Source organism: Castanea sativa, chromosome 1, assembly GCF_040712315.1.
Source record: "Castanea sativa cultivar Marrone di Chiusa Pesio chromosome 1, ASM4071231v1".
In the NCBI taxonomy this organism is placed as follows: domain Eukaryota; kingdom Viridiplantae; phylum Streptophyta; class Magnoliopsida; order Fagales; family Fagaceae; genus Castanea; species Castanea sativa.
This window is the reverse complement of record NC_134013.1, coordinates 89,709,728-89,853,906: the sequence shown is the minus strand read 5'-3', so window position 1 is coordinate 89,853,906 and position 144,179 is coordinate 89,709,728. Positions and strand designations below refer to the sequence as shown.

The window sequence follows — 144,179 nt, the reverse complement described above, 5'->3', positions numbered from 1 at the left end:
TAATATATTAACTCCTCCCTATTATTATCTGATGTGGGACGAAAACGCTGAGACCGTCCCTGGACGGTCATCACCTCGGCAGCCGTCCAGGAGCTATCCTCAGGACGAGGGTAACGGACAAGGCTGTCCAGAGGATGATAGCGAAGCTACATCCTTCGTCCAGGGGATGCGCGCGACCTGCCCCGAGAGGACTCGTCCACATAAAACTTCGTGGACGAGTATGCTACACTTGGAATTTAGGGACACTCAACGAAGGAACTCCAGGACGAGGAGATCATACTTAGAAGAATCTCCGAACATAATGTGACAATCCCTTATCCCACGCATAACCGTCATGTATCCGTTGTGAAACAAGAGCATAACTTCCAAACGGTTATACAAGTTACGTTTGATTTCTACCTCTCCTTGAATCCAGGAGAAGTTCCAGTTTTGATAACTGCCTATAAGAACACTATATAAAGGCTGCTTCAGACAAGGCCAAGGTATGTTCGGTTTTTACTCCAAAGAAGTTGGAACTCAGATAATACAGAGGAAAAAACTAACTTTGCCATCGGAGGATTTTCGGCCGGTAGCCCCGGTCGCCTTTGATTTGCTTTTCTTTCTTTTTCAGGCTGCAGAGAGAACCCGTAGTCCTTTGAAGTCCGAAGCATCCAGCCTACTGATCTTCTTGGCATCATCATTATCAACAACAACAACAACAACGGCACAACCGCCAACACCACTGGCACAAACCCACATCCACCAATGCCACCTTAAAAAAAAAAAAAAAAAAACCACAACCAAAGAGATCGGCACAAACCCACATCCACCAAATCAAACAAACCCACATCCCAAATCCACCAAATCAATTATAAAATTAATTACAATTTACACTAAAATCATAAAATTGAATTGGACATACACTGAGATATTTTGAATCGGACGCCTCCATCGCCGTCGTTGAGGGAAGTTTTCACTTTCGGCCAATGTGTCCTTCACATTGGAGTTCCTCTTCATCGCAAAGTGGGTCAGTGATCAGTGGTGAGCCTGGGCGGTCTTTGTCTCTCGGCATGGTGAGATCGGCGTGGCGAGATCAACGATGGTGAGATTGGCGTGGTGAGACGGCGATGAGAAAAAAGGGGATCGGCAATGGCGAGATCGGGGTGGCGAGACGGTGATGAGAAAAAAGGAGATCAGCGTGACCAGAGAAAGAGAGATGTGTTGCAGATGGAGAGAGAGAGATATGTTGCAGACGGAGAGAGAGTGAGAGACATCTGATAGGAGGAGAGAAAGAAAAAAATTAAATAAGCCAAACAGTGTTTGGCATATATGTCCGTACCGTCTCATATTTGAGACGGTACTGTAAATATGTGCCAAAATTTTTGGCATTTGAAATATCTCATGAGGCTGATATTTTGGAGTTTTGGTGTGCCAAATATTTGACATTTAACACACTTGATGGGAGTACTCTGATACCGAAAGCACGTAATATATATATAAAAAAATTAAGGTGAGTGTCAGTCAGCAAGGGAATTAATAAGAATTTGTTGTTAAAACAGCTTGTAAAAATGTTATAAAAAATTTTGTGAGTATAATATTATGCTTAAAAAAATTTGTGAGTATAGCATTATTCTTGAAAGAATAAATGATATTGTTTAAAGGAAACAAAATATAATTTTATAGGTCAAAATTATTAAAATTAATACATATATAATAATATTTTTTAAAAAAAATTTGGGAGCCCATAGCCTCTTTCATTAGCTCAAACCCTCGGTCCCTGTATGTACAAAATTTTTAAAAATATTTTGTGAGCCAGATGATTGAAGATTAAGAACCTTTTGAGGGCCAGCGTCTTTTGGACGCCAAGCGCTTCAAGAGAATGATCCCAGTTAGTCCCTGGATTAAAAATTGTATTTTTGTGTGTGTTTTTGCTGCTAGTGTTTTTATTGACGCTGTCCTAAACAGACTAAGTTTAGTCTTTTTTTTGTTTGAGTGAAGGTCTAGTATAATTTATAAGTTTGTTTTTGCTGTTTCAAAATTTTAATATTCTATATATGATAAAATCTTTTGTGTTAGATGAATGGTTGGTTGATGGTATGCAAAATTAAATTAAGAGTTGCCCACCTTTTTATACTAATGGTTTGTTATCAGATCAAGTGTTTACTAATTTCTAATCTTGGTTTGCTGATTTAAGGTTGTACATCTTTGATTCCAATCCTAATTTTAAGTTTCTGGTTTCAGAATAGTGATATTGTCGTAGATGTATCTTACAATACCCAATAAAAATAAAAAGTTTTCATCCAATACAGATTCTCTTTATTTACTACTCCATTTAATTATAACTTTGTAAAAAATAAAATAAAACTCTTAAAGGGTTCCATGGTGGGTTTCGTCCCACCTTACCAGGTAGTTTGATATTAGTTTCATAAGTTTTTAATTTAGAGTTACTTTTGAGGAGGGTTTGGAATTATTTATTTATTTTTTACATTCATATTTTTTAGGTTAGGTGGAAAAAAAAAGTAATTTTATTAGTAAGTCTAAATTAGAACCAATAGCAATTTACCTCTTATGATTTATTATGAAAATGTTGTGAAAAATGTTATAGATGTCGCACTTTTTTTTTCACAATACTTTTATTTTTAGTTGTGATTGATTCTAGTATGATATTTTATTATTTTATTTTGACCTATAAAAAATTAACATTTCAATAATTATAAAAATATTATAGTAATTTGTTGCGTTAATATTTTATATTTTTTCATAGCAGCTCATTTGTATATAAAAGAATAAAAAATAAAAAACGCGTCAAATAGGCCATTTTGCCAACCTGGAAAAACGAACAAGTAAAAGCGGAAAAGCATGCAAATTCGATAAACCAAATTCACAGTCGGCGCCTTGCAAAACCTAACGTGGTGAATGAATGGCTGAGATGAATCAAGTTTGTGTTTGACTCTGACCATTAGATATGAACGGCTTGGATGAAATTAAAAATGAATCCTCGATGAATGCCGCTACCATTTGAAACGCAAGGAAGATGAAATCCCCTATGATTATGAGGGAAAAAATAGTGGGAGGCAAAAAATAGTGGGACCCACCAGTTGGTAACATATCCAGGAGTAGTAGGTATAACTTCTGGGTTTGTGGGTTTTCTCCCCCTATATTTAAAGCCGCATGCCCATTATTTCGCTTTTAAGTTTTATTAGATTATCAAATATCTCTCTTTTTCAGATAGATTGTTAAGAACAGAATTAGCTAAGCTAAGCTTCTTTTAAATTCATCAGCATATTGGAATATGACGATCTATGCCCAAGCTTTCATACCCTTATAGCGGATAATACACAGAACAGTAGCTATGGTTAATCTTTTTGTTTTTGTTTTGTTTTGAATAATACAATTTCTTTTTTCCTTGTAACAAGGAAGAAAAAATGCTATTGCATCTTGAAGTTGCTGGGCAAGCGATATACGTTCCGGTCCTCGTTGTTTTGATACTTTTGTACGTGAAATAGTGAATTTTGGTTAAACAAAATTGACTAAATCAAAAAAATTTTTTAGGAACACAACATAATGGTACAATATTTTGATAATACCATAATTTTATTATATTTTATTTTGATTCGTAAAGAATTGATACTTTAGTAGTTGTGAAAATATTAAAAATGGATTGGGGTAATTTGAAAATTCATAGTCCTGAGTCATTAACGTGAGCAAAGTTTCTCTCCAAACTCATCATATATATTTATATTAGGTGTGAATTTTGAAAATTTAACCGTTAGATTGCATGTTTTTATTATATCTATAAGGCCTACAAAATTTTAAGAAGAAAAAAAATCAATTGCTATGTCATCAAATAAATTTTATAATTTTAAAATTTTGTAATCTAAAGTTGTATACAAAAATTAGTTAATTGATCAAATAATAAATAATATCTTATTTGAACAAAATTTAATATCTGATTTGAACATAAAGAACATAAAATTCAATGGTTATATTTTCAAAATTCACATCCAAAATATATATATAAAAGAAGTTTGAAGATTTTTGGAGATTTTTTTTTTTGAGAAAAGTTTTGGGGAAACTTTGTTCCTTAACATTACACATTTATATTATATTTTTTTTAGTAACACGCGTAATGTAATGGACTATATTGGGTGGGTGGACGACACTCCCCCAATGATTCTAAAGCATATTCGTATCGGATGTAATCTCTACGGGTTTATCCCCCCAATTAATGAAAGTCTTTTAATCTTGACTATCAAAAAAAAAAAAAAAAAAATTACGCCAACATGTACAAAAGGGTAATAGGCATTTTTTTTATAAAAATTTTAGAGAGAGACTTTGTTCATTAACTTTACACATTTATATATTTTTTTAGTGACAGACGCGCTCACGCGTTCAAACCATCTACTACCATGTACAACAAGCATGGCAATGGAGGAGAGAGAATGAGATGTTGAAATATTCAGATAAGATACGTTTGCTTAGTTAACTCAATGTTTAACAACAGTTGAGTTTCTCCGTAGCCGACTGCTTTATATTTTAATTGACGTGGTACTTTTTATTACCTTGATTTATTTTAGATGCATCCTTTGGACACTCCCCATTTCAAAGAGCAATAGATCCATCTAGAACTTCCTCTATGTAGTATTATTTAAAGGCGAGAAGGCAGTACTCTACGATTGCCAAATCTCACTCTCACTCTCTCTCTCTCTGCAGCAGGACTGTGTTATAGACCTCTGCGGTAGACAAATATCTCTCTCTTTCTCAAATAGGTTGTGCTCGGCGCGGAGACCTAAAGAATACCATTTTGTTAAGAAGAGAATTAGCTAAACTAAGCTAAGCTTCTATTAAATTCATCAACAAATTGGAATGGGACGATCTATGCCCAAGTTTTCATCCTTCTCTCCACCTTATAGCGGGTAACAAACAGAACAATAGCTATGGTTAATCTTTTTTGTTTTTGTTTTGGTTTTGTTTTGATCCCCTTTTGATACAATTTCTTTTCCTTGGTAACAGTGAAGAAAAAATGCTGTCGCAGCTTGACCTTGCTGGGAAAGTGGTATATCTACTGATACTCATTGTTTTGCTACTTTTATATTTACAAAAGTGGAAACGTAATTGCAGAGGTGGTCGCCATGTCCAAACTACCAACCGTGTCAACATCGTCCGTGGTGATAATGGAGGCGAAACCATCAGGGGTCAAATTGCTAGGAGATCCCGTGCCAACATTGCTATGAGAGTTACCACGGGAGGTCAATACGCTGGGGGTTTTGAAGTCGTCGGTGACGATGAAGGTGGTACCATTAACGGAGACATTGCTATGGGAGTCACAACGGGAGGTCAATACGCTGAGCGTTTTGAGGTCGTCGGTGACAATGAAGGTGGTACCATTAACGGAGACATTGCTATGGGAGTCACAACGGGAGGTCAATACCCTGAGCGTTTTGAGGTCGTCGGTGACAATGAAGGTGGTACCATTAACGGAGACTTTGCTATGGGAGTCACAACGGGAGGTCAATACGCTGGGGAAGTCCGTTTCGATGTTACCGGTGATGATGACGACGGTACCATTAACGGTGAAATTGCTATGGGTCGAACTTCACTTGCTGCCACTATGCCTTTTGAATTTAATTAACAATAAAGTTTTTAAGTTTTTTTTTTTGTTGGTCCAGAGTCGTATTTGGCGGCTTGGCGCTGTTTGTTTTAGTTAAATATAACGGTTTGAGCTTTTGCAATTTTTTCTTGTAATTTTTGAAATTCTTTGTCTGAATGGATAATTGTTATTGGACAGATGCAATAATTTCATTATGCTATGGGCTGACCTGATTGGCCAATTCATTATCCAAATTCCACTTTTGAATAGTATTTAATTATAACGGTTTTACTTTTATATATTAATGACATGTCTCATCTTAAAATGACATTTTATATTTTTGGAAAATGCTATAACGTTTTACAAGCACTTCTGTCTAAAACAGCGCTTCCAAAATTTTTTGGGAAGTCAAAGTTATGGGCCTTACAACCATATGAATCTCTCTAAGTCTGTAAGACTCTCAAATTCTCAGACATACCGATTTCCACGGAGTCAGCTCGGAATTCCAATATTATCGCACGACATAGAGAATCTGTAAGAAATCATCATTTTACCGAATTTATTGTTGGAATTTGTTTAGTATTCTATGTTTGATTATTTCAGTGGCATCTTTTTGGTTTTGGGTTGATTTCATTTTTGTAACTATGAAGTTATGCGATTTTGATTGGAAGCTGTGAATTTCTTTTCGGTAGTTGTGTGCGTGGAATTGGTGTTCAGGCGAAATTAGATTTCATTTGCTAATTTGAATGGTTGACTTTTTCGAAAATGTTTCGCTTTTGAATCAAACGCGTTACTTTTCAAATCAATTCGTTTTAAAGGTTTCATTTTTATAATTGTTTTTGTTTTTTGGTGTTCAGATCTGAGATCGGAGCGAAGCGTTTTTCCGTGAAGCCATGGCTGTGGCGTGTCCCGTACTATGTATGTGATCTGTTATGGATTCTTTTCTCTTTCGGAAATTTTTTGTGTGGTAAAGATGTGTTTGGTTGCCCAGAAAACCGTCTGGTAAAAGAAAAATTTTGTTTTTGATTCTGAAAGCACTAGACTTTTATTGAATCTGACTAATTATGATATCATTTCGTTAGCCTTATTCGTCAGCACTTAGCAAGTACCATACAATTGGTCACAAATTTGATTGCTTTGCATAGTATGCTGCTTGCTTGATGTCAATTTAAATCTCTGAAGTTTCTAAAGTTTTACGTCTCAAATGAATAGTTTTCACAAGAAAAATTCATACAAGACACTCATCACTGCGGAATACACCTCTGTTAAAGTTGAACTAGCCCCAAATTTTGAGATGGGTGTCTCTAATAAACCTACTGGGAAGGTATAGTTCAATATTGTAAAATTTGTGGTAATCTGTACTCCACTAATTGCATGTTCGTTTTATGAAAGGCTTTCCTAATAAATCTGTTACTAGGTTCCCGCGCGTGGTGGAAACACCTAATGGTCCACTATTTGAGAGCAATGCTATAGCACGTTATGGTAAGAGTATAGACTTTCATCCCTCAACCATTAATTTTGGTGATCCTCTAAAGATTGTTATTTTGGGACTTATGGGCTTTTTATCTATTGCTGCAGTTACTCGCCTGAAGCCCTGAAGGCTGACAATCCTTTATATGGTTCTTTTCATATTGATGATTGAGATGTTTATAACTACTGATGGTGCTCTCTCTTTCTGCATGTGCGTGTGTTATGATGCTTATGGTTACATATGCATAAATTTTCAGGTCCACATACAGCAGTGGATTGATTTTGCATCATTTGAGATTGATGCTAATATTCTAGCATTTTATAGACCTAAAATTTTACGTGCGGAATACCTTCCTCTGGTGAGTTGCATCTCATTTTATTATGGAAATTTTCAAATTCTTTTTTGGCATCTGAATGATAATGTAAAATAAAAATTAATGCAGGCTATATATATCCTACATAAAAAATCTAAATTCTCATAATCCCATCATAACTATGCACTGCCTATATGAGCCATATCTGATGTGTATAATTTTTGCGTGAAGACCGAGGAAGCTGCAACTTCATTATTGAAGAGAGAGCTGGGTGCTGTAAACACTCATCTTGCCTCAAACACTTTCATGGTTGGGCATTCCGTGCTTCTGGCTGACATTGTTACACCATGCAAATTATGTGGGCTTCACTCAACTGATGATTAAGAGCTTTACCTCTGAGTTCCCTCATGTGTAACAATACTTCTGGAGCCATGGTGAATCAGACTGAGTCTGTCCTGGCTTTTAGGCTTGTACAAAGAAGCCATCTCAGCCAAAAGCATCTGCTAAACCAAAGCCTAAGGATGAATTTAAAAAAGAAGCCAAAAAAGGAGGAGCCTGCGAAGCCCAAGCCAGAAGCTGGTGCAGAAGAGGAGGAGGCTCCAAAGCCCAAACCTAAGAATCCTCTCCATCTACTGCCCCCAAGCAAGATGATACTGGATTGCTGGAAGAGGCTGTACTCAAACACAAAGACCAACTTCCGAGAGGTTGCTATTAACCTCTGCTTTAGTCATCTTCCTTTGATAATGACATATAGGCATTGGTAGTATAATTTGCATTGGTAGTTCCTATGTATTAATTTACTCAAGAAGTCCCGTTGAAGTAATCATTCATATGAATATACGATGAGGTTGCTATCTTTTAAATGTTTGTATGATCAGTTAAATTAAATGTTTATGCACGTTGATTAGTTGACGAAAGTGACTGGCTTATATACTAGCAGATTTGTTTTCAGTTCAACCACCTGGCCCATTCCTTTTGTTTTAAAACGTGAGTCTACCATTTGTCATGCCTTTTCTCCATGATGATGCCTAAAAGATCAACAGTAAGCTGCTAGTACTTTCCCGATTTGAAGCAACACCTGCGAAGGAAAAAGGTAGGTGATCGACAGAGAGCACCGGTGTGGTGCCGGCCAAAGACCCTCCGACGATCAAGTTAGAATCTTTTAAACAGCCCTAGAGTGCCAGAGTTGAGGTAATTGTGCGTACCTTTGGGTCATGAGGGCCTTGGGGTATATATAGTGGTGTGTGGCCGAAATTTGCGCCCAGGTGAAGATGTACTTTCCTTTTTAAAAGAGTAATTCACGGATCTTTGTCTATTGTATTGAGCCCTTTCCTTATGGGAATCTCCTTAACTAAGTCGAACGCGTAGCGCAAGGACTTTCCTTATATTCACATAAGCAGAGGTCCAGATAGGCTAAAAATGAAAGTTGGATTATTCCTTCGGCCTTCACCTGCCAAGGTCGTCAGCCCACGCGTAACTCCTATACCGTCGTCGGCTTACGTACGTCAACGTGGTCCGTCAGCCAAGGACATCAGCCAGACTTCACAGTCAAGGTCGTCACCCCTGACTCGTCCACGTGATCCGTCACCCTAACGTTGTTGCGTAAGGGGCATGGCTATGAATGCTAAAGAGGTGTTAGTGACAGTAGTTGACGGACAGCGTATTGTCGTCAGCTTCTTGACGCGCATTCAATATGTAAGTGAACTTCCGTCACCTTCTTCATGTATCGTCACCTTGTAATAACGTCACTATCAGCTGCCCCCCACTCCATTATCCCGTCAGCCATGGGCGACGGGTCATGGAGTTGGTGTCACTGGGGAAATGGTGTTTGCATGGTGGTTTGTGCCATGTTCATTAAATGGTGGGACACATGTCACAAGCAGATTGGCTCCGCGTCTGGACGAGTGTGTCGCTTCGTCTTTCGCGCCTCCTCTCCCCTATATATATCTCACTATTTACCTTTTTTCCACTTTTTTCGCCTTGTTCATCTTGAGAGAAAAAATTCGTCACTGCCAGTTTACCATACCGTCGATCGTGCAACCGTCACCTTCTTGAGACCGTCCTCCTACACGTAAGTTTTCTTTACTTTACCTTTTTACCTTTTCTAGTGACGCCCTTTAGTGAAGTCGTCTGCCTAGGATCTTAGAAAAACCCGTCGTTTGTAGGTCATTTGTAGGTAGTCAGATGTCTAGGGAGACGCCGAGTGATCCATCGTCAATCCGCGACGGAGCGGGTTACGACGAAGTTTTTCCATCAGGTCGTGAGCCCGCGGAGGGCCTATCTTGGTCGTCAGAAAGAGACTCGTCAACTCCTTCTGACGGTGAAGTAGAGAGTTCTAGAGGAAGTGAGGTGTACGGTGATGAAGAAGGGGTACCCGACGAAGCCCAAGGGGTTCGTGGAAGGGAAAGTTGCAGTGACGGGGGTCAGAGTGACGGTGACGAGGAAGCCTCAGTGAGCACCTCGGGATCCTCTGGTGATGACCGTCCCTTCATCTTACCCTCCGAGTGGTCCGTCAACAATTTTCTCCCGACGATGTCGGAGAATGTTTTCAAAACTTTGCGGTCCCGTTACCAAATACCCGACGACATTCCCATCCGTCTGCCTGAGGAGGGTGAGAGGTGTTACTCAGGACGAACCGCGGACGTCGGCATGTATGATGCCATGTTCGCGGCAGGACTGAGATTGCCGCTGACGGCATTACACCGTCAGCTGGCTAACTTTCTAGGGATTTCTGTCAGCCAGATTGCCCCCAATGCTTGGCGAACCTTCATGTTGTAGGAGCGAAGAGTATCGAATGTTTCCTTGAGATCCTCCAGATGAGCTTCTTCTTCTTGGCTTTTGACTAGCATGTCGTCGACATACACCTGGACGTTCCTTCCAATCTGCCGCGCAAACATCTTGTTCATGAGCCTCTGATAGGTAGCGCCCGCGTTTTTCAGGCCGAAGGGCATGACCTTGTAGCAAAAAAGGCCTTGGCTTGTTACGAACGAAGTCTTCTCTTGATCAGCCTCATCCATTCGGATCTGGTTATACCCGGAGAACGCGTCCATGAAGCTTAGCAACTGATGCTTGGCCGTAGAATCCACCAGGACGTCGACCCGCGGGAGGGGGTAGCTATCTTTGGGGCATGCTTTGTTCAAGTCTGTGAAGTCAACGCACATCCTCCATTTCCCGTTGTTCTTTTTGACCATTACGACGTTCGCCAACCAATCGGGGTAATACACTTCCCTGATAAATCCGGCTTCTTGCAGTTTGCGGACTTCTTCCGCTATTGCTTGATCTCTTTCTTGGGCAAAGGTCCTTTTCTTCTGTCGGACGGGCGGAAAAGATGGCGATACGTTCAACCTGTGCACCATGACCGACGGGTCGATTCCCGGCATGTCTTCGTGGCTCCATGCAAACACATCTTTGTTTTCTTTCAAGAAAGTTGCGAGCTTCTGGCGTACCGCCGGGTCGGCCAGGGTTCCGACCTTTGTTGTTCGCTCCGGGTAGGCTTCGTCGAGATGTACGTCTTCGAGCCTCTCGACGGGCTCTGTCGCCACCCGACGTTCTTCTATGTTCATGGCTTGGATGTGATTGTCCATCTCCATCATGGCTACGTAACATTCCCGTGCGGATTCCTGATCTCCTCTCAATTCTCCAATTCCATGATCAGTAGGGAATTTTATCATCAAATGGTATGTCGAGGTTACGGCTTTCCATGAGTTAAGGGTTGGACGTCCTATGATGGCATTGTAGGCTGACGAGCAATCGACTACCAGGAATGTTATGTTCCGGGTGACCTGCTGTGGGTAGTCTCCAACGGTTACCGCTAGAGTGACAGTGCCTAGTGGATGTACTCTCGCCCCTCCAAAGCCAATGAGTGGGGCATTAACCGGAATTAGTCGCTCCCTTTCAATTCGCATCTGTTGAAAAGCAGGATAGTAAAGGATGTCTGCTGAACTACCGTTGTCTACGAGAACTCGGTGTATGTTGTAGTCTCCTGCCCGTATGGTGACGACCAAAGCGTCGTCGTGGGGATGGTGAAGGCGCTGGGCGTCTACTTCCGAGAATTCAATGGGGGGATTTCCAATCCGTGACCTTCCAAGCGCAGGACTTGCCGACTGGACGTTCTGGATCGTTCTGATGTATGCCTTTCGGGCTTTCTTGGAAGATCCGGCCCTCGCGGTGCCTCCTACAATCATCCTTATGTCTCTTATTGGTTGCCTGGGGCGATCATTATCTTGCCGAGGGGCTTGATTTTGTGGCGGGTTCGCCCTCTCTTTGGTGACGAACCTTTGTAACCTCCCTCGCCTAATGAGGGCTTCTATTTGCTGTTTCAGGTCGTAGCAATCGGCGGTGTCATGGCCGTGGTCTTGATGAAATCGGCAGTATTTATCCCTTGGTCTCCTGTTGGGATCTCCCTTCAGTTTTCCAGGGAAGGCCAAGTTTTCCTCGTCTTTAATCTGCATCAATACCTGGTCGATGGGCGTATTCAGGGGAGTGAAGTTCGTGTACCTTCCTGTAGGCGGCTTAGGTCGTCGATCATCTCGTCCCTCTCTGGTTCTCCCCCTCTTTTGTCCATTATCGGGTTTCGTATCTTCCTGTCTCTCCCTTTTTCTGGGTTTGTAGTCATCCCTGGCCAGCAAGGCATCCTCCGCGTTCATATACTTTGTCGCCCTGTAGTATACGTCGGACATAGTCTTTGGGTCGTTCTTGCATAGAGAGAACAAGAACTTACCCTCTTGTAACCCGTTCATGAACGCTGCCACAAGTGTCTTGTCGTCTGCCTCGTCTATCGAGAGGGATTCCTTGTTAAAGCGGGCTATATAAGACCTTAATGTCTCACCTTCTCGTTGTTTAATTCCCAATATACATGCAATAGACCTCTTGCGTCGGTGACTTCCAATGAAGTGCGATACAAACTGTGCACCTAATTCCTTAAAAGTGCCGATGGAATTAGGCGTCAACTCTTTGTACCAATCCCTCGCAGGCCACTTTCAAGGTGGTGAGGAAAGCCCCGCACATGATTTCGTCCGGTACACCCCGAAGATGCATTAGTGTTACGAAAGACTCCAGGTGGTCCAGCGGGTCCTTGGATCCGTCATAGTTTTCCACATGGGGCATTTTAAACTTTGAAGGGACGGGGTATGAGTTCACCAACGCTGTGAATGGTGAATCCGTTCTATGGACTAGGTCGTCCAGATTGCTGGATACCCGTCCCTTAAGGGCGTTCATCATTGCATCCATGCGCTCCCTCATCTCCTGCATCTCGGCTGTGATATGAGGTGGCAGGGAGTCCGAGGCGGATGGCGGGTTTGTCTCCGGCCGCTCCAGCCTTGTCGGTGCAGTACTACCTTCAGGCCTGACGGCATTCCTCCCCTCCGGGCTCGCTACTTCCTGGTCCTCCCCCGGCGCACTTTGGTGCGCCGTCATCTGCCGTAGTTGCTCTTCTAAGTCGTGGTTCTGTTTAGTAAGGCGCTCGACAGCGGCAGCCAGCGTCTGAACTTGCCTTTCTAGCGCTGTGGCATGCGGTTCGTCGCCTTGGTTGTTGACTGTTGCCATCGATCGAGTGAGTACCATACAACTTTTTGTCTCAGGAATAGAGCAAGGCTAAATGCTTGACGCTTTCCCACAGACGGCGCCAACTGATGATGCCTAAAAGATCAACAGTAAGCTGCTAGTACTTTCCCGATTTGAAGCAACACCTGCGAAGGAAAAAGGTAGGTGATCGACAGAGAGCACCGGTGTGGTGCCGGCCAAAGACCCTCCGACGATCAAGTTAGAATCTTTTAAACAGCCCTAGAGTGCCAGAGTTGAGGTAATTGTGCGTACCTTTGGGTCATGAGGGCCTTGGGGTATATATAGTGGTGTGTGGCCGAAATTTGCGCCCAGGTGAAGATGTACTTTCCTTTTTAAAAGAGTAATTCACGGATCTTTGTCTATTGTATTGAGCCCTTTCCTTATGGGAATCTCCTTAACTAAGTCGAACGCGTAGCGCAAGGACTTTCCTTATATTCACATAAGCAGAGGTCCAGATAGGCTAAAAATGAAAGTTGGATTATTCCTTCGGCCTTCACCTGCCAAGGTCGTCAGCCCACGCGTAACTCCTATACCGTCGTCGGCTTACGTACGTCAACGTGGTCCGTCAGCCAAGGACATCAGCCAGACTTCACAGTCAAGGTCGTCACCCCTGACTCGTCCACGTGATCCGTCACCCTAACGTTGTTGCGTAAGGGGCATGGCTATGAATGCTAAAGAGGTGTTAGTGACAGTAGTTGACGGACAGCGTATTGTCGTCAGCTTCTTGACGCGCATTCAATATGTAAGTGAACTTCCGTCACCTTCTTCATGTATCGTCACCTTGTAATAACGTCACTATCACTCCATATGAGCCCGTTCTCTACATTATATGTCACTTGTTGCTATCTCTGGGTACAATGATGAGAATACTGTTTCCTTTGTAACACTAATTAACAAATCAGGTCAGTGGATTTCTTCAGAGTATGAATCTAACGTGCAAATATGCTTTTGGAAAGATGCTAGTGATCGGTTCAGAGCCACCATTCAAGGTGAAGTTGCTGTGGCTTCTCTGTGGGCAAGATATTCCGAAATTTGTGCTTGATGAGTGCTATGACATGGAGCTATACGAGTGGAAGAAGGTTGATATCACAGATGAAGAGCAAAAGGAACGTGTGAGTCAGATGATTGAAGATTACGAACCTTGAGGGCCAGCATCTTTTGGACGCCAAGTGCTTCAAGTGAATGACCCCAATTAGTCCCTGGATTAGAAGTTGTATTTTTGTGTGTTTTTGCTGCTAGAGTTTTTATTGACGCTTTTCTAAACAGAGACTGAGTTTAGCCTTTTTGTGTTTGAGTGGAGGTCTTGTATAATTTATAAGTTTGTTTCTGCTGTTTCAAAATTTTAATATTCTATATGATAGAATCTTTGGTGTTAGATGAATGGTTGCTTGATGGTATGCAAAATTAAATTAAGAGTTGTCCACCTTTTTATACTAATGGTTTGTTATCAGATCAAGTGTTTTCTAATTTCTAATCTTGGTTTGCTGATTTAAGGTTGTACATCTTTGATTCCAATCCTAATTTTAAGTTTTTGGTTTTAGAATAGTGAGATTGTCGTATGTGTATCTTGCAATACCCAATAAAAATAAAAAGATTTCATCCAATACAGATTCTCTTTATTTACTACTCTATTTAATAATAACTTAGTAAAAAAATAAAATAAATTTCTTTAAGGGTTTCAAAGTGGGTTTCGTCCCACGTTACCAAGCAGTTTGATATAAGTTTCATAAGTTTCTAATTTAGAATTACTTTTGAGATGGGCTTGGAATTTTTTTTATTTACATTCATTTATTTTTGGGTTTGGTGCAAGACTGCTCAAATGTTTCTTGCCATATCATACACTTGGTCTTGGACGTCTTAAAAGCTACTACCAATTTTACTATAAAAGATAACACAACATTAGTTTGTAAGGCAAAAAATTGTAGTACCAGTTTTACGGTTACTATAGAAGATTACAAAACATTAGTTTGTAAGGCAATCACATTTGTAGTATCCATGGAAATGGAACCACACATGTTAAAAATGTTGGACCCAAACAGCACCACAAATGTAAAAAATGTTGGACCAAGACCAACCTAATCACGCGATCCCTTTTAGAATTGGAAGACAATAGTCACAATACTGAAATAAATAAATTTAGACCATTGCGAAACATATAGTTTTATCAGTAATGCACTAATGCTACCCACATAAATTTTTTTATAACAAAGTTCACAATTTTTTTTTTGAGAAAAATAATTAAAGTGATTGATTGTGAGTGATGAATGCACAATCATAATTGACCATTTTAATAATTGGGGAATTTTTGTGAAAAAAAAAAGTGTTTATACTACAAGCATTTATGAGTTTTACCTTTAGAGAGAGAGAGAGAGAGATGTAACCTCAAAACGCAAACTCCCGTAGTTTTGTTCGCTTATTTGCTAAATATGAGACCAAAAAAAAAAAAACTTATTTTTTAAAAAGTTAATTTTTGAGAATTTGAAATTAAAGCTAAGACAAGAAACAAAAAACTAATAGCTAATAGCTTTTTGCCAAACACATAACCACGAGCCTTTTCATTTAACTTTTAACTTATCTAATTTATGTTCAGTTTTTTTAAAACCTTACATCTTTAAGTGCATTCATACTTTAGCCAATTTTAAACACACACACACACACAAAATCCAATTAACAAAAAGTTAAATAAATTGATGAGAAACAAACTTTAACAAATAAACATATACAATTTCCTTCTCAAATGCATATTCATGTACAACAAAGGGATGCTAGCTGCATGCACTCTAATTGCAAATTCAATAAAGGGATGTAAGAAGCTAGATGTTTGGTTCACAAAGGTTCGCAAATCTCTTTTTTGGTAGCTGAGAAAGCTGGGGCATGAAAAATGAAAGACTACAGTGCACTTTTAATTCTTGAAGTTTGAGGTTGTTTTCATATTAGCATTGTCGATAGTTTTTGTTAATAATCTAACTGTTGGATGCTCTTCATATTTAAATGTTTTATGAAACACAAGCTTTAAAATGTTGTGTAATGCAAAAATTTCATTGTTGATGATAGAAAAAAAAAATCAAATTATGAACTGTTAGATTACTAACGAAAATGGAATGTAGACTTAAGAATCATTAGTCAATATAAAAGCAGAATCAAACATGAATGGCCAAAATGAAAATTTTGAAACATAGAGGCTAATATAAAAATAATCCTAAATTTTAAGAATATGAATTGTACTTAAATTTAAAAAACTCATTATGTACAAAAACCACTATTTTTTTTTGGGTGGTGGGGGGGATAGAAAATTTATTAAGATGATCAAATTTGGAGTACATTATTTGCTAACTCTAAATTTGATCTTCTTAATAAAATTTTCTAAAAAGAAAAATCCTTTGACAAAAAAAATACAACTGAGATTCATAAAGAAAAAAAAAATTGAGGAGTTTGCCGCATCATAAAGCGCGAACCCATAAGCCCACATCACCCTATTCTGAATAATTTGAGTGGCCTATAGCCTGACACTTTGAGTAGTTCTAGTATCACATAAATTGTCATAACTATTTAACGTGTCAAATTGTGATTGGTTATTTGCCACTTTCATATGGATTCACTATTTTTTTTCCGCTATTCATAGTTTATTGGGAGTCTGACAGACAGAGATATTCTCATATTCATGGTTTTAAAATATGGTTGGACCGGCTGATTCTCAATTGAACCAGCCTAATTGGCCGTTCGATCGGAATTTTTATAATCGTGGGGCATTGACAGAGATACGTTAACATAGATATCCAGATCTTTTTTGTGAATTGTCAAAAAAAAAAAATTATCAAAAAAAAAAAAAATTGTTATCAAAAAAAAAAAAAAGTTCAATAAAAAAAGTTGTTAAAAAAAATCCATAAAAAATTCTCTTTTGTGGTTGTGCTTATTTAAATTACTTCAATTAGGATCAGATACACCTGTCTTGATTAAATATTTAGAACTGGAATTTGGTATATAATAAATTGGAAAATTAAATAAACTCGCATAGTGAAATCACACATCTGCTACATTCAGACACAGAATTACAAGAGAACACAACATGGGGAAAAATAATAATTGCAGAGCCTAAACAGCACCAAATACTAAAGTATGGTAGTCTGAAAACACTAATAAGACATACAAACTTTTATTATCTAAAAAATAAAAATAAAAACATTAATAAGACCCACAAACTTTTATTGGTGAGATTTAGTTTTCAAAAATTGTGAAAAAATATAATGTTACATCATTAAAATTTTATTATGTTAAATAATAGAATAAATAATTTTAAATAAGGTGAAGTTATCTATGCTTCTACTTATTATTTAAGGGACTTTTCTTGCTTGGACTCTAACTTTTGGTTGTACCAAAGTATTCACCAGTTTAAATAATAAAATTAGAAATTGAATTACTAATTCAAAAACTCCTAAATTTAAAATAATTTATAATATAAAAAAATGTTTTGTTCATTCACATATCTCGTCAGTATTTCTTTCCTAGTATCATCACCTAGCATTTACTAGTAGTTTGAATGTTATGCACACATCCCACGTTTTAATTGAAATTTATATCAAAACAATTACAATAATTTACAACTACACATAGGGGTGACAATTCGTGTTCGTGTGTCAGGTTTGTGTCATGTCGACTCATGAGTATTTGATTATATGGGTCAACTATAACCTGAAATATTTATTAAATGGGTCAAGATTTCTCAACCCTAATACAACTCATTTATTAAATGGGTTAGTTGTGTCGATCTATTTATTAGATTTTATCAAAATGAAAAAAAACTAAGTTTAGTATTAACCAAATTGATATGAATTATGAAAAACCAAAAACAAATAAATATTTTTAATATAAAATTCAGAACTAATAAGTAATTGCATCACAAATAATTATTCAAAACTAAAGCATATCTCAATATCACAAATAATCAATCATAATATGTCAAAGAAAATAAACCACAACAACTAATAAGTTTATATACCTAGGGTTTGAATGATATATTGGTAACATGTCATTTAATTAATTGGATTAGATAGGTCAAACAGGTTTCATGTGATGTACACTAACTCAACCTGTTTATTAAATGGATTAGTCGTGTCAACCCGAATATGACATTAATCCATTAAGCCTCAACTCATAACCTACTAATTTCATGTTATGTCGTGTCGGGTAGTTCGCGAGTTGTGTCCAATTTTGCCACCTTAACTGCACCGATATTAAATCTCTCTTCTCCTTTCTTTTAATACTATTCAATTTTAGAAAGAAATTCCAACACGTAACAACCAAAAAAAAAAAAATTTGGTGCTCTCCCAAAAAGAAGATGATAATTATGTGGTTGGTTCCTAATGAGTTTTTGGTTGGTTTTTGTTTTTTTTTTTTTGGTTACTTCACTTTTTAAATTGTTATATTAATTTATGTTGAATCTGTTATTTTGCTGAGAAACTATTCCAGGTGATTATGATTGTGGCGAAGGTGGCGCTGATTGCCGTCCGATTCAAGGTGATGCCACGTGTTTCTGGGTAAAGGCTCTCCAAATTGGCCAGGAATTTTTGTTTTCACAATAAGATTGGAATTTACTTATTTGGCAGAAAAACCAATGAGGTAGAGACACGTAAACTCGGTGAGTGAGTCAAATTTTGAATTCCAGTTAGTTTAATCGTTAAATTAACTGCATAAAAAAAAAAAAAAAACTAATGGCATATATTAGCATCTTTGATTCTTTTTGGACAGGAATTTTGAGTAAAATTTTGAGTAAAATTTTGATTCATTAGAAATGCAGGAAAGATGAACATCCCCACGGACGCGCTCAAACAATCACGCCGCGAACTCGGGATATACGCATTTTTTTATAATAAAAAAATGTCGGTCGATGCTTGTCACAGCCAATAGACCTCTGCGATAGGGAACTATCTCTCTCGTTCTCAAATAGATTGTGCTCGGCGCGGAGACCTAATGAACAGCATTTTGTTAAGAAGAGAATTAGCTAAGCTAAGCTTCTTTTAAATTCATCAACAAATTGGAATGGGACGATCTATGCACAAGTTTTCATACTGATCTCTACCTTGTAGCGGCTAACAAACAGAACAATATCTCTACCTTATAGTTTTGTTAGCTTATTTGCTAAATATGAGACAAATCATTAATAAATAAATAAAAAACTTATTTTTAAAAAAGTTAATTGTGGAGAATTTGAAATTAAAATTAAGACAAGAAAAAAAAAAGCTAATAGCTAATAGCTTTTTGCCAAACACATAACCATGAGCTTTTTCATTTAACTTTTAACTTATTTTAATTTATGTACAATTTTTTTAAAACCTTACATTTTCAAGAGCATAGATACTTTAACCAATTTTAAGCACGAAAAAAAAAAAAAACAACTAACAAAAAGCTAGATGCATATACAATTTCCTTCTCAGATGCATATTCATGTATAATAAAGGGATGCTAGCTGTATGCACTCTGCTTGCAAATTCAATAAAGGGACATCAGAAGCTAGATGTTTGGTTCACAATCTGGTAAAAATATAATCCTAACTTCCATTAAAATATTGTCTAAAAAATAGAGTCACTCTCCTATTAATTTTCAAATTTATGTATCTACTTATAAATTAAATTTTCAAAATAAAAATTATATATATATAATAAAAAAAACATAGATTTTTTTTTGCTACAACCACTAAACTTATTGGTATTTTTTTTTCCCAATTCCCTTCTTCTTTATTTTGAATAAAAAAAAAAAACACTCATACTATAACTTCTCATTCATAGATTTAGGTACTACCATATATCTTTATTTTTTCTAAACTGCATGCCAATTGCCCAAAAAAAAAAATCAATAGATGTGATTAGGGGTGTTCGCGGTGCGGTGCGGTGCAGTTTTGGACCATTTTTAGCACCACACTTTGCGGTAGGGTTTAACTAAAATCATAACTGCACCGCACCTTATTTTTGCAGTCACATGTACAGTGTGGTGCGGCGTGGTGCGATTTAGAGTTTAGCCAACAATATTGCATATAAAAAAAAAATGATATGTCCACAACATTTTCACAACATTTTTATAACAAATCTTAAGTGGCAAGTTATTACTGGTTGTTATTATTGGGGCAAAAAAGTAATCTTAGTGTTAGGTTCAAATTTGAACCAATAACAACTAACCAAAAAGTGTGTGAAAATGCATATAATGTTGTTTAAACACTGAAAACTGTTACTCCAAATACTCTACCAAACAGCCCCTAAATGTTTGTGGACACGGATTGATTTTTTTCTTCATTGCTTTCTTTCCCTCTTGTTTTCTCTCTTGAACCAAACAAGGGAATACAATGTTTTCTTCCCTATTTTCCTCTCTTCTTTTTCCATCCTTTTTATTTTCATCCCAACCAAACGGAGCCTAAAGGTAGAACTTAGAAATGCTTGCCATTCAAACACTTTTTTTTTTTTTCAGAAAAAATCAACAATTGTTAAAATGGTCAATTATGAGTGGTGGTCTATAAGTGTCAATTGTGTCTACTACTTACAATCAATCACTTCAATAACTGTAAATTTTGTTATAAAAAAATTGTGTAGGGTAGCATTAGTGCTATACTGATAAAACTATATGTTTTGCAATTTTCTAAATTTACTTATTTTTGTTTATCCAAAAAAAAAAAATTACTAATTTTGCAGTGCTGAAACTCTATTTTCAGTATTGTGACTATTGTCTTCCAGTTCTAAAAGGGATCGCGTGATTAGGTTGGTCTTGGTCCAACATTTTTTACAGATGACATACATAGAATTGAGACACGCCACAGACCCACAGCAATGGCATCACGGAGAAACGTTTCTCTCATATCTGAACACCGAGAAAATAAACAATAATAAAATTGAAACTTTTAAAAAGAATTGAATTGAAAAGTGACACTTTGATTCAAAAGCGAAACAATGAAACATTCTTGGAAATCAAAGACTTTCAATGGAATTATTTTCTGTAGAAAAAAAAAAAAAAATTGTGGAGATAAAGAGCTAAGAATTTCCATAAAAACCTTTCCAAAGTTTGTCAACCATTCAAATTAGCAAATAAAATCTAATTTTGCCTCAACTAATTCCATGCACATAGCAACCGAAAAGAAATTCATAGTTTCAAATAAAAATTGCATAAATTCATAGTTCCAAAAAGGAAATCAACCAAAAATAATAAAAAAATCTGAGCAACAAATTCAGTAAAATGACGAGTTCTTACAGCTTGCGACGATTCCGAGTTGACTCAATTTATTGAGAGTCTGACAGACAAAGATATTCTCATATTTATGGTTTTAAAATATGGTCGGACCGGCCGATTCTCAATTGAACCGGCTATATTCATTTTCATCTCTAGAAATGTTTTACCACCTGATCCTTGGATATACCAGCAAGGATCTGATCCTTGGATATACCACCTGATCCTTGGATCCCTTTCACATTAACGCAAGTCAAAACTACACCGAAACCCATCTTCACCCTCCACGTGTCAAAAATGATCGGCCAAATTAACTTTCTTTTTTCCTATCCTTTCCATTAACTCCTATATAAATTCCTCGCTCCACAAAACCCAAACATAGAAAGCAAAGCTTCTTCTTAAACCAGCCAGCCACCTTCAATCTCCACCTCTGCGATTGTCAAATATCTCTCTATTTCTCAAATATTCCTCTCTCTCTTCCTCTATAAGGTCATCTCTTTCTTCCCAGCGAAATAAGACCGTTTGAAGAATTACTATGTGAGTCACTTCAGTGTTGTTTTATTTTATAAAATTATTCGTTATCAATTTTTTAATTTTTTATTGGTATAGTTGTTTGTTTACATTATTAATGATAGCATATTTAATATGCTCCTTTCCTGCCCTCTTTCCCTTGTGTCACGCAATTCCTAGGATGAAACTCATATTTAATTGATTTGATTATTTTATGGATTTATTTGACATAATTCTCAACAAAAAAAAAAAAATTCAAATACCTGCGTGCGGGAATATGTCCCACATTGGTTGTGTTGCATGGTGTGCGTGTGTTTATAACCTGATGTCATTCAAAGCTTGGGACAATGCTTCATGCGATCCGGACCAATCAGTCATTTCATCCCGCACTCATTTCATTCGCATACTTTCTCTTCTCCTATTTAAGGAGTCACTTGGACTTGAGTTAGGAGCATGCCCATTCTTTCGCTTTTAAGTTTTATTAGATTATCAAATATCTCTCTCTTTCTCAGATAGATTGAGCTCTGCTCGGCGCGGAGATCTAAAGAATAGCATTTTGTTAAGAAGAGAGGAATGGGACGATCTATGCACAAGTTTTCATACTTCTCTCCACCTTATAGCGGGTAACAAACAGAACAATATCTATGGTTAATCTTTTTTGTTTTTGTTTTTGTTTTGTTTTGGTCCCCTTTTGATACAATTTCTTTTCCTTTGTAACAGTGAAGAAACAATGTTGTTGCAGCTTGATCTTGCTGGGAAAGTGTTATACCTACTGACACTCATTGTTTTGCTACTTTTGTATTTACTAAAGTGGAAACGTAATCGCAGAGGTGGTCGCGGCCATGTCCAAACTACCAACCGTGTCCACGTCGTCCGTGGTGATAATGGAGGCGAAACCATCAGGGGTCAAATTGCTAGGATATCCCGTGCCAACATTGCTATGAGAGTTACCATATACGCTGGGGGTTTTGAAGTCGTCGTCGGTGACGATGAAGGTGGTACCATTAACGGAGACATTGCTATGGGAGTCACAACGGGAGGTCAATACCCTGAGCGTTTTGAGGTCGTCGGTGACAATGAAGGTGATACCATTAACGAAGATATTGCTATGAGAGTCCCAACGAGAGAAGAATGCACTGAGCGTTTTGAAGACGTCGATGACGATGAAGGTTCCAGTGATGATGACGACGGTACCATTAACGGCAAAATTGCTATGGGTCGAACTTCACTTGCTGCCACTATGCCTTTTTAATTTAATTAGAAATAAAGTTTTTAAGTTTTTTTTTTTTTTTTTTTGTTGGTCCTGTTTAGCATTTGGGGGCTTGGGGCTGTATGTTTTTGTTAAATATAACGGTTTGAGGTTTTGCAATTTTTTCTTGTATTTTTGTAATTCTTTGCCTGAATGGATAATTGTTATTGGACAGATGCAATCATTTCATTATGCTATGAGCTGTTGGCCAATTCATTATTTAAATTCCACTTCTGAATAGTATTTAATTATGACAGGTTTTACTTTTATCCGATCCGAATTGCAGTAATTTAAATATTAATGACATGTCTCATCTTAAAATGACATTTTATATTTTTGGAAAATGCTATAACGTTTTACAAGTACTTTTGTCTAAAACGGCGCTTCCTAAATTTTTTGGAAAGTCAAAGTTATGGGCCTTACAACCATATGAATCTCTCTGAGTCTGTAAGACTCTCAAATTCTCAGACATACCAATTTCCACGGAGTCAGCTCGGAATTCCAATATTATCGCACGACATAGAGAATCTGTAAGAGATCATCATTTTACCGAATTTATTGTTGGAATTTGTTTAGTATTCTATGTTTGATTATTTCAGTGGCATCTTTTTGGTTTTGGGTTGATTTCATTTTTGTAGCTATGAAGTTATGCGATTTTGATTGGAAACTATCAATTTCTTTTCGGAAGTTGTGTGCGTGGAATTGGTGTTGAGGCGAAATTAGATTTCATTTGCTAATTTGAATGGTTGACTTTTTCGAAAATGTTTCGCTTTTGAATCAAACGCGTTACTTTTCAAATCAATTCGTTTTAAAGGTTTCATTTTTATAATTGTTTTTGTTTTTTGGTGTTCAGATCTGAGATCGGAGCGAAGCGTTTTTCCGTGAAGCCATGGCTGTGGCGTGTCTCGATACTATGTATGTGATCTGTTATGGATTCTTTTCTCTTTCGGAAATTTTTTGTGGGGTAAAGATGTGTTTGGTTGCCCAGAAAACCGTCTGGTAAAAGAAAAATTTTGTTTTTGATTCTGAAAGCACTAGACTTTTATTGAATCTGACTAATTATGATATCATTTCGTTAGCCTTATTCGTCAGCACTTAGCAAGTACCATACAATTGGTCACAAATTTGATTGCTTTGCATAGTATGCTGCTTGCTTGATGTCAATTTAAATCTCTGAAGTTTCTAAAGTTTTACGTCTCAAATGAATAGTTTTCACAAGAAAAATTCATACAAGACACTCATCACTGCGGAATACACCTCTGTTAAAGTTGAACTAGCCCCAAATTTTGAGATGGGTGTCTCTAATAAACCTACTGGGAAGGTATAGTTCAATATTGTAAAATTTGTGGTAATCTGTACTCCACTAATTGCATGTTCGTTTTATGAAAGGCTTTCCTAATAAATCTGTTACTAGGTTCCCGCGCGTGGTGGAAACACCTAATGGTCCAGTATTTGAGAGCAATGCTATAGCACGTTATGGTAAGACTATAGACTTTCATCCCTCAACCATTAATTTTGGTGATCCTCTAAAGATTGTTATTTTGGGACTTATGTGCTTTTTATCTATTGCTGCAGTTACTCGCCTGAAGCCCTGAAGGCTGACAATCCTTTATATGGTTCTTTTCATATTGATGATTGAGATGTTTATAACTACTGATGGTGCTCTCTCTTTCTGCATGTGCGTGTGTTATGATGCTTATGGTTACATATGCATAAATTTTCAGGTCCACATACAGCAGTGGATTGATTTTGCATCATTTGAGATTGATGCTAATATTCAAGCATTTTATAGACCTAAAATTTTACGTGCGGAATACCTTCCTCTGGTGAGTTGCATCTTATTTTATTATGGAAATTTTTAAATTCTTTTTTGGCATCTAAATGATAATGTAAAATCAAAATTAATGCAGGCTATATATATCCTACATAAAAAATCTAAATTCTCACAATCCCATCATAACTATGCACTGCCCATATGAGCCATATCTGATGTGTATAATTTTTGCGTGAAGACCGAGGAAGCTGCAACTTCATTATTGAAGAGAGCTGGGTGCTGTAAACACTCGTCTTGCCTCAAACACTTTCATGGTTGGGCATTCCGTGCTTCTGGCTGACGTTGTTACACCATGCAAATTATGTGGGCTTCACTCAACTGATGATTAAGAGCTTTACCTCTGAGTTCCCTCATGTGTAACAATACTTCTGGAGCCATGGTGAATCAGACTGAGTCTGTCCTGGCTTTTAGGCTTGTACAAAGAAGCCATCTCAGCCAAAAGAATCTGCTAAACCAAAGCCTAAGGATGAATTTAAAAAAGAAGCCAAAAAAGGAGGAGCCTGCGAAGCCCAAGCCAGAAGCTGGTGCAGAAGAGGAGGAGGCTCCAAAGCCCAAACCTAAGAATCCTCTCGATCTACTGCCCCCAAGCAAGATGATACTGGATTGCTGGAAGAGGCTGTACTCAAACACAAAGACCAACTTCCGAGAGGTTGCTATTAACCTCTGCTTTAGTCATCTTCCTTTGATAATGACATATAGGCATTGGTAGTATAATTTGCATTGGTAGTTCCTATGTATTAATTTACTCAAGAAGTCCCGTTGAAGTAATCATTCATATGAATATACGATGAGGTTGCTATCTTTTAAATGTTTGTATGATCAGTTAAATTAAATGTTTATGCACGTTGATTAGTTGACGAAAGTGACTGGCTTATATACTAGCAGATTTGTTTTCAGTTCAACCACCTGGCCCATTCCTTTTGTTTTAAAACGTGAGTCTACCATTTGTCATGCCTTTTCTCCATATGAGCCCGTTCTCTACATTATATGTCACTTGTTGCTATCTCTGGGTACAATGATGAGAATACTGTTTCCTTTGTAACACTAATTAACAAATCAGGTCATTGGATTTCTTCAGAGTATGAATCTAACGTGCAAATATGCTTTTGGAAAGATGCTTGTGATCGGTTCAGAGCCACCATTCAAGGTGAAGTTGCTGTGGCTTCTCTGTGGGCAAGATATTCCGAAATTTGTGCTTGATGAGTGCTATGACATGGAGCTATACGAGTGGAAGAAGGTTGATATCACAGATGAAGAGCAGAAGGAACGTGTGAGTCAGATGATTGAAGATTGCGAACCTTGAAGGCCAGCATATTTTGGACGCCAAGTGCTTCAAGTGAATGACCCCAATTAGTCCCTGGATTAAAAGTTGTATTTTTGTGTGTTTTTGCTGCTAGAGTTTTTATTGACGCTTTTCTAAACAGAGACTAAGTTTAGTCTTTTTGTGTTTGAGTGGAGGTCTTGTATAATTTATAAGTTTGTATCTGCTGTTTCAAAATTTTAATATTCTATATGATAGAATCTTTGGTGTTAGATGAATGGTTGCCTGATGGTATGCAAAATTAAATTAAGAGTTATCCACCTTTTTATACTAATGGTTTGTTATCAGATCAAGTGTTTTCTAATTTCTAATCTTGGTTTGCTGATTTAAGGTTGTACATCTTTGATTCCAATCCTAATTTTAAGTTTTTGGTTTTAGAATAGTGAGATTGTCGTATGTGTATCTTGCAATACCCAATAAAAATAAAAAGATTTCATCCAATACAGATTCTCTTTATTTACTACTCTATTTAATAATAACTTAGTAAAAAAATAAAATAAATTTCTTTAAGGGTTTCAAAGTGGGTTTCGTCCCACGTTACCAAGCAGTTTAATATAAGTTTCATAAGTTTCTAATTTAGAGTTACTTTTGAGATGGGCTTGGAATTTTTTTTATTTACATTCATTTATTTTTGGGTTTGGTGCAAGACTGCTCAAATGTTTCTTGCCATATCATACACTTGGTCTTGGACGTCTTAAAAACTACTACCAATTTTACTATAAAAGATAACACAACATTAGTTTGTAAGGCAAAAAATTGTAGTACCAGTTTTACGGTTACTATAGAAGATTACAAAACATTAGTTTGTAAGGCAATCACATTTGTAGTATCCATGGAACCACACATGTTAAAAATGTTGGGCCCAGACAGCACCACAATTGTAAAAAATGTTGGACCAAGACCAACCTAATCACGCGATCCCTTTTAGAATTGGAAGACAATAGTCACAATACTGAAAATAAATAAATTTAGACCATTGTGAAACATATAGTTTTATCAGTAATGCACTAATGCTACCCACATAAATTTTTTCATAACAAAATTCACAATTATTTTTTTTTGAGGAAATAATTAAAGTGATTGATTGTGAGTGATGAACGCACAATCATAATTGACCATTTTAATAATTGGGGAATTTTTGTGAAAAAAGAGTGTTTATACTACAAGCATTTATGAGTTTTACCTTTAGAGAGAGAGAGAGAGAGAGAGAGAGAGATGTAACCTCAAAACGCAAACTCCCGCAGTTTTTTTCGCTTATTTGCTAAATATGAGACCAAATAAAAAAACTTATTTTTTAAAAAGTTAATTTTTGAGAATTTGAAATTAAAGCTAAGACAAGAAACAAAAAATTAATAGCTAATAGCTTTTTGCCAAACACATAACCACGAGCCTTTTCATTTAACTTTTAACTTATCTAATTTATGTTCAGTTTTTTTAAAACCTTACATTTTTAAGTGCATTCATACTTTAGCCAATTTTAAACACACACACACACACACAAAATCCAACTAACAAAAAGTTAAATAAACTGATGAAAAACAAACTTTAACAAATAAACATATACAATTTCCTTCTCAAATGCATATTCATGTACAACAAAGGGATGCTAGCTGCTTGCACTCTAATTGCAAATTCCATAAAGGGATGTAAGAAGCTAGATGTTTGGTTCACAAAGGTTTGCAAATCTCTTTTTTGGTAGCTGAGAAAGCTGGGGCATGAAAAATGAAAGACTACAGTGCACTTTTAATTCTTGAAGTTTGAGGTTGTTTTCATATTAGCATTGTCCATAGTTTTTGTTAATAATTTAACTGTTGGATGCTCTTCATATTTAAATGTTTTATGAAACATAAGCTTTAAAATGTTGTGTAATGCAAAAATTTCATTGTTGATGATAGAAAAAAAAAATCAAATTATGAACTGTTAGATTACTAACGAAAATGGAATGTAGACTTAAGAATCATTAGTCAATATAAAAACAGAATCAAACATGAATGGCCAAAATGAAAATTTTGAAACATAGAGGCTAATATAAAAATAATCCTAAATTTTAAGAATATGAATTGTACTTAAATTTAAAAAACTCTTTATGTACAAAAACCACTATTTTTTTTTGGGTGGTGGCCATGCCCATAATACTGGCCGTGTCAACGTCGTCGGGGGTGATAATGCGGGCCATACCACCAGCGGCCATACTGAAGTCCATCACGATGTCACCGGTGATGATGCTGAGGACGATACAATGGGCAGCCAAATCTCTGCAGAAGTCGTTATCGATGTGGCCGCCAATGATGATATCAATAACGGCGAGATTGCCATGACTCAAACTTCACTGCCTGCCTTTGTAGCTTTTTTATTCAATTAATCACCCAACATAGAAAATGAACTTTGCAGTCATCTTCAAAGAGTGGCCTACTTTGCATGTTAAGTCATGAACGGTGAAGTCTACTGCTTAGTATTTACTACTTTTCAAGTTGTGGTCTTATTATTTTTATTTTATAGAGAATAAAAGTTTGTGGGTCTTATTAATGTTTTTATTTTTATTTTTTAGATAATAAAAGTTTGTATGTCTTATTAGTGTTTTCAGACTACCATATTTTAGTATTTGGTGCTGTTTAGGCTCTGCAATTATTTTTTTCCCCATGTTGTGATTTCTTGTAATTCTGTGTCTGAATGTAGCAGATGTGTAATTTCACTATGCGAGTTTATTTAATTTGCCAATTTATTATATACCAAATTCCGGTTCTAAATATTTAATCAAGACAGGTTTATCTGATCCTAATTGAAGTAATTTAAATAAGCACAACCACAAAAGAGAATTTTTTTATGGATTTTTTTTAACAACTTTTTTTATTGAACTTATTTATTTATTTTTTTGATAAAAACTTTTTTATTTTTTTTTTGATAATTTTTTTTTTGTTGACAATTCACAAAAAGATCTGGATATCTATGTTAACGTATCTTTGATTGTCAATCAATGCCCCACAATTTTAAAAATTCAGATTGGACCAACCAATTAGACTAGTTCAATTGAGAATCGGCCAGTCCGATCATGTTTTGAAACCATGAATATTAGAATATCTCTCTCTGTTAGACTCCCAATAAATTGAGTCAACTCTGAATCGTCGTAAGCTGTAAGAACTCGTCGTTTTACTGAATTTGTTGCTCAGATTTCTTTAGTATCTTTGGTTGATTTCCTTTTTGGAACTATGAATTTATTCAATTTTTATTTGAAACTATGAATTTCTTTTCGGTTGTTATGTGCATGGAATTAGTTGAGGCAAATTGGATTTTTTTTTTGGAGGCAAAATTGGATTTTATTTGCTAATTTGAATGGTTGACAAAATTTGGAAAGGTTTTTATGGTTGACAAAATTTAAAAGAAGCTTAGCTTAGCTAATTCTCTTCTTAACAAAATGGTATTTAAAAAAAAAAAAAAAAAACCTAAACGAGATTATGGAAAAAGTCAGAAAGATTTATAAAATAGTTGAAGCCTATCAATTATACTCACTAGCTTGTAACCTCATGCATATGCATAGTGTTGAAGCAGAATATCGTCAGGCGAGGAAGGTTCGTCCAGATGAATGCCAGCCGGTGGGAGTCCGTCCAGACGATCACTATATCACTCCTGCAATAAGACAGGTTTCTTTACTCGGCCACCGGTGTGGTGCCTGCCACAACACCTCCGATGCCAAAGTTAGCCAAAAAAAGAAAATAGAGTTTTTCTTAGGAATTAATTTGTTCTTTATGCAATCGTGTCCCTTATGTGGATGGTGCTTCTCCTTTATATACCTTTTTTTTGGAGTCTAGCCGTTGCTGCATTAATTCCTGGCTTAATTGTGCTCCTGGCCGAGTAATGGTTCTTTAATATATTTCCAACGGTCTACCTAGCTGGTGTCGTAACCGCTCGAGGTATTACTGCTGGCATTGAACCATTTCGGTGCCTTCGTCAGTGACGAGGGAATATTTATATCGTCATGGGGTACAGGTCGTCCGTAGCATTATACCCGTCTGTGAGCCATTCTCGTCATTCCCATCAGATGCCCCCGGATCATGTGGTCGTCGTGACACGTCACGTCGTCCACAGGATGCGAATCGTTCGAATGCGTCGTCCACAGAATGCGAATCGCTTGAACTGCAGATGACTTTTGGGGTTTCGTGCTGTAATAAAGGCGTAGTGGCGGCGCCATTCTGGTTGTTGCCACGTGGCGCTTACTGGTGGGTGCAGTTACTGTTTCTTTTGTGCGACCCTTGGGTTTCCCGCTAATTTGCGGTTTTTTTCTGGGCTTTGTTTAAAAACTCCCACTTTTCTTTTTTTTGTTTCTCATCTTCTAAAATTTCCTGTTTGTGCTCCTTCCTATTCCTTTGATTTTCTCTGTGAGTTAGTGCGCATTCTCCATTCTTTCAAAGCTGGTGCAAGGCAGAGTTCTCTAGCTTCTCTATCCGAGGTGCGTTCTTTCCTTCTCGATTTTTTTTTCTTTCTTTTTCCTTTTCCTTCTTCCCCCTTTCTTTTTGATAATGAGATTCTGATGCCCCCTTTTTCCTTCTTTTCTTTTTTTTTTTAGCTTCTTTGGTCTTTCTATGATAGATAGTTCTGAGGTTTGGGTTATTTGTCCTTCGGTTTCTTTCCTGTTCGCACGCTTAGGAGGGTTTGTAGGAGTTTCCCCAAACTTTGAGGGTTTTATCTCAGAGGGTAACGGTTTGGGAGTAGTGGTGGCCGATTTGTTGCCATTGCTTCGTCTATCCGTCAATTGGTTGGGGAATTTGTTAAGGGAGGGGGAAAGGATGTCTGAGGTGAGGACGAGTGAGCTCGAGACCGGGCTGTCATCAAGTGACGACCCAGTGGGGGGAGATACCGCCGTTTCTTCCTTCCGGGAGGTCAGGGCTTTCCACACCCTTAGAGAGGTATGTGGGCTGGATTCTGAGACTTTAGGTAGATTTAGGGAAAGATTTCAGTTCCCGGAGCGGGTTAGGGTTCGTTTGCCAACCAAGGAGGATCGGGCTTGTCATTCTTTCCCTGGGGAGGTCTGTTTTTATGAGTCTTCCTTTATCTGCGGGTTGAGGCTCCCGGTCCATCCCTTTTTTATGGAGTTGTTAGATCGTTACGGCATTGCTCCGGGGCAACTTATGCCTAACTCCTGGAGAATATTGGTCAGCTGTATGGGAATATGGCTGGCCGCTACGGACGGGGGAGAGCTTAGGGTGGACGAGCTCACCTATTTGTACCGTCTAAAGGAATCTAAAGAGTTCGGGTATTATGAGTTAGTCCCATGGGAAAAGAGGACTCGGATCGTCCGAAATCTACCCTCGTCTTTCAGGTACTGGAAATCCCGGTTCTTCTTTGTGTCGGGGGACGATTTTGAAACCCCCTCTGGAGGGGTTTGGGGTGAACTCCCGAGGCTATCTCGTCAATGGAGGACCCCAAACTTAGGTGCGTCATTACTTATCCCCGTCACCCGAGTTTTGTTGAACTTGACTTTCTCCTTCTCTTTTTTTTTTTTTTTTTAACTTCTCTGTTCATTGTTTTGCGCAGTAAAAAGGCGTCCTAAGCTCAAGAGCAGATATAAGGAACGTGTGGAGAAGGCGATTGAGTACGCGCGGACGATTGTGGATTGGGACGACCTTGTAGATCCGCGCACTCTCGCGTTCTATTGTCTCGGCCCTGAACCTTCTGCTTTCGTCTTGCGTAACCTCAGGATTGAAGGCAAAAAAAGTAAGTTTCGCCTCGTGTATTTCTTTCTCATGCATGTTCCTTTCACATTTTTTTTTTTTTTTTTTTTTTTTTTTTTTTTTTATGTTCCTTTCTTGCAGAGATGACGACCAAATTCAACAAAGGTATGTATGACAAGATGAGGGCAAAAAAGGACGAACCTTTATCCCACCTTGGGAAGAAGGTGGTACGCATTACCGGGAAGGGCCCTCCGGTTACTCCTGCAGCTTCTGTCACGCATCTTGCCTCCGGGACTGACACGACGAGGTCAGCCTCTCCTGCTGCCTCTATCGAGGAGATCCCCACTCCTGCTTCTAAGAAGCAGCGAACTTCAGACAAGGGGAAGGAGAAAGTTGACTCCCGTTCGTCATCAATCTAGGACGACGAAAAAATTGCTGTGGACAGGGCTCGTGAGGTGGTGACGGCAGAGGACTTGAGGGTCTTCTCGGGCTCATCAGCAAAGGACCTTGTGGGTCGTCATCTGCACAAGCTGGTCCAGGTAATGTCCTTGTGTCATTTTTGCTTCATATACCCGTTCATTTTTTTCCTTTTAATCTGACCTCCCTATGTGTTCTACAAGTGTTGGGGGAGAGTATTCATCTCTCCTCTGAGTATTTAGCTCAAGAGGCCAAGGTCGAGTCTGCTTTATCGCAGATATCGGCCTTGGAGATGGACAACTCAAAGCTGAAGAAGGAGCTTATAACCGTCATGGGTGAAGCTAATGCTGCCAAGGAGGAGGCCAGGAAGATTCAGGACGACCTCAGAACCGAGCGGCAGTTGGTTCTAGAGAAGGACGAACAACTTGCTTTTGCTCGGGAGAGGCTGAAAGGGGTTGCTGCAAGGGCCATAGAGGGCTTTCAGCAAACTGAAGAGTACAACTCCGTCCTCTTCAGCTGGTACTTCAAGGGATTCGAGTTGCTGCGGAGATACCTAATCAAACACCCCTCTGGAGTAGACTTGGAGATGCTAGATATGGAGGAGGTAGATAAAGAGATGTCTGCTGACGAGGCTGCGCAGCAATCTGCTCCTGATGCTAGCACCCCAGCTGAAGTCCCTCCTGCTGATGAAAGAGAAGACGAATGAAAGCTTTTTATGCTTGTGTTGTTTTTTTTTTTTTTTTTTTTTTGGTGTGCCCTTTGTATTTTGGGCTTTAATTTGAGAACAATTTTACTCATATTTTGAGAATATTATTTTTGCTTTAAAGTAATTGCTCACTGCTCTTGGTTTTATGGCTACTTGTTTTGTTTTGCTTAGAATATACATCTCTTTATCTCGTCAGTAATGCACACCTGTCATTACTTAGATTTTTAGGAGACACTTTGTGTCTCGTCGGTAATGTACATCCGTCGGTGCAAGATCTCATTATTTAGATATTTTTAGGACACTTTGTGCCTCGTCAGTAATATACATCCGTCGGTGCGGAATCTTATTACTTAGATCTTTCGGAGACATTCTCTGTGCCTCGTCAGTAATATACATCCGTCGGTGCGGAATCTTATTACTTAGATCTTTCGGAGACATTCTTTGTGCCTCGTCAGTAATATACATCTGTCGGCGCGGAATCTTATTACTTAGATATTTTTAGGAGACATTCTCTGTGCCTCGTCAGTAATGTGGACTGGTCTGTTTGCACGACTGTAGGCAATGCTTTTATTAATTTCAGAAATATGAATACATTTGCTTGTTACACCTTTTGATGGTACTTCTTTAAATGTTCAATGTTCCATGGTCGAGGAAGTGATTTCCCGTCCATGGTTTCCAGGTGATAGCTGCCCTGCCCGGAGTAATGAGTGACTCGGTAAGGTCCTTCCCATGTTGGGCCGAGCTTTCCTTGGGTGGGGTTTCTGGTTGCTGTCGTCACCTTTCGCAGGACGAGGTCACCAACGTGGAGTCGTCTGAGTCTCACTCTTCTATTGTAGTACTCGGTCATTTTCTTCTGGTATTCTGCTATCCTGTTCGAGGCTCTGTCTCTTACTTCGTCCAGGCAGTCCAGGTTTACTCTTAACTGTTGGTTATTGCTTTCATCGTGGAATGCTTCTCGCCTGATGCTGGTTATTCCCACTTCGACCGGGATTACTGCTTCAGTGCCATATGTAAGCCTGAATGGGGTTTCGCCCGTTGGAGTTCTTGCTGTGGTTCTGTAGGCCCACAGCACGTTGGGTAATTCCTCCGGCCAGGTACCCTTCGCATCGTCCAGCTTGGTTTTGATCATCTGGAGCAATGTCCGATTCGTTACTTCCGTCTGCCCGTTCGCCTGTGGATGCCCAGGGGATGAGAACTGATTTTTGATGCCGAGGCCGGAGCAGAAATCTCTGAAGCCTTGGTTATCAAACTGTCACCCATTGTCCGTGACGATCGTCCGTGGAATCCCGAACCTGCAGATGATACTCTTCCATACGAAGCTTCGGACTCGTGCTTCGGTGATGGATGCCGTTGCCTCGGCTTCCACCCACTTTGTAAAGTAATCAATTGCGACGAGTAGGAATCTTACCTGTCCTTTCCCCGGGGGCAGCGGCCCGACGATGTCGATTCCCCATTGTGCAAATGGCCACGGGGATGATATGGTCGTCAACTTCTCCGCTGGGAGTCGCTGGATGTTCCCAAATCTTTGACACTTGTCGCAATTTTTGACGAGTTGCGCTGCGTCTGTTTGGACGGTTGGCCAGAAGTAACCTGTTCGGATGACTTTGCTTGCCAGGGATCTGGGGCCGGCGTGGTTCCCGCACACTCCTTTGTGTATTTCTTCTAGGATGTACCTGGCTTCGTCCTCGTCGACACACTTCAAGTATGGTAGGGAATAACCTCTTTTGTACAATTGGTCATTCAGAATGGTGAATCTGGTTGCTCTTTGCTTGATTTTCCTGGCCTCTTTGGGGTTCTGGGGGAGGTGCCCGTCTTGGAGGAAGGATATGATTGGCGTCATCCAGCTGTTTATTCCCTGGACTGTGAATATCGAGATTTCTTCGATGCTGGGGCATTCTTGTATCTCCATGGTCAGCTCCGTGCATGCTGGTTCATCTTCTGACGAGGCTATCTTTGCAATCTCGTCTGCTTCCATATTCTGGCCTCTCGGGATCTGCATGAACTCCAGTTTGTCGAATTCCCGGGCCAAATGCTTTGCTATCTTGAGGTATTTCTGCATTCTTTCCTCCTTCGCTTCGTACTCCTCCTTGATCTGTGCTACTACCAGCTTCGAGTCACTTTGGACGACCAGGTTTTTTGCTCCGATTGCCTTCCCTAGTCTCAGCCCTGTCAGTATTCCTTCATACTCGGCTTCGTTATTGGTGGCTGGGAACTTGAGTCGAACTCCATACCTGAGTTTTTCTCCGTCGGGGGTTGTTATAACGATCCCTACTCCTCCCCTTCTTCGGGCTGATGATCCGTCAGTCTGGATCGTCCATCGTTCTGCAGCATCTTCGTAATTGTCGTCGTCTTTAGGGGTGAACTCGGCAATGAAATCCGCTAACGCTTGGGCCTTGATGGCAGTTCTGGAAAGGTACTCAATATCAAACAGGCTAAGTTCCACTGCCCACTGAACCATTCTCCCTGCTGCCTCTGGCTTGTTCATGGACTTCCTGATCGGTTGGTCCGTCATTACCAATATTGGGTGCGCCTCGAAGTATGGTCGCAGCTTCCGTGAGGCTACTATCAAGGCGAATGCAATTTTCTCAATTCTGGGGTTTTGGCTTCTGCCCCCTGGAAGGCTTGGCTTACGTAATAAACTGGCAGCTGTCTCCTGTTTTCTTCCCTGATGAGGGCCGCGCTGACGGCTGATTCTGACGCTGCTAGATATAAGTAGAGGTTTTCCCCTTCTTTTGACGGACTTAGTAGGGGTGGATTGCTTAGGTAGCGTTTGAGCTCTTGAAACGCGGCTTCACATTCGTCAGTCCAGGCGAAAGCTTGTTTCAACGTTTTAAAAAAGGGGAGGCATTTGTCCGTTGCTTTGGAGACGAACCTATTCAGTGCAGCGATCCTCCCTGTGAGCTTCTGGACATCTTTGACGGACTTTGGTGACGTCATGTCTAGTATTGCTCGCACTTTCTCCGGATTGGCCTCTATCCCTCTTTGAGACACCATGAATCCCAAGAATTCCCCTGACGTTACCCCAAAAACACACTTGCTAGGATTCAACTTCATCTGATATCTCCTGAGGGTGTTGAATGTTTCTTCCAAGTCGTCCAGGTGTGCCAGTTCTCTTTTGCTCTTGACGAGCATGTCGTCCACATATACCTCCATGTTTCTGCCGATTTGCTTGCTGAACATTTTGTTTACTAACCTTTGGTACGTTGCCCCTGCGTTCTTCAGTCTAAAAGGCATTACCTTATAGCAGTAGAGCCCCTGGCTCGTGATGAAGGCGGTTTTCTCTTGATCTTCTTCAGCCATTTTTATTTGGTTGTATCCTGAAAAGGCATCCATGAACGTCAGGATTTTATGCCCGGCCGTGGAATCCACCAGCTGGTCTATCCTAGGCAAAGGGAAACTATCCTTTGGGCATGCCTTGTTTAGGTCCGTGAAATCTACACACATTCTCCACTTTCCATTTGCTTTCTTCACCAGCACGACGTTGGCAAGCCATTCGGGATAATACACTTCCCTGATGAAGTCTGCCTGCAACAATTTGTTAACTTCGTCTTTGATCACCTGGCTTCGTTCGGTGGCAAAGACGCGGCGCCTCTGTTGGACGGGTTTCTTTTCGGGATTTACGTTTAATTTGTGCTGAATCACTTGTCGCGAGATGCCGGGCATATCCTCATGACTCCACGCGAAGACGTCCTGGTTTTTCCTGAGGAATTGAATGAGCTTCGTTCTCATTTCGGGGCTTAGTGCTGTCCCTATCCTCGTCATCTTCGCGACTTCCCCCTCCTCGAGCTCAACGTCTTCCAAAGCCTCTGCTTTGTCTTCTTTCTCTTTTTCTATCGTCCATGTATGGTTCTCCTTTGTGGCCACCACAACCTGGTAACATTCTCTAGCCAAGACTTGGTCTCCTTTAGCTTCGCCGACTCCGTCCTCAGTTGGGAATTTCACCTTCAAGCAATATGTGGACGTGACCGCCTTCCATCTGTTTAGCGTAGGTCTACCAATGATTACATTGTACGCTGACGGGCAGTCTACTACCAGAAAGTCCAGCTGACGTGTTTGCTGCTGTGGGTACGTTCCTATCGTGACTTTTAGTGTTACTATACCCCTGGGGTATACTTTGTCCCCGCTGAAGCTAACGAGGGGAGAGTCAAAGGGGCGCAGCCTCTTGGGATCAAGTTTCAGCTGCTGGAAGGCTGGCAGGTACATAATGTCTGCAGAACTACCATTATCTATAAGTATCCTCTTCGTGTTGAATCCCTCGATCGTGAGTGTTATAACCAGGGGGTCATTGTGTGGCTGCCTTACTCCTCGCGCATCTTCTTCGTTGAAGGATATGTCGTGATCTGTTCGTCTCTGCTTGAACGGGGGCAACATATGGACGCTATTCACTTGTCTCTGGCATGCTTTCTTGAGGGACTTGCACGACCCTCCCGACGGTGGCCCTCCTGCAATCGTGTGTATTTCTCCAATCACGTCTTGCGGTCGTTGAGGAGTGCTGGCCCCATTCTTTAGCGAAGGCTCGCGCTGGCCCTTGCCTTCGTCTTTGAACCTGCTGGGTTCTCCCTTCTTGACATACTTCTGCAATTTTCCTTTTTGTATCAACTCTTCTATCTGTCCTCTTAGGTCTCGGCAATCCTCTGTGTAATGGCCGTGATCCTTGTGGAATCGGCAGTATTTGTTCTTGTCCCGCACGTTAGGGGATGAATGTAAAGGCTTTGGCCACTGAAGGTAATGTTGATCCTGGATCTGTGTCAAAATTTTGTCAATAGGCATAATCAGAGGGGTAAACTTTACCGTTCGTGGCGTCTTATCTTCCTTTCGTTTGTCTGCGTCACTTCCTCGACGATTTGGACGCTCCCTCTTTTGCCCCCTACGTTCGTCTTCATGCCTTCCTTCTTTTTTTGATCTGCCCTCGTCAATAATGGCTGCCAGTGCGTCCTCGGCATTCATGTATTTTTGCGCTTTCAGGAGCATTTCTGCCATCGTTCGGGGCGGATTCTTTGCCAATGAGACAACGAATTCTCGAGACCTAAGCCCGGCTTTAAATGTCGTCAGCTGCACTTTGTCATCTGCATCGTCCACATCCAAGGTCTCTCGAGTGAAGCGCTTCACGTATGAGCGCAAGGTCTCCTTTTCACCTTGTTTAATAGTGAGCAGGTGGTCCGCGGGTCTCTTGGGACGTTGCCCTCCGACGAAATGGCGCAGAAAGGCGCTACTTAACTGTTCGAAGTTGTCAATAGATGAGGTGGGCAGCCTCGTGAACCATTCCCTACCAGCCCCCTTCAGCGTGGTAGGGAAGGAACGACACATTATCTCGTCAGGGGGCTGTTGAAGACCCAATGTCGTCTTGAAGGTATTAAGATGGTCTTGGGGGTCCTTGAGTCCGTCGAAGGGTTCGAGTTGAGGTAACCGAAACTTTGGCGGCACTGGCCGTTCCAAAACTGCCATGGTAAAGGGTGAATCTGTTGCCCTGACCATTTTATCTAAGCTCCGATCTGTCTTCTCCTTGATGGCATTTTTCAGCTCGTTCATCTCCTTCCTCATCTCATGGAGGAGATCAGAATGTTGTTCCTCCGGAGTGATGGTTCTTCGTCGATCAGTTCTCCCATGGCTATCTCCTTGATCTTCTTGGACTGCTCTTGATCGGTTCTCTTCCTGCTGAAGCCTTTGCCTTATTTCTTCGTTTTGTCTGGTGAGTTCTTCCACAGTGGCCACAAGGGTTTGAATTTGCTGAGCCAAAGTTGTTGGATCTTGGTTGGACTCCATCTGGATGTTGAAGTTGGTAGGAACTGCGTTTTCGGATCGTAGTGCGAGAACGTCATCCCCACAGACGGCGCCAAACTGTTGAAGCAAAATATCGTCAGTCGAGGAAGGTTCGTCCAGATGAATGCCAGCCGGTGGGAGTCCGTCCAGACGATCACTATATCACTCCTGCAATAAGACAGGTTTCTTTACTTGGCCACCGGTGTGGTGCCTGCCACAACACCTCCGATGCCAAAGTTAGCCAAAAAAGAAAGTAGAGTTTTTCTAAGGAATTAATTTGCTCTTTATGAAATCGTGTCCCTTATGTGGATGGTGCTTCTCTTTTATATACCTTTTTTTCGGTGTCTAGCCGTTGCTGCATTAATTCCTGGCTTAATTGTGCTCCTGGCCGAGTAATGGTTCTTTAATATATTTCCAACGGTCTACCTAGCTGGTGTCGTAACCGCTCGAGGTATTACTGCTGGCATTGAACCATTTCGGTGCCTTCGTCAGTGACGAGGGAATATTTATATCGTCATGGGGTACCGGTCGTCCGTAGCATTATACCCGTCTGTGAGCCATTCTCGTCATTCCCATCACATAGATACACCTAAAGATATATAATAAGATGTATAATATAATTCTTATATATATAATTTAAATATTATTGATAATCATTTTTATATTTTGTTAACTTTTTAAAAAAATTTGTAAGGATAATATTAGATATAAAATGTAAATTTTCTATGTTTGATTGTTAAATGAGCTTTTTAGCATTTTTAGCAATCTTGATTATACAACTATTCGAAATTGAATTTTCTGAAAATTACTTCTAGGCTTCGTTTTTGTGTTTTTTTTTTCTTATTCAAAGGCAGATTTGACTTTTGGTATGTGAGACCGAGAGACACGTTTTTCTTTGAATGTTTTATCGATAGCGTGTATTTCTTACCAATCACTTTTATCTGTTTTTATTTTTTATTATTTTTCTCAGCTCGGGACCACCTGATAGTTCATGTTAGTTTTTTGACCTGCTGGATAGTTCTATTGGGTTTTTTATCCTGTGAATTGTAACGTGTAATTACCACACATGATAAAAAATAAATTAAAGTTATAAAAAAATTGATTTAAGGGTTAAGATTTCTTTTAAAAACTAATTTAAGAATTCATTTAAAAAGTTAAAAGATTAAAAGTAAAATTTTCAACTTTCAGTTTCAACTATTAAAAATACAATTGCATGGCTCGGAGCTCAACCTCTTCTAGTGTACTTTATTTGTCTTGTTAAGGACATTGTATTGTTGAAGGGGCAATGATATTCTTATAATCTTTTTTACAACTATTTTCATGTTTTAAAATGTGAATATTTTTATCTCAACTGTGAATAATTATGTAAAATAGTGGAGGCAAACAAGTATAAGAGTATTTTTTGGGTAAATGTAAATAATTTGCATTTATTATAATTTGAGATTATTATATTTTTTAGTTACAATAAAAAACCTATGAGTGTGATAAAAAAATAATTATTCCCACAAATGCATAATACTCATCACAATTATCACTAATAACAAAATAATTATTACGTTAAGAGTGTCAAGAGTATCCATATGATAAAGTCAATAAAATCTGGGCACTAATTAATATATGCAATCCAACAAAGTTCTACAAACAACTAAGACAAAAAACTTGGACACTTTGTATCTTGATTAGCACTCTTTTCACTTAGAAAATAGAAAATTGAAAGAAATATCAAAAGAAAAACCGCCCCATAAATAATATTAGTTTTATTAAATAACATAAAACATGTTTCAAGTTTCTATTGCTTGTACCCTGTACCAAAAGTGGTTGTTGTACCTTGTTCTTCAAAATTTTTGTTTCCAATTAATTACAAAGTAGGGAGAACCGGAAAAGTAGCCTCTTTTGCCTCTTTTTTAGCACAAAAAACTTGTCCACACTGAAGCCCAATGATCCAATTGAAGAAGGTAGAAGCAAAGAAGACGGTCAGAATTTACAAAGACTCACGATAGGAAGCATCAATAGGACGACAGATAAAGACATGCGACGACAAAACCCCTAAAAGGAGGACGGATAATCTATTAGGACCGGTCACCTCCAATGTACGGGATGATCCAAGGAGAACGGATTGCCTGAAAAGGACGGATAGCCCCCCGGACGGACACTGAGGTCGACGGAGCCAAATACACCACGTGGCAATGACATGGCTTACGTGGTTTCCAAGCACATTTCAAATAATAGTAACTTGTGACCCACGATTAACCCTAATCAATAGAGCCTTTACATGGAAAGGGTTCCTTAAATCACGCGCATTTATGAAGATCTTCTCTATAAGGAAATATTCCTCTCCTCCAAGAGACCAAAGTTGGTTCCTCACCGCTATAAAAAGGCCATAACCTATAGAAAACAGGTACGTATAATTCATTCTAGCTTTGGCACTCTAGAGTTGAAACAATCTCTTTGACTTAACTTTTGGAGGATATTAGGCCAGTACCACACTGGTACTCTCTTGAGCAATGGCAACGCCACTCAGAGTCCAGGGTGTTCCCAAGAACACCCTGACTTGAAAAAAAAAATTATATATAGTAATTTAAAATTTTTTTTATTTGTTTACCCTTAAAAAAAATAGGAACACCTTCAAAATTTTAATACCAAACAAATTTTGAACTAAAATCTTTAAAAAAAAATTGTAATAAAGAGTCTGAAAAAAAAATGTAACAAAGCAAGCCCAAAAAAAAGCCCAACATAAATCCTAAACAAATACCCAACAAGCCCAACCCAAACGTATTCACAGGAAAAAAAAAAAAAAAAACCCAACCATAACCCAATATGAATACGCGTCCATCTACCTCAATCATCAACAGGTAAAAGTAAAACCTAAAATCAGAAACCTTACCCAACCTAAAGAAAAAACCTCATTAACGACAATGCCTTACGCCTCAGTGAAACCTCATCATCAAGCACATAGGCGCAACGCGGCGACGGCGCCTCTGCCTGAAACTCGAGCAACAGAACTTAGATCGGACATCAGAGATCGATTCGATCAGATCAGAGCTTGCGACGCCGACTCTTGGCCTCGAATCCTTCCTCGCCTCTGACGCCTTGACGTGCTACCATGGCCCTCGGCGCCGCCCTTCAGGCCTCCCTCAAGGTATTTTACACTTTACTGCTCTCTCTTTTTCTCTCTTAATCTTTGGGTTTTGTCGTTTTTCTATGGAGTGTGACTGTTCTGTTCTGACTTTTGAGAGAGAGAGAGAGCTCTCTTTTTCTTTTTGAACTGATTCTCTCTCTTTATAATTATTCAATTTATTTGCCCCCCCTTTTTTTTTTTGACTTTATCCATTTGTGTGTGAGTGTGTCATTGTATTGGTCAGTTGGTGTTGGTGAGTTTGTCTGTATTGTGATTTGTGAATTTTTATCTGGTTGGCTTCTCTTGTTTGAACCTTGTTTGTTGAGTGGGGTAGATGGGGCTGGGGCCGTGTGGTGTGGGGTCAGGGGTGCGTGCCAGACTTAATAAAAAAAAATTAATGAAGCAACTAAACACCAATAATTAGTAATTTAATTAACTAATACATTATAAAAGACAAATAAATTAAATTATGTTAGGCTAAATAATAATTAATAATTTAATAATTAATGAAACAACAATAAAATAAATTATAGTTTATAAAAAGATAAACAAATTTATGAAAAATTAAACAACAATAATTAATAATTCTATTAATATTTCAAATAAACTTATAGATTATTGTATAGGTACTTTGTTCATTTCTTTTCTTTTCATTTTTTTCCTTTTGAGGTTTTTTGGTGTACAGAATGCAAATTTGTTTTGGTTTTAAGAATTTTTTTTTTTTAAAGCACAAACTTCATGCCAGCCAAATCTTAAATTTCAGCCAGTATATACCGAAATGTCCCGAAACACCCGAAACCAAATATTAAGGGCAACTCATAAAAATAGAAGGAAACGTAATACGTAATACGTAAAAGAGTGTTCTTTCATTGTATTTCTATTTACTCAATGACCATTTGAAATATACACAAATTCTAGTGTAAAATAGTATTTCAATTTTGAACAACTAAAGACAGACATACAAACATGTAAGGAAGAAAATATGAAAAAGATTGGGTATTAAGAAAATTACCTCTACTTATGCCTCAAAGTGAAACAAATGAGGGGAAGAGAAGACATTTATTGATTTTATTTTTTAATAATCTTCTATTGATGTATTTTTTTTTTGGCAATTGGGTTGTAGTTTAGAAAAAATAAGGATATATGGTAGTACTTGAATTTATGGATGAGAAGTTATAGAAGGAGTGTTTTTTTTTTTAATTCAAAATAAAGAAGAAGGGATCTGAAAAAAAATCAAAACAAAACAAAAAATTAAAACGTGAGAGTAAATTTTTCTTAGCTAGTTCGTGACTAGCTTTTTTAGTTGTGTCATTGCAGCACCTTAGCTAGAAGATTCAGCTACCACAATATGTGGAATTAGTGGAAGCAAGCAATGAGCTTCGTAAAAAATGTTACGTATCAATTGGAATATGAAGGATAAAGCTAGAAGGTTATTAACGCTATCAATTGCCAGAGACCTTCTTAGACAAGTAGGAACTATTTTTAAATGTGTGAATAGTATTATAGGAACTATTTTTAATGAAAATTTTGTTGAAAAAAGAGGTTTGTAGATCTCCGTGAACAATGTATGAGACCCATTGACAGACGTTGGATGCAGCTGAAAAAATAGTTTCAGCTGTATCCAAACGTTCACTTAGTTTATCAATAAAATTTGCTTATCAAAAAAAAAAAAAAAGAATTTGCTCACCTTTTTTCTCAAAAAAAGAAAAGAAAAGAAAAAAGGTTACAACTAGGATGATTAACATGTGTTATTAACATGTATATTGCATATGACTTTCTAAACCTTACTTAAGTGTGTGCTAGGAGTCTTGTAGTTTAATTCATTAACACCTCATAGTTTTATTATATATAGGAAAATAATAAGTTCATGAAGTAACTCATTAACAAGTTTAAGCTAATGAGATGCGTAAGGGTTAGACAACTTAACTAATGAAATATTACTATGTGAGTCACTGAGTGTTGTTTTATTTTATAAAATTATTGGTTATCAAATTATTTGTTTATTGGTATAGTTGTTTATTTACATTGTTAATGATCACATATTTAATGTGCTCCCTTCCTGCCCCTTCCCCTTGTGTCACCCAATTTCTAGGATGAAACTCATATTTAATCGATTTAATTATTTTATGGATCCATTTGACATAATTCTCAAAAAAAAAAAAAATTCAAATACCTGCGTGTGGGAATATGTCTCACATCGGTTGTGTTGCATGGTGTGCGTGTGTTTATAACTAGCTCCATGACTCTAACTGCAACCGGCAGTTTTGGATTTGGCATGTTGGACGAAATGAATGGCTTGGATTTGCACTTGGGGATACCGACAATGACAATTGTTTGTGACGGACAATGGCAATTGTGAAAATATGGATACCCTTGATTGACAATGGAATTGTGAAAGTATTTGGATGAGGGAGACAATTGTTTGTGACGAACAATGACAACTGTGAAAATATGGATACCCTTGATTGACAATGAAATTGGGAAAGTACACGCTGGATGACGGACAATGACAATTGTTTGTGACTGACAATGGCAATTGTGAAAATATGGATACTCTTGATTGACAATGGAATTGTGAAATCCCTTTTGTTTGTGACAGACAATGACAATTGTAAAAATATTTGGATGAGGGACACGTGGATGACGGATAATGGCAATTGTGAAAATATGGATACTCTTGATTGACAATGGAATTTTGAAATCCCTTTTGTTTGTGACGGACAATGGCAATTGTAAAAATATTTGGATGAGGGACACGTGGATGATGGATAATGGCAATTGTGAAAATATGGATACCCTTAATTGACAATGGAATTGTGAAATCCATTTTGCGTATAAATTGGAATAGCATTTTGTTAAGAATAGCATTAGCTAAGCGAAGCTTCTTTTTTAAATTCATCAACAAATTGGAATGGGACGATCTATGCACAAGTTTTCATACTTCTCTCCACCTTATAGCGGGTAACAAGCAGAACAATATCCATGGTTAATCTTTTTTGTTTTTGTTTTGGTCACCTTTTGATACAACTTCTTTTCCTTGGTAACAGTGAAGAAAAAATGCTGTTGCAGCTTGATCTTGCTGGGAAAGTGGCATACCTACTGACACTCATTGTTTCGCTACTTTTATATTTACAAAAGTGGAAACGTAATCGCAGAGGTGGTCGCCATGTCCAAACTACCAACTGTGTCAACGTCGTCCGTGCCAATGTTGCCGGTGGTGAAGTCGGTGATACAACGGGCGGTCAATATGCTGGGGAAGTCCGTTTCGATGTTGCTGTTTGTTTTAGTTAAATATAACGGTTTTGAGGTTTTGTAATTTTTTCTTGTAATTTTTGAAATTCTTTGTCTGAATGGATAATTGTTATTGGACAGATGCAATAATTTCATTATGCTATGAGCTGACCTGATTGGCCAATTTCATTATCCAAACTCCACTTCTGAATAGTATTTAATTATGACAGGTTTTACTTTTATCCGATCCGAATTGCAGTAATTTAAATATTAATGACATGTCTCATCTTAAAATGGCATTTTATATTTTTGGAAAATGCTATATCGTTTTACAAGTACTTCTGTCTAAAACGGCGCTTCCTAAATTTTTTGGAAAGTCAAAGTTATGGGCCTTACAACCATATGAATCTCTCTGAGTCTGTAAGACTCTTAAGAATCATTAATCAATATAAAAACAGAATCGAACATGAATGGCCAAAATCAAGCATCGTGGGAGACTAAATGGTCTTAGGAAGCTGCCTGCCTTTGTTACCTTCTCTTGAATCGGCGCTTCTAGAGTTTGCTGCAGCTGCCCTAAGTCTTGCCAAGACTTTTTTACCCCTGATGGATAATGGCGTTCATAACTTTTATTTGTTCCTTCCTGAAATAGGTCCAATTCGTTTGGGCTTTCAACACTTCCCCTTTCTCCTCTAAGACCCGAGCATTCTTTGGATGATTTTCCAACATTCACCAGCCCATCATAAGCTTTCCTTTTCCAATTTTTTGACTACCCGAGCCAGGTGTCATCTTGGCCGCTCCTTCCGTGGTAGTACGCTTGCTCCTTTTTTTTTTTTTTTTTTTTTTTTTTTTTTTTTTTTTTAGTAACGGACGCGCTCAAACAATCACGCCGCCAACTCGGGATATACGCATTTTTTTATAATAAAAAAATGTCGGTCGATGCTTGTCACAGCCAATAGACCTCTGCGATAGACAACTATCTCTCTCGTTCTCAAATAGATTGTGCTCGGCGCGGAGACCTAATGAACAGCATTTTGTTAAGAAGAGAATTAGCTAAGCTAAGCTTCTTTTAAATTCATCAACAAATTGGAATGGGACGATCTATGCACAAGTTTTCATACTGATCTCTACCTTATAGCGGCTAACAAACAGAACAATATCTCTACCTTATAGTTTTGTTAGCTTATTTGCTAAATATGAGACAAATCATTAATAAATAAATAAATAAACTTATTTTAAAAAAAAGTTAATTTTGGAGAATTTGAAATTAAAATTAAGACAAGAAACAAAAAGCTAATAGCTAATAGCTTTTTGCCAAACACATAACCACGAGCTTTTTCATTTAACTTTTAACTTATCTTAATTTATGTACAATTTTTTCAAAACTTTACATTTTCAAGAGCATAGATACTTTAACCAATTTTAAGCACAAAAAAAAAAAAAAAAAAAAAACAACTAACAAAAAGCTAGATGCATATACAATTTCCTTCTCAGATGCATATTCATGTATAATAAAGGGATGCTAGCTGCATGCACTCTGCTTGCAAATTCAATAAAGGGACATTAGAAGCTAGATGTTTGGTTCACAATCTGATAAAAATATAACCCTAACTTTCACTAAAACATTGCTTAAAAAATAGAGTCATTCTCCTATTGATTTTCAAATTTATCTATCTACTTATAAATTAAATTTTCAAAATAAAAATTATATATATATATATATATATATATATAAAATAAAAAAAACATAGATTTTTTTTTGCTACAACCACTAAACTTATTGGTATTTTTTTTCCCAATTCCCTTCTTCTTTATTTTGAATTAAAAAAAAAAAAAACATTCATACTATAACTTCTCATTCATAGATTTAGGTACTACCATATATCTTTATTTTTTCTAAACTGCAAGCCAATTGCCAAAAAAAAAAAAAAAATCAATAGATGTGATTAGGGGTGTTCGAGGTGCAGTGCGGTTTTGGGCCATTTTTAGCACTTCACTTTGCGGTGAGGTTTAACTAAAATCATAACTACACCATACTTTATTTTTGCAATCCCATGTGCAGTGCGGTGTGGCGTGGTGCGATTTAGAGTTTAGCCAACAATATTGCGTATCAAAAAAAAAAAGTAAATAGAAATGATATGTCCACAACATTTTCACAATAAATCTTAAGTGGCAGGTTATTACTGGTTGCTATTGTTGGGGCAAAAAAGTAATCTTAGTGTTAGGTTCAAATTTGAACCAATAACAACTAACTAAAAAGTGTGTGAAAATGCATATAATGTTGTTTAAATACTGAAAACTGTTATCCAAACACTCTACCAAACAACCCCTAAATATTTGTGGACACGGATTGATTTTTTTCTTCATTGCTTTCTTTCCCTCTTGTTTTCTCTCCTGAACCAAACAAGGGAAAATAGTGTTTTCTTCCCTATTTTCCTCTCTTCCTTTTCCATCCTTTTTATTTTCATCCCAACCAAACGGAGCCTAAAGTAAAACTTAGAAATGCTTGCCATTCAAAACTTTTTTTTTTTTTCACAAAAAATCAACAATTGTTAAAATGGTCAATTATGAGTGGTGGTCTATGAGTGTCAATTGTGTCTACTACTTACAATCAATCACTTCAATAATTGTAAATTTTGTTATGAAAAAAAATTGTGTAATGTAGCATTAGTGCAATACTGATAAAACTATATGTTTTGCAATTTTCTAAATTTACTTTATTTTTGTTTATAAAAAAAAAAAAAATTTACTAATTTTGTAGTGCTGAAACTCTATTTTCAATATTGTGACTATTGTCTTCCAGTTCTAAAAGGGATCGCGTGATTAGGTTGGTCTTGGTCCAACATTTTTTACAGATGGCATACATAGAATTGAGACACGCCACAGATCCACAACAATGGCATCACGGAGAAACGTTTCTCTCATATCTAAACACCGAAAAAATAAAACAATAATAAAATTGAAACTTTTAAAAAGAATTGAATTGAAAAGTGACACTTTGATTCAAAAGTGAAACAATGAAACATTCTTGGAAATCAAAGACTTTCAATGGAATTATTTTCTGTAGAAACAAAAAAAAAAATTGTGGAGATAAAGAGCTAAGAATTTCCATAAAAACCTTTCCAAAGTTTGTCAACCATTCAAATTAGCAAATAAAATCCAATTTTGCCTCAACTAATTCCATGCACATAGCAACTGAAAAGAAATTCATAGTTTCAAATAAAAATTGCATAAATTCATAGTTCCAAAAAGGAAATCAACCAAAAATAATAAAGAAATCTGTGCAACAAATTCAATAAAATGATGAGTTCTTACAGCTTGCGACGATTCCGAGTTGACTCAATTTATTGAGAGTCTGACAGACAAAAATATTCTCATATTCATGGTTTTAAAATATGGTCGGACCGGCCGATTCTCAAATGAACTGGTCTAAATGGCCGGTCCAATCGGAATTTTTAAAATTGTGGGGCATTGACTGACAGTCAAAGATACATTAACATAGATATCCAAATCTTTTTTGTGAATTGTCAAAAAAAAAAATTATCAAAAAATAAATTAAAAAGTTGTTATTAAAAAAATAAATAAATAAGTTCAATAAAAAAAGTTGTTAAAAAAAATCCATAAAAAATTCTCTTTTGTGGTTGTACTTATTTAAATTGCTTCAATTAGGATCAGATAAACTTGTCTTGATTAAGTATTTAGAACTGGAATTTAGTATATAATAAATTGGCAAATTAAATAAACTCGCATAGTGAAATTACACATCTGCTACATTCAGACACAGAATTACAAGAGAACACAACACGGGAAAAAAAAATAATTGCAGAGCCTAAACAGCACCAAATACTAAAGCATGGTAGTCTGAAAACACTAATAAGACATACAAACTTTTATTATCTAAAAAATAAAAATAAAAATATTAATAAGACCCACAAACTTTTATTCTCTATAAAATAAAAATAATAAGACCACAACTTGAAAAGTAGTAAATACTAAGCAGTAGACTTCACCAATTTTTCAACAATTTGTGCAAAATACAACCAAGTAGTGGTGGGACCCAATACTGATTTCGGGGGCTGCGAAAAAGGGAGTTGGGGGTGGGACCCATAATCGAGGTGACTTTTTGACGGGGCTTTAATCTCGTCCGTTTCTGCTCGATTCCACTTATAAATTGGGACCATTCACTGTATGTTTTCTCACACCCTCTCTTCTGTCTATCTTTTCTCACTTTCTCTTGCTTAAGCTTTAGCTACCAAACATCAACTCACTTATTAGAGAGTTCTTCTTCATAAACAGAGCACTCTGTTTCCGTTCCTTCTTCATCTTCCTACACGTACAATCTTTAAGATTCTCCCTTTAACTCATACCGTTTGAATAAATTGAATACTACTACTACACAAAACCAAAACTCCTTTTCCTGAAATTCCCTTTAAATTTCCAAATTTCCAATTAAAAAGTAAAGACAGTTACTCCCTCCCCTATATACACATAACAATCAGCCAAGCCGTTTGACAGGCATGGGACGCTTGACAGTCAAGCCGTTTCCAGACTTCCCTCAGCCTCCCATCAGGTAAACAAACAATAGCTATGATTATTCCCAATTATATATGTTTGTGTTTTTGTGGTTTTGATTCAATTTTTTCTTTTGTAAAACCAGGGAAGTGGAACTGTCATTGCATCTCGACGTGGCAGGGAAATTGGTCTACCTACTGGCTGCTACTGTTATGCTTTTTATTGTGCTTCACAAATTCAAGTGTTGCTGTAGGCGTAATACAAGAGTTGGTGGCAATGCCCATAATACTGGCCGTGTCAACGTCGTCCGGGGTGATAATGCGGGCCATACGACCAGCGGCCATACTGAAGTCCATCACGATGTCACCGGTGATGATGCTGAGGACGATACAATGGGCAGCCAAATCTCTAGAGAAGTCGGTATCGATGTGGCCGTCGATGATGATGATATCAATAACGGCGAGATTGCCATGACTCAAACTTCACTTGCTGCCACTTTAGCTTTTTTATTCAATTAATATTTGTACCACATATTTGTATCTTATTAGTGTTTTTCACGCTACCGTACTTTAGTATTTGGTGCTGTTTAGGGTTTGCAATTTTTTTTAGCATTATATATTTTTTGACCTCTACATTTTGATTCTATTTTTATTTTGATATTTACTTTTTGATTTTATATTTTTTAGTCTCAAAATAAAAAAAAAACATTTCATTTTAATTTATATCGTTACTCATTTAATAAAAATATCTTAAAATATTCAAAATATCCAAATATAAACAAAATACCAAACTTATTTACAACCACAACATTAACCAATATTAAGATACAATGACACCAGCACAGTGCACACAGCGGAGACAAGGCAATCAAGTCAAACTTTAAGAAGCCCAGTTGGTGCATCAGAGTTCGTGAAGGATTGTTTGTTGAGTCAGCCAATTATTACTTTAACATCCCAGCTAATTTTCTTTATCATCTGCTCTTCTGTCAAGCAATTTCTTCCATTTTCTTTAGATCTGCTCTTCTTTATGATCTGCTCCTTTGTCAATCAAACCATCCACAAATATCAAACCTAGCAACAATCCTTCACAAAGTCTTATGCACCACGCCGAAATCAAATACTTCGACGGATCCACTCGAAGACTCGGCTTCTCAGGTTCGAAATCTCAGATCGTCAGTCACTGTATTAGTTTTATATGGGTTTGGCTTCTCAGCTGCATATGGGTTTGTTTGTATTGGGAAGTTGCAACGATCAGTTGGATTTGAAGGGATTTTGATCTAATGGTCTTTCTTTGTTTCGAATTTTTCTAGTTCTGAAATTTATGGGCTTGTTTTCTAGGTTTGATATTTGTGGATGGTTAGATTTTTCTTTGATCATGTGATCTTCTAGGTTTGTGTTTGGTTTCTCTGAAAGCATAAGAAAATGGAAGAAAAGTTCAGTGTTCTCTTGTAATTCCGTGTCTGGATGTAGCATTTGTAAGAGTTTATTTAATTTGCCAATTTATTATATACCAAATTCCAGTTCTAAATATTTAATCAAGACAGGTTTATCTGATCCTAATTGAAGTAATTTAAATAAGCACAACCACAAAAGAGATTTTTTTTTTAATGGAATTTTTGTTGTTGTTGATAACAACTTTTTTTTTTTTTAATTGAATTTATTTATTTATTTTTTTGATAACAACTTTTTTTTTGTTGATAGGGATAACAACTTTTTTTATTTTTTGATAAGTGACAGAAGAGATCATGGATATTAATGTTAACGTATCTCTGCCAATGCCCCATGGTTTTAAATATTCCGATCGGGCCGGCCAATTAGACCGGTTCAATTGAGAATCTGCCGGTCCGATCATGTTTTAAAACCATGAGTATGAGAATATCTCTCTTTGTCAGACTCCCCATAAATTGAGTCAACTCGCTGTAAGAACTCGTCGTTTTACTAAATTTGTTGCTCAGATTTCTTTATTATTTTTGGTTGATTTCCTTTTTGAAACTATGAATTTCTTTTCGGTTGTTATGTGCATGGAATTAGTTGAGGCAAAATTGGGATTTACTTGCTAATTTGAATGGTTGACAAAATTTGGAAATGTTTTTATGGAAATTCTTAGTTCTTTATCTCCACAATTTTTTTTTTTTTAAACAGAAAATAATTCCATAGAAAGTCTTTGATTTCCAAGAATGTTTCATTGTTTCGCTTTTGAATCAAAAAGTCACTTTTCAATTCAATTCTTTTTAAAGGTTTCAGTTTTTTTTTTTTTTTTTTTTGGGGGTGTTCAGATATGAGAGAAACGTTTCTCTGTGATGCCACGGCTGTGGATCTGTGGCGTGTCTCGATTCTATGTATGTCATCTGTTATAGGTTTTTTTTTTCCTTGAATTTTCTTTGTAATAAAGATGTGTTTGACTGCCCAGAAAACTGTTTGGGAAAAGAGAAGTTTTGTTTTTGAATCTGAAAACACTTGACTTTTATTGAATCTGACTAATTATGACCACATTTCATTCGCCTTGTTAGTTAGCAATTACTATGAAATTGGTCACAAATCTGATTGCTTTGCATTTACTGCTACCTGTTTGATTTGAATTTCAAATTTTGAAGTTCTTAAAATCATTTCAAATCAAAAGATTTTCCTTTGCTAATAAGGCTGTATGATCTATTTTGCAGATCTTGCATGCAGTGGAGACAAACGAAAATTCGTACAAGACACTCATCACTGCGGAATACACCTCTGTGAAAGTGAACTAGCCCCAAATTTTGAGATGGGTGTCTCTAATAAACCTCCTGAGTTTATCAAGATGAAACTTACTGGGAAGGTATAGTTCTATAATGTAAAATTTGTGGTAATCTATACTCTACTAATTGCATGTTAGTTTTATGAAAGGCTTTCCTAATAAATCTGTTACTCTTGTAGGTTCCTGTGGTGGAAACACCTGATGGTCCAGTATTTGAGAGCAATGCTATAGCACGTTATGGTAAGACTAGACTTTCATGAAGGCTGACAATCCTTTATATGGTTCTTTTCAAATTGATGATTGAGATGTTTAGAACTACTGATGTTGCTCTCTCTTACTGCATTTGGGTGTGTTATGATGCTTTTGTTACATATGCATAAATTTTCAGGTCCACATACAGTAGTGGATTGATTTTGTACTATTTGAGATTGATGCTAATAATCTAGCATTTTGTAGACCTATAATTCGACGTGCAGTATACCTTCCTTTGGTGAGTTGCATCTTATTTTATTATGGAATTGTTTTAATTCTTTTTTGGCATCTAAATTATAGTGTAAAATCAAATTTAATGCAGGCTATATATATCCTACATAAAAAATCTAAATTCTCATAATCCCATCATAACTATGCGCTACCTATATGGGCCATATCTGATGTGTATAATTTTTGCGTGAAGACTGAGGAAGCTGCAACTTCATTATTGAAGAGAGAGCTGGGTGCTGTAAACACTCGTCTTGCCTCAAACGCTTTCATGGTTGGGCATTCCATGCTTCTGGCTGACATTGTTACACCATGCAACGATGCTTCTGGAAGCATGGTGAATCAGACCGAGTCTGTCCGGTCTTTTAGGCTTTTACAAATAAGCCCTCTCAGCCAAGAGAATCTGCTAAACCAAAGCCTAAGGATGAATAAAAAAGAAGAAGCCAAAAAAGGAGCCTGCGAAGCCCAAGCCAGAAGCTGGTGCAGAAGAGGAGGCTCCAAAGCCCAAACCTAAGAATCCTCTCGATCTACTGCTCCCAAGTAAGATGATACTGGATGGTTGGAAGAGGCTGTACTCAAACACAATGACCAACTTCCGAGAGGTTGCTATTAACCTCTGCTTTAGTAATCTTCATTTGATAATAACATATAAGCATTGGTAGTATAATTTGCATTGGTAGTTCCTATGTGTTAATTTTCTCAAGAAGTCCCCGTGAAGTAATCATTCATACAATGAGGTTGCTATCTTTCAAATGTTTGTATGATCAGTTAAAAAAAGGGGGGGCTTATATGTTAAATGTTTATGTACATTAATTAGTTGAAGAAAGTGACTGGCTTATATGCTAGCAGATTTGTTTTCAGTTCAACCACCTGGCCCATTCCTTTTGTTTTAAAACCTGAGTCTACCATTTATCATGCCTTTTCTTCATATGAGCCCGTTCTCTACATTATATGTCACTTGCTGCTGTCTCTGGGTACAATGACGAGAACACTGTTTACTTAATTTGTAACACTAAACAAGGTCGGTGGATTTCTTCAGAGAATGGATCTAGCACGCAAATATGCTTTTGGGAAGATGCTTGTGATCGGTTCAGAGCAACCATTCAAGGTGAAGGGGGCTTTGGCTTTTCTGTGGGCAAGAGATACCGCAATTTGTGCTTGATGAGTGTTATGACATGGAGCCATATGAGTGGAAGAAGGTTGATATCACAGACGATTGAAGATTACGAACCTTTCGAGGGCCAGCCTCTTTTGGACGCCAAGTGCTTCAAGTGAATGACCCCAATTAGTCCCTGGATTAAAAATTGTATTTTTGTGTGTGTTTTTGCTGCTAGAGTTTTTATTGACGCTGTCCTAAACAGACTAAGTTTAGTCTTTTTGTGTTTGAGTGGAGGTCTAGTATAATTTATAAGTTTGTTTCTGCTGTTTCAAAATTTTAATATTCTATATGATAGAATCTTTTGTGTTAGATGAATGGTTGCTTGATGGCATGCAAAATTAAATTAAGAGTCGTCCACCTTTTTATACTAATGGTTGGCTGATTTAAGGTTTTACATCTTTGATTCCAATCCTAATTTTAAGTTTTTGGTTTCAGTATAGTGATATTGTCGTACGTGTATCTTGCAATACCCAATAAAAATAAAAAGATTTCATCCAATACGGATTCTCTTTATTTACTACTCTATTTAATAATAACTTTGGAAAAAAATAAAATAAAATTCTTAAAGGGTTCCAAAGTTGGTACTGTCCCAAGCTACCAAGTAGTTTGATATTAGAGTTACTTTTGAGGTGGGCTTGGAATTTTTTTTATTTTTTACATTCATTTATTTTTGGGTTAGGTGTAAGACTGCTCAACTGTTTCTTGCCATATCATACACTTGGAAGTCTTAGAAGCTACTACCAATTTTACTATAAAAGATAACACAACCTTAGTTTGTAAGGCAAAAAATTGTAGTACCAATTTTACAGCTACTATAAAGATTGCCAAACGTTAGTTTGTAAGGCAATCACATTTGTAGTATCCATGGCACCACATATGTTAAAAATGTTGGACCCAGACAGCAGCACAAATGTCAAAAATGTTGGACCAAGACCAACCTAATCACACGATCCCTTTCAGAACCGGAAGACAATAGTCACAATACTGAAAATATAGGTTCAGCATTGCAAAATAAGTAAATTTAGACGATTGCGAAACATATAGTTTTATTAGTATTGCACTAATGCTACCCCTACACAATTTTTATTCATAACAAAATTTACAGTTATTAAACGGATTGATTGGAAGTAGTGCACACAATTGACACTCATAAACCACCATTCATAATTGACCATTTTAACGGTTGTTGATTTTTTGTGAAAAAAAAAGTTTTTGTACGACAAGCATTTCTGAGTTTGATCTTTACGCTCCGTTTGGTTAGGATGAAAATAAGAAGGATGGAAAATGAGCAGAGGAAAATAGGGAAGAAAATATTGTTTTCCCTTATTTGGTTCAGAAGAGAAAACAAGAGGGAAAGAAAATAAGGATGAAAAAAATCACTCTAGGCCCACATAAATTTAGGGGCTGATTAGTAAGATGTTTTGAGCAACAGTTTTCAGTATTTAAACAACTTTACACGTATTTTCATTCACACGTATTTTTAAAAAATACAAACAACGCTACTAGAACACCAAATGGCCCCTTGTCCTCCCAATTTGGGAGAAAAACTGAGAAGAGAGAGAAAAGATGAACCAAGTATTGAATTACACAAATACCCTCAAAAGTTGCCATCCAAATCAAGTGAGTCATTATTACTATTGCATTTGGGTACGGAACAAATTGTTAACGTGTTTTGTTTTTTCTAAGCCTGGCTCAATGGGTACAGAGGATGAAAGTGAAAGCAGATGCATTTTTTTTTTATTATAAATTTTATGGAACAACGTGTTTTTTTATTTATTTATGAAACCTAGTCTACATATTTTACTTTTTGATTTGTGTTTGGGTTTTTTTATGAAAAATAATGTGTAATTTTTTTTAAAAAAGTAGAGGTAATACTTATAAGTTATAAATGTATTTAATATATTTGTAGGAAATCTAATTAAAAATTATAATGTTTTAATAGTTTTATATAGTAAGGGCATGAGAGTAAATTAATTTGAATTACATTTTCCATCATCTTATTTTTTTTCTCAAACAAACAAATGAGTTTTCTATTTCTCCACTTTTCTATATGTTAGGACATATGTGATTCTTGTTAGGAACATATGTCAATATAGAATTGGTTAATACTTTGACAAAACGTACTTTACTTGTAATTAGGTAGATCTAGGATGTGTTTAATATTTCAAAAACCAAGAGTTTAAGTCTAGTATTGAAGCCATGCAAATTTGTCTAAGAAACAAGTGAAGAAATGCTGATTCATTAAAGCTCAACAACTGCTCAACAGATACTATCTATTGAGGCTCGACAGATAGCTTGACAGTTGTATTTATCAAGAATTACGAAATTCAGATTTTTAGATCTGATTTTCGACTTATGCTGACATGTATGTGTAGGGTTTCTTTTCTTACAGCCCTAGACATATATAAGACTTATTTTAAAGGCCGTCACATAAGAGAATACAAGGAGAACATATGCAAAAAGTGATCAAGTTCTTATTCTCTCTGAAAGAAGCTATTGCGTCTTTGCACCTTAGAGTTTTGTAACCAAGTGCTTTTTGATCTCTATTGTTGATGAAGTGAAGAACTTTGCAGCTAACATTCTTCTTTCTCAAGTTGGTGAGTGAGTCACGTACTGGAATTCGTGCAAAGAAGTTAGTCACATACTGGGATCCGTGCATCATTGGTGGCTTGCATTTATTGAAGAGTTCAGAGGTTCTGAAGTGGTAGAAAATTTCTGCTGTAAGTTCATCTATAGGGATTGTAGAGTCTAGGAACAAAGGTTTTGTACTAGATCTGAAATTTCTCTTTACTATAGTGAATTGTTTTTTGAGAAGGTTTCCTCCCATGTTTATATACTGTGAAACTAGTTTGTTTCATTGGTTTTCCTAGGTCATCATATCTTGTCTTATTTATTTTTCCGTTGTGCATGATATTGACATGATATTGATGTTTGTTTGTTTTAACAAGTTTTATACATAATAAATCTAATTAACAACTTGGGTTTAACTTTTTAATTCTATCAACCGGGGCCTAAATTTCCCATCACCATCCTTCCACCAAACACATTTGAGAGAAAACTAAATTTTTTCCATTCTCCCACTTTTCTATCCCTTCCTCATTTTCTATCTTCTCACTTTTCCACCCTTCTAACCAAATAGACCCTTAGAGAGAGAGAGAGAGAGAGAGAGAGAGATGTAACCTCAAAAAGCAAACCATTTGGTATCCCATAGTTAATTTTTGAGAATTTGAAATTAAAGCTAAGACAAGAAACAAAAAGCTAATAGCTAATGGCTTTTTGCCAAACACATAACTACGAGTCTTTTCATTTAACTTTTAACTTATCTTAATTTATGTACAATTTTTTTAAAACCTTACATTTTCAAGTGCATACATACTTTAGCCAATTTTAATCATGAAAAAAAAAACCAACTAACAAAACAAATAAGTATATACAATTTCCTTCTCAAATGCATATTCATGTACAATAAAGAGATGCTAGCTGCATGTACTTTGATTGCAAATTCAATAAAGGGACGTAAGAAGCTAGATGTTTGGTTCACAAATAATCTTTATTTTATTAAAAAACATAAAACATGTTTCAAGTTTTAATTGCTTGTACCTTGCACTAAAAGTGGTTGTTGAACCTTGTGCTTTAAAAAATTTGTTTCCAGTTGATTATGAAGTAGGAAGAACGGGAGAAATAACCTCTTTTGCCTATTTTCCAGCACAAAAATTAAACTTGTCTACACTGAAGCCTCATGATCCAATCATCAACATCAAGGCAACAATGATAAAAAATCTAAGACTAAAAGCAAATTGAAAGAGGAAATTGAAGATGCATCTCAAAATTAAGTTTAAGGCAAAAGAAAAAGAAAAAGAAAAGCTACATATTACCTATACAAATATTAGGCAATACATAGCTTTTATATATAAAAAAAGGATAATGATAACAATTAAGGATGAGACTAAAGAGTTTGCATGAGATCCAAACCAAATTAAAACCAAATACCAATGGCAACTCATAAAAATAAAAGGAAAGGTAACACGTAAAAGAGTGTTCTTTATTTGTATTTCTATATACAAAATGACCATTTGAAATATATACAAATTCTAGTGTAAAAGAGTATTTCAATTTTAAACAACTAAAGACAGACATACAAACATGTAAGGAAGAAAATATAGAAAAGATTGAGTATTAAGAAAATTACCTCTACTTATGCCTCAAAGTGAAATAAAGGAGGGGAAGAGAAGACATTTATTGATTTTTTTTTTTAAATCACATCTATTGATTTTTTTTTTTTGGGCAATTGGGTGGCAGTTTAGAAAAAATAAATATATATGGTGGTACCTAAATCTATGGATGAGAAGTTATAGTATGAGTGTTTTTTTTTTTTAATAAATTCAAAATAAAGAAGAAGGGAATTGAGAAAAATAAAATAAAATAAAACGTGAGTAAATTTTTCTCTAACTTGTCATTAACTGGCATTGATGTGGTAGTTTGTGACTAGCTTTTTTAGTTGTGCCATTGCCGCACCTTAGCTAGAAGATTCAGCTACCACAATATGTGGAATTAGTGGAAGCAAGCAATGAGCTTTGTAAAAAAAGTTATGTATCAAGTGGAATATGAAGGATAAAGCTAGAGGGGTTGGGCATTCTCATCAAGGATGTTATAAATGTTAAAATGCTATTTTTAGCATTTATAATTCCAAAAACCTTATCCATCAAACATGTCCTATGCTAAAAAATTTGTCATCTTGCTTTTTTGAGAGCGCATTGTAGCAACATGCTATCATTTTTATTAATTTTTTTCTCTCTATCTTCCGTGCTTGTCTCCTTCCCAAGTCTCTTCTCTCTCCTCTCTCACTTCTCCTCTGTCACACCATCTCACCCAAGCTTCTTCCTCTCCCTCTCACCATCTCAGCTAACTCTTTCACCACTGCAATCCAGAAAATACTAGAAAGAACCCCACTACAATCACATAGACCCCAACCAAAAAACCAGAAAATTAGCACAGAAAAATACCCAAAACCTCACTAAAAATACCCTGAAAATACCAAAAAAAAAAAAAACACAGAAAAACAGCTTCAAAAACCCATAAAATCAATCTTAAAACTCCCTTTGTGTACACCACCAAAAATAGCCCTAAAACCCGGCAACAAACCACTGAAAAACCTTCAAAATCTCATTTCAAATCCATTGTTGAGATTGTGTGCGGTGGTTGGTGTTGGCATTGGCTGAATTCTGTGGTGGAACGGGGAGGGTTTGCCTCTTTTGGATCGAAGGGATCAAAGTCTAGATAGGCTCGGATCAGGTTTGAATTCAGAGATAGAGCAGAGAATGAGGTTGTTGGGTGCTGTGGTTGGAGGTGATGAGCTTGAAAAGCTTTGACCATGGAGGTTTAGAAGGAGAGCTTAGTTTTAGAGAGAGAGCTCGAAGGGGTGAGAAGTGTTTTAGGCCGATGGAGAGGGTGAGACTAAGGGTCGAACCACCGTAGAATGGGTAAGTGACTGTGCAAAGATGGAACTTGGTGGTCAGCCATGGAGCACCGGTTTGAGAGCAAAAGATCAGAGAGAGGGAGAAGGTTCTAGTCTTCTAGATCTATTGGGTTTTGACAGAAGGAGAGAGAGAGAGAGAGAGAGAGAGTAAAAATGAATAAAAAAAATAAAGAATATTTAAATAAAGTGGTAAAAAAATAAAAGTTTTGATGCAGGGTGTATTGTAAAGTGACGTCAAATGCTATAAAGTTGGTTTTTCAGATGGTAAATGCTAAATTTTTAAAATCTGATGGTATTGCTCTTATTAACGCTATCAATCACCAAAGACCTTCTTATTAGACCAAGTTTGGTCATGTTATACTAGAAATCTGTCATTTGTCAAGTACTCTACAAAACTGGAGTTTTAGGCCTATTAAAAGGGGGTAAACAACTAGCTCATTTATTTGCTAGAAGAACAGTTTAATTTGTAGAACTTAATGTGTGGATATAAGATCTTCCACTAGATTTGGATGATATATTCCAAAATGATTTAGTTTATCAATAAAACTTGCTCACCTTTTTTCTTAAAAAAAGAAAAGAAAAAAAAGGCTACAACTAGGACGAATAACATGTGTTATTAACATGTGCATTTGCATATGACTTGCCAAACGTTATTTAAGTGTGTGCTAGGAGTCTTGTAGTTTAATTGATTAGCACCTCATGATTTTATTATATATAGAAAAATAATAAGTAAGTTAATGAAGTAACTCCTTAACAAGTTTAAGCTAATGAGATGTGTAAGGGTTTGACAAATTAACTAATGAAGTATTACTATGTGAGTCACTGAGTGTTGTTTTATTTATTTTTTTATCTTATAAAATTAATCGTTATCAAATTTTTTTTATTTATTGGTATAGTTGTTTGTTTACATTGTTAATGATCGCATACTTAATATACTCCCTTCCTGCTCCCTTCCCCTTGTGTTATTTCCCATTTGTGTTTTTAATCGATGGGAATGATTCGATTACCACAAAAAAAAAAAAAAAAAAAGGGCTCCATTCCTGCTGTGGTGGAAGTTTCCTTAATTTCTACACTCATACGTGTTTGAGACGCGGACTGGACACTTGTTTTTTAGCTGAATGGACTAGACACTTTGACACAAGGCCAATCCATTTTTCTAATCTGTTGAAGTAAATGAACGGCTTGGATGATTTTTTTTCTTTTCGTAAATCACGAGGTGCGTAAATGTATGGCTGGGATGAATCAAGTCGGCTTCGATGATTTTTTTACTTGTCAATTATTTTTAGTTGTGCTGACTGTGCAACTGAATCTTGTTTTTATTTTGATGTGCTACACTCTTTTGAAATTTGCTTATTTTATTAAAATTGAAATTTTTTTGCTGAAAGTATAGTAGGTAAATATAAAACTTAGCTGAAATAATACAGTAAGACTTATAAATAATACCAAAAAATGTAATAAGACCCATAAATAATAGCAAAAATAAATTAAATAGTAAAATAAGCTAACAAAAATAATCTTTGCCCAATGCTACCTAAAACTACTACAATCTCGCTTTAATTACTTTATTTTTAAATTCTCAAATACCTCTCTCCTTCTCTTTCTAATAAATTGTGCAGCTTAATTAGCTTCTACGCTAAGCCCCCGTCTTCTAAATTCATCAACAAATTGGAATGGGACGACCTATGCCCAAGCTTTCATGCTCCTCTCCTCCTTATAGCGGGTAATAAACAGAACAGTAGCTATAGTCAATCTTTTATTATAATAAAATTAAATACTAAGGGCAATTCATAAAAATAAAAGGAAACATAATACGTAAAAGTGTGCCCTTTTTTTGTATTTCTATATACAAAATGACCATTAGAAATATACACAAATTCTAGTGTAAAAGAGTATTTCAATTTTGAACAACTAAAGACAGACATACAAACATATAAGGAAGAAAATATAAAAAAGATTGAGTATTAAGAAAATTACCTCTACTTATGCCTCAAAGTGAAATAAAGGAGGGGAAGAGAAGACATTTACTGATTTTTTTCTTTTTAATCACATCTATTGATTTTTTTTTTTTGGGCAATTGGGTTGTAGTTTAGAAAAAATAAAGATATAAGGTAGTACCTAAATCTATGGATGAGAAGTTATAGCATGAGTGTTTTTTTTTTTTTTTTTTTTTAATTCAATATAAAGAAGAAGGGAATTGAAAAAAAAAATTAAAACGTGAAAGTAAATTTTTTTCTAACTTGTCATTAACTGTCATTGGTGTGATAGTTCAAGACTAGCTTTTTTAGTTGTGTCATCGCAGCACCTTAGTTAGAAGATTCAGCTACTACAATATGTGGAATTAGTGGAAGCAAGCAATGAGCTTTGTAAAAACAGTTATGTATCAAGTGAAATATGAAGGATAAAGCTAGAGGGTTATTAATGCTATCAATCACTAGAGACCTTCTTATTAGACCAGGTTTGGTCATGTTATACTAGAAATTTGTCATTTGTCAAGTACACTACAAAACTGGAGTTTTAGGCCTATTAAAAGGGGTAATCAGCCAGCTCATTCATTTGCTAGAAGAACAGTTTAATTTGCAGATCTTAATGTGTGGATATAAGATCTTCCACTAGATTTGGATGATGTATTCTAAAATAATTTAGTTTATCAATAAAATTTGCTTATCTTTATTCTCAAAAAAAGAACAGAAAAAAAGGCTGCAACTAAGGATGATTAATATGTGTTATTAACACGTGCATTGCATATGACTTGCTAAACCTTACTTAAGTGTGTGCTAGGAGCTTTGTAGTTTAATTGATTAGCACCTCATGATTTTATTATATATAGGAAAATAATAAGTTCATGAAGTAACTAATTAACGAGTTTAAGTTAATGAGATATGTAAGGGTTTGACAATTTAACTAATGAAGTATTACTATGTGAGTCACTGAGTGTTGTTTTATTTTATAAAATTAATCGCTATCAAATTATTTTTTTTATTGGTAAAGTTGTTTGTTTATCGTATATTTAATATGCTCCCTTCCTGCCCCTTCCACTTGTGTTATTTCCCTTTTGTGTTCTGATTGGATGGGAATGATTCGATTACCCAAAAAAAAAAGGAAGAAGCTCCATTCCTGCTGTGGTGGAAGTTTCCTTTCTACACTCATACGTGTTATTGGACTTTTTTTTTTTCGCAAATGATCAGGTGTAATTTCTGAGCCATTAGATCAAATCAATTGAATGGCTGGGATGAATCAAAAAGTCAAAGTGATCGTAGAGGTCGAAGTTTTATTTCTATGTAATCACATTTTCTTTCTACTGACATAGTTATGAGCCTAAACGAAATTATGAAAAAGTCAAGGTTTGTGATGTTGGATTTGTATGTTTTACTTTGGTTACGTACCTTCATAACCTATAATCAACTATACAAAAATAATTTGTTTTTCAGAGCCTAAACAGCACTAAATACTAAAGTATGGTAGTCTGAAAACACTAATAAGACATACAAACTTTTATTATCTAAAAAATGAAAATAAAAACATTAATAATACCCACAAACTTTTATTCTCTATAAAATAAAAATAATAAGGCCACAACTTGAAATGTAGTAAATACTAAGCAGTAGACTTCACCGTTCATGACTTAACATGCAAAGTTCATTTTCTATGTTGGGTGATTGGGTTGTCTACTCGTCCATATGTAGTAAAAAAGGAACAAGTATTAATTGAATAAAAAAGCTACAAAGGCAGGCAGTGAAGTTTGAGTCATGGCAATCTCGCCGTTATTGATATCATCATCATCATCGACGGCCACATCGATACCGACTTCTCTAGAGATTTGGCTGCCCATTGTATCGTCCTCATCATCATCCCCGGTGACATTGTGATGGACTTCAGTAGCAATTTGGCCGCTGGTGGTATGGCCCCCAGTATCACCCTGGACGACGTTGACACGGCCAGTATTATGGGCATGGCCACCAACTCTAGTATTACGCCTACAGCAACACTTGAGTTTGTGAAGCACAATAAAAAGCATAACAGTAGCACACAGTAGGTAGACCAATTTCCCGGCCACGTCGAGATGAAATGACAGTTCCACTTCCCTGGTTTTACAAAAGAAAAAATTGAATCAAAACCACAAAAACACAAACATATATAATTGGGAATAATCATAGCTATTGTTTGTTTACCTGATGGGAAGCTGAGGGAAGTCTGGAAACGGCTTGACTGTCAAGCGTCCCATGCCTGTCAAACGGCTTGGCTGATTGTTGTGTATATAGGGGAGAGAGTTGATGCTTGGTGAGAAAAGAGAGACAGAAGAGAGGGTATGGGTTGCAGTGTGTGAGAAAACATATAGTGAATGGTCCCAATTTATAAGTGGCATCGAGCAGAAACGGACGAAGATATTTTAAAATATGGTTTTAAAACCATATTAGATATAAAATATATTTTAAAATATGGTTTTAAAACCATATTAGATATAAAATTTTATTCATCTAACCCAATTTTATTCATCAACCCAAGATATAAAATTATATACCATTAATGGTATGTGAATCAATATATTAGATATAAAATATATTTTAAAATACAGGAAAATCTGAGCAATTAAAAAAAAAAAAATAAAGACCAAAAATCACATAAGCCGACTTATCAAAAAAGAAAAAAGAAAAAAGAAAAAAAATGTGAAACGGTCAACGTCAAGGTGCAGAAGAGATTCGCTGAGTCTCCCCAACTTAGCGCTCTGATTGTCTTATGGAGAGAAGGACATTCTGTGGACAGGAAAATCTGAGCAATTAAAAAAATAATAATAATAAAGACCAAAAATCACATAAGCCGACTTATCACATAATAGTAATAGTGGGAAGTGAGAGGGCGTTTGGATAGCATTTCTCTGCGTCCACGTCCGCGTTTTCCCTTTTTTTTTTTTTTTTTAACCCAGCCGTAAGTATGGACTTTTCAGCTATGAATAGTGCACAAATGCACTATTTATGGGTCCTATAAATTTTATTTTTCAGCAATTTTTTTATTAAAAATGGGTCTCACAGTACTATTTACACATTTAAAAATTATTTTACTACAGTGTTTTCAGTTTTCAATTTTCAATTTCAACAAAATAAGTTCTATCTAAACGGACTCTGAGTCTGTAAAGATGTTATGGATACGAGTGAGTGAGTGAAGAAGTGTTAGTAGTACTAGTGAGAGAAGTGAAAGTGATATTTAGGAAAGGGCCAAAATGAAAAATTGAAAAAGTTATTTTGCTTACGAACGTCACGAGGGTTTGGGTCAGTCTTCAGTGTTTTCAGACAATCAGAGCGCTAAGTTGGGGAGACTCAGAGAATCTATTCTGCACCTTGACGTTGACCGTTTCACATTTTTTTCTTCTTCTTTTTTTTTTTTTTTTGATAAGTCGGCTTATGTGATTTTTGGTCTTTATTATTATTATTTTTTAATTGCTCAGATTTTCCTGTATTTTAAAATATATTTTATATCTAATATATTGATTCACATACCATTAATGGTATATAATTTTATATCTTGGGTTGATGAATAAAATTGGGTTAGATAAATAAAATTTTATATCTAATATGGTTTTAAAACCATATTTTAAAATATATTTTATATCTAATATGGTTTTAAAACCATATTTTAAAATATCTTCGTCCGTTTCTGCTCGATGCCACTTATAAATTGGGACCATTCACTATATGTTTTCTCACACACTGCAACCCATACCCTCTCTTCTGTCTCTCTTTTCTCACCAAGCATCAACTCTCTCCCCTATATACACATAACAATCAGCCAAGCCGTTTGACAGGCATGGGACGCTTGACAGTCAAGCCGTTTCCAGACTTCCCTCAGCTTCCCATCAGGTAAACAAACAATAGCTATGATTATTCCCAATTATATATGTTTGTGTTTTTGTGGGTTTGATTCAATTTTTTCTTTTGTAAAACCAGGGAAGTGGAACTGTCATTTCATCTCGACGTGGCCGGGAAATTGGTCTACCTACTGACTGCTAGTGTTATGCTTTTTATTGTGCTTCACAAACTCAAGTGTTGCTGTAGGCGTAATACTAGAGTTGGTGGCCATGCCCATAATACTGGCCGTGTCAACGTCGTCCAGGGTGATACTGGGGGCCATACCACCAGCGGCCAAATTGCTACTGAAGTCCATCACAATGTCACCGGGGATGATGATGAGGACGATACAATGGGCAGCCAAATCTCTAGAGAAGTCGGTATCGATGTGGCCGTCGATGATGATATCAATAACGGCGAGATTGCCATGACTCAAACTTCACTGCCTGCCTTTGTAGCTTTTTTATTCAATTAATACTTGTTCCTTTTTTACTACATATGGACGAGTAGACAACCCAATCACCCAACATAGAAAATGAACTTTGCATGTTAAGTCATGAACGGTGAAGTCTACTGCTTAGTATTTACTACTTTTCACGTTGAGGTCTTATTATTTTTATTTTATAGAGAATAAAAGTTTGTGGGTCTTATTAATGTTTTTATTTTTATTTTTTAGACAATAAAAGTTTTTATGTCTTATTAGTGTTTTCAGACTACCATACTTTAGTATTTGGTGCTGTTTAGGCTTTGCAATTATTTTTTTTCCCATGTTGTGTTCTCTTGTAATTCTGTGTCTGAATGTAGTAGATGTGTAATTTCACTATGCGAGTTTATTTAATTTGCCAATTTATTATATACCAAATTCCAGTTCTAAATATTTAATCAAGACAGGTTTATCTGATCCTAATTGAAGTAATTTAAATAAGCACAACCACAAAAGAAAATATTTTTATGGATTTTTTTTTAACAACTTTTTTTATTGAACTTATTTATTTATTTTTTTGATAACAACTTTTTTATTTATTTTTTGATATTTTTTTTTTGACAATTCACAAAAAAGATCTGGATATCTATGTTAACGTATCTTTGACTGTCAATCAATGCCCCACAATTTTAAAAATTCCGATTGGACCGGCCAATTAGACCAATTCAATTGAGAATCAGCCGGTCCGATCATGTTTTGATACCATGAATATTAGAATATCTCTCTCTATCAGACTCCCAATAAATTGAGTCAACTCTGAATTGTCGTAAGTTGTAAGAACTTGTCGTTTTATTGAATGTGTTGCTCAGATTTCTTTAGTATTTTCGGAACTATGAATTTATTCAATTTTTATTTGAAACTATGAATTTCTTTTCGGTTGTTATGTGCATGGAATTAGTTGAGACAAATTGGATTTTTTTTTTTTGAGGCAAAATTGGATTTTATTTGCTAATTTGAATGATTGACAAAATTTGGAAAGGTTTTTATGGTTGACAAAATTTAAAAGAAGCTTAGCTTAGCTAATTCTCTTCTTAACAAAATGGTATTAAAAAAAAAAACCCTAAACGAGATTATGGAAAAAGTCAGAAAGATTTATAAAATAGTTGAAGCCTATCAATTATACTCACTAGCTTGTAACCTCACGCATATGCATGGATACACTTAAAGATATATAATAGAATGTATAATATAATTCTTATATATATAATTTAAATATTATTGATTGTCATTTTTATATTTTGTTAACTCTTTAAAAAAATTTGTAAGGATAATATTAGATATAAAATATAAATTTTCTATGTTTGATTGTTAAATGAGCTTTTTAGCATTTTTAGCAATCTTGATTATACAACTATTCGAAATCGAATTTTCTGAAAATTACTTCTAGGCTTTGTTTTTGTGTTTTATTTTTCTTATTCAAAGGCAGATTTGACTTTTGATATGTGAGACCGAGAGACACGTTTTTCTTTGAATCTTTTATCGATAGCGTGTATTTCTCAGCTCGGGACCACCTGATAGTTCATGTTAGTTTTTTGACCTGCTGGATAGTTCTATTGGGTTTTTTATCCTGTGTATTGTAACGTGTAATTACCACACATGATTAAAAACAAATTAAAGTTATAAAAAAATTGATTTAAGGGTTAAGATTTCTTTTGAAAACTAATTTAAGAATTCATTTAAAAAGTTAAAAGATTAAAAGTAAAATTTTCAACTTTCAGTTTCAACTATTAAAAATACAATTGCATGGCTCGGAGCTCAATCTCTTCTAGTGTACTTTATTTGTCTTGTTAAGGACATTGTATTGCTAAGGGGCAATGATATTCTTATAATCTTTTTTACAACTATTTTCATGTTTTAAAATGTGAATATTTTTATCTCAATTATGAATAATTATGTAAAATAGTGGAGGCAAACAAGTATAAGTGTATTTTTTGGGTAAATGCAGGGACGGAACCAGAGCCGAAGGTTTGGGGGGGCAAAGTTTGGGCTTTAATAAATAAATATATATTTACATACATATATATATATATATATATAATTGCAATATTTTAGTCATTATGGGAGAAAATTTAGGCTAGTTTTGATATTGAGAACCCAAAAAGTGCAGTACCTGAACTTGGTTTGTGTTAAAATTAAAAAGCTTGTTTTTTTTTTTTTTTTGACTGTGAAGATAGAATTTATTGATTAAAGGGTTTGCAAAACACCATCTGAGAGTATACAAGACCAAAATATTACAGGCCCACCCCATTTGACCAATGGGTTATGTATCCGTATAATAGTAAAAAAGAAACATTACAAACAATTGGCTGGTCACGTAGCTTTTTTCATTTGCTTGTCATGGTTCAGCCAGGTCTCTGTTCCTGTAAGAGAGTGGACGCACCCTGAAGAATGTCCTTTGGCCGGGACTGTTTTTCCTCAAAGCAGAACCTGTTCCTGGCGTTCCAAATGAGAAATTATTTTGTTTCATTCAAGTGCTCTGTTTCTTGTATATAAAAGCAGAGCTGCACTTTCCTTATTCATTCAATGAGAAATTATTTTCTCTCATCTTCATCTATGAATTTATCTTCTCATATGAGATAGCAAACAACATATATATGGGGTGTTGTGAGGGCCCTGATCATAACATAGCTCTAAGATTAATTTTTTGGGCTAATTGAACATTAATATTAAATATACCTATACCTATACTTATAGAAAAATTTTCCCCCAAAATCCAGGGGTGCCATGGCCCCCTGGTCAAAGAGTAGCTTCGTCCCTGGGTAAATGTAAACAATTTGCATCTATTATAATTTGAGATTATTATATTTTTCAGTTACAATAAAAAACCTATGAGTGTGATAAAAAAATAATTATTCCCACAAACACATAATACTCATCACAATTATCACTAATAACAAAACAATTATTACGTTAAGAGTGTTAAGAGTATCCATATGACAAAGTCAATAAAATCTGGGCACTAATTAATATATGCAATCCAACAAAGTTCTACAAACAACTAAGACAAAAAACTTGGACACTTTGTATCTTGATTAGCACTCTTTTCACTTAGAAAATAGAAAATTAAAAGAAATATCTAAAGAAAAACCGCCCCATAAATAATATTAGTTTTATTAAATAACATAAAACATGTTTCAAGTTTCTATTGCTTGTGCCCTGTACCAAAAGTGGTTGTTGTACCTTGTTCTTCAAAATTTTTGTTTCCAATTAATTACAAAGTAGGGAGAACCGGAAAAGTAGCCTCTTTTGCCTCTTTTTTAGCACAAAAAACTTGTCCACACTGAAGCCCAATGATCCAATTGAAGAGGGTAGAAGCAAAGAAGACGGTCAGAATTTACAAAGACTTGCGATAGGAAGCATCAATAGGACGACAGATAAAGACATGCGACGACAAAACCCCTAAAAGGCGAATGGATAATCTATTAGGACCGGTCACCTCCAATGTACGGGATGATCCAAGGAGAACGGATTGCCTGAAAAGGACGGATAGCCCCCCGGACGGACACTGAGGTCGACGGAGCCAAATACACCACGTGGCAATGACATGGCTTACGTGGTTTCCAAGCACATTTCAAATAATAGTAACTTGTGACCCACGATTAACCCTAGTCAATAGAGCCTTTACATGGAAAGGGTTCTTTAAATTACGCGCATTTATGAAGATCTTCTCTATAAGGAAATATTCCTCTCCTCTAAGAGACCAAAGTTGGTTCCTCACTGCTATAAAAAGGCCATAACCTATAGAAAACAGGTACGTATAATTTATCCCAGCTTTGGCACTCTAGAGTTGAAACAATCTCTTTGACTTAACTTTTAGAGGATATTAGACCAGTACCACACTGGTACTCTCTTGAGCAATGGCGACGCCATTCAGAGTCCAGGGTGTTCCCAAGAACACCCTGACTTGAAAAAAAAAAAATTATATATAGTAATTTTTTTTTTGTTTACCCTTAAAAAAATAGGAGCACCCTCAAAATTTTAATGCCAAACAAATTTTGAACTAAAATCTTAAAAAAAAAAAATTGTAATAAAGAGTCTGAAAAAAAAAATGTAACAAAGCAAGCCCAAAAAAAAGCCCAACATAAATCCTAAACAAATACCCAACAAGCCCAACCCAAACGTATTCTCAGAAAAAAAAAAAAAAAAAACCCAACCAAAATCCAATACAAATACGCGTCCGTCCGCCTTAATCATCAATAGGTAAAAGCAAAACCTAAAATCATAAACCTTACCCAACCTAAAGAAAAAACCTCATTAACGACAACGCCTTACGCCTCAATGAAACCTCATCATCAAGCACATAGGCACGATGCAGCGACGGCGCCTCTGCCTGAAACTCGAGCAACAAAGCTTAGATTGGACATTGGAGATCAGTTCGATCAGATCAGAGCTTGTGATGCCGACTCTTGGCCTCGAATCCTTCCTCGCCTCTGACGCCTCGACGTGCTGCCGCGGCCCTCGGCACCACCCTTCAGGCCTCCCTCAAGGTATTTTACACTTTATTGCTCTCTCTTTTTCTCTCTTAATCTTTCGGTTTTGTCGTTTTTCTGTAGAGTGTGACTGTTCTGTTCTGACTTTTGAGAGAGAGAGAGCTCTCTTTTTCTTTTTGAACTGATTCTCTCTCTTTATAATTATTCAATTTATTTGCTCCCTTTTTTTTTTGACTTTATCCGTTTGTGTGTGAGTGTGTCATTGTATTGGTCAGTTGGTGTTGGTGAGTTTGTTTGTATTGTGATTTGTGAATTTTTATCTGATTGGCTTCTCTTGTTTGAACCTTGTTTGTTGAGTGGGGTAGATGGGGCTGGGGCCGTGTGGTGTGGGGTCAGGGGTGTGTGCCAGACTTAATAAAAAAAAAATTAATGAAGCAACTAAACACCAATAATTAGTAATTTAATTAACTAATACATTATAAAAGACAAATAAATTAAATTATGTTAGGCTAAATAATAATTAATAATTTAATAATTAATGAAACAACAATAAAATAAATTATAGTTTATAAAAAGATAAAAAAATTTATGAAACAATTAAACAACAATAATTAATAATTCTATTAATATTTCAAATAAACTTATAGATTATTGTACAGGTACTTTGTTCATTTCTTTTCTTTTCATTTTTTTCCTTTTGAGGTTTTTCGGTGTACAGAATGTAAATTTGTTTTGGTTTTAAGAAATTTTTTTTTTTTTTTAAGCACAAACTTCATGCCAGCCAAATCTTGAATTTTAGCCAGTATATACCGAAACGCCCCGAAATGACCTGAAATTTTTTCAAAGTAGAATAGGAACACCCTGGACAAAATTCCTGGAACTGTCAGTGCTCTTGAGGTCTTTTTCTTTTTGGTGTTGTGCAGGTGTAGTTTTGGGCACGTGAGGACTGTGTAGCCTACTGACGATTTTCAGCATCATCACCAATCATCAACATCAAGTCTACAATCATAAAAAATCTAAGACTGAAAGTGAATTGAAAGAGGAAATTGAAGATGCATCTTAAATTAAGTTTAAGGCAAAAGAAAAAGAAAGAAAAAAAAGCTAGATATTACCTATACAAATATTTGGCAATACACAGCTTTTATAAATAAATAAAAAAAGGATAATGATAACAATTAAGGATGATACTGAAGAGTTTGCAAGAGATCCAAACCAAATTAAAACCAAATACATGAAACCAAATATTAAGGGCAACTCATAAAAATAGAAGGAAATGTAATACGTAATACGTAAAAGAGTGTTCTTTTTTTGTATTTCTATTTACTCAATGAACATTTGAAATATACACAAATTCTAGTGTAAAATAGTATTTCAATTTTGAACAACTAAAGACAGAGATACAAACATGTAAGGAAGAAAATATGAAAAAGATTGGGTATTAAGAAAATTACCTCTACTTATGCCTCAAAGTGAAACAAATGAGGGGAGGAGAAGACATTTATTGATTTTATTTTTTAATAATCTTCTATTGATGTATTTGTTTTTTGGCAATTGGGTTGTAGTTTAGAAAAAATAAAGATATATGGTAGTACCTGAATTTATGGATGAGAAGTTATAGAAGGAGTGTTTTTTTTTTTTTAATTCAAAATAAAGAAGAAGGGATCTGAAAAAAAATCAAAACAAAACAAAAAATTAAAACGTGAGAGTAAATTTTTCTTAGCTAGTTCATGACTAGCTTTTTTAGTTGTGTCATTGCAGCACCTTAGCTAGAAGATTCAGCTACCACAATATGTGGAATTAGTGGAAGCAAGCAATGAGCTTTGTAAAAAATGTTATGTATCAATTTGGAATATGAAGGATAAAGCTAGAAGGTTATTAATGCTATCAATTGCCAGAGACCTTCTTAGACACGTAGGAACTATTTTTAAATGTGTGAATAGTATTATATGAACTATTTTTAATGAAAATTTTGTTGAAAAAAGAGGTTTATGGGTCTCCGTGAACAATGTATGAGACCCATTGATAGACGTTGGATGCAGCTGAAAAAACAGTTTTAGCTGTATCCAAACGTTCACTTAGTTTATCAATTAAATTTGCTTATCAAAAAAAAAAAAAAAAAAAATTTGCTCACCTTTTTTCTCAACAAAAGAAAAGAAAAGAAAAAAGGTTACAACTAAGACGAATAACATGTGTTATTAACATGCATATTGCATATGACTTTCTAAACCTTACTTAAGTGTGTGCTAGGAGTCTTGTAGTTTAATTCATTAACACCTCATGGTTTTATTATATATAGGAAAATAATAAGTTAATAAAGTAACTCATTAACAAGTTTAAGCTAATGAGATGCGTAAGGGTTAGACAACTTAACTAATGAAATATTACTGTGAGTCACTGAGTGTTGTTTTATTTTATAAAATTATTGGTTATAAAATTATTTGTTTATTGGTATGGTTGTTTATTTACTTTGTTAATGATTGCATATTTAATGTGCTCCCTTCCTGCCCCTTCCCCTTGTGTCACCCAATTCCTAGGATGAAACTCATATTTAATCGATTTGATTATTTTATGGATCCATTCGACATAATTCTCAACAAAAAAAAAAAATCAAATACCTGTGTGTGGGAATATGTCTCACATCGGTTGTGTTGCATGGTGTGCACGTGTTTATAACTAGCTCCGTGACTCTAACTGCAACTGGTAGTTTTGGATATGGCATGTTGGACGAAATGAATGGCTTGGATTTGCACTTGGGGATACGGACAATGACAATTGTTTGTGACAGACAATGGCACTTGTGAAAATATGGATACCCTTGATTGACAATTGTTTGTGACTGACTATGGCAATTGTGAAATCCCTTTTGTTTGTGACAGACAATGGCAATTGTGAAAATATTTGGATGAGGGACACGTGGATGACGGACAATGGCAATTGTGAAAATATAGATACCCTTGGTTGACAATGGAATTTTGAAATCCCTTTTGTTTGTGACAGACAATGGCAATTGTGAAAATATTTGGACGAGGGACACGTGGATGACGAATAATGGCAATTGCAAAAATATGGATACCCTTGATTGACAATGGAATTGTGAAATCCATTTTGCGTATAAATTGGAATAGCATTTTGTTAAGAATAGCATTAGCTAAGCCAAGCTTCTTTTTTAAATTCATCAACAAATTGGAATGAAACGATCTATGCACAAGTTTTCATACTTCTCTCTACCTTATAGCAGGTAACAAGTAGAACAATATCCATGGTTAATCTTTTTTTGTTTTTGTTTTGGTCACCTTTTGATACAACTTCTTTTCCTTGGTAACAGTGAAGAAAAAAATGCTGTTGCAGCTTGATCTTGCTGGGAAAGTGGCATACCTACTGACACTCATTGTTTTGCTACTTTTATATTTACAAAAGTGGAAACGTAATCGCAGAGGTGGTTGCCATGTCCAAACTACCAACCGTGTCAACGTCGTCCGTGCCAATGTTGCCGGTGGTCAATATGCTGGGGAAGTCCGTTTCGATGTTGCCGGCGATGATGACGGCGGTACCATTAACGGCGAAATTGCTATGGGTCCAACTTCACTTGCTGCAACTATGCCTTTTGAATTTAATTAACAATAAAGTTCTTAAGTTAAAAAAAAAAAAAAAAAAGAAGTTGTGTGTGGTGTTTGGCGGCTTGGCGCTGTTTTTTTTAGTTAAATAAGGTGTGTGAGGTTTTGCAATTTTTCCCATGTACTATGTTACGTGTAGGAATTCGTGTAATTTATGCATAATTTTTGTAATTCTTCGCCTGAATGGGTAATTATTATTGGACAGATGCAATAATTTCATTATGCTATGAGCTGACCTGATTGGCCCATTCATTATCCAAATTCTACTTCTGAATAGTATTTAATTATGACAGGTTTTACTTTTATCCGATCCGAATTGATTTACTTTTATCCGATCCGAATTGCAGTAATTTAAATATTAATGACAGGTCTCATCTTAAAATGACATCATATTTTTGGAAAATGCTAAACGCTTTATTTACAAGTACTTCTGTCTGAAACAGTGCTTCCCAAAATTTTTGGAAAGTCAAAGTTATGGGCCCCACAACCATATGAATCACTTTGTGTCTGTCAGACTCTCAAAATCTCAGTCAAACCGATTTCCACCGAGTCAGCTCGAGCTCGGAATTCCAATATTATTGCACAACATAGAGAATCTGTAAGAGATCATCATTTTGCCGAATTTATTGCTGGAATTTGTTTAGTATTCTATGTTTGGTTATTTCAGTGGCATCTTTTTGGTTTTGGGTCGATTTCGTTTTTGTAATTATGAAGTTATGCGATTTTGATTGGAAACTATGAATTTCTTTTTTACTATCGTTTTTGTTTTTTTGGTGTTCAGATCTAAGATCGGAGCAAAGCCCTTTTTCGTGAAGCCATGGCTGTGGCGTGTCTCGATTCTCTGTATGTAATCTGTTATGGATTTTTTTCGCTTTTGGGATTTTTGTGTGTGGTAAAGATGTGTTTGGTTGCCCAGAAAATCGTCTGGTAAAAGAAAAGTTTTGTTTTTGAATCTGAAAGCACTAGACTTATGTTGAATTTGACTAATTATGATATCATTTTGTTAGCTATTGGTTAGCATACAATTGGTCACAAATTTGATTGCTTTGCATAGTTTGCTGCTTGCTTGGTGTCAATTCAAATGAATAGTTTTCTTTTTTGCACTTGTAATAAAAAAATATTTTGATTTCAAATTGACTAGTATTCTGACCCAATTTAGGACTAAGAATACCGAATGTGATGGTTCCGACAGGCCAATTTAGATCTGGCTCAAGCAGTGTCCCACATAAACGTGTGGATCATGTTGTGGGTGGCTGTGTAACTTATTAATTAAAACTAAATACAGAGAAAGAATTTTGCTTTTAATTGGGTATGCTACCACCCCAAATCTTCTGGTTTTGTGTTAACGGCAGAGGGTGAATGGCTCAACCGTTGCTCATTTTCTATAATCAGTGTCCTTTATTTTGGTTTCTATAGAATTGTATCACTAAAATCGCATACTACTAATCTATATGTAGAGTTTGTGGTTATCTGTAATACTGATCGCGCGTTCGTTTTATAAAATGCTTTTCTAATAAATCTGTTATTATTGTAGGTTCCTGTGTTGGAAACACCTCATGATTCAGGATTTGAGAGCAATGCTATAGCATGTTAATTATGGTAAAGACTATAGACTTTCTTTCCCTAACCCATTAATTTTGGCGATCCTCAGAAGATGGTTATGTTGGAACTTATGGGCTTTTTATCTGTTGCCGCAGGCACTCGCTTGAAAGCTGACAATCCTCTATATGGCTCTTCTCGTATTGATTATGTGAGACTGTTATTACTATTGATGCTACTCTCTCTCTCTCTCTCTCTCTCTCTGTGTATGTGAATGTGTGTGTTATGATGCTTAGTATTATGTATGCTTGAATTTTCTGGTCCACATAGAGCAGTGGATTGATTTTGCATGCTAATATTCTAACATGGTTTATACCTAGAATTGGACATGCAGTGTACCTTCCTCCAGTGAGTTACATCTTAATTTATTATGGAATTGTTCTATTTCCTTTTTGCCATTAAATGATGACCAAGCTTTATGGAAAACTTAGATGAAGTATAAAAGGAATGAAGTGAGGAATTTTTTTCTCTTGATGTAAAACAAAAATCAATGTGGGAGTTCAAAATCACTTTTGACTTTTTGTAATTCGAATCTAGACTCAGGTTATAAAACTAGATCATGGAGTTCAAATTTGCGGGCATGTCTCTCCAATGCCAGAAAATCTGTCTCTCTCAACACCACCTCCATCTTCTAGCTCAAGTTTCATAGAGAAGTTGTAAGAGCTCTGGATTTCACTTATTGCTGAGATTTGTTTAGTATTTTATGTTTGCTTATTTGGGGGGTTCTTTTTGGTATTGGGATACACAAAATCTGTTTGTTTCTACAGAAAATTATTCCATAGAAAATCTTCGATTTTCCAAAAATGTTTGCCTTTGAATCAGATGCGTTATTTCAATTAAATTCTTTTTAATGGTTTCATTTTTGTTTTTCAATTAAATTCTTTCTAGAGGCTTCAATGTCTCTGGCAAGTAAGGATGGATAGTGAATTCATTGTCAATTCATCCCTCTGTTATTCGCTTTTTCCCTGTTTGTCTTCTCTGGGCTTGCTTTTCTTTGGATTATTTGAGATTCAGATTGTTTCCCTGTCTCTGTTGTGTTTCCGTTTTCACATCAGTCCTCTTCTTATTTATCTTTCACTTTGTTCCCTTAGTCTTCTTCGTCAATCCTCTTTTTGTTTCCTGTTTATATGTTCTCTTCATATTTTCTGTTTTCGTTAGTCTTTCAAATTTCTATCATCTTTTACATCATGTTGATTTTGTCTTCACTTACTATTTGTTCTTGATCCATGTGATACTTCACGATCTTAATATTTTTTTTTCCTTGGTTAGTGTCTGACAGCCACTTTCAACCTTTTCATTATTAAATTTTATTGCTTCTACTTGGGTGTGCTAGGCTGCTAGCAGGAGGCTGGCTCAACTGCAGCACATCTTCACGGTAAAGATGTGTTTGGTTGCCCAGAAAACTGTTTGGAAAAAGAAAAGTTTTGTTTTTGAATTTCATTGAATCTGACTAATTATGACCTCATTTTGTTAGCCTTGTTAGTTAGCAATTACTATAAAATTGGTCACAAATCTGATTGCTTTGCATATATTGCTGCATGTTTGATGTGAATTCCAATTTTTGAAGTTCTTAAAGTTTTGCATTTCAGATCAAAAGATTTTCCTTTTCTTTTTTCTTTGAAGATACAATAAAAAATTCTTTATTTATTTCTTTTTTAAATGTCTTGGTTTGAAATTGTTTAGTATTCTGACCCAATTTAGGACTAAGAATTCTGAATTTTATGGTTCTAACGTGCCAATGAGGTCTGCCTCAAGTGGCAGTTCTTTGTCCCATATGAATGTCATGGGTGCTTGTGTATCTTACCAATTAAAAAATAATAATAATAAAGAGAGTGAATTTTGCTTTATCTGAGTTTGCTACAACACAGAGTGAATTAAATCCTCTGGTTCTGGGTGTTAAAGGCAGAGGGAGAATGGTTGAACCATGGCACATTTACTATAATCAGTGTTCTTTATTTTGGTTTCACTATAGTCAGTGTTCTTTATTTTGGTTTTGATAGAATTGTATTACACTTTTTTTCCCCAACTACAGGAAACCGCCGTTGAATCCATTAACCCATAGGATGGAATGCATTTGTAATTTGTTGCTCATCCTATGCTAATAAGGCTGTATGATCTATATTGCAGATCTTGCATGCAGTGAAGACGAAGAAAAATTCATACAAGACACTCATCACTGCGGAATACACACCTCTGTGAAAGTTGAACTAGCCCCAAATTTTGAGATGGTGTCTCTAATAAACCTCCTGAGTTTATCAAGATGAAACCTACTAGGAAGGTATAGTTCTACATTGTAAAATCTGTGGTAATCTATACTCCACTAATTGCATGTTAGTTTTATGAAAGGCTTTCCTAATAAATCTGTTACTCTTGTAGGTTCCCGCGCGTGGTGGAAACACCTGATGGTCCAGTATTTGAGAGCAATGCTATAGCACGTTATGGTAAGACTATAGACTTTCATCCCTCAACCATTAATTTTGGTGATCCTCTAAAGATTGTTATTTTGGGACTTATGGGCTTTTTATCTGTTGCTGCAGTTTCTCGCCTGAAGCCCTGAAGGCTGACAATCCTTTATATGGTTCTTTTCAAATTGATGATTGAGATGTTTATAACTACTGATGGTGCTCTCTCTTTCTGCATTTGCGTGTGTTATGATGATTATCGTTACATATGCATAAGTTTTCAGGTCCACATACAGCAGTGGATTGATTTTGCATCATTTGAGATTGATGCTAATATTCTAGCATTTTATGGACCTAAAATTGGACGTGCAGTATACCTTCCTCTGGTGAGTTGCATCTTATTTTATTATGGAATTGTTTTAATTCTTTTTTGGCATCTAAATGATAATGTAAAATCAAAATTAATGCAGGCTATATATATCCTACATAAAAAATCTAAATTCTCATAATCCCATCATAACTATGCACTCCCTATATGGGCCATATCTGATGTGTATAATTTTTTCGTGAAGACAGAGGAAGCTGCAACTTCATTATTGAAGAGAGAGCTGGGTGCTGTAAACACTCGTCTTGCCTCAAACACTTTCATGGTTGGGCATTCCGTGCTTCTGGCTGACATTGTTACCCCATGCAAAGTATGTGGGCTTCACTCAAGTGATGATTAAGTGCTTTACCTCTGAGTTCCCTTATGCGTAACGATGCTTCTGGAAGCATGGTGAATCAGACTGAGTCTGTCCTGGCTTTTACAAAGAAGCCATCTCAACCAAAAGAATCTGCTAAACCAAAGCCTTAGGATGAATTGAACAAAGAAGCCAAAAAAGGCCTGCCTGCGAAGCCCAAGCCAGAAGCAAGAGGAGGAGGCTTCAAAGCCCAAACCTAAGAATCCTCTCAGATCTACTGCTCCCAAGTAAGATGATACTGGATGGCTGGAAGAGGCTGTACTCAAACACAAAGACCAACTTCCGAGAGGTTGCTATTAACCTCTGCTTTAGTCATCTTCCTTTGATAATGACATATAGGCATTGGTAGTATAATTTGCATTTAATGTCCTTTAGCTTTAGAGCATTTTAAAATTTTTAGCATTTAGCTTCTAAGAAACCAACTTTATAGCATTTAAATCATCATTTTACAATACACCTAATTAATATCAAAACTTCTATTTTTTAATCACTTCATTTAAATATTTTTTCTTTATTTTTTTTATTCTCTCTCTCTCTCTCTCTCTCTCTCTCTCTCTCAACCCAACTGTTCTAAGCATCTCCAGCCACCACAATACAGAGAGCCACCATAAAACCTACCACCTAACCACCCACCAAAAACCCACCATTGCCTCCACTAGCCACATCAACCCACCACCACAAACCATAGCAGGAGAAAAATAAAAAATAAAAAACCTCCACAACCACCCCCACCAGCTACATCCACACACCACCACAAATCATAATAGAAAAAAAAGAAAAAGAAAAAAAAATCAAAACCATTAACAACCATTGGACCCATGACCCACGGCCCCATCAAAGCACCCAAATCAGACCATCGGGCCCATGACCCATGATTCCATTGGACCCACGACCCACTACCCAACCACCCAAATCTGACCAACAAACCACCGCATTGTGACCCAGGAACAAATCAAACCACCAAAACTCACTAAAAACTAGATCAGAACCCACGGAAAGGGAGGAGAGAGATCGAGTCCACGAGAAAGAGGAAGAGTGAAAGAGGACAGAGAACGAGAGGGAGAGTTTGAACTAGAGAAAGATGAGAGAGAACGAAAGTGAGAGGGAGAGAGCTCAGTGAGAGAGAACAAAGAGAGTGAGAATTAAAAATCAATAAAAAATTATAACATCTTGCTATAGTGAGCTCTCATTTGAGAGAGAACGAAAGTGAGAGGGAGAGAGCTCAGTGAGAGAGAATGAAGAGAGTGAGAATTAAAAATCAATAAAAAATTTGACATCTTGCTATAGTGAGCTCTCATTGATGGACTAGATTTTTAGCATATAGCATCTTTGATGGACTAGATTTTTATGGTTTCAGATGCTAAAAATAACATTTTAGCATTTATACTACCCTTAGAGCATTCACATCAAGGGTTAATGTGAATGCTATAATGTGTTAATTTTCTCAAGAAGTCCCCTTGAAGTAATCATTCATACGATGAGGTTGCTATCTTTAAAATGTTTGTATGATCAGTTAAAAAAAGGGGCTTATATATTAAATGTTTATGTACATTAATTAGTTGAAGAAAGTGACTGGCTTATATACTAGCAGATTTGTTTTTAGTTCAACCACCTGGCTATTCCTTTTGTTTTAAAACCTGAGTCTACCATTTGTCATGCCTTTTCTCCATATGAGCCCGTTCTCTACATTATATGTCGCTGCTATCTCTGGGAACAATGATGAGAATACTGTTTCCTTTGTAACACTAAACCAGGTCGGTGGATTTCTTCAGAGAAAGGATCTAGCACGCAAATATGCTTTTGGAAAGATGCTTGTGATCGGTTCAGAGCCACCATTCAAGGTGAAGGGGCAGTGGCTTTTCCATGGGCAAGAGATACCGCAATTTGTGCTTGATGAGTGCTATGACATGGAGCTATATGAGTGGAAGAAGGTTGATATCACAGATGAAGAGCAAAAGGAACGTGTGAGTCAGATGATTGAAGATTACGAACCTTTCGAGGGCCAGCCTCTTTTGGACGCCAAGTGCTTCAAGTGAATGACCCCAATTAGTCCCTGGATTAAAAGTTGTATTTTTGTGTGTTTTTGCTGCTAGAGTTTTTATTGACGATGTCCTAAGCAGACTAAGTTTAGTCTTTTTGTGTTTAAGTGGAGGTCTAGTATAATTTATAAGTTTGTTTCTGCTGTTTCAAAATTTTAATATTATATATGATAGAATCTTTTGTGTTAGATGAATGGTTGCTTGAAGGTATGCAAAATTAAATTAAGAGTTGTCCACCTTTTTATACTAACGGTTTGTTATCAAATCAAGTGTTTTCTAATTTCTAATCTTGGTTTGCTGATTTAAGGTTGTACATCTTTGATTCCAATCCTAATTTTAAGTTTTTGGTTTCAGAATAGTTATATTGTCGTATGTGTATCTTGCAATACCCAATAAAATTCTCTTTATTTATTATATATATATATTTTTTTTTATTTTTTTTATGAGAAACTTCCAAACTTTATTAATACCTCAAACCAACAATAACATCATGGAGAAGAGCTTGTTCAAGAAAATAAGGAGTCTCTTCGATCCAAACCAAGAAATAAACAATGCTAAGAGAATGTTGGCTAATAAGTGAGCAGGCCTATTGCCTTGCCTCCCTACATGTGAGAAAACAACCTTCCTAAACTCATGTGATGTAGATAGTGAACCCACACCAACCGATTTATTAGCTGCAAAGACAGGTCCATCCACGTTGATCTTATAAGAAGTTGGAGGTGGAGGAGTCCATGAGGCAGGGCATTTCGTTGTCTGCATAATCTTGACAGCTTGACTGGACTGATACTCCCCTAAATAATTTAATGCACCATGAATTACTGCCTGCCCAGATTTCTTCACCCCACCATTCCTTACTTCATTCCTATTAGTCCACAACATCCATGAAATCATGATGATCTTCTCCACTATGTCTTGTTCCCATTTGGCTATCATGACTGCATACCACAGTAGGTCCAGGAAAGAATTGAAAAGGGGATTCGGATTCAAGGGTATCAAATTTGCCAGTGCCCAAATGTCTGGAGTCCTTGGGCAATAGGAATTTTTTTATTTACATTCATTTATTTTTGGGTTTGGTGCAAGACTGCTCAAATGTTTCTTGCCATATCATACGCTTGGAAGTCTTAGAAACTACTACCAATTTTACTATAAAAGATAACACAACATTAATTAGTTTGTCTGGCAAAAAATTGTAGTACCAATTTTACAGTTACTATAAAAGATTACAAAACATTAGTTTGTAAGGCAATCACATTTGTAGTATCCATGGCACCACACATGTTAAAAATGTTGGACCCAGACAGCACCACAAATGTAAAAAAGTTGGACCAAGACTAACCTAATCACGCGATCCCTTTTAGAACTAGAAGAAAATAGTCACAATACTGAAAATATAGGTTCAGTACTGCAAAATAAGTAAATTTAGAAGATTGCAAAACATATAGTTTTATTAGTAATGCACTAATGCCCTACACAATTTTTATTTTATTTTTTATAACACAATTTATAATTATTGAAGTAATTGACTGTGAGTGATGGACACAATTAACACTCACAGACCACCACTCATAATTGACCATTTTAACAATTGTGGAATTTTTAAGAGAGAGAGAGAGAGAGAGAGAGAGAGAGAGAGAGAGATTTAACCTCAAAACACAAACCGTTTGGTATCCCGTAGTTTTATTAGCTTATTTGCTAAATATGAGACAATTTAAAAAAAAAAAACTTATTTTAAAAAAAAGTTAATTTTTGAGAATTTGAAATTTAAGCTAAGACAAGAAACAAAAAGCTAATAGCTAATAGCTTTTTGCCAAACACATAACCACAAGTTTTTTCATTTAAATTTTAACTTATCTAATTTATGTACATTTTTTTAAAACCTTACATTTTCAAGCGTATACATACTTTAGCCAATTTTAAACAAAAAAAAAAAACAACAATAACAACAACTAACAAAAAGTTAAATAAACTGATGACAAACGAATTTTAACAAATAAACATATACAATTTCCTTCTCTGATGCATATTCATGTACAATAAAGGGATGCTAGCTGCATTCACTCTGATTCCAAATGCAATAAAGGGACGTAAGAAGCTAGATGTTTGGTTCACAAAGGTTCACAAATCTCTTTTTTAGTAGTTGAGAAATCTGGGGCATGAAAAAGGAAAGACTACGATGCACTTTTAATGCTTAAAGTTTGAGGTTGTTTTCATATTAGCATTGCTGTTAGTTTTTGTTAATAATCTAACTGTTGGATGCTCTTCATATTTAAATGTTTTATGAAAACAAACTTTAAAATGTTGTGTAATGCTAAAATGTCATTGTTGATGATAAAAAAAAAAAAAAAATCAAATTATGAACTGTTAGATTACTAACGAAAATGGAATGCAAACTCAATAATAATTAATCAATATAAAAATAGAATCAAACATGAATGACCAAAATGAAAATTTTGAAACATAAAAGACTAATATAAAAATAATCCCAAATTTTAAGAATATGAATTGTACTTTAATTAAAAAAAACTCATTACGTACTAAAACTACAATATTTTTTTCGCGGGGTAGGGGGGGTGGGGGTAGAAAATTTATTAAGATAATCAAATTTGGAGTACATTATCTGCTAACCCTAAATTTGATTTTCTTAATAAAATTTTCTAAAGAAAAAAAAAAAACAAAAATACCCGAGGAGTTTGCCACATCATAAAGCCGAAACCTATAAGCCCACATCACCTATTTTGAATCTAGATATTAGTGGCTTGTGGCGTGGCGATTTGAGTAGTTCTTGTATTACATAAGTTGCCATAATTATCTTATGTATCAGATTGTGATTGGCTATTTGTCACTTTCACGTGGATCCATTACTTTTTCTCCGTCATTCATAATCTACCATGTAATCAGTTGTGACACAAGTTATATCATTTTACATGCTCTTATAAATTTTCCTGACACTTTTTCTCCACATATGCATATTGGCTCCATACAAAACTCATTGTTTGGTTCTCTCATCCCTCAATCTCATTGCTCTCCCCAAAACCCATACTCATAAGTCTCTCTCTCTCTCTCTTTATATATATATATATATATATATATATATATATATATATATATATATATTTGATTGTACAACTATTTGAATTTTCTAACATTACTTTTAGGCTTCTTTTTTTATTATCCTCCATATCAATACATAAAATTGTCCTTTAAACTTTATAAATAAATAACACCTCTGGCCTAAGGGTGAATGGTACAATCTCTAATTAAGATTAAAACCCCATAAGTACAGCCCCATTAGCGTGCAATTTGTCTCTCTGTTGTTGGACGATCATCGGGGGTGCTAGTGCATGGTTTAGGTGACTGGAGGCGTTCCCACTCTCTTGGTATCTTGGACTGGTGGCTATCGACCTAGTCTGAACTATGCATCATTTTTGTCTTGGAAAGCAAAGAAGTTAACACTTAGAAACTTTTTCCTGTTCTCACAGATGACGCCAATTGATAATGCATGAAAATCAATAGGCTGGAATGTTTTGGGCTATGGTGATAGCTGTAGGTCCTGAAAAGAAAGAAAAAACTATCAAGGGTGACCGGTGCAACCTGGCCAAGGACTCTTCGACAGTTAAGTCAGTTTTCTCTCTAGAACACAATGATAGAAAATAGTGAATGATGAAAAAGTTACCTCGGGTGAATGTGACTTGTTATAGGGAGCTTGAAGTGGGTCTTCTTATTCGGATCCATCACCACTATGAGGGATGTGAGTAGTTAATGAAGAAAGTGGATAAATAGGGTACATAGAGCAAATTACAAGAAATTTTCTTCACGTTTTAAGAGTAGCACATCATGATCAGATCATAAAGAACTTTATGAGAAATTCTTGTAAGGTTCACTAAATGTTATCTGGTCGTCCATGCCTTGGTCATCCATGTCTTTGTGCTATGGACCACTATTTAGGAACTAGATGATCTTATTGTAAAGGGACGTGTATTGTTCCTACATGCTATGCCAATGCTTTTTCTCTCCTTAGGCCTTCTTGGACAACTACTATTGACGAACATTCTGAACTTGGGTCTTCACCAAGATGTGATTGGACACTTCCTCCCCACTTTGGGTCCCCACCAAGATGTGACTAGACACTTCCACACAAGGCCAACCCATTTTTCTAATCCGTTGAAGTAAACAAACGGCTTGGATGATTTTTTTCTTTTCTTTTCGTAAATCACGAGGTGCGTAAATGAAAGGCTGGGATCGATGAATCAAGTTGGCTTTGGATGGTTTCTCAAAAAAAAAAAAAAAAAAAGTCGGCTTGGATGACTTTTTTACTTTCTCCATAAATTTTAGTTGTGGTGAGTCCGCCGACCGCGCGCAATGGAAATGGATCCTCGTTTTTCTTTTGATGGGACACAATCCTCTATTTAAGACCGCTACAAATTTCGCTTTAACTAAATTCTGTGATACCTCTCTCCCTCTCGCTCTGATAGATTGTGCAGCTTAATTAGCTTCTACGCTTCTTCTAAATTCATCAACAAATTGGAATGAGACGATCTATGCCCAAGCTTCCATACTCCTCTCCTCCTTATAGTGGGTAATAAACAGAACAGTAGCTAGCTATGGTTAATCTTTTTGTTTTGAATAATTAAGACAATTTCTTTTTACTTGGTAACAGGGAAGAAAAAATGCTATTGCATCTTGAAGTTGCTGGGAAAGCGTTATATGTACTGGTCCTCGTTGTTTTGCTACTTTTGTATTTAGGAGAGTGGAAACGTAATCGCAGAGCTGGTCGCCATGTCCAAACTACTGGGCGTGCCAACGTTGTCCGTGGTGATGGTGATAATGGGGGCGAAACCATCAGCGGCCAAATTGCTAGGGAATTTCATGCCGTTGTCGATGATACAATGGGCGGCCAATTCACTGGGGAAGTCCGTTTCGATGTCGCCGGTGATGATGATGGCGGTACCGTCAGCGGCAAAATAGCTATGGATCCAACTTCACTAGCTGCCACTATGCCTTCTGTATTTAAGCAACAATAGAAGTTTCTAAGTCCAGTTCCCATACTTGGCGCTGCTTATTTGTTTGTCTGTTAGTATTTTTTTAAGGATAGTTTATTACTTTATTTGATAGGAAGTGGTATGTAATAATATTTTCAAAATATTTTCACAATAAATTATAAATTGTGAGTTGTTATTGGCTCTAATTTGAACTTATAACAATTTATTATTTAAAATTTGTTATAAAAGTATTAGAAAAATATTGTTGAAGCTTGTAAATAATATACTTCTCTTATATATTTTATAGGGTGTGTGAGGTTTTGCAATTTTCTTTTTCCTCTGTATTGTGTTGGAAGTCTTGTAATTCTCTATCTGGATGAGTAAATGGAATTTGGCATATGTGTAATTTCACTATTCTATGAGCTGATCTGATTGGCCAATTCATTATCCCATATTCCACGTCTGAATATTTAACTAAGACATGTTTTATTTTTTCTGATCCTAAGTACAGTAAATTATATATTAATGACATGACTCATTTTAAGATAAAATTATAATATTTTCAAAAAATGCTAAATACACTACAACTTTTACTATAGAATCCTTATAAAATGACATGATAATAAATATAATTGATAAGTTATAACTACCCATAAATAAATATTTAAATTACTTTTATAATTGACAATTTTGTAGTTGTAATTTGTAAACTCAATAGTCAAAGTCAATCGGTTAAAGTTGTCAATATAGCGGTAATTTTGTAGTTGTAATTTGTGAACTCAATAGTCAAAGTCAACACCGTTAAAGGTTTTTTTTTGGATTTGTCAATACAATACAATACAGTCAAGGGCATCCAGCAGCTTTTTTAAATTTTTGTACTATTTAAAGAATGAATAGTAACTTTTACTTTTTAACAATCCACTTTTTCAAATACACTTTTCAACAGATTCTCTATTCCATTCTCTATCTCATTTAAATATTATTTCTTCATTCATTCTTTATTCTTTTTTTATCATCATTTATTCTTTTTATATTCATTCCCAATAATTATATTTTTCAATGAAAAGTGTTTTATTCACAACATTTTTTGTAATAATTTCACAACAAAATTTATGTGAAAAGTTGTTACTAGTTCTAATTTGAACTCACCATTGAAATTATTTTTTTACTCGCCAATATTAACTAATAACAATTTGTTACTTAAAATTTATTGTGAAAATATTGTGATAGTAGTTCTCAATTAAGATATTTTATTTTTTATATTATTTTTCTTTCTTCCCTTTCGTCCTCATCCACGCGTTTCTTTTTTTCTTTTCTTTTTCTCTCTTGGTTTTTTCTCCACCATACACGTATCTCACACCTTTCCTCTATCTACCTTCTTTTTCTTTTCTAGTTCATTCCGCACCATTTCTTCACTTCAGCTCGCTGTCTCTCTTTTTCTCTAGCTATCTCTTTTTTTTTTTCTTTACTTTTTCCATTTCTACTTGATTCTCTTTCATACACAAACAAATTCTCTTTCATACACACATGGATCACCAGTAGAGAGTGGAGATCGGCGTTCTACAAGTTTGTTTGTTTGTTGTTTGTTGTTGTTGTTGTTGTTTTTTTTTTTTTTTTTTTTCCTCTGGTTTGATTAGTTTTATTTAATTGTTCAGATTTCATTAGGCTTATGAGAAAGACTGTTTTTGTGTTTCAAATCTTTCGATTGGGTTTTGTGATTTTGTTTTGATTGTGGTATATTACCGTTGAGATAGAGAGTGAAGAACGAAAAAAAAAAAGAACGAGAGAGAGAATTTTTTTTATTCAGCCATTGAGATTGTAGCTGTGAAAGGAAAGAGAAAGAATTTTATCTATTTATTTAGATGTATGAATTTTTTAAGCATAAAAATTATTTGGAGTTGCTACAGTGCTTTTCTGTATCTAAAGAAGCACTGTAGCAACTTCAAAATTTTTTTGAAAAAGTTTAGTTTTTGTAGAAGTTGTTGGAGTGTAAACAGTAGATAAACAGTAACATATGTTCTCAAAAAATAGAGATAGAGCAGCTGCTGGAGATGCTCTAAAGTTGTCAATATATTTAAGAAGAATAATTATTGATTTACATCGAACTATGTACAGAGTAATGCTACAACGTGTTTCCATTTTTGGCACAAAAATAGCATGACATCACAGCGACGACAAAAACATAAGTTCATTTGTACGTTAAAGTATCCGTGTCTTTAACCAAGTTCCCAAATGTTTTGAAAAGTCCAAGTTACAGGCCCCACAACCTTATGAATCTCTACTCTCAAAAACTCAGTAATACCAATTTCCACCGAGTCAACTTGGAATTCTAGCATCATCGCATTCCATCCTATGTGTCATTAACGTGCATATTGCATATGATTTGCTAAACATTACTTAAGTGTGTGTTACGAGCCTGGTAGTTTAATTGATTAACAACTGATAATTTTAATATATATAGGAAAATAATAAGTTAATGAAGTAACTCATTAACAAGTTTAAGCTAATGAGATGTGTAAGGGTTAGACAACTTAACTAATGAAGTATTACTATGTGAGTCACTAAGTGATGTTTTATTTTATAAAATTATTCGTTATCAAATTATTTTTTTATTGGTATAGTTGTTTGTTTACACTGTTAATGATCATATACTTAATATGCTCCCTTCTTACTCCCTTCCCCTTGTGTTGTCGTTGTCATACTTTCCCGTCCAAGAACTTGCCTTTGTCGTCAAAGGCATACTTAAGGCATACTTTCCCAACCAAGAACTATGCGCTTGGATGATTGGATGAAGGCATACTTTCCCATCCAAGAATAGAACTTGTCAAGAACTTGTCATTGCTGTCAAAGGCATACTTTCCCGTCCAACAGTTGGAAAATGAATGCACATCATCTAACACTCTCCCCTTGATGCCCCTTTCAAGGGAGAAATTATTGGGAGCTCCAGGAGGACCACTGATGTGGTCCTCTTAGGTCCTGCCACCTAATAAGATTTTTCCACCTAGCCATTTTATAAAACTCAGCTCCACTTCATCTTACCCATTAACTTAATTGTAGTTAGCAAATCAAACCAAGGCTAAAATTTAGCTCCACTTAACCACAGTCGGATTTAACCCAAAATCAATTAGCCAAAACCAAACCGTGTTAACCCACTGTGTTAGCCACTTCTCACCCAATTTCTGAAACCCAAAATTTTATTTTAGCCACTCAATCCTCTTCCCTCTCCCTTCCCACATCATTGGACGAGTCCTTCAAACAATCTTATGTTGGGCTTTCTTTCTTCTCCCTTGGACGAATAGTGAGTACAATTGATTGTAAGCTATGGCTGAAGTGGTTGCTAGAATCCACACACCACCGTTGCAACTAACCAAGATTGATCAAGGTATGTATGTTACAAAGGCTCATTTCACTTTGCAATGTATCATTCTCTTAGCTTTGTTTTGTTTTTATGTAGTTTATAAATATTGTGTCTTCTACATGTTTGATAAAAGCCCAAGATGAGAAATAATTAAAATAATGGAATTTTTAAGTGTTGTTTTCTTTCTATCTAGTTTATAGATATTAAAAATTAAATTTTTATGAGTCTATGGTGTGAATTGTTAGAACCCATTCCATACCCCTGCCCACTTTTTGTTTTTGGGTTTATTAGATGCCACTCTGTTTCTTTGGTCTTGAAACAGAGCAAAAGTTCTAAACAAACCTTAAGTTCAAAATGTAAAAATAGTTCAATTTTTTTTTCTTACAGTTAATAGTTTATACGCACACACCATTCTAACCATTTTTATTTTTATTTTTATTTTTTATTATCCTTTTGATTTGAGTTTCCTTAGAAATTTTTTTGGTGATGTTTTTAATTATAGATATTAGAGCTGATGAAGAACTACAAGATGTTGAAAATTTGCTTCGAATGGTGGTGCATAGTGAGGAGGAAGCATATAAATTGTATAATGATTATGCTATACGAATTGGGTTTAGTGTTCGAAAAGAAAAACTCAGATATGCAAAAAATGGTGTAAGACAGGGAGAGTATGTGTGTTCGAAAGAAGGATTTCCACGAGATGGTGACATTGGATGATAAGAAATTCCAAAGATTACAAATTAGGATTGGTTGTGAAGTTAGTATCCGGTTTATAGTGACAAATGTTGAGTGGAAGGTTACTCATTTCAATCCTAATCATAATCATGAGCTTGCAAAGCCTGAAGAAAGACCGTTTTTAAGGTCGAATTGAAAAATTACTGATGCTCAGTGTGACATGCACATTTTTTTATTTATTGATGTTTATATTTAAAACATGAAATGAGTACGTTAACAAGTCTATGTGAAAATGATTATTCCAAAATAAATGGGTGGGGGAAGAAGTAGAAAGTCAATAGCCTTACGATAACGTGCTATAGCATTGCTCTCAAAGATGGGACCATTAGGTATTTCCAACACCGGAACCTCGAAAAATGACAGATTTAGTATTAGAAGCTTTTATCAGACTACAAAAATGATTACCAAATATAGAAGTATACCTTGCCGATTGGGTTTAGCTTGAGAAATTCGGGAGTTTTATTAGTGACATTCATCTCAAAATTTGGGTCCAGTCCTATTTTCACACCACTGTACTCTACAACAATAAGTATCTTGGGAGCATTTGTGTTCGTATTTGCTGCATGCAATATCTGCCATGTTGATCATGCGGATACATTTAATTTGGTAACAAAAATGATTAATCAATATGAAATGCTATGTCTACAACAAATCTTATCTAATATATAGGTTGTTATTAGTTGTTATGGGTAACCAAAATAGTAATTCAAGTTGTAGACTCAAATTGAAACTAATTATAATTTGCCACCTATGATTTGCTGTACGTGCAAATATTGTAGACGTAACATTTCTTTTAATCAATTGTTATAGCAGCTAATTAATTAATTTCAGAGGGGGCAATGCACTCTCTTGCAAGGGATATATTTATTAGCACGGGGACCCTACAGCATATACTACAGATTTTACGTGTGAGCCAAATGAAAAAAAAAAAGTTGGGATCAATATTGCAACCGTTCTAGGATTTAATCCCGTAGAAAATTCACTAAAATAAACAATTATAATAGTCTACTTACAACAAATTAGTACATCTAGACTCCCTATTATAACTTCAGAAAACGTCTTGTTTGCCTTCCCACCACAATGACCCTAGAAGTTCTAAAATCCTTCTACATGAACTTCCTCCATGAGTGAACCTCGTCCACAACCAAAACTTCAAGCAATGACACCTTCGAGGAGAAACTCCAAAAAATATCTCATATGGAGAAAACACTATATAAAAAGGTATTTAGAATTCTTTTGACTCAATAAAAGTTTGTACTCAGAGTAATTAACATTGATACAACAACCTCTCTCCTCTCAATTTCGAAAATAAGGGTTGGTTTTATATAGGGAAATCATTAGGTTAATTTGTATGGCTTCAAGGTTAGTGTAATAAACTGATGACAAACGAATTTTAACAAATAAACATATACCATTTCCTTCTCTGATGCATTTTCATGTACAATAATGGGATGCTAGTTGCATGCACTCTGATTCCAAATGCAATAAAGGGACGTAAGAAGCTAGATGTTTGGTTCACAAAGGTTCACAAATCTCTTTTTTAGTAGTTGAGAAATTTGGAGAATGAAAAAGGAAAGACAACAATGCACTTTTAATCCTTAAAGTTTGAGGTTGTTTTCATATTAGCATTGCCGTTAGTTTTTGTTAATAATCTAACTGTTGGATGCTCTTCATATTTAAATGTTTTATGAAAAAAGCTTTAAAATGTTGTGTAATGCAAAAATTTCATTGTTGATGATTAAAAAAAAAAAATCAAATTATGAACTGTTAGATTACTAATGAAAATGGAATGCAGCCTCAATAATAATTAATCAATAGAAAAATAGAATCAAACATGAATGACCAAAATGAAAATTTTGAAGGCGGAAAATGCACTTTTGGTCCCTACATTTTGGGCCAATTCCCATTTTGGTTCCTAAATTGATTTCGTTCCTATTGTCGTCCCTATTTTTAAAAAATCGTTTCTATTTTAATCTCTGCTGTCATCCAAGTAACGGAACCCTATTACGTGGTAGACGGAGTGACTTGGTTGCTGACATGGTGCTGACATGGCATTGACATGGCATTAAAATATTATTAAAAAAAATTATTTTGCATTTTTTAAAGCATGATAAAAAAAATTTCAATTTAAACTGAAAAAATTCAAAAACGAAAACAAGAACAAAAACTTTAAAGTTTTAAATATGGAAAAAAAAAATTAGAGCAATTATTTCAATTTATTAATTAACACTATTCACGATCTATGTTGGCGTTTTTGTGTTTGCGTTTGTATCTAATTCATTTTCTTCTTTCTTTTAAGATAAACCAAACAAAGTAAAATCAAAACAAAAATAAATTAATAAATATCCCAAACGACATAAGCCAGAGGGAAAAAAAAAAAACCCAAATTATGTAAAGTATTTATGCGTATTTATAGTGCTAAAAAACCCAATTTAGTTTGTGTGTTTGTGTGGCATTTGTCTCTCTTAGTCTCTATCTCTTTCGATCTGAGACGACTTGCTCTCAGATTGGGTTGGTTGAAAAAATCCCAAACCACGGCTGAGAAAAAAGAAGAAGAAAAGGTAGAGGATGGTGGTGGGTTTGGTTTGTGTTTGTATCGTTCTTTTGCTTCTTTCTTTGTCAATCTTTGACTTCGTTTCTCTCACTAAATGCGAATCCCTCTTCCTCTCTCTTTTTGATCAACGATGGTGGTAGTGGGTTTGGTTTGGTGACTTTGTGGGCGTGGGTTTGTTGACTGATCGGTGGGCATGGGTTTGTTGATGATTTTTTTGGGTTCATGGGTTTGATTTTTCAGGTTGTTGATGATTTTTCTGGGTTCATGGGTTTGATTATTTGCTAAGAAAATTAATAAAAAGAAAAGAAAATATTGATTATTTTAATTTTCTGGGCAAGTTTTCATCTTCTTTTCCATAGAACATGATGAACAGTTCTGGGTTTGCATTTGTTCTGGGCTTGTTCTTGTTCTGGGTTTGCTCTTGATTCTGGGTTTTATTTCTTGTTTTTTTGGATTTGATTTGGTTGCTGTATTTGGATTTGGGTTTGCCAGAGATTGGATTTGTTGCTGGGTTTATTTCTTGAATTTGGGAAGAACATGAAGAACAGGTTTAATGAAAGTAAAAATAATAATATTAGATTTAAGGCCAATAATAATAATAATAATATGAAAGAAAAAAAATTAAAATGCTGATGCGGCTTTGAAAAATGCAAAATAATTTTTTTTATAATATTTTAATGCCACTTCAGCATCATATCAGTGACCAGGTCACTCCGTCTGCCATGTAATAGGGTTCCATTACTTGGATGACAGCAGGGACTAAAATAGAAATGATTTTTTAAAAATAGGGACGGCAATAGGAATGAAATCAATTTAGGAACCAAAATGAGAATTGGCCCAAAATGTAGGGACCAAAAGTGCATTTTCGCCAATTTTGAAACATAAAAGACTAATATAAAAATAATCCCAAATTTTAAGAATATGAATTGTACTTTAATTAAAAAAAAAAGTCATTTCATACTAAAACTACAATTTTTTTCCGGGGGGGGGGGGGGTGTAGAAAATTAATTAAGATAATCAAATTTGTAGTACATTATTTGCTAACTCTAAATTTGATTTTCTTAATAAAATTTTCTAAAGAAAAAAAATTCAAAAACACCTGAGGACTTTGCCACATCATAAAGCGGGAACCAATAAGCCCACATCACCTATCTTGAATCTTGATATTAGTGGCTTGTGGCGTGGCAATTTGAGTAGTTCTTGTACTACATAAATTGCCATAATTATCTTATGTATCAGATTGTGATTGGCTATTTGTCACTTTCACGTGGATTCATTACTTTTTCTTAGTCATTCACAATCTACCATGTAATCAGTTGTGACACAAGTTATATCATTTTACATGCTCTTAGAAATTTTCCTGACACTTTTTCTCCACATATGCATATTGGCTCCATACAAAACTCATTGTTTGGTTCTCTCATCCCTCAATCTCATTGCTCTCCCCAAAACCTATACTCATAAGTCTCTCTCTCTCTGTTTCTATATTTGATTATGCAACTATTTGAATTTTCTGAAAATTACTTTTAGGCTTCGTTTTTTATTATCCTCCATATCAACACTTAAAATCGTCCCTTAAACTTTATAATTAAATAACACCTCTGGCCTAAGAGTGAATGGTACAATCTCTAACTAAGAGTAAAACCCCATAATTACAGCCCCATTAGCGTGCAATTTGTCTCTTTGTTGTTGGACGGTCATCTGGGGTGCTGGTGCATAGTTTGGGTGACTGGAGGCGTTCCCACTCTCCTAGTGTCCTGGACTGGTGGCCATTGACCTAGTCCGAGCCATGCATCATTTTTGTCTTGGAAAGCAAAGAAGTTAACACTTACAAACTTTTTCATGTTCCCACAGGCAACGCCAACTGATAATGCATGAAAATCAGTAGGCTGGAATGTTTTGGGCTATGGTGATAGCTATAGGTCTCGAAAAGAAAGAAAGAACTATCAAAGGTGACCGGTACAACCTGACCAAGGACTCTTCGACAGTTAAGTCAGTTTTCTCTCTAGAACAAAAGGATGAGAAATAGTAAATGGTGAAAAAGTTACCTTAGGTGAATGTGACTTGTTATAGGCAGTTTGAAGTGGGTCTACTTGTTCGGATCCACCACTATTATGGGGGATGTGAGTAGTTAATGAAGAAAATGGATAAATGGGGAAGCAAATTATGGGGAGTTTTTTCTACATTTTAAGAGTAGCACATCATGGTCAAATCATAAAAAACTTTATGAGAAGTCCTTGTAAGGTTCACCAAGTGTTATCTAGTCCTCTATGTCTTTGTGCTACGGAGGACTATCCAGAACCTAGATGATCTAATTGTAAAAGGATGTGTATTGTTTCTACATGCGATGCCAATGCTTTTTATCTCCTTAATCCTTCTTGGATGTGGTCAAGTCATGGATGTGATGACCGTGGATGACTACCGTGGACAACTACTATTGACGAACATTCTGAACTTGGGTCTCCACCAAGATGTGACTGGACACTTCCATCCCACTTTGGGTCCCCACCAAAGATGTGACTGGACACTTCCACACAAGGCCAACCCATTTTTCTAATCCGTTGAAGTAAACAAACGGGTTGGATGATTTTTTTTTTTCTTTTCGTAAATCACGAGGTGCGTAAATGAAAGGCTGGGATCGATGAATCAAGTTGGCTTTGGATGGTTTCTCAAAAAAGAAAAAAAAAAAGTCGGCTTGGATGACTTTTTTACTTTCTCCATAAATTTCAGTTGTGGTGAGTCCGCCGACCGCGCGAAACTGAAATGGATCCTCGTTTTTCTTTTGATGGGACACAATCCTCTATTTAAGACTGCTACAAATTTCGCTTTAACTAAATTCTGTGATACCTCTCTCCCTCTCGCTCTGATAGATTGTGCAGCTTAATTTGCTTCTACGCTTCTTCTAAATTCATCAACAAATTGGAATGAGACGATCTATGCCCAAGCTTCCATCCTCCTCTCCTCCTTATAGCGGGTAATAAACAGAACAGTAGCTAGCTATGGTTAATCTTTTTGTTTTGAATAATTAATACAATTTCTTTTTACTTGGTAACAGGGAAGAAAAAATGCTATTGCATCTTGAAGTTGCTGGGAAAGCGTTATATGTATTGGTCCTCGTTGTTTTGCTACTTTTGTATTTAGGAGAGTGGAAACGTAATCGCAGAGGTGGTCGTCATGTCCAAACTACTGGGCGTGCCAACGTTGTCCGTGGTGATGGTGATAATGGGGGCGAAACCATCAGCGGCCAAATTGCTAGGGAAGTTCATGCCGTTGTCGATGATACAATGGGCGGCCAATTCGCTAGGGAAGTCCGTTTTGATGTCGCCGGTGATGATGATGGCGGTACCATCAGCGGCAAAACAGCTATGGATCCAACTTCACTAGCTGCCACTGTGCCTTTTGTATTTAAGTAACAATAGAAGTTTCTAAGTCCAGTGTCCGTATTTGGCGCTGTTGATTTCCTTGTTTACTAGTATTTTTTAAAGGATAGTTTATTACTTTATTTGATGGGAAGCGTAAGTCAACGCCTTTTGAAAATATTTTCACAATAAATTATTGATTGTGAATTATTATTCACGCTAATTGGATTTTATAATAATTTATTATTTAAAATTTGTTATGAAAGTGTTAGAAAAATATTGTTGAACGTATAAATAATATGCTTCTCTTCTCTTATAGGGTGTGTGAGGTTTTGCAATTTTCTTTATCCCTTGTATTGTGTTGAAAGTCTTGTAATTCTCTGTCTGGATGAGGAAATGGAATTTGGCATATTCGTAATTTCACTTTTCTATGAGCTGATCTGATTGGCCAATTCATTATCCCATGTTCCACGTCTGAATATTTAACTAAGACACATTATCCCATATTCGTAAATTATATATTAATGACATGACTCATTTAAAGAAAAAATTATAATATTTTTACAAAATGCTAAATACACTACAACTTTTACTATAGGATCCTTATAAAATGACATGATAATAAATATAATTAATAAGTTATAACTACCCATAAATAAATATTTAAATTATTTTTATAATTGACAATTTTGTAGTTGTAATTTGTGAACTCAATAGTCAAAGTCATCACCGTTAAAGTTTTTTTTTTGGATTCGTCAATACAATACAATACAGTTAAGGTTGTCAATATATTTAAGAAGAATAATTATTGATTTATATCGAACTATGCATAGAGTAATGCTACAACGTGTTTCCATTTTCGGCACAAAATAGCATGACATCACAGCGACAACAAAAATGTAAGTTCATTTGTACGTTAATGTATCTATGTCTTTAACTAGGTTCCCAAACGTTTGGAAAAGTCCAAGTTATGGGCCCCACAACCTTATGAATCTCTACTCTCAAAAACTTGGTAATACCGATTTCCACCAAGTCAACTTGGAATTCCAACATCATCGCATTCCATGCCATGTGTCATTAACGTGCATATTGCATATGACTTGCTAAACCTTACTTAAGTGTGTGTTATGAGCTTTGTAATTTAATTGATTAACACCTCATAATTTTATTATATATAGGAAAATAATAAGTTAATGAAGTAACTCATTAACAAGTTTAAGCTAATGAGATGTGTAAGGGTTAGACAATTTAACTAATGAAGTATTACTATGTGAGTTACTGAGTGGTGTTTTATTTTATAAAATTATTTGTTATCAAATTATTTTTTTATTGGTATAGTTGTTTGTTTACATTGTTAATGATCGCATATTTAATATGCCCCCTTCTTGCCCTCTTCCCTTTGTGTTGTCATTGTCATACTTTCCCGTCCAAGAACTTGCCTTTGTAGTCAAAGGCATATTTAAGGCATACTTTCCCAACCAAGAACTATGCACTTGGATGATTTTCCGTCCAAGAACAGAACTTGTCAAGAACTTGTCATTGTCGTCAAATGCATACTTTCCTGTCCAACGGTTGGAAAATAATGAATGCGCATCATCTAACACTCCCTCCCTTGATGCCCCTTTCAAGGGAGAAATTATTGGGACCTCCAAGAGGACCACTAATATGGTCCTCCTAGGTCTTGCCACCCAATAAGATTATGCCACCTAGCCATTTTATAAAACTCAGCTCCACATCATCTTACCCATTAACTTAACTATAGTTAGCAAATCAAACCAAGGTTAAAACTCAACTCCATTTAACCACAATCGGATTTAACCCAAAATCAAACCGTGTTAACCCACTATGTTAGCCACTTCTCACCCAATTTCTGAAACCCAAAATTTTATTTTACCCACTCAATCCTCTTCCCTCTCCCTTCCCGCATCATTGGACGAGTCCTTCAAACAATCTTATGCTGGGCTTTCTTTCTTCTCCCTTAGATGAATAGTGAGTATAATTGACTGTAAGCTATGGCTGAAGTGGTTGCTGGAATCCACACACCACCATTGCAACTAACCACGATTGATCAAGGTGTATGTTACAAAGGCTCATTTCACTCTGCAATGTATCATTCTCTTAGCTTTGTTTTGTTTTTATGTAGTTTATAAATATTGTGCCTTTTACGTGTTTGATAAAAGCCCAAGATGAGAAATAGTTAAAATAATAGAATTTTTATGTGTTGTTTTCTTTCTATCTAGTTTATAGATATTAAAAATTAAATTTTTATGAGTTCGTGGTGTGAATTGTTAGAATCCATTCCATACCCCTGCCTACTTTTTGTTTTTGAGTTTATTAGATGTCATTCTGTTTCTTTGGTCTTGAAACAGAGCAAAAGTTCTAAACAAACCTTATGTTCAAAATGTAAAAATAGTTCAATTTTTTTTTTCTTACAGTTAATAGTTTATACACGCACACACATCATTCTAACCATTATTATTTTATTTTTTATTATCCTTTTGATTTGAGTTTCCTTAGAATTGTGTTTTGTGATGTTTTTAATTATAGATATTAGAGCTGATGAAGAACTACAAGATGTTAAAAATTTGCTTGGAATGGTGGTGCACAGTCAGGAGGAAGCATATAAATTGTATAATGATTATGCTATACGAATTGGGTTTAGTGTCCGAAAAGAAAAACTCAGTTATGCAAAAAATGGTGTAAGACAGCGAGAGTATGTGTGTTCAAAAGAAGGATTTCCATGAGATGGTGAACATTTGGATGATGAGAAATTCAAAAGATTACAAATTAGGACTAGTTGTGAAGCTAGTATCTGGCTTACAGTGACAAATATTGTTAAGTGGAAGGTTATTATTCATTTCAATCCTAATCATAATCATGAGCTGGCCAAGCCTGAAGAAAGACCGTTTTTAAGGTCGAATCAAAAAATTATTGACGCTCAGTATGACATGCACATTTTTTTATTGATGTTTATATTTAAAACACGAAACGAGTACCTTAACGAGTCTATGTGAAAATGATTATTCCAAATTTAATGGGTGGGGGTAGAAGTAGAAAGTCAATAGCCTTACGATAACGTGCTATAGCATTACTCTCAAAGATGGGACCATCAGGTGTTTCCAACACCGGAACCTAGAAAAATGACAGATTTAGTATTAGAAGCTTTTATCAGACTAAAAAAATGATTACCAAATATAGAAGTATACCTTGCTGATTGGGTTTAGCTTGAGAAATTCGGGAGTTTTATTAGTGACATTCATCTCAAAATTTGGGTCCAGTCCCACTTTCACACCACTATACTCTGCAACAATAAGTATCTTGAGAGCATTTGTGTTCGTATTTGCTGCATGCAATATCTGCCATGTTGATCAAGCGGATACATTTAATTTGGTAACAAAAATGATTAATCAATAAAAAATGCTATGTCCACAACAAATCTTATGTAATATATAGGTTGTTATGGGTAACCAAAATAGTAATTCAAGTTGTAGACTCAAATTAAAACTAATTATAACTAATCCAAGGTGCAAAGTTTGAGGATTGTTGCTTCCACTGCACTGATTCATCAGGGGATGGATGAAAAGCCTCATTCCGCTTACAGTTTTCTTCAGGGAGTGGTTACTGACTCTGTCACATTGTGTAACATGCCAGGCTCTAGTATTGTCCTTAATCTGTCAGGTACCACGTGGAATGTGCGGCCAAATTTGTGTCCACAACCTAATTTTGATCTGTCTTTTGCTGATGGTGCCACAAAGATGGAGTCCTCCCTAGATGGTGCTAATAATTCTATGACACTTGTCAACCTGGCAGTGGCAGTGGTTTTCTTCAACAACCAACTCCTACATCTTCGGGGATTGCAGTGACTGATGCTAATGTTCATACCACCAGGGATTCCCATTTGGCTTTTAATGGGGACTATTTCGTTGGAGGTTTTTAAGGGGGACTATTTGGAATTTCAGACCATAATTAAAATAAAAAAAAGATATTATAACCTTTTACTTTGGCACTTATAAATTTTTTTTGACTGTATCTTTCAAAATGCAAACCTTCTGATTTGAAATTGTTTAGCATTCTGATTTCTGACCCAATTTAGGACTAGGAATACTGAATTTGATGGTTCTGATATGCCATGAGATCTGGCTTAAGTGGCACTTCATTGTCCCACAAGAATAGAGAGAGAGAGAGAGAGAGAGAGAGGGAGAGAGAGAGAATTTTGTTCCTCTTTGGGTGTACTACCAACCAACTCCTCTGGTTCCGAGTGTTAAAGGCAGGGGGAGACTGGCTCAGCTGTGGCACATTTTCCTTCAAGCACAATCAATGTTCTTTATTTTGGTTGCCAAAGAATCACTGAATCACATCATTTTTTTCTTTTTCTTTTTTATTTTTTATTTTTTATTTATTTATTGAAGGCTGCATCAGATGATGATAATTGTGACCATCCCATGATTGCATATGCAACTGTCAGGAAATCATTGTTGAATCCATTAACCCATCACAATTTATAAATCTTGTTTGTTCTGGATTCAATGTATTTGGTGATCATTCTTTGCTAATAGGGCTGTATGATCTATATTGCAGACCTTGCTTGCTGGGAAGACAAAAAAATTTCTTACAAGATTTTCATTGGTCATTGCTGCAGAGTACATGCGTGAGAAAGTCAAACTGGCCCCAACTTTTGAGATTGGTATCTCAAGATGAACCCTATTAGGAGGTATGGTTGTATATTGTGGAATTTGTGGTAATCTACACTACTATCATATATTAGTATTATAAAACGCTTTAATAATAATCTATTATCCTTATAGGTTCCTATGTTGGAAACACCTTATGGTCCAGTATTCGAGAGCAATGCTATAGCACGTTATGGTAAGACCAGGGACTGTCCTCCCCCCACCCATTAATTTTGGTGATTCTCTGAAGATTGCTATTTTGCGACTTACGGGCTTTTTAACGTTTGCTGCAGTTACTCGCCTGAAGCCCTGAAGGCTGACAATCCTTTATATGGTTCTTTTCATATTGGTGATGTTAGATGTTTATAACTACTGATGGCGTTCTCTCTTTCTGCATGTGTGTGTGTTATGATGCTTATTGTTACATCTGCATAAATTTTCAGGTCCACATACAGCAGTGGATTGATTTTGCATCATTTGAGATTGATGCTAATATTCTAGCATTTTATAGACCTGGATCGGATATGCAGTATACCTTCCTCTGGTGAGTTGCATCATCTTTTATTATGGAATTGTTTTAATTCTTTTTTGGCATCTAAATGATGACCAAGCTTAATGTAAAATAAAAATTAATGTAGGCAATATATATCCTACATAAAAATTCTAAATTCTCATAATCCCAGCATAACTATGCACTGCCTACATGGGCCATATCTGATGTGTATAACTTTTGCATGAAGACTGAGGAAGCTGCAACTTCTTCATTGAAGAGAGAGCTGGGTGCTGTAAACACTAGTCTTGCCTCAAAACACTTTCATGGTTGGGCATTCCGTGAGCCTGGCTGACATTGTTACGCCATGCAAATTATGTGGGCTTCACTCAACTGATGATTAAGAGCTTTACCTCTGAGTTCCCTCATGTGCAAAGATACTTCTGGAACCATGGTGAATCAGACTCAGACTGTCCTGGCTTTTAGGCTTTTACAAAGAAGCCATCTCAGCCAAAAGAATCTGCTAAACCAAAGCCTAAGGATGAAACCAAAAAAGAAGCCAAAAAGGAGGAGCCAGTGAAGCCCAAGCTAGAAACTGGTGCAGAAGAGGAGGAGGCTCCCAAGCCCAAACCTAAGAATCCTCTCGATCTACTGCCTCCATGTAAGATGATACTGGATGGCTGGAAGAGGCTGTACTCAAACACAAAGACCAACTTCCGTGAGGTTGCTATTAATCTCTGCTTTAGTCATCTTCCTTTGATAATGGCATATAGGCATTGGTAGTATAATTTGCATTTAATGTTTCCTTTAGCTTTAGTTCCTATGTGTTAATTTTCTCAAGAAGTCCCCATGAAGTTATCATTCATACGATGAGGTTGCTATCTTTTAAAACGTTTGTATGATCAGTTAAAAAAAAGGGGGTGCGTATAGATTATGTACATTAGTTGAAGAAAGTGACTGGCTTATATACTAATAGAATTTGTTAAGTTTTCAGTTCAATCACCTGGTCCATTTCTTCTGTTTTAAAACCTTTTGAGTCTGCCATTTGTCATTCCTTTTCTCCATATGAGCCTGTTCTCTACATTATATGTCACTTGCTGCTATCTCTAGGTACAATGATGATAATACCGTTTCCTTTGTAACACTAAACAAGGTTGGTGGATTTCTTCAGAGGATGGAACTAGCACTCAAACATGCATTTGGAAAGATTCTAGTGATTGGATCAAAGCCACCCTTCAAGGTGAAAGGACTGGCTTTTTCATGGGCCAGAAATACCACAGTTTGTGCTTGATGAGTGCTATAACATTGAGCAATTTGAGCTATATGACTGGAAAGAGGTTGATATCACAGAAGAATACCAAAAGGAACTTGTGAATCAGATTATTGAAGATCACGAACCTTTTGAGGGCGAGCCTCTTTTGGTGCCAAGTGCTTCAAGTGACTGACCCCAATTAGTCCCTAGATTAAAAGTTGTATTTTGTGTGTGTTTTTGCTGCTAGTGTTTTTCTTGACTGTGTCCTAAACAGTAGTCTAGCCTTTTTTTGTTTGAGTGACTTATTATATTTCTAAGTATGTTTGTGCTGTTTCAATATTCTACATAATAGAATCATTTGTGCTAGATATATGGTTGCATGTTGATGGTATGCAAATGTATATTAATAGAGTTTTTATCATTTTAAACTAATGGATTGTTATCTGATTAATTGTTTGTTTTCTAGCCATGGTTTTCTTATTTAAGGCTGTACATATATCTTTGATTTTGATCCTAACTTTAGTTTCTGGTTTCAGAATAGTGATGTGATGAAATTTCTGATATCTTATAACAGTATACAATACACACATAATACTTTTGTATTACTCTTCATTGAATGAGTAGTGATGTGAGTGTTCTTCTTTAGGCCTCTAAATAGATCACTTGTAAACTTTGTCTAATTATCATTAATTATAATGAAGCATTTCAATTCTTCTGTAGAGGTTACTTCTGGATCTATTGTATCTCTCCTATTAAAAAAAAAAACATGATTAATTTTGATACCATGTTATGGAGGAAAAAAAAAAAAAAAAAACAACAACAACAACAAAGAGAACATGAAGGACTTGATATGGTTTATATTCAGAGAGAATTGGGGTTAATTACATGCTTTGATAGATTGGGGTTATATATTCAAAACAATTGAGATCCCCCACATGTATTCATTCGTCCAATAAGAAGTTGGACACATAACATAAGCAGTCTGTAAAAATATTATAAAATAGTTTGTGGTCATAATATTACTCTTTTCATGAGTAATGTTAGAAATACAATTTTTTTTACAAAAAAATTTATAAATTACTAGTGTGGTGAGTGGTTATTGGTAAATAAAAAAGTGATGTTATTAATGGTTGGTTAAAATGAAAACTAATAAGAAGTTAGACATATCAGCAAATTGTAAAAATGTTGTAAAATAATTTGTGGTGGTAGTGTTACTCTTTTCATATAGACCAAGGTAAGTTAATACTTCAACATTTCAATGTTAAGTTTCTCTCTCATGCATCTGGAAACCTCTAATAAAATTTTTCGCTCTATCATTTTATTTATGCCTTGAAATGTCTCCATGGGATATTAACAAATTTGGTCTCACAAATTTAGGAATTTGTGACTAATTTACCTTTTAATGGGGTGCATATATATGAAGGGAAATAGACTAGAATATTGAAGCTTAATAGTTCATGGACAAAGTCTGGGTATAACTTCGACTAAAAAAATTAACATGATTACATGTTTTGAAAATCTAATTGTTGGATTATATATTTTTTATGTCTTGAACATGCACATCAAATTTCGCATCAATCGAATGTTATTTACTATTTGAAATTTACTTTTAAACTACAAAAAATTTAAACATTTAATTGATGATATAACTATTAATCTTTAACTTTCTTGAAATTTTGCAAGCATGAAAAATATAAGAAAAAAATGTAATCTAATAGTGGATTTATTAAAATTCACATCTGATGAAAAGAATTTTGAGTGGAGCTGTAATTCTGTCCATAGTTAATAAAAACCATTTAAGGCAAATATGTTCTTAGATATGTTTTTCTTGCACAATGTGTGTTATGTTTGAGCACACAAACCTATATACAATATTTATATGTCAGTGATGTAATTAATTAAATAGGGTTAAATTTGCTATACATAAATTGTTTTACATAGTTTAAAACACACCTCAAAAGTCAATTAAAATCATGATTTAAAGTCACAATTTTCAACATAAAATTGTTCTTGGGTGTGTATAAAATAGTTTGTATGTAATAAATATTACTCAATTAAATAAGTCCCACTATGACTAGTAATAATAAAAATGTGTGTTTAATATAATATCTTTCAATATAAGGTGTTGGGGGGTTCCATTTGTTTGGTTTTCAATTTGAAAATAACCCCCCCCCCCCAATGGTTTTCATCCTTTATTTATTTATTTTTTTGTGATAATTATAACATGATGTTAATTAAGTAATTTGAACACTTTCTCCTCAAGACTTTTTGTGCATTGCAATTCGAACACTTTCTCATCTATACTTTTTGTGCATTAGGAGGTGCCAATTAATAGGAATTTTTCCAAATGGCTTTCTCATAAGTGAAAAAGAAACTTGTTGGTTGATTGAGTCCAATCATAAAGGGGGAAAAATGGCACAACTTGTATTACAACTCGCCCATGTGGTGAATTGTGAGTGTTAAATGTGTGATGGTGGAACTATATGGGGACACATTTCTACCCCTCACAACTCACCACATGAGCAAGTTGTAGCACAAATTGTACAACTTTATGTGGCGCAAGCATTACTCTATCAAAAACATGGACCAAGAAGAAAAAAGGAATCATTTGTTGGTGCACCAAATAATAACAAAATATCACATTAACAAGGGACCATTTATTGTATCAAAATGAAGTGACCATTATTGTATCAAAACGGTCAACAAAGTATCATTGAAGTTGCTGGGCAAATAGTTTACACCTCATTGTGGTAATCCTTTTTGCATTAAGCAAGCGTAAATTTTTTGTTTGTTTGTTTGTTTGTTTGTTTGTTGAGAATACTAAGTATTTTAACACACATACAGGAAGAGGGAGAAAATATCTTAAAGAAACTTACAGTAGTGTATATCCAAAATGGTCTAACTCTTGGATACACAGCAATTATAAAAGTAATTATTATTAATAATTGCTCTTTTTCCCCCTAATTATAATTAATGAAAAATGAACTAGGTGGCTATTTACTAGCGTCTTTTTTCCCCTTTCCACACACATATAAGTCATTATCTGTTAGTGTGGATGGAGTTGGTTCCTTCAGATGTAGTCAATTTTGTTTATGCTGATTTTCCAGCTACTTGATTAATAAAATGATAGATTTTTTTCTTAAAAAAAAAAGTCATTATTTGTTGACTATCATACTGCGGCTTCTTTGATTCTTTTTTCTCCATCAGGTTCTTATTGGCAAAACTATTTTTATAGACCATGATTGTTAAAATTGGGATCCAGATAGTAGGATCTTATGAACCCACCTAACCAAAATAATTAGGATGTTAAATTACTGATTTTTCAAAAAACTCAAGCGTAAAAGTAAGTATTATTAATAATTGCTCTTTTTCCCCCTAATTATAATTAATGGAAAATGAACTAGGTGGCTAATTACTAGCCTCTCTTTTCCCTTTCCACACATTTAAGTCATTATCTATTGACTATCATATTGCGGCTTCTTTGATTCTTTTTTCTCCATTAGGTTGTTATTGCCAAACCTAGTTCCATAGATTGTGATTGTTAAAATTGGAATCCAGATAGTAGGATCTTACGAACCCATCTAACCAAAATAATTAGGATCATACCAGGATCGTAAGTGTTAAATTACTGATTTTTCAAAAAATTTAAGCATTAAAAAATAGTTAATTTATTCATTTAATCTAACAGTAATTAAGATAGGAAGAGAAACATTACGTTTATATTGGCATGAGTGTATATTGGCGCGAGTATCCCAAAATTCCTTTTCTCATTCTCTCTTTCTTTCTCTCTATGGGTCCTGTTGAGGAGGTAAACTTGGAGGATATAATAAGAAAGTATAAACCAATAATAGATTTGTTAAAATTTACATCCAATGGAAAAATATATTTAGTAGAGCTGTAACTTTGCTTGTAATTCATAAAAACCATTTAAGGCAAGCATGCTCTTAAATATGTTTTTCTTGCACAATGTGCGTTAAGTTTGAGTAAAAAAACCTGTGTTTTACAATATTTATATGTGAGTAATATAGTTAATTAAGTATGGTTAAACTTGTTGCACACACAAACCATTTTACATAGTTTTACACACCCCCTAAAAAATAATTAAAATAGAAAAAATTCACGATTTTCAACTTGGAAAATCACTTTTGGAGATGTGCGTACTCAATTAAATAAGTGCCACATTGACTGGTGATAATAAAAATGTGTGGTTGATATATATATATGTGTGTGTGAGTGATAGAATCTTATTCTAACATAATTTAAATATATATGCATGTGAAACTTCTTCCGAAAGACTTAACTCCTAGCCATTACCCCTACCTCACAAAAACTTATATTTATGGAATAACTATAACACTAAAGACTCTGTTGTAGGGTTCCAACTGTTTGGATTTCAATTTGAAAATTAAAAATCCCCCAATGGTTGTCATCCTAAAGAGGATCCCATAGAGAAAAAGAAACGCATCATCGGTTGAGTGCCATTGGCTTTGGGTTCTCAACCTGATAGCACAGTGCTGGCTAGCGGCTGATCAGAGCCTGGGGGAGGGGCGGAGGGGTGGGGGGAGGGGCGGAGGTGGGGGGGGGGGGGGGAATAATGTCAAAAGACACCAAATAACACCAAAATATTCCTTGAAAGATAGTGGGATGTCAACCTTCCAAGTTGTAGTTTTAGATGAAAGTTATAGGCTACATACAAATTAATTCTAAGTGGAAGATCAAGCTACACTGAATCCCTTTATATTTAATTATTAGCTCATATAATTTTTAGTGACTACAAGAACTACCAACTTATTTTTGATCTTCATCCTATGGGCTAAGTGGGATTCGTTCAATTTGCAAAACTTGGGAAAGGAGTGATATTACATCGATCTAGACACTATATCCATGATTCATTAGGTCTTTCTTCATTCAAATATATTCTTTCTACCAAAGTTGCGATATTGAAATTTCACGGAAAGGTTTCACCAATGTTGCTTTGTCAGAAAGAAATTCCCGAGACACACTTTCCATGGCTGGTCGGGACTTTGGGTTGGAATGTAAGCATGCAAATGCTATTGTTGCAACAAGGGCAATATCTTGCACATCCCCTATTGGAGGCAAGAGGCGTGGATCCAAGACATCCTTTAGAGGGAATGAGAAAATTTACGTGAATGGCATTGAAGTGGAATTTTTTGGGGACGTGTTTAATTGGGTCAATAATATTTGTACTAGTAATAGTAATAACAATAGTGGTACTAGGTGGATTGGGCATAGTGTATTTGTTTTTCAAGTTGGCGATGGTGGGGTGTGGCCAGAAATGGTAGGTCCAGAGAAGAGATTAATGAGGAAGAGCTTATTGGTTTCGTCGAGGTCTGGTTCAACACCATCGGTGACACGGTTGTCGCGGTTGCTGTCATGTTCAAGTGTGTTGCAATGGGTGGAGGAGAATAGTGATGGAGGGAGAAGTTCATGTTCTTCATCCACTAGGTCATGTGGGAGAAGTTCATGTTTTTATTTTCTCAGCTCGGGACCACCTCATAGTTCATGTTTGTTTTTTGACATGCTGGGATAGTTCTATTGCGTTTTTAATCCGGTGGGCCAAAATAGACAAATGCCCTTTTCATGCAAAAAAAACTATCATTTTTTCCTTTTTTCCAAACTAATTAAGGAAATACTCTTATTTTGAAACTCAATTTTCTCAAAATTAAGTTTTAATGTAAAACTCAATTGTAGAAAATCGAGTATGGGGCAATCAAATTAAAAAAAAAAAAAAAATTGCATGGAACTTGAGTTCATAGAGCTCGAGTTCCATGTAAAAACGCCGTTACAGGGCTCCTTGAACGCAGCTATATGATCAAACTTAAAAAAAAAAAACTTGCAAGTTTGATCGCTCCATACCTATAGTTTTTTTGAAGCCTTATAGTGGCATTTTGAAGTCCTATAGTGGCGTTTTAAAGCCTTATAGTAGCATTTTAAAGCTCTATAGTGGCATTTTAAATGAAACTCAAGTTTATCCATGCAAGTTTTTTTTTTTATTTTTTTATTTTTTATTTTTTTTAAGTTTGATTGCCTCATACCTATAGTTATGTTCAGGGAGCCCTATAGTGGCATTTTTGCATGGAACTCGAGCTTCATGAACTCGAGTTCCATGCAAGTTTTATTTATTTATTTAATTTTAAGTTTGATTATATAGCTGCGTTCAAGGAGCCCTATAGCAGCATTTTAAAACCCTATAGCGGCGTTTTTGCATAGAACTCGAGCTCCACGAATTCGAGTTTCATGCAATTTATTATTTATTATTTATTATTATTATTATTATTATTTTTAAAAGTTTGATCACTCCATACTCGATTTTCTACAAATTGAATTTTACATTTAAACTCGATTTTGAGAAAATCGAGTTTCAAAATAGGGACATTTCCTTAATTAGTTTGAAAAATGGGGTAAAATGCTGAATTTTTTTGTGTGAAATGGGCATTTGCCCATTTTGACATAATCTGGTGTACTGAAATGTGTAAATGATAAAAAAAAAAAAAAAATTTAATTGAAGTTTGAAAAAATTGATCTAAGGGTTAAGATTTCTTTTAAAACTAATTTAAGAATTCATACAAGAGTTTTTTTAGAAGAATTTTCATACAAGAATTAAAAGATTAAAATTGAATTTTCTAACTTTCAATCTAAACTATTTGAAATACTATTGCACTGTTTGAATCTCAATCACTTCTACTGTATTTTATTTGTCTTGATAAGACATTGTATTATTGAAAGGGCAATGACACTCTTTTTTACATTCATTTTCGTATTTTAAAATGTGGAAATTTTTGCATAAATTATGAATATTGATGTAGAATAATGGATGTAAACAAGTATAAAATGATAATTCTATTTCGTATAGTAGTCCTTTTATCCATATTTTTCATTAAGTGTCACATAAATATTTTTCATGTGTTTAATTAGTTTATTCAATAAAATAATGCCAAATCATTTTTGTAGCTTAATTTTTTTATTTATTTTAAAAATGACATAACATAATATAGATGGACTAAATACATGTGACGAGCTTATGTGGCACTTAATGAAAAATAAGAATGAAGAGACTGTTGATACAAATGGAATAAAATTTCAAGGGGTAAAATTCAAAGTTTGAAATTTTAGGGCGTAAAATCTAAACACCCAAACTTTTAGGGGTGGAGTTTGTAATTTAGTCTAAAAATCATTATGTATGTCTAAAACCACTGTTTGGTTCTTATAAAAAAAAATGGAAAATTTATTAAGGTAATCAAATTTGGAGTTTTTTGGAGTACATCATTGCAATTCTAAAACATAAAGTGGAAATTTATTAAGATAATCAAATTTGGAGTTTTTTGGAGTACATCATTGCAATTCTAAAAAATAAAATAGAAAATTTATTAAGATAATCCAATTTGGAGTTTTGGTGTACATCATTGCTACTCTAACTATGATTACCTTAATAAAATTTTCTATAAAAAATTTTTTCTTGGACAAAAAAAAAGAAAAAGAAAAAGAAAAAAGGAGCCTCTGAAGAGTTTCCCACGTCACAAAGAGGCAACTACGTACACCAAAACCTTAGTTATCACCAACACCTTGGAAACCACCTATTGTGTAGTAAGTACGTTGTTCACTGTATCTAGAGGTTACAGCACGTTGTTCATCCATGGTGAATCTTGAGGAATTAATAACATCAAACACATGCTCACCATCCAGATCGACTAGCTAGGTAGAGCTCTCTGGTCAGGGAGGATTGACCTTGAAAGAGTAAACCTACGACTCTACGTCTCCTCTAGAGAATCGTCAACACAATAACAAACATCAACCAGTTATGGAAATAAAAAGGTATACGTAGAAGAAAATGGATGTGTAGAAGGTTTTGCACGGGTATGGAAATACAAAGATACAGACTACAGTGAACATTGTATATATTATTGATTGCGATAAGATGGATAATGAAATTGAAAGGTGGCGGACAGAAGCAAAAGAAATGAATATTTTATAATACAAAAGTTGTGTAAACGAACAAATCATTAAGAAAAATATTGATAGAATAATGCTAATCATTAAGACAAGAACATGATGATGATGATGGTGGTGGTAGCTAGAGTATTCAAAAACGAAAAAGCGTAAAGAATAGAAGAATAGTGAACAAAACCACTAAAAAATATTTTCATTTTTATTTTATAAAAACACTGTTTGCATTGGATCCGTACAAAACCCATTGTTTGGTTCTCTCATCTCTCACTCTCAGTTGCTCTCCCAGAAACTCCATAGGTCTTACACTCTCTCTCTCTTCTTCTCTCGGATTATACTTTGATCCTTTCAATGGAACTATTCGATATTTTCTGAAAATTTTGTCTTTAGAGAATCAAACGCCTTGTTTTTCCATTATTAATTACTTTACGTGCGTATGTTTTTATTTTTGTTTTGTAAAGGCAGATTTGACTTTTGAGATCTGAGAGAGACGTTTTCTCTTTTTTCTTTCAGTGAAGACATGGCTCTGGTGAGTTAAATTGGATGAATCATTTATTTGATTCCATGCATTTCTTACCAATCACTTATCTGTTTTATTTTATCTTTTCTAAAGCTCGGGACCACCTCATATATGGTTCATGTTTGTGTTTTGACCTGCTAAGATAGTTCTATTGGGATTTAAATCCTGTGTATTGTAAAACGTGTATGTAATTAGCACACGTGATTAAAAAAAATTGTTCAAAGGGTTAATATATATATAATATTTATAAAAATCGATTCAAGGGTTATTAAAAGTGAATTTAACATTTAATCTCATTTTGTCTTGTAAGGACTTGGGATAATGTATTGTTGCACTTATTTTATATGTCTGTTATTTTACGATCACTTTCATATATTAACATTTTTACATCAATTATGAAAATAAATGTAAAATAGTAGATGTAGATAAGAATAAGAGATAGTTTCCCTTTGTTGGAGTCTAATAGAAGGGTTTTATTTCAATTCTTTTTTATTTTATTAAATTTTTTTAGAAGAATTCTTTATTTACTTTGATACACACTTTGGTGTATAGAATACGGACTTCCTTTGTATTTTATTTTATTAAATGTAATAATCAAGTGGTTTTTAACCATATCACTCGTAGATTAATTAATGTAACTCAAGTATTAAGTTGGTGATTAAATTTTTCATTGGAATAATTGATTCCTAGATATTGGGGTTGTGACAAATTAAACACCAACTGGACTTGAGTTTGGTTTAGAAGCTACTAAAAGATAATAAGGGATTTAATATGCTGAAGCCTGAAAAATGATGAATTGATGATCTCTTACCGTATCTTTTGCACAAAAGTGGATTCCAAGTAAAACTTGTTTAATTCGAAAGTAGACATTTGGATCTTCAAAAAACACAAAAATTTGACCCAATTTGGGTTTAGAATGAATGAGATATAGTCATTCAAAGTTGTCACAAGTGTTCTCTTAGAGAATTTCGCTCAAGCAAAAAAATTCTCACTCGATACTTATTGCAGCAAACATTAAACTAACCTTGAAGCCCTACAAATTAACCTAATGATTCCCTATATAAAACCAACCCTTATTTTTTAAATTGAGAGGAGAGAGGTTGTTGTATCAATGTTAATTACTCTGAGTACAAACTTTTATTGAGTAAAAAGAATTCTAAATACCTTTTTATAAAGTGTTTTCTCCATATGAGATATTTTTTAGAGTTTCTCCTCGAAGGTGTCATTGTATGAAGTTTTGGTTATGGACGAGGTTCACTCATGGAGGAAGTTCATGTAGAAGGATTTTAGAACTTCTAGGGTCATTGTGGTGGGAAGGCAAACAAGACGTTTTCTGAGATTATAATAGGGAGTCTAAATGTACTAATTTGTTGTAAGTAGACTGTTATAATTGTTTATTTTAGTGAATTTTCTACGGGATTAAATCTTAGAACGGTTGCAATACTGATCCCAATTTTTTTTTTTTTTTTTTTTCATTTGGCTCACACATAAAATCCATAGTATATGATGTAGGGGTTCCCCGTGCTAATAATTGCTAATATCCCTTGCAAGCGAGTGCACTGTCCCCTCTGAAATTTATTAATTAGCCACTATAACAATTGATTAAAAGAAATACTATGTCTATAATATTTTAACGTACAACAAATTATAGGTGATAAATTATAATTTGCTCTAATTTGAGTCTACAATTTGAATTGCTATTTTGGTTACCCATAACAACCAATAACACCTATATACCACATAAGATTTGTTGTGGACATAACATTTTTCATTGATTAATCATTTTTGTTACCAAATTAAATGTATCCGCTTGATCAACATGGCAGATATTGCATGCAGCAAATACAAACACAAATGCTCTCAAGATACTTATTGTTGCAGAGTACAGTGGTGTGAAAGTGGAACTGGACTCAAATTTTGAGATGAATGTCGCTAATAAGACTCCCGAATTTCTCAAGCTAAACCCAATCGGGAAGGTATACTTCTATATTTGGTAATCATTTTTTTAGTCTGATAAAACTTCTAATACTAAATCTGTCATTTTTCTAGGTTCCAGTGTTGGAAACACCTGATGGTCCCATCTTTGAGAGCAATGCTATAGCACGTTATCGTAAGGCTATTGACTTTCTGCTTTTACCCTCACCCATTAATTTAGAATAATCATTTTTACATAGACTCGTTATTGTACTCGTTTGATGTTTTAAATGTAAACATCAATAATAAAAAAAAAGTGCATGTCGCACTTATTATTTTGAAAATTGTGTGTATCAAATGTATAACATGTATGAACATATTTTCTTTTAATTTTAAGGAACAGAGTTTTCAAAAATTCCTCTTACTTACTGCATGGTAGTTTAAAAATTTATATATTAGTTATGTGATTTATTTAAATGATTGAATGAATTATGTGATTTAAATTCATTTGGATAATCTTATAAATGGTCCTGTGAGCTCTTCTTTAGCTCGGTTTGGGAGAAAATTTTGTCAAATCTTGAGGAATCTCTTAAGGTTGTTATGTTGGAACTTACGGGCTTTTTATCTGTTCTGCAGTCACTCGCATCAAGCCCGACAATACACTTTTTGGTTCTTCTTTAATTGATTATGTGAGACCTTTATTACCACTGGTGATGCTCTTTATGTGTGTGCGTGTGCTTTATGCTTATTGAGTTGCTGTTATGAATGCTTGTATTTTCAGGGCCACATAGAACAGTGGCTTGAATTCACATCTGTGGAGATATATGGTAATATTGTCATTTGGTTTAAACCTAGAGATGGAGATGGACGTGCTGTGTACCTTCCTCAGGTGAGTTACAAATTAATAACATTAGTATATATCTACATTCTACTTACAAAATCTGAATGTTGTGTTACATGGCCGGAGTGTATTTGGGCTTTAGGTTTCTTAAGAGAATCTTTGCACACTTAATGTAATGTTTCTATTTTTATACTGAAAATTTTCTCTTTATCACTACGGGTGGAGGTAGGTATATAGCCAAACAAACAATGTTTAATTTTTGTGCACTTCGTGTGTGTGCGCTTGTTATTTAATTTATCTATACTATTATTGGTTTGAATTCTGAGAGTGCTCCTTGCACGTGTTGATGATCACCTCATAATTATGTCATGTTAGAATAATGATTAAATAATTGATTTCACATTTTTCTATTACTTTAAGCATTTGAGACAAATTGTAATTTATTAGAACCTAGCCCTATTTGATTTGTATAATTTTTCTTTTGTTTGCAAGAAGGTTGAGGAAGCTGCAATTTCGGGATTGAAGACAGCTCTAAGAGCTCTAAACACTTATCTTGCTTCAAACATGTACCTAGTTGGGCATTTCGTGACCCTGGCTGACATTGCCATGGCGTGCTACTTATATAAGGGATTCACGAAGCTCCTAACTAAGAGCTTTACCTCTATGTTCCCTCATGTGGAGAGATACTTCTGGACCTTGGTTAATAAACCGAATTTTAAGAAGATTTTAGGTGAGGTGAAACAGACTGAGACCGTTCCACCTGTTACATCGACAAAGAATCCTTCTAGTCAGCCAAAAGAATCTTCTAAATCGGAGCCTAAGGATGAAGTCAAAAAAGAGGAGCCAACAAAGCCCAAAACAGAAATTGGTGAAGAAGAGAAGGCTCCAAAGCCCAAACCTAAGAATCCTCTTGATCTACTGCCCCCAAGCAAGATGATACTAGATGAGTGGAAGAGGCTGTACTCAAATACCAAGACCAATTTCCGTGAGGTTACTATTAAAGGTATGAGTAGTGTTTGTTACACTTGTCTTCAAACAATTGTTTTTTGGGTGTGTATGCAAATGTGCGTGCAAAAAGTTTTGTTATAAAGGTATAAAGTATAACCTCTTCTTTTGGCTATACTAATCTTTGTCCTAGCTATATGTCAAGTTATCAACAATGTTACTTGCAAAATCAATTTTATAAATTTTTTCACAAAATCTGAGTGGTAGATTGTGATTAGTGAAAAATCAATTTCACTAATGATTTTTCACAAAGTTATGGACATTATTTATTGTATACCAATCATAACTTGTTATCTCAATAGTATCATTTGCATTAAATTTATTCTATACTTTTAGTTCATATCTCTATATTTTCTCAAACCTTGAAGTGGTATGTTTGGATTATGTTCATGCATTGAATAAAATGGCTAGCATGTACACTAGTATAATATGTTGAAGACTAAATTACATTTTTATCCTTAAAATTCATAATTATTTTCATTTAAATTTCTTCAAATTTGAAAATTTCTTTCTAGTCCATCAGAATTTTGAATGTGTTTTCAAAATGGTCGTTTCGTATATGCCTGTGACTTATCAAGCAGTTAAGAGGGGAAAAGGGGGATGAAAAAAGAAATAATGTTGTTTTGTTAGCACTTAGCTTAGCGGTTAAATTAGTCATTATGAAGATAGACGACCATTTTTAAATCAAATGTGAAGGTCCAAAAATGAATATCGCAAACTTAAGAGACCAAAATGAAAAAAACTTAACCTATAAGAATCAAAAGTGTAATTTAGTCTTTGTCGAATATTCAATTCCAATACCTTGACCATGTTATTATTTTGAAACATTGAAGTCCACCATGCATTAGAAATCCTTATTTATACCTTGATCATGTTCACAACATTTATATGTCACCTGCTGCTAAAACAATTTTCTTTTCATCATTGTTTCATTTTGTTTGTTGCAGGGTTTTGGGACATGTACGATCCTGAGGGATACTCTCTCTGGTTCTGTGATTATAAGTACAATGATGAGAACACTGTTTCCTTTGTAACACTAAACAAGGTCAGCGGATTTCTTCAGAGGATGGATCTAGCACGCAAATATGCTTTCGGGAAGATGCTAATGTTTGGATCAGAGCCACCCTTCAACGTGAAAGGACTGTGGCTTTTCCGTGGGCCAGAAATACCACAATTTGTGCTTGATGAATGCTATGACATGGAGCTATATGACTGGAAGAAGGTTGATATCACAGATGAAGACCAAAAGGAACGTGTGAATCAGATGATTGAAGATCACGAACCTTTTGAGGGCAAACCTCTTTTTGATGCCAAGTGCTTTAAGTGAATGACCCCAATTAGTCCCTGGATTAAGAGTTGTATTTTGTGTGTGTTTTTGCTGCTACAGTTTTTCTTGACATTGTTCAAAACAGACTGAAGTCTAGTATTTTTGTGTTTGAGTGGCTTAGTATATTTATAAGTATGTTTACACTGTTTCAATATCCTATATAATAGAATCATTTGTGCTAGATATATGGTTGCATGTTGATGGTATGTAAATGTATATAAATAGGGGTTTTATCATTTTAAACTAATGGATTGTTATCTGATTAATTGTTTTCTAGCCATGGTTTTCTTATTTAAGGCTGTACATATATCTTTGATTCCAATCCTAACTTTAGTTTCTGGTTTCAAAATAGTGATGTGATGAAATTTTTGATATCTTACAACAGTATACAATACATGCATAATAGTTTTGTATTACTCTTCATTGAATGAGTAGTGATGTAAGTGTTCCTCTTTAGGCCTCTAAATAGATCACTTTGTCTAATTATCATTTATAATGAAGCGTTTCAATCCTTCTGTAGAGTTTACTTCCCGATCTATTGTATCTCTCCTATTAAAAAAGATAAACATGATTTTGATACCATGTTATGGAGGAAAAAAAGAAAAAAGAAAAGAGGACCAAAACATAACTTAGATTTTCATGATAGAGTGAATGAAAAAAAAAAAAAAAAAAAAACATCAACAAGAACAGAGAGAACGTAAAGGACCTGATATGGTTTATATTTTGTTTTGTTGAATTGGAGTTAATTACACGCTTTGATAGATTGGAGTATTATGTGTTCTATATATTCTCAAAACAATTGAGATCCCCCACATGTGGCAGTTCGTCCAATAAGAAGCTGCACACATAAGCAGTTTGTGAAAATATTATAAAATAATTTGTGATTGTAACACTCTTTTCATATGAGTAATGCTAGAGATACAAATATTTTTACAAAAAAATTTTAAATTGCTAATATGATGAGTGGTTATTGGTAAATAAAAAAGTGATGTTATTAATAGTGAGCCTAAATGCTAGAGATACAAATATTTTTACAAAAAATTTTTAAACTGCTAATATGGTGAGTGGTTATTGGTAAATAAAAAAGTGATATTATTAATGGTGGGCCTAAATGCTAGAGATACAAATATGAGTAATGCTAGAGATACAAATATTTTTACAAAAAAATTTTAAACTGCTAATATGATGAGTGGTTATTGGTAAATAAAAAAGTGATGTTATTAATGGTGGGCCTAAATGAAAAACAATAAGAAATTGGACACATCTATAGATTGTAAGAATGTTGTAAAATAGTTTATGACGATAGTATTACTCTTTTCATATAGACCAAGGTAAGTTAATACTTCAATATCTCAATGTAAGTTTCTTAATCGAATGTTATTTACTATTTGAAATTTAATTTTAGATTACAAAAACTTGAAATTTAAACATTTGATTGATGATATAGTTATTAATCTTTGATCTTTTTTCAAATTTTGCAAGCATAAGAGATATAAAAAGAACATGTAATCCAATAGTAGATTTGTTAAAATTTAAATCTAATAAAAAGAGTTTTGAGTAGAGCTATAACTCTGTCCATAGTTAATAAAAACCATTTAAGGCAAACATGTTCTTAGATATGTTTTTCTTGGACAATGTGTGTTATGTTTAAGTACACAAACCTGTATATAATATTTACAGAGTAATGCTACAGTCACAAACTATTTTACAATATTTTTACAAACAGTTGATGCGGTCAACTTCTTATAGTTTTTTATTTAGGCCCACCATTAACATCACTTTTTGATTTACCAATAATCATTCACCACATCAGCAGTTCGTAAAAAAAATTGTAAAATAGTTTGTATCTCTAGCATTATTCATATTTATATGTGAGTAATGTAATTAATTAAATAGGTTTAAATTTGCCACACACATTGTTTTACATAATTTTAAACACACCCGAAAAAACAATTAAAATTAGGATCTAAAGTCACAATTTTCAACATGAAATTGTTTTTGGGTATGTATAAAATAGTTTGTATGTAATAAACATTACTCAATTAAATAAGTCCCACATTGACTAGTAATAATAGAAATGTGTGGTTGATATAATATCTTTGAGTATAAGGTGTTGGAGGGTTCCATTTGTTTGGTTTTCAATTTGAAAATGAAATCCCCCCCCCCCAAATGATTTTCATCCTTTATTTATTTGTTTTTTCTAATAATTATAACATGTTAATTCCATAATTCGAACACTTTCTCGTTTAGACTTTCTGTGCATTTGAACACTTTCTCGTTTAGACTTTCTGTGCATTAGGAGGCACCAATTAATAGGAATTGTTCCAAATGACTTTCTCATAAGCGAAAAAGAAACTAGTCGGTTGATTGAGTCCAATCTCAAAGGGGGAAATCGGGAATGTATCAAAAAGAGTAATGCCGATGCCATAAAAATAGCACAACTTGTACTGCAACTCGCCCATGTGGTGAATTGTGAGTGTTAAAGGTGTGATAGTGGATCTATATGGGAATATACTTTTATCCCTCACAATTCACTACGTAAGTAAGTTGTAGCACAAATTATACTATTTTATGTGGTGCAAGCATTACTCTATCAAAAACACCAACCAAGAAGAAAAAAGAATCATTTATTAGTGCACCAAATAACAACAAAATATCACATTAATAGGGGACCAATTATTGTTAAAAAAACGGAGTGACCATTATTGTATGAAAACAGTCATTATCTGTTGACTAGTGTCTCTTTGACCTTTTCCACACAAATATAAGTCATTATTTGTTGACTATCATGTTGCGCTTCTTTTATTCTTTTTTCTCCACTAGGTTCTTATTGCAAAACTAGTTCCATAGATTGTGATTGTTAAAATTGGGATCCAGATTGTAGGATCTTACGAACCCACCTAACCAAAATAATTAGGATCATACCAGGATTGTAAGTGTTAAATTACTGATTTTTCAAAAAACTTAAGCCTAAAAAAAAGTATTATTAATAATTGCTCTTTTTCTCCCTAATTATAATTAATGAAAAATGAACTAGGTGGCTAATTACTAGCACTACAAAAAAAGAGTCTACTAACGAGGCTCAAATGCCCTCGCAAAAATTCAAATATCGTCACAAAAAGTTATTAGCGAGGGCATATGGCCCTCGAAGGCCGTCGTATTTGCTTTTGTTGCTAAAAGAGATTTTGTGACCATACCTTCGCAAATAGATAATTTACGAGGGCAATCCACCGTCGTTATTGAACAAATTTGCCCTCACAAATATATTACCAAACGACGATAAAAGTCGACAACTTATTTTTAGCGACGAAAAGCAGTCGTCGTTAATAACTATTTGTGAGGACCTTCATACCCTCACAATTAATTATTTGCGAATTTCAAATCGACGACATACTTTTTAGAGACAAATACTGCCGTTGCTAAAATTTATTTACGAGAGCTTTTAACCCCTCGCAATTAGTTAGAAATAATAGTAATGACGTTAAACTGTCAGTTAAAACATTTTTGCAAGGGGTTAAGTGGTATCGCAATTCTATAAATTGCAAGGGACTTTGTCATCACTATAAAGTTATTTATAACCAAATTTTTATGTCAGTGATAATATTTTATATAATATTTTAAATATTTTACTATTTACTTATTAATAATTTATTTTATATCATTTTTGTTTAACTATCCTGTTACAATAGCACAATGATTACTAAAAATTGATCCATTAAAACATAAAAATTCTTATAAGTTCAAACTTTAAAATATATAATATACAAAGAAATCCTGAAATTAAACCATGATATAAAAATATTGTTTTAAACAACAAGAATTATGAAAAGATCTATATTAGTTTTCCTCTAAGTCACCCTCCAAGTTGCTTTCGACCTCCATGTTATTGTTTAAGTTGTCCTCTTCATCCCTGCTAGTACCATCCTTTAAAAAAAAAAAAATTAAACATGAGTTAAAATGAAACAATTAAAGTGAATTTGTATTTCTATCAATGCTTCAATAAATAGTACACATATTACTATATCAAAGATAATCATATAATATGTCATAAACAACAGTAATATATATATATATATATATATATATTTTTTTAACAATAATAATAACTTAATTTGATTACTTAAACCACTATCAAAATTAAATATAAACTAAAATAATATAACAATTGTGAAAAATGTAAACTACAAATAATGGTTAGAGAGAGTGCAAGAGAGATAGAGAGAATTTATGACATGTATTTCATTCATACTCACCCCTCATTCTCCATCCATCCATTTATCCACCATCTTTTTCCAAAAGAGTGTAGGAATGAAGGAATGACCATTCTGTCAAATGAGAAGCACAATTAGAATTTTCAAGATATAAATCATTTGTACATGCACAAGTTTTATGAAAAAGATAGTACTCTTTAATCTAAGATGCATTGAATCATTTACCTATTAGGTTAGCTGCCTCACTTGTTTGCAATAACCACTATTTTATCTACGGTTTTTCTTTAATAATTATTCACTAATTATGCAATACCTCCCTCCCCCAAAAACTTCTCTTAAGTGCAATTTATCCTAAGAATGGATCATTCAAACTAGTGCTTGTATTGGACAAATGAACTTCCACTTATTTTTTAGTTTCTTTTCATCTAATATTCAGAAATTTGACCAAATTCTCACAAAAACTTCAATCTTAGTCTCTATACACATCTTTATTAAATTAATATAGACCAGCCCAAACCACAATTAGATGATTTTTTTTAATTTATTTGCAAAAATATAGTGTTAAACCCAAAAAAAAAAGTTAGCATATAAATATAGCTCTGTCATATTCATGTTTAGCACCATCCAAAAGCCATTAACTAATTAGCATCCACAAATCTCTTTATTTATTTATTTTTGACTCTCTGGGCAATTTTTACAAGCACTTGGCATGCATACTCTGCCTCTATGGAAACAATAAAAAAGACATTAGCAAAAGACAAAGGCAAGTCCAAGTTGGTTACTAAGATGAAACATAGAACCAAAGTAGTATGGTATTATAGTAAAGAGTAACAAACAAAGAGGGGTTGATAAGGTTACCTAGATGAAGAAAGATTATTGAGTTCGGCAATGGCAATCTCGTGGGTTCTTAGTTCTTTGATGAGGCCCACTCTGATGCTATACAAGCCTATTATTAGACTAATATATTAAATTAGTAGAACAGTAGAGTGCCGATCAATGGTAACATAGGCTTGTCCATGGGTTAAATAAGAAAAGGAAACGGAGCACAATAAAAAATAACTTACAAAATTCACAAAATATTCTACATTTATAGTTTCAAATATGGAACCAATTTTAGAAAGCTGTAAGCAAACACTACCTCATTGAATTCAACACTCCCACACAACTTATCATCCAATTTGTACCTTGAGTTGTGATCATATAGAATTGAAACTATCTTAAAATCACCTTGGTTCTTCAAAAGCACCATAAGAGAGAGCCTTCAATCATAGTCCACATCAACTCCTCTTTGCTTCAAGAATTCTTTGGCCTCTGCAATTTCTTGTGCAAAAAGAATTTACAATGGTTATGCAAACCAGAACTTCCTAGAATGAATTTAACCCAATACAAGTGCCATTCCACCTAATATATTGCACAAATATAATAGGAGAAAATTAAGGGTAGAGTGACAAAGAACACAAAACAAAAGAAAAGAGCTTCTGCCCAGGGGTGAAAATGCTGAGTTGTGCACATCGGATAATGATAAAAATCCAGTCAGTTCCAAATTTTATTTTTCAAATATTACAATTATAAGAGCATTATAATGGACCAAGAAACTAAGACTACACAAAATAGTTAAATCCATCACCAAATACACATAGCATTAGAGATATATTACTGAACAACACATTTTTCAAATCTTGATCTGGACAAACATTAGGATTAAACTCAAAACACTCTGGAAACACTTTGGTTAGTTTTCAAACTAGAAATCCAAACCATCACTTTGTTGCCTTATCCTCTGACCAAAAATCCTAACAATGCCAGAGATCCACAGTTTAAAGTAATGTAAATCCTAAACTTGACACACTTATGTTCCACAACATAGTGATCCAACACGCTTTAGAGTCACTTATAAGTCAGTAAGTAAGCCAATTAAGTATTAGGGAAACATAACAGAACAAAAACCAAGGCAATTGAGCTGGTTCACTGCAAGGAGAAAAAAGAAACTCAACTTTGATAGCCTCAATCAAATTGACTAAGAGAGCTTTTTTTTTTTCCACTTGAAAATGGGTAAGGAGGGGCAATTGCCTCCTTTACCCCTCCAAAAAGGCTTATCCTTCGCCAAAAAGATGAATCCTCTTCCCCCCAATATCAACTTTTTTTTCCTCAATTATTTCTACAATTTTGTAATAGCTCTTTTAGGATTTTTACAATAAACATAGATTTTGAATAATTGGAAACATCGGCCAATACAAAAAGATAAAATGCTAAATACTATTTAAATGGAAAAAAATGATTTTGTTGATGAGGATTGTAACTTATTCTGTGCCATGTGATTCTGTAAACAAACAAGAGTTTGACATTATAGATAAAATTAAATAGGTAGGTTAAATTAGATCAAATTGTTTGCTAAGTAAAAACTAGAAATTAACAATTAGAAGACATTTAAGATTCTAATGCATATTACTTATAAAAAAAAATTCTAATGCAAATCTTCCACAGTTCCACTAATTAAGCTAGCTCTTGACACATGCAGTGTATATACACAAGTAAAAATTTCCTAAGACAATCAAAGAAAAAAACAACTAGCCAATTACAAGAGAGAGAATGAGATCTAATTCTAGGAAAGGGAGAGGAAAAAGAGTACTGGAAGTGGAGAATAGTGGAAAGGTTGTTACCAAAATTTTAAATCTTCATAATAAAATAACCATGATTGTTTAAGTTAAATAGAAAAAATCATCATTGAAAACAATATAAGGGTTTTCTTAATATATAATGGAATTATATCATAGTAAATACTATTAACACATTCGTATCCACACTGCCGACCATGATTTGTTTAACCAGTCCAAAGAAAAGAACATGATTGGAAAGTATGCCTTGAATTTTATGGTCTGATAATCACAACATCGGCATTCAAAGCAAAGCATATTCAAATACAACAAGACTCTCTAGGAACTTAATATCCATTGGTGGGGACTATAAATTGAAAGTCAATACATACAGTTTAGTCCTACCTTTTGAACAATTGCAACCACAAAGAAATTTGGGAGAAGGCACATTAGATTTCTTTTTCCAACGGTCTGGACAGTCTTAATGAATTTCGAAATCCAATTTATCAAAGATATTTCAGATAATATGCCCAAAGAAGGGTGGAAATCATCTAACTATATAAATGACCAAAAAAAATTAAAATTAAAAAAAAAAAACTGTTAGAAAGAAAAGAAGAAGAACTTACAGTGAGTGTGGGTTTGAGAGATAATCTAATGAAGAAGATCAGATCGGTGGCAATGGGTGGTGGCTGAGGTGAGAGAGAGTAGATCTGTGGCGGCAGTGGCTATAGCTAGGGCGATGGCGGCGGCTACAGCTAGGGCGATGGCGGCGGCTAGGGCTAGGGAGGTGGTGGTGGCTAGGGCTAGGGAGGTGGCTAGGGGCGGTGGAGATGTGAGAGAGAGAGAGCTCTGCATGGTGAAAATGAAAATGAATTAGAGAGGAAAAAAAAATGGAGTTGGTTGGGAAATAAAAAATGGTTTTTTAACTTTTAACAGCTCGAGAAGTGGGAGCAATGAAAAGAAAGGAAAACAAAATTAAAGAAAAAAGTTTTGGGGGAAAGAAAAAGGTGGGAAATGAAGAATAGGGGAAAATTTTATGAGGCAACGAAAAATTTGGGGGGAACTATATAGCAACATTTTATGGAACATGTCTATGCAACACATAAATTAATTAATAAAATAAAAATAAAATAAATTAGATACAATTCACACATTTGAATAGTTGGTCAAAAATAGATAATAAAAAATAATAATTATCTTAAGTCACATGTTAGAAGAAAAATATATAATCACCACAGTGAGCTAAGAACAATATGTAATCCCCATAATGAGCTAAATCATATATAATAAATTAAAAAATTTAAATTTAAGAGTTCTTGGCAATTGATTTGGGGAGAACTCGTTTCATAATAGGTCTACTATTAAACTACTCAATAACTTATTATTGAATTCATATTTTGAAAATCCAACCGTTGGATTACATGTTTTCTATGGTCTTAACATGCATGCTAATTTTTGTGTCAATTGGATGTAATTTACCATTTAATCTATAAAGTCATGTTTTTATGCCTTATTTTAAATTACAAAAACTTAAATTTAAACAATTGATTGATGACATGGCTATTAATCTTTGATCACCTTGAAATTTTGTAAGCATAAAAAATATATGAAAATAATGTAATGTAACGGTAGATTTATCAAAATTCACATCGAATTAAGAAATCTAGGGTTTGTATCAAGTTACACCTAATGTAACTCAAAAAAATGTTACACCTCCCAATAACTTATTAATAGATTCATATTTTGAAAATCTAACCATTGGATTACAAGTTGTATATGTTCTTAACATGCATGCCAATTTTCATGACAATCGGATATAATTTACCATTTGATCTATAAACTCGTCTTTTATGCATTATTTTAAACTACTAAAACTTGAATTTAGACAATTGATTGATGACATCACTATTGATATTTGATCATCTTGAAATTTTGTAAGCATGAAAAATATATGAAGATAATGTAATCTAATGGTAGATATGTCAAAATTCACATCAAATTAAGAAATATAGGGTTTTGTTAAAATTACACCTGACATAATTTTAAAAAATGTTACACCACCCAATAACTTATTATTGAATTTATATTTTGAAAATTCAACTATTGGATTACATGTTCTATACGGTCTTAACATGCATGCCAAGTTTCATGCCAAATGAATACAATTTATCATTTGATTTATAAACTCATCTTTTATGCATTATTTTAAACTACTAAAACTTAAATCTAGGCAATTGATTGATGACATGACTATTAATTTTTGATCACCTTGAAATTTTGTAAGCATGAAAATATTCGAAGATAGTGTAATCTAACAGTATATTTGTCAAAATTAATATCGAATTAAGAAATATAGGGTTGAGTTCAAGTTACACCTAATGTAACTCCAAAAAATGTTACACCATCCAGTAACTTATTATTGAATTCATATTTTGGAAATCCAATCGTTGGATTACGTGTTTTATATGTTCTTAATATGTATGCCAATTTTCATGTCAATCGGATGTAATTTACCATTTATTCAATAAACTCATCTTTTATGCATTATTTTAAATTACAAAAACTTGAATTTAGACAATTGATTGATGACATGCTTATTGATCTTTGATAACCTTGAAATTTTGTAACCATGAAAAATATATGAAGATAATATAATCTAATGGTAGATTTGTCAAAATTCACATTGAATTAAGAAATATAGGGTTGGGTACAAGTTACACCTGACATAACTCTAAAAAATATTACACTAGCCAATAACTTATTATTGACTTCATATTTTGAAACATCAACCGTTGGATTATATGTTCTATATGGTCTTAACATGCATGCCAATTGGATGTAATTTACCATTTGATCTATAAAATTTGAATCTAGACAGTTGATCGATGATATGACTATTAATCTTTGATCACCTTGAAATTTTGTAAGCAAGAAAAATATATGAAGATAATGTAATCTAATAGTAGATTTGTCTAAATTCACATCGAATTAAGAAATATAAGACTGGGTTCGAGTTACACTTGATGTAACTCTAAAAAATGTTACACTACCCAATAACTTATTACTGAATTCATATTTTGAAAATCCAACCGTTGGATTACATGTTCTATATGGTCTTAACATGCGTGCCAATTTTCATGCCAATTGGATGTAATTTACTATTTGATTTATAAAATCATATTTTATGCATTATTTTAAACTACGAAAACTTGAGTCTAGACAATTGATTGATGACATCACTATTGATATTTGATCTCCTTGAAATTTTTTAAGCATGAAAAATATAGAAAATAATATAATTTAATGGTAGATTTGTTAAAATTCACATCGAATTAAGAAATACAAGGTTGGGTTTAAGTTACACCTGTTATAATTCCAAAAAATGTTACACCACCCAATAACTTATTATTGAATTCATATTTTAAAAATTCAACCGTTGGCTTACATGTTCTATATGATCTTAACATGTATGCCAATTGTCATGCCAATCGGATGTAATTTACCATTTGCTCTATAAACTCATCTTTTATACATTATTTTAAACTACTAAAACTTGAATCTAGACAATTGAATGATGACATGACTATTGATCTTTGATCACCTTGAAATTTTGTAAGCATGAAAAATATACAAAGATGATGTAATCTAACGACAGATTTGTCAAAATTCACATCGAATTAAGAAATATAGGTTTGGGTTCAAGTTACACCTGACGTAATTCTAAAAAATATTACACCACCCAATAACTTATTATTGAATTCATATTTTGAAAATCCAACTGTTGGATTATATGCTTTATATGTTCTTAACATGCATGTCAATTTTCATGCCAATCGGATGTAATTTACCATTTGATCTATAAACTTATCTTTTATGCATTATTTTAAATTACAAAAACTTGAATTTAATCAATTGATTGATGACGTGACAATTAATATTTGATCACCTTGAGAGGCAACTGGGTCAAAACAACCACAGTATGAGATTGGAAATAATGAGGAAGTTTGCGAGTGGCGTGGACTACAGCAAGAAGTGCTTTTTCCAAGGGCAGATAGCGCACCTCGGCCTCATTCAAGGACTTACTAACGTAGTAGATCTGTCTCTGTACTCCATTTTCATTCCTTATAAGGACTAGGCTCACCGCGTGAATAGCCACGGCCAGATAAGCGAATAAAACCTCGTCCACCTCAGGGCGAGATAAAATGGGTGGCCGAGAAAGATATTGCTTAAGCTGTTGGAAGGCTAACTCGCAGTCCTCGGTCCATTGAAACCCTTTCCACTTGTTCAACAACTGAAAGAAAGGACGGCACCGGTCAGCTGACCGAGAAATAAATCTATTCAACGCAGCAATCATTCCGGTCAATTTCTGAATCTCTTTTGGGTTCCGAGGCGGCTGCAAATTCTGAATAGCCTTAACCTGCTTTGGGTTTACCTCTATGCCCCTATGAGTGATCATATATCCCAAGAACTTTCCAGATCCCACGCCAAAAGAACACTTGGAGGCGTTAAGGCGCAACTTATACTTCCTTAGCATCTGGAAGGTGTCGGCCAAATCTGTCATGTGCGAAGGTACTGTCTTACTCTTCACCACCATATCATCCACGTATACTTCTATGGTTTTCCCCATTTGCTGTTCAAACATTCGGGTCATCATTCTTTGGTAAGTAGCCCCAGCATTTTTTAACCCAAATGGCATGACCTTATAATGATAATTCCCGGTTGGAGTAATGAAAGCAGTCTTCTCTTGATCTTCTAACGCCAAGGGAATTTGGTGGTAACCCTGGAAGGCGTCCAAGAAACTCATCCGAGGATGTCCGACAGTAGCATCTACCAGTTGATCAATCCGTGGCATTGGGAACGAATCTTTAGGACAGGCCTTATTCAAATCAGTAAAGTCCACACATACTCTCCACTTGCCGTTCTTCTTTTTAACAACAACAGTATGAGCCAACCATTCAGGGTAAAAAACTTCTTTGATAGCCCCCGCCCTTTTGAGTTTAAGAACCTCTTCCTTCACAGCCTCAGAATGTTCTCGGGAAGATCGCCGAGGTGGCTGCCTCCTCGGAACAATGGCCGGATTGACGTTTAAATGATGACAAATAAAGTTCGGATCTACGCCCGGAGCCTCATAGGGGTCCCACGCAAAGACATCTAAATTATCCTTCAGAAATGTCAACAACTCCATCTTCTCTTGGTGTGGCAATCGTATGCCAACTTGGAAGAACCTCTCTGGATCATCTGTTATTACAAACTTCTCCAACTCCTCACAAACAGCTTCATCTTCTGTCATCGCTCCAGGTGCCTCCGGAGCTGTTAATTGCTATGACTCCCGGATGGGCAAGGTTGATGACTCAATTTCTGACTGACGAAGCACCGCAGCTGATATACATTGCCTAGCCACTACCTGGCTACCGAGGATTTCCTCAACATGATCTCCCGAGGGGAATTTCACTTTAACATGTAGGGTGGAGGAGACAGCTCCCAAAGCGTGCAGCCATGGCCTGGCGAGGATGGCCGTATATGGAGAGTACGCGTCAACCACAATGAAATCTACTTCAACCGTTTCTGTGCCGGATTGAACGGGTAAACGGATCTGTCCCTTCGGCACAACGGCTCGCCCTTCAAAGCTGATAAGAGGTGAGTCATAAGGAGTTAAATCTTCCAACTCCAACCTTAACCCCTTAAATAGATCAGGGTACATGATATCTGCACCGCTGCCCTGATCTATCATCACCCTTCTCACATCATAATTCCCTATCCTGAGGGTAACCACAAGAGCATCGTCATGGGGCTGGATAGTCCCTACTTTATCCTCCTCGGAGAAATCCAAGACAGGTAAAGTGCTCTTTAATCTCTTCGGCCTGCTACCCACATCCTCGGCCTGCGGATGGGAAACCGCCATAACCCTAGTGGGACCTGAGCCGGTCCTACCAGGTGCAGCGAAGATAACATTAATCGTTCCCAATGCTGGCTGAGATGAACTGTTCCTCTGGTTGTTTGAACCAACTTGACTGACCTGCCCAGTGGGCTGACACAAGTGCTGCTTTAACTTTCCCTCACTGACGAGCTGTTCTAGATGGCTCCACAGGGTCCGACAGTTCTCGGTAGTGTGGCCCACATCCTGATGGTACTGACAGAAAAGGTTTTGATTTCTTCTCGCAGGGTCACCTGCCATTTTGCCGGGCCATCTGAAGAAAGGCTCCTTACGAACTTTTTCTAATAACTGATGCACTGGTTCTCGGAACACAGTATTTACAGCCTGGGGTGCTGCCGAGCCGGATTGTCCGAAGTAATCCCTCCTCGGCTTGTTGTTGTGATATCTGTCCGACCTGAAATCCCTTCTCTCCTGCGGGATAACCTTCTCCTTTCCTTTCCCCTGCTGCTGGTCTTCCTCTACCCTTTTATATTCATCAATACGATCCATAAGACGGCGTACGCTGCGGACGGGCTTTTTCGTTAAAGACTTTCTCAGGTCGTGATCAGTAGGGAGGCCCACCTTAAAGGTATTAAGCGCCACCTCATCAAAGTCGCCGTCTATTTCATTAAACATCTCCCAGTATTTGTCGGAGTATGCTTTCAGCGTCTCCCCTTCCTTCATGACCATGGATAGCAACGAGTCCAATGGCCGAGGGACTCTGCTACACGTAATGAACCGCGAAGCAAATGCCCTAGTTAGCTCCCCAAATGACCCTACAGATCCCGATTTGAGACCGTTAAACCATCTCATAGCCACAGGTCCCAAGCTGGAGGGGAAGACTTTACACATCAAAGTCTCGTTGTGAGAATGCACTGCCATCCTTTGGTTGAAGTGACTCACATGCTCCACCGGATCAGTCCGGCCATTATAGATGGTAAAGGTAGACTGGGTGAACCTCCTGGGAAGCCTCCCCCTCTCAATCCTCCGTGAAAACGGAGATTTAGAGAGTTGGTGCAACGCCCTACTCATGGTATCGTTGCCTAAGCCCCTAGAACGAAGCTTCTTATGTCTGCGGGTTGGCTGGTGGTCCTCCTCACCGGAGGATGTTGCGCTGGTGGGGGAACATGACCTTGAACTGTACCCAACTCCCTTATCCTTCTCTGAGGAAGAACTGGACGAGGACGGGGAAACCTTACGTTTAGCACGGCGTAACTTCCTCTTCAAACGATTGATTTCCTTCTGCATGGATTTAGAACCCTCATCGTGGGTAGTGCTACCCCCTCCATGAGTATGACTAGCCCCTGGGTATTCTATATGGACGCTTCCCTCACGATCCCTACGTTGTTCAAGACGTTCGAAATGATCTTCCGGTTGTGATCCTTGTGACTCTGCATGGTGAGAGCCTAAGCCTGCCATAATATCCCTACCTCTTCTAGACTAGATTCCCACAGACGGCGCCAATTGTAAGTGCACAATTGCACCTGGACCCAAGAACAGTTATGGGCTCAGGCCCAATGAGCCTTAAACAATACGAATTTGTAGAGTGTGGGCTTGAAACCTAGGTTAGAAATGGGTGGGGATTAAATGACAAACCAAAGATTGCCAGTACTTGGAAATAACAAGGAGTAATGTAAATAAGCCTCCTCGGACGTAAGCCGAGAGCTGTTCTTCTATTATATCCTTCTCTTTGTCTTTTTTCTATTTAGGTTACAAAAAGTCCCTCCCCTCTTTCTGTCTTAAATTGCTCTTTAAATACTACTCTTTTGAATGCTTTGTACACGTGTTGCCTCACCTCCCCCCTTAGACTAGATATTTCTTTTCTCAGTGCCTTTGAATAGTAACCAGAAGTTTCTCTTCCACTGTTCAGGTGTCACTTCCCCATTAATGCGGCCAGGGTGGTAGATGCAGAGTCTTTAATGTGGAGGTAGCAGCCTTTATCTTTGACATTTCTTCAACACCGGTGCTTCTGGGGCGTTCTAGGGTTCACCCCTTTTTACCATTGGCCTTAACTGTGTCATCCCCTAATCCTTACTATGAAATCCCGGGTTCTCTGGTGTCAGTCCGAGGGAAAAAACATCCTCGGCTGGATCCTCGGATCCTCGGCTGGATCCTCGGATCCTCGGCGTATGGGCCGACCCGAAGTACTAACAAGCCCTAAACTCAAAAACAGGTCGGCCTTCTTTAGCATGACCCATCGGCCCATATTCCTATCAAGGTATCTTTACTCCTCACAAAGATAAAAAAAAAAACTTTTTAAAATTTAAAGATGAAAAAAAAAAATTTGTTAAAATTTAGGGACAAAATTAATATTTTCCCTGATAAGTATCTCACGGATGTTTATCAAATAGACACTCTTAAAAAGTGCTCTATAACAATTATGTACTTTCCTAAGCTATCTATCTGAATAAATACAACTTCCCTTTGCACCCAAAAAAAAAAAAGAAAAAGAAAAAAGAAAAAAAGGGTAAAACAATCTACTTTTTCAATGAGAATGCGCCAATGGATTTCATGAATCATATACGTCGCCACTTCTTATCGAAATTAAATGGGCCCCACAAACGATATATACGTTCCTGGGCTTCTCCTTCTCTCCAGCTAGCTTGTCTTGATGTTCAACTAAAACGGGTCCCACAAACAAATGTGTACTGCTTCTTGTCTCAATTATGAATTATCCCATATCCTAGCGACCCTCACTATTACCCGTCTCTCTCTCTATATATGTGTGCGCATTATCCCATGTTATAACCATATAAGTCATATTTTCCATTACCATTGTGTCCATAAAGAATAGCTTAATTCGGGCTTGTCTCAGATTCAGTTCAATGGGAGGTTCTACCATGCCAAAGCCATTTCCCTACTTCCCTCCTTTTCCTCTCAACGGGTAACAATGGCTATATATATATTGTACGGTTATTTCTGTTTTTTTTGTTTATATTTTTGGGTGTTGATACAATTTTCTTTTGTGACAGGGAAGAAAAGTTGCTGTTGTACCTCGACGTTGGGGGGAAAATAATATACCTTCTGATACTCATTGCTATGCTCTTTTTTGCATTGCGCAAGTGTAAAGGTAATGGTGGCCGTCGCCAAACTACTCTCCGTTTCAATGGCGCTGCCAGTGATGATGACGGTGATACCAGCAGCGGTGAAATCGCTATGACTCCAACTTCCCTAGCTGTGACTACCACGATGCATTAGTAATTACAGACATATACGTACTGTCTAAGTGGTCGTGAAGCTTCCACCTTTGGAGGAGGAAATCTACTTTCTATGTTTGGTTTTTCTCGGTTTGTAAAATATAAAAATGTAATGGTGTGTTATGAACTAGCGTTTGAGCTTTGAGGTGTGTGAGGGTTTGCAGCTTTTTCTTTCTGTATGTGTTAAACTCTCTGTTTGATTGAATCGGTTTTATTGGTTTGCTACGAGCTGATCTAAATTGTCCAACTCATTATCCAAATTCTACTTGTTTTATTTATTTATTAAGACTACTTTTGTTTATCTGAGTCTAACCGGTGCACATGACAGTGAAACCAGCTGCGGCCAAATCTCCATGGGTTCAGCTATTCCCTAGCTCGATCTCAAGACTCAACTCAATACCGCCATGGCTTGTTAACTGCTAATTACAAACATACTACTGTCTACTGTCTAAGTTGTCGTGGAGCTAGCTTTTTTACCTTTGGAGGAAATTAGCGTTCATGTTAAGGTTATTGATTATTATTTAGAATTTCATTTTTGATCTTTGTTGGTTTGTTAAATATATGGCATCATAAAATATCACCCTTCCATCATAGTCACAGCCACCAGCTTTTGCCCTCCTAACTATGCTCTCCCAAGTGACAATGTTGGCTGGTGCAACCGTCCTCGGCCCCACTTCGACCTCGCCATGCCCATGTTCCTCAAGATCGCCGAGTACCGCGCCGGAATCGTCCCCGTTTCTTACCGCCGGCTAGTCTCTGCCTTTTTTACCTTTCAGGCCAAGTATACTGTTCTTTTCTCAAACGGTTCTTTATTATTTTGGGTTGACTGATATATGCCCCTTTTTGTTTTCCTTAAATCCAATATTAATGTTTATTTTAGGTTTTTTTTGTTTTGTTTTGTTTTATATAATCATAATGGCAGGTTCACTTTTGGTAAATTGGTTAGTTTATTAGTTTTTGTTGCGCCTCTTTGGGTGGTTTGTAAAAGGTTCGAATGTTAGTACTTGAGTTGTGTCAGGTTTTGCATGCTATTCCTTCTATAAAGACAGGTTTTTTTTTACTGCAACCAAAAAAAAAGAATAGAATATTATCGCTCCATTCGTTTTGGTTAGAAAATTCTGTGTGAGGGTAATTTTTTTTTATTTTCTAATATTTTGTAGCATAAACAAAATATGAGTCAAAAATATCTTTAGTTAATATAAAAAATATGATTTATTTTTAGAGATTACTTTTTATTAAATTATTTTGGAAAACAATTCTATCTCATAGTAAATTAAATAAAGAAAGTTAGGAGGTTATTTTTCAACTCATTTAAAGTTGTTATCAAATATTAAAAAATGAGATAGATTTATAAAAAATACTTCTTGAAAAATAACTCATTTTAAAAAAAAGATCATTATTAAAACAAACAGGAAGTATGTCTTTTTTGTTAGCAGGGCCCCATAGCTAATCTTAGGATTATCCCATGTATATATTTCAAGTTTGTGTTTATAATTTTTTTCTAGGATTATTTTTTAAGGGACTTTAAATAGGGTATTTTCACTGTTTTGTCAAAAAGTGTGACTTTCCAAATAAATCATAAAAAGTACAGTAATAATTATCACATAAGGAAAATGTTTTCTTATCTCTTTCCAAACACCCCTAAGGAAAATGTTTTCTTTTCTCTTTCCATTCTTTTCGTTTCTCTTCCGTTCCCTCAACTTCAACCATAGCATAAATGTCTGTTGAAGGCACCGAGATGTGCCAAATTCACTATTTGCTTTAAAAAATGGAGATTTGAGACCATGATGATTCCACAGCCTATACTTATAAACTCTCTCGAGTCACACAGAAAACCGCGATTTCGGGCCGCGATTTTAGCTTTCTTGACCTCATTCATTGCTAACCCCTCCCCGTCAATTCCTTCTCTACTGTCTCTCACAGAGGCACCGGCAGCGTCATCGTTCGTCTGCGTCTCCGACGGAAATACAAAAATTTCGGCATCAATTCACCGGCGACCAACACAGTCTTTTTCACGGCAAGTTTTTGTTTTTCAGACATTTTGGTTTGTTAATATTATATAATGTGCTATGATTTTTCCTTAAAATTTAGCTTTGGAGATGTTAATTGCTTGAAAATTAAATATTTACTTATGCAAATTCTCGTATACAGTAGTAAAAACTACAAATTTACATAAAAGGGTTGTATATGCTGCACAAAATCATGGGACCATTCAATTAAGTCTGTTTCAGTGAGATAGATTGAGTTGATTTAAGTTACATTACTTAGAAGTAGTAGAAAATGATATGTAAATTAAGGAAGTACGAGAGAGTATGATTTTGGATAGAATAGATGGGAGGTAAAAATTTACATGCGACCGACCCTGACTAGTCTGTTGAGGATTCATTTCTGACCTCAAAATTTTGGGACTAAGGTTTGGTCGTTGTTGTTGTTGTTGTATATAAATTCATTACCCTATCAGAACCTATAAAATTCAGGACATTCCTCGAACCCAGTTTAGAGAAAAACTTTGTCCTAATTTTTGGCTCCTCAAATCTCATTGTCATTTAAAAACTCTCACACCTGCCATTTTTGCTTTTGGGTGGTGGATTAAAGAAAAATTGTAGAGTAAATCCAGAGAGATGATTCAAAGTGGCAGGGTTGTATAAGGGTGTAACATAAACAAATAAAGATTGTTGGCATGGGATATCACCAGTCTTATTAATGCACTCTGTTCAGTGCAGTTCCAGCAAACCAAAAGTAGTTGTGCTGCAGAGCACTAACTATATGATTTTGGGGGTTCTATTGATTTTTTTTTTTTTGGTTAAGTATTAAGATTTGATTTTTTTTTTTTGGGAATTTTATTGATGACAAAATTAAATTTAAGGATGTGGTGCATGGCTAGATAGTGGTCAAGTGGAAACAGACTTGTGAACCCTGCTGCAATAAGCCTTTGTGGAGTTAAGTTGAGTAGCAGATCCCTGAACAGCGTAAGAATAGGTGGTTTTAGTTGGCAATTGGCTTTGCTTAGGCTATTTGAACTGTTGAACTTGAAACCAGATTGATTGCTAGAATAATGAATACTTATTATACATATTCATATCACGGATTTTTTGCCGCCATATCACGGTTTTTATTTTTCTTTTTTAGTCTTGATTTTGTTTGTTGAGAAATTTTTGTATGATAAGTTTGCTTATGTGGTTAAGGGCCCACTTATTTTAGCAGAAAATCAAGCTTCTTTTCACCAGCAGCTTATGTACATCTTTTTAAATATAAACTTTTTCTTGGTACAGCTCTATGTTTTCCTGGCTAAATTTTTAAGCAAATAAGCCAATAAAAATACCTATATAAAAAAAGCCAAAAAAAAAAAAAAAATTAATCATCCAAATACACACTAATTTTGGTGGTTGTTCTGTCTGTCTATAAGTTTTTATTTTAGTTTTCTTTCAATGGCATTTGTTTCAAAACCCTGTATGCATTCGTGAACTGTCAAATTTTGGTGGGACTACACTAGCTAGAATGTCTATTTGTAAGCCCTTAGAGGCTGATGAACTTGAATAATGGCATAGTAATAACAAAACTTGTTTCAAAATTATTATTATTATTATTTTTAAAAGTCCTGTAGATGCTTATGCAGAATCTAGATAATAATGCGTTTGTGGTAGGCTTTGTGGTTGTACTAAAATCAATTGTAAAAATACGCTTAAAACCACTGTGTCAAGAGTAATTAGTTCTAATATGTGTAAGTTCTTTATTATTTCTATTGTTGGATGCCTTAATAAACAGGAAATACTATTGGAGAAATTTCTGGGGAGAAGGCTGACATATTTTTTGTTATTGTAATTTGGTTATGCTAAGAAGTTGGCAATTCTCCCCTTTCATCAAGTTACTCAAAATATTAGAGAAGTTGAAACTCACAAGCTTTGTGGACTGTTCTAGTTACATTATGATGATAATTTTGTGTTGGTATTACTCAGCTATTATCATGCCAGATAAAGAGGAATTTGTGGATCAAATGTTCTGAAGAATTGTGCATATGAGGAACTTGTATATTCTAGGTTTATTATTATACTGTTTGGATTTCAAGTAACTGAAAAATGTGTTTTTATTTATTTATTTTATTTATAAAGGTTTTGATTTTTATTAGTATACTGTTCGGATTCCGAGAAACTGAAAAATAAGTTCCATATCCCATGCAATGCGATCCATATCACCAAACAAAATTAACCAATCAATTAGTACCAAACAAAATCATAAACCTAGAAGAAATCAAGTGGTTCTTTATTCCAACCTTTGCACTCAACCCCCTTACGTATGTTATTCTTTTCCTTAGCAAATCAATTACTCCAGTTAATTGTTACAAACTTAGCAAATCAATAGACTGTTATGGATATTGCTAATGAAGCATCTGAATCCCTCTTGCATATAATTTTGTTCCCATTCTGCGTCTATTCTTAGTTTTTCTTTACCTCTTTAGTTTTTCTTTCCATATTCTTTTCACTTATGTCCTTGTTTTGAGGCTTTTTATGGGAGATCTACCAAAGTATTACTTGATACATATATGCTCTGGCCAAATAAAAGGAAACATTACAAATAAGGACACAAGTTTACTACAGTTCTGGTTGTAGAAATGATCTTTGTAAGGAGCACATTGTTCATGCCCTTTTAATAAAGAAATTGGTTTTATTGACTTATGTGTCTGTTGTTGTTGTTGGTTTTTTTTTTTCCTCTGCCAATAAGGGATCTTCTTTCTCCTTAACAAAACATGGGTATAAAAGACTTGAATTTCTTTTTGACTTTAGGAACTATTGGTTGGGCACTTGGTCTCAAAGTGGCTGTCTTGGGTTTGACTAGGAGCTCCCTAGTTCAAATGGGTAAGCTAATTGAAATTGCAGTCTGCACTTGGTCTCCTCACCCCCGTCTCTTGTGTCTCATTTCTAGGCTAAGCTAATTGAAATCGGAGTTCTCATTTTCAGAAATTGCATCTGCAATGCCATACGACACAAGCTAATGGGTGCTGAAATATTATTTCTAAATTCTAATTTAAAAAGTGACCGTTTTATGCATCTTTTGTATATTTTTTTAACCCTCTATTTTCTTCTTTCTCAAAAACTCTTAAGTGGACCTGCTGTAACTTGCAAGTCAACACAAGTTTTCACTTAAAATATTTTCTGTGATAATTCTGAATTATTTATTTTAAAAACTGGTGTATGATTTGTCTTTGCAGTAACCAGACGAAGATAAGCAGATGTCTTTGTAGAAATGCACATTCTTTCAGCAGATGATGTCACTTGGGGTGGTATGTCCTGCTTCATAGTCCTCTTATTAATGTTAGCTATAATGTATTAGTTCTGCATAGCAATTCTCTGTCACATGTTTTCTGCTTGTTTTTTATTTATATGTGATTATTTCCATTAGTAAAACAATATGGAGTTTTTACAAACATATAGTCATCAATGCAGGGGTTGGTCCAATAGCTTTTTTTTTTTTTTTTTTTTTTTTTGACAAACGAGGGTATCCAGATATTTTTGAGTATCTCAACTCTCGGGTTTATATAATCATCCCATCCCACATACACCAAGTACAGGGAGGAATCCCTTGAGAGTGGCCCCAAGATACAAGGCTTTTAATTATTTTGTTTTTGTCTTTTGGGTGATCATGAGTGTGTGCATATTAATTTGAACCTTTTTAAGTTGCAATCTTTTGGAACAGTAAAGTCTCTGTTGTAGTCAGTGGTCTAGTAATAGCAATATAGCAAAGACTTTGAAGTGCAATATTTTTTATCTTTTGATAAGTTTGGACATTCGGTCTTGTGATAGGCATTGCCATGATTCTTCTTTGACTAAAAAATGAAACTATTATCTTGCTGTTACAGCCATTATGTGTCTTTGATTTAATTATTTCTATTCATGAACATTCTTAGTATCATATGCTTGGTTTTGAGATGGAAGGTCATAGAATAAATCTATTAATCAGAACATTGATTATTCCTCTCCCTTTTTATTTATTTATACAAAGAAATTTTACCCTAATCTAATCTAAGTGTTTATGTATATAAAACTCTCTTGGAGATTTGGACCTCAACCCTTGTCCCCCCTACCTCACAAGAACTTTGTACTTGTGGAGTGACTATCACGCTAAGGGTGCACGGTGGTAACATTGATTATTCCTAGTATTTCTTATTTTACTTCTCATTTTTAAGTGTATCTATTTGTTTTGCATTTATTAGTTTATTCGTCCTAATGATCAAAAATTTTATATTTTGGGTTATATTTGATAAATTCATGAGGGTAAAAAGTGAAAACGTCAAACCTAAGCGCAAAATTGTGTGTAGCAATTTCTTTATCATTCTCTGTCTCTGTATGTTTTTTATAAACTGATGATTTAAGAACAAAATAAATATTGCATCATTTTTTAGATAGGATCCACAACATGTGAACACTTCAAATTAGTGGTAAAAGTATATAGCTTGTTTCCATCAAATCAGACACCTTGGTTTCAATTCCACTACAGATCAAAACTTTTATATTTTTGGCTATATACTTAAATTTGATAAATTCTTGAGGGTAAAAACTGAAAACGTCAACCTAAGCACAAAATTGTGTTTGGAATTTTCTTTTTCGTTCTTTGTCTTTGTATGTCATATTTAGACTGTTGATCCGAGAACAAAATAAATATTGCATCATTTTTTAGATAGGATCCACAACTTGTGAACACTTCAAATTAGTGGTAAAAGTATATAGCTTGTTTCCATCAAATCAGACACATTGATTTCAATTCCACTACATTTGGCAATATGAAAATTTACTAAATTTTCTTTCCTCTCATCTTTTCACTTTCAGCTTTGATAAGTCCAACGCTTTCATCTAGAGCACAATATAAGTTACACACTGTAGAGGTATAGCTAGGCGTGATAAACCCGGAAATTCATGGGAGAAGCAATCAAGATGTCTAAGGCTAAAAGCTTTTAAAGATGCAATAAGCCCAGAAATACCATGGAAGGAGGGATGAAATGTATGAAACCATGGCCTACGAGTGTGGTATAATTGGAAAATCTGGCAGAGAAGGGATCAAAAACATTTTATTTGCCTTAGGCCTACAGCCACGTTAAGAACTACTTAGCCACTGTCAGAAATTGTTTGCTAGAGAGAAGTCCTTGTATTCATCTAACTAATGTAAGGCCATTATTTGTGGGAAGTGGGATGATTCCTGTAAGCCTGAAACTTAGGTGGAAGATTTATCTCTAATTAGCCAAGGCCAAAAATTACACTCTAATTAGCCAAGGCCAAAAATTTGCCACGCCAACGTTGGAGATTCTTTTGTATTAATCACTCCATAGATAATGGATTCATGCTCTGTAGATAATTTTATTTTTGAATCGACTCTCTCTCTCTCTCTCTCTTCAATGTAACATTTGTTTCTTATGAATTATGTTAAAGAAACTTCTAATGATACATAATTTGGACTTGCTTCAAATGTTGAATGTGGACCATTACTGGGGAGAAACTGCACGTTAAACACAACTCAAGAACAGCTCAAGAAATTTTAAGAGGAACATAACATTTATCAATTGAGAAATTTTCCAAGGATTCAAATTGGACACATGGTCCCTCCACACAGCGTAAGAATGAAGGGGTATTTTCAGAAAGAATAATGCTAGTACTATACATTCAAATTGGGGAGAAACTGCATGATAAACACGACTCAAGCACAACTCAAGAAATTTTTAGATGAACAGAACCTTTATCAATTGAGAAATTTTTCAAGGATTCAAATTGGACACACAATCCCTCCACGCAGTGTAAGAATGAAGGGGTATTTTCAGAAAGAATAATGCTAGTACTACACATTCAAATTCGGGAGAAACTGCAAGATAAACGACTCAGGAACAACTCAGGAAATTTTAATAGGAACATTACATTTATCTATTGAGAAATTTTCCAAGGATTCAAATTGGACACACAAGCCCTCCACGCAGCGTAAGAATGAAGGGGTATTTCAGAAATAATAATGCTAGTACTACACACTCTTACCCACACTAGTTGCAAATGTTCTATGTGGGAGACTGAGTGATGGAAAAAAAATTATAGGTCCATGTGATTGTGACAAATAGTCAATTACAATCTGTCACATAAGATAGTTATGTCAAAGTGTGTGTGAAAGTGTGTGGTACTAACATTATTGCTCCAGAAATTGCCCAGCGGGACTTGATTTTCATTTAGAAATCCCTGCTTGCATTGATTCACCATTAAAGAGAATTAGAACTAAGCCTGTGAGCTGAAAATAGAACTTGAGCAAGGCCTTTGAGCCCAATCCTACGTAGGACAATATATATGCATTATGCACATATTATTCTTTATTTTCCTCATATGCACAGTAAGGTTAATTAATTAATTTATTGTTTTTACTGTAATGAGAAGGAAAATTTACAAAAAAGAAATTGTGCAAAGAGCTGAGAGCTCACAGTACAGACTGGCTCTCACAGTAGATCGAAAAAAAATTAGTTTACTCTCGGCTCTTTGCCGTCACTCCTACAGCTGCCAAAATTGCATACTGCTTCAGTAGTTAAAGTTGAGAAAGATAACAATGCAACTTTTAAAATGGAGCTTTCCGTAGAGAAGAAAAAGATTTGATGCTGTGGAGAAAAATGCTGTAGAGGCAAGGCATGGATTTTGCATTTCAAAAAGAAATGAAAAAAAAGTTGTAAATCACCATATTCATCAGCAATTGTAATAGGTATTGGTTTCGTAAGGGGCGTTTGGTTTGTCGTGATGTTACATTATACCGTAATATTATATTATTGTAATCTTATATTAATGTAATCTCAATACAAGAATACAATATTAAATTATTTAGGAAGGTGATGAAATTAAGATAATGTGATATATTTTGTAATTTTAGATTATGCTAATGTTCGAAAAAATAAAATAAACAAAATTTTAATATCACATCATCGTAATGTGCATTACATTAAGAACACATTACTGCAAACCAAACGCCGTCATAGTGTGTTAGTAATCATTTCCTTTTAACAATTAATTCTACTTTCCAATCATGTAATTATTTCAATCTGCCAAGCAACACAAAAACTTATAAACAATTACAAGAAACCATTATATAATGGCCTCTCAAGTAGTTGTTGAGGTAACAACACTAACACTAATAGGGCTGGCACTCGTACAGCCTAACCGGTCTTACAACAATATAGAAGCCAAGTAACTGCAGAAAAATGTATTAATATTGAATGGTTAAATATGACATTTCATTGTTATCCCAGGAAACAATTCAAAAATGAAACCATCATTTCTCTTTGGAAGGAATGCTAAGTATGCTGATGGGTGCTTACATATCTCAAGAAAATTGGAAAAAGCAAGGCACTTGCTGTTACGCTAAGTGACACCGAGCCTGAAGATGATTCCGACAATGAGGATGACAGAATCTTGAATGCCTTCACTGCCACAGTTAATCCTACTAAGGGAATTGTTGAAGATGTGGATGTGGATGAAGAAGAGGAATTGGTGGAATCCAAGTTTGAGAAGATGGATGATCAAGATGACATTCACACAGCCTATGCTAAGTTATACAAGGTCTCAGAAAAGCATGAAAAGTTGTATAGGTTGACCACCAAGAAGCTTAGTGATGTGGAGCTTGAACGTGAAGAGCTTTCCACAAAGTTTGATGAAGCAAACCAAACTATTGGAGCACTGAGGTTTGAGAATAACTTCTTGGTTGAGAAGACTAAAAAGCTTGAGGCAGAAATATTCCAAGTTAGAGCTCAGCTAGAAAGGACTTTAAGCGCTAAGCTCGATGAGATGCTCAGTTTTCAGAAATATGTTTTAGATCGAACAGGTTTAGGGTATGATTTCTCCTCCTCTAATATTACTTCTTCTAGTACTATTTTTTTTTGTTCCTCCTAGCAATAATGTTGAAAATGAGAACACTAATGTTAAAACTGAATTGGCTAGTGAGAACATAGACAGGGGTAAATCTATCTTAGGAGCACCCCCCTAAGAAGGATAAGAAGGAAGTTAAAAACCTTAAGGCTAAAAAGACAAACTCTCAAAGGCCTAAACAAAAGAAGCAGCATCTCTGTCATCATTGTGGAGCAGCTGGTCATACTCGACCAAATTGCTATAAGTGGTTAGCCACTCAAAATAGCAACAACATGATGGCGTCGGGAAACCAGAATCAGATTCTATCCTCGTTTGCTCCTCTCGGAGATCTTCTCAAAACCCTCATGTTCCTTTCAAACTTGAACGGTATCAATTCTTCCCCCTCACCGCCAGTTCAAGGGTTTGCAAAAAGGAAATGTTCTTCTAAGGTGTGGAAAGAAAAGGATTCCAAGTGATTTAATCACTTTTTTCTTACATGTTTAGTTTTATGCTTTACTTTGTTTTGTCTTACATGTTTTTGGTTGTTAGTTTTACGGTTTTAGTTATTTTGTTTTGTCTAAAAAAAAAAGAAAAAAAATTCAAAAATTCAAAAAAATACAAAAATTAGTGTGTGTGTGTGTGTGTGTGTACATTGGTTCTTGTGAACCTTAAAATGGCCATTGAAACATAGTTTTCTAAACTTTGTATCGTTTGTAACTTAGATGAGCATCTCTATACACAACTAAGCAAGTGAGTTTTGTGGCTCTTTGTTTGTGATGAGTAAGGATTAAGTGATCTCTTGTACTTAACACTCGTATCACTCTTTTTGACGGGAATGACTAGAAAATCCTAAGAGAAAGGCATAAATAACTATCTTACCACTGTTACCCGCCAATCATGACAATGACATCTGTATGCTTTAGCATAGTAAAAGTGCAATGTCAATGACATTTGTATACTTCGACATAGCAAAAGTGCAATGTCAAAAAATTTAACATAAATGGGCATTTCTTTTCTCTCTCTTGTATACCCATGCATGATTTGCTTGATAAAATAAAAAATATGCAAAGAAAATAAAAGGCAAAAAGAACAAAATACTTTAAAACATGATTGCAAGCGTGTTTTCTAGGAGATGTGGGAGTTATAGGATGTACCTCGAAGGTGATAGTCCCCATCAAATAGTTATGATTGTGTGTGAATTAAAGTGATTTTCTCATATCTCAAATCGTCATAACATTGAAACACTTATGCAATCTTGCAATGTTTTTCACATACAACACGCAATATTCTTTGCTACTCTTGATACCTGTGCAGGTACAATGTGATTTGGCTATCACAAGGTTTACATGTGTTGATGTATGTTCACTAAACTGTCTTAACTTTTTTTTGAGATATAAAATTGGTTAGACTTATTTAGTGTGTGTATGTGTGTGTGTGTGTGTGTGTGTGTGTGTGTGTTTGGGATCTAAATGCTTAACTCTTTATTGATTGAGAAATGATATTGAGAGGTTAAAATGTTGGTTGGATCTTTGGCTACGTTGCATGTTTGATTGCATTCATATTTGTGTTTTTCCCTTCTTGGAAAATTGGTTTTAAGCCTTCTCGACACCTCTCGACACCTGGCTTATCTGTTGAGATCTTAAGCTGTTTCTTATCGCAATCTCAATAGCTTCTCGACAGCTGGTAGATTGATCAAGAAATCTCCTAGCCTCTCGATAGCTTCTTGACAGCTAGTGGATCGATCGAGAAATCTCCTGGCCTCTCGATAGCTTCTTGACAGCTGGTGGATCGATCGAGCTTCTCTTATTCATGTCTGATGTTTTGTTCCTCGACACCTCCTCGACAGCTTCATCTGTTGACGCCTGTGTTCTCGACACCTACCTTGACACCTATCTCGATACCTCTCGACACTTCTATCTGTCGAGATTTACTGAGGTTCTATATATATGTTTCAGCGCGATCTGATCTTCATTCTCTCGATCTTTCTCGATCTGTCCGTGCCTGTTCATCTCCCAATCACTCTCTTCTCTCTCAAAACCTTCAACCCATGTGATTTTCGGTCTTTCTTGCTTCAAATTACTTGGTCTGATCTCTTTTTCTCTCCTTCTTCATGATCTTTTCATGCATTCATATCTAGGTTTCGAGTTTTTGAAAAATGTTTTTGGGGTTTTTCAAAATTGTTGAGTTTTTGTGAAATTTTTGGGATGGGTTTTTGCTTCACTGAGTTTCAAATATCATACATTGCATTCCATGAGCATTATAACTATCTTATCATGCATTTAGATGTGTGCAATTTGATTGTGTGCTGGTAGGATTGAATTGGGCTGAGCCCATGATATCTTTTATATTGCATGTCACATGTTCATGCATTTTTCATGCATACGTTCTCTTCTTTCAATATACTTGTTATATTTGAAATGTGTTGGGACTTTTCTAAGTGTTTCTTTCTTCCCCCTTTCTCTCTCTCTATCTAGTTTGCATTAGTGCGTCAATGGCACCGAAACGTAAGTTTGCTCCGTCCCAGAACCCTCTTCGTTCTAGGGCCTCTTCATCCTCTGATCCTACTCCTTCTTCTGTTCGGTTCCATGATGAGAAAGCTCAAAAGGACTTCTCGGAGAACTTCTCTAAACGAGGTGTTCATTTGAAACGCCAAGTTATTTTGTCGGACTTCGTTGACACTGACCTTCCCAATGTCATTCACAGTCGGGAATGAGAGTCATTGTGTGACATCCTGGTCACTTGTCCTTCTGTGCTTATCTAGGAGTTCCATTCCAACATGCATGAAATTGATACTTCAGTACCTCTTTTTCATACTCGCGTTCGTGGTACGTGCATAGTAGTCACACCGGAGTTGGTATTCGATGTGCTCCGTGTTTCGAGGGTTGAGCATCCTGACTACCTCGGTTATGAGCGTTTACGGATTGTCTCCAAAGACGAGATGCTCTTTGCTTTCTGTGAGCGCCTAGCTAATTGGGGTGAACGTCAGTTTACTTCATGTCGACCTTTTGCTAA

At 35.3% G+C, this 144,179-nt stretch overlaps 7 protein-coding genes, 1 long non-coding RNA gene and 3 pseudogenes across 14 annotated transcripts; 10 read left to right on the top strand and 1 right to left on the bottom strand.

The window, feature by feature from the left end:
• The first annotated feature begins 4,562 nt into the window (after window positions 1–4,562).
• On the top strand, window positions 4,563–14,366 carry LOC142622296 (elongation factor 1-gamma 2-like). 6 transcript variants are annotated; one of them, XM_075795745.1, is made up of 8 exons: window positions 4,563–4,895; window positions 4,993–6,103; window positions 6,427–6,893; window positions 6,987–7,051; window positions 7,148–7,188; window positions 7,297–7,398; window positions 7,585–8,057; window positions 13,818–14,364. In XM_075795745.1, exons 1-2 carry the CDS (start codon window positions 4,846–4,848, stop codon window positions 5,609–5,611), a joined length of 669 nt encoding a protein of 222 aa, XP_075651860.1. In that variant the 5' UTR covers window positions 4,563–4,845; the 3' UTR covers window positions 5,612–6,103; window positions 6,427–6,893; window positions 6,987–7,051; window positions 7,148–7,188; window positions 7,297–7,398; window positions 7,585–8,057; window positions 13,818–14,364. The 6 variants fall into 6 exon arrangements, with proteins under 6 accessions (XP_075651860.1, XP_075651861.1, XP_075651859.1 ...); XM_075795746.1 differs by having other exon boundaries at window positions 6,427–7,051; window positions 7,483–8,057; window positions 13,818–14,366; XM_075795744.1 differs by having other exon boundaries at window positions 6,427–7,051; window positions 13,818–14,365.
• Window positions 14,367–23,097: 8,731 nt separating this feature from the next.
• Window positions 23,098–54,116, top strand: LOC142619638 (elongation factor 1-gamma-like; annotated as a pseudogene).
• Window positions 49,138–49,959, top strand: LOC142616790 (uncharacterized). Its single transcript, XM_075789573.1, has 2 exons — window positions 49,138–49,499; window positions 49,587–49,959. The coding sequence occupies exons 1-2, from the start codon at window positions 49,447–49,449 to the stop codon at window positions 49,957–49,959; spliced, it is 426 nt and encodes a 141-aa protein (XP_075645688.1). The 5' UTR covers window positions 49,138–49,446.
• Window positions 50,320–52,839, top strand: LOC142619632 (elongation factor 1-gamma 2-like). Its single transcript, XM_075792829.1, has 4 exons — window positions 50,320–50,595; window positions 52,101–52,249; window positions 52,348–52,408; window positions 52,743–52,839. Exons 1-4 carry the CDS (start codon window positions 50,538–50,540, stop codon window positions 52,760–52,762), a joined length of 288 nt encoding a protein of 95 aa, XP_075648944.1. The 5' UTR covers window positions 50,320–50,537; the 3' UTR covers window positions 52,763–52,839.
• Window positions 54,117–62,962: 8,846 nt separating the features above from the next.
• Window positions 62,963–63,540, bottom strand: LOC142619627 (uncharacterized). The gene is made up of 2 exons (XM_075792798.1): window positions 63,453–63,540; window positions 62,963–63,365 (listed from the first exon to the last, which is right to left on the bottom strand). The coding sequence occupies exons 1-2, from the start codon at window positions 63,503–63,505 to the stop codon at window positions 62,984–62,986; spliced, it is 435 nt and encodes a 144-aa protein (XP_075648913.1). The 5' UTR covers window positions 63,506–63,540; the 3' UTR covers window positions 62,963–62,983.
• A 1,459-nt stretch (window positions 63,541–64,999) lies between these two features.
• On the top strand, window positions 65,000–65,623 carry LOC142619629 (uncharacterized). Its single transcript, XM_075792813.1, has 2 exons — window positions 65,000–65,135; window positions 65,223–65,623. Exons 1-2 carry the CDS (start codon window positions 65,083–65,085, stop codon window positions 65,596–65,598), a joined length of 429 nt encoding a protein of 142 aa, XP_075648928.1. The 5' UTR covers window positions 65,000–65,082; the 3' UTR covers window positions 65,599–65,623.
• An 8,692-nt stretch (window positions 65,624–74,315) lies between these two features.
• On the top strand, window positions 74,316–80,675 carry LOC142619624 (elongation factor 1-gamma-like; annotated as a pseudogene).
• Window positions 80,676–84,879: 4,204 nt separating this feature from the next.
• On the top strand, window positions 84,880–85,544 carry LOC142606236 (uncharacterized). Its single transcript, XM_075777620.1, has 2 exons — window positions 84,880–85,007; window positions 85,089–85,544. The coding sequence occupies exons 1-2, from the start codon at window positions 84,958–84,960 to the stop codon at window positions 85,450–85,452; spliced, it is 414 nt and encodes a 137-aa protein (XP_075633735.1). The 5' UTR covers window positions 84,880–84,957; the 3' UTR covers window positions 85,453–85,544.
• Window positions 85,545–97,428: 11,884 nt separating this feature from the next.
• On the top strand, window positions 97,429–102,017 carry LOC142636893 (elongation factor 1-gamma-like; annotated as a pseudogene).
• An 8,237-nt stretch (window positions 102,018–110,254) lies between these two features.
• LOC142622680 (elongation factor 1-gamma-like) lies at window positions 110,255–115,400 on the top strand. Its single transcript, XM_075796207.1, has 7 exons — window positions 110,255–110,322; window positions 112,140–112,289; window positions 112,363–112,423; window positions 112,864–112,916; window positions 113,009–113,116; window positions 113,564–114,071; window positions 115,021–115,400. The coding sequence occupies exons 1-7, from the start codon at window positions 110,314–110,316 to the stop codon at window positions 115,398–115,400; spliced, it is 1,269 nt and encodes a 422-aa protein (XP_075652322.1). The 5' UTR covers window positions 110,255–110,313.
• Window positions 115,401–132,967: 17,567 nt separating this feature from the next.
• LOC142642179 (uncharacterized) lies at window positions 132,968–138,619 on the top strand. 2 transcript variants are annotated; one of them, XR_012845605.1, is made up of 4 exons: window positions 132,968–133,333; window positions 136,098–136,169; window positions 136,523–136,594; window positions 138,138–138,619. It is a non-coding gene; the product is annotated as an uncharacterized LOC142642179 (long non-coding RNA). The 2 variants fall into 2 exon arrangements; XR_012845603.1 differs by lacking the exon at window positions 136,098–136,169.
• Window positions 138,620–144,179: the final 5,560 nt, after the last annotated feature.

What these genes read in the sequence shown, in the direction of transcription:
- LOC142622296 (XM_075795746.1), top strand. Translation starts at nt 4,846, where the DNA reads ATGGGACGATCTATGCCCAAGTTTTCATCCTTCTCTCCACCTTATAGC. An exon ending in TTCTCTCCACCTTATAGCGG is followed by an intron (nt 4,896 to 4,992) that starts GTAACAAACAGA and finishes CCTTGGTAACAG; the next exon opens with TGAAGAAAAAATGCTGTCGC.
- LOC142616790 (XM_075789573.1), top strand. Translation starts at nt 49,447, where the DNA reads ATGGGACGCTTGACAGTCAAGCCGTTTCCAGACTTCCCTCAGCCTCCC. An exon ending in TTCCCTCAGCCTCCCATCAG is followed by an intron (nt 49,500 to 49,586) that starts GTAAACAAACAA and finishes TTGTAAAACCAG; the next exon opens with GGAAGTGGAACTGTCATTGC.
- LOC142619632 (XM_075792829.1), top strand. Translation starts at nt 50,538, where the DNA reads ATGCACCACGCCGAAATCAAATACTTCGACGGATCCACTCGAAGACTC. An exon ending in TCGAAGACTCGGCTTCTCAG is followed by an intron (nt 50,596 to 52,100) that starts GTTCGAAATCTC and finishes TCTATTTTGCAG; the next exon opens with ATCTTGCATGCAGTGGAGAC. An exon ending in CAATGCTATAGCACGTTATG is followed by an intron (nt 52,409 to 52,742) that starts GTAAGACTAGAC and finishes AATTTAATGCAG; the next exon opens with GCTATATATATCCTACATAA.
- LOC142619627 (XM_075792798.1), bottom strand. Translation starts at nt 63,505, where the DNA reads ATGGGACGCTTGACAGTCAAGCCGTTTCCAGACTTCCCTCAGCTTCCC. An exon ending in TTCCCTCAGCTTCCCATCAG is followed by an intron (nt 63,366 to 63,452) that starts GTAAACAAACAA and finishes TTGTAAAACCAG; the next exon opens with GGAAGTGGAACTGTCATTTC.
- LOC142619629 (XM_075792813.1), top strand. Translation starts at nt 65,083, where the DNA reads ATGGGACGCTTGACAGTCAAGCCGTTTCCAGACTTCCCTCAGCTTCCC. An exon ending in TTCCCTCAGCTTCCCATCAG is followed by an intron (nt 65,136 to 65,222) that starts GTAAACAAACAA and finishes TTGTAAAACCAG; the next exon opens with GGAAGTGGAACTGTCATTTC.
- LOC142606236 (XM_075777620.1), top strand. Translation starts at nt 84,958, where the DNA reads ATGAGACGATCTATGCCCAAGCTTCCATACTCCTCTCCTCCTTATAGT. An exon ending in TCCTCTCCTCCTTATAGTGG is followed by an intron (nt 85,008 to 85,088) that starts GTAATAAACAGA and finishes ACTTGGTAACAG; the next exon opens with GGAAGAAAAAATGCTATTGC.
- LOC142622680 (XM_075796207.1), top strand. An exon ending in GTTCTTCTTTAATTGATTAT is followed by an intron (nt 112,917 to 113,008) that starts GTGAGACCTTTA and finishes TTGTATTTTCAG; the next exon opens with GGCCACATAGAACAGTGGCT. An exon ending in CCGTGAGGTTACTATTAAAG is followed by an intron (nt 114,072 to 115,020) that starts GTATGAGTAGTG and finishes TGTTTGTTGCAG; the next exon opens with GGTTTTGGGACATGTACGAT.